Source organism: Anopheles gambiae, chromosome 2, assembly GCF_943734735.2.
Source record: "Anopheles gambiae chromosome 2, idAnoGambNW_F1_1, whole genome shotgun sequence".
In the NCBI taxonomy this organism is placed as follows: Eukaryota; Metazoa; Arthropoda; class Insecta; order Diptera; family Culicidae; genus Anopheles; species Anopheles gambiae.
In genome coordinates this window covers 86656627-86794121 of record NC_064601.1, presented here as the reverse complement: position 1 = coordinate 86794121, position 137495 = coordinate 86656627, and the positions used below count along the sequence as shown (strand labels likewise).

General features: G+C 44.9%; 16 protein-coding genes and 3 long non-coding RNA genes across 32 annotated transcripts; 6 read left to right on the top strand and 13 right to left on the bottom strand.

The window, feature by feature from the left end:
* Positions 1-6295: 6295 nt before the first annotated feature.
* LOC133392255 (uncharacterized) lies at positions 6296-26588 on the bottom strand. The gene is made up of 2 exons (XR_009765568.1): positions 26098-26588; positions 6296-7187 (listed from the first exon to the last, which is right to left on the bottom strand). It is a non-coding gene; the product is annotated as an uncharacterized LOC133392255 (long non-coding RNA).
* A 1186-nt stretch (positions 26589-27774) lies between these two features.
* Positions 27775-30203, top strand: LOC1276300 (SH3 domain-containing protein Dlish). Its single transcript, XM_061652240.1, has 3 exons — positions 27775-28244; positions 28452-29569; positions 29639-30203. The coding sequence occupies exons 1-3, from the start codon at positions 28196-28198 to the stop codon at positions 29801-29803; spliced, it is 1332 nt and encodes a 443-aa protein (XP_061508224.1). The 5' UTR covers positions 27775-28195; the 3' UTR covers positions 29804-30203.
* LOC1276299 (small ribosomal subunit protein uS15m) lies at positions 30134-31373 on the bottom strand. The gene is made up of 3 exons (XM_315624.5): positions 30906-31373; positions 30636-30831; positions 30134-30559 (listed from the first exon to the last, which is right to left on the bottom strand). Exons 1-3 carry the CDS (start codon positions 31249-31251, stop codon positions 30265-30267), a joined length of 837 nt encoding a protein of 278 aa, XP_315624.4. The 5' UTR covers positions 31252-31373; the 3' UTR covers positions 30134-30264.
* A 4446-nt stretch (positions 31374-35819) lies between these two features.
* On the top strand, positions 35820-38711 carry LOC3290009 (uncharacterized). Of its 2 annotated transcripts, XM_061647751.1 has the most exons (6): positions 35820-36076; positions 36455-36472; positions 36780-36791; positions 37770-37865; positions 38102-38411; positions 38503-38711. In XM_061647751.1, exons 1-6 carry the CDS (start codon positions 35983-35985, stop codon positions 38510-38512), a joined length of 540 nt encoding a protein of 179 aa, XP_061503735.1. In that variant the 5' UTR covers positions 35820-35982; the 3' UTR covers positions 38513-38711. The 2 variants fall into 2 exon arrangements, with proteins under 2 accessions (XP_061503735.1, XP_556256.3); XM_556256.3 differs by lacking the exons at positions 36455-36472; positions 36780-36791; positions 37770-37865 and having other exon boundaries at positions 35822-36076; positions 38063-38411.
* Positions 38712-39910: 1199 nt separating this feature from the next.
* LOC133391701 (serine/threonine-protein kinase Wnk-like) lies at positions 39911-42051 on the bottom strand. The gene is made up of 4 exons (XM_061647441.1): positions 41761-42051; positions 41599-41682; positions 40224-41390; positions 39911-40161 (listed from the first exon to the last, which is right to left on the bottom strand). The coding sequence occupies exons 1-4, from the start codon at positions 41837-41839 to the stop codon at positions 40115-40117; spliced, it is 1377 nt and encodes a 458-aa protein (XP_061503425.1). The 5' UTR covers positions 41840-42051; the 3' UTR covers positions 39911-40114.
* A 7759-nt stretch (positions 42052-49810) lies between these two features.
* On the bottom strand, positions 49811-50807 carry LOC133391741 (uncharacterized). The gene is made up of 3 exons (XR_009765193.1): positions 50682-50807; positions 50524-50610; positions 49811-50249 (listed from the first exon to the last, which is right to left on the bottom strand). It is a non-coding gene; the product is annotated as an uncharacterized LOC133391741 (long non-coding RNA).
* A 1939-nt stretch (positions 50808-52746) lies between these two features.
* On the bottom strand, positions 52747-54194 carry LOC3290010 (uncharacterized). Of its 2 annotated transcripts, none has more exons than XM_001688642.2 (3): positions 53859-54194; positions 53585-53770; positions 52747-53498 (listed from the first exon to the last, which is right to left on the bottom strand). In XM_001688642.2, exons 1-3 carry the CDS (start codon positions 53941-53943, stop codon positions 52897-52899), a joined length of 873 nt encoding a protein of 290 aa, XP_001688694.2. In that variant the 5' UTR covers positions 53944-54194; the 3' UTR covers positions 52747-52896. The 2 variants fall into 2 exon arrangements, with proteins under 2 accessions (XP_001688694.2, XP_556255.4); XM_556255.4 differs by having other exon boundaries at positions 52747-53480.
* A 3533-nt stretch (positions 54195-57727) lies between these two features.
* Positions 57728-61003, bottom strand: LOC1276298 (pupal cuticle protein 36). Its single transcript, XM_315623.5, has 4 exons — positions 60174-61003; positions 58795-58957; positions 58093-58285; positions 57728-58015 (listed from the first exon to the last, which is right to left on the bottom strand). Exons 1-4 carry the CDS (start codon positions 60244-60246, stop codon positions 57872-57874), a joined length of 573 nt encoding a protein of 190 aa, XP_315623.2. The 5' UTR covers positions 60247-61003; the 3' UTR covers positions 57728-57871.
* LOC133391459 (uncharacterized) lies at positions 60757-61651 on the top strand. Its single transcript, XR_009764950.1, has 2 exons — positions 60757-60845; positions 60921-61651. It is a non-coding gene; the product is annotated as an uncharacterized LOC133391459 (long non-coding RNA).
* LOC4576188 (uncharacterized) lies at positions 61516-63792 on the bottom strand. Its single transcript, XM_001237688.2, has 2 exons — positions 62193-63792; positions 61516-62088 (listed from the first exon to the last, which is right to left on the bottom strand). Exons 1-2 carry the CDS (start codon positions 62423-62425, stop codon positions 61920-61922), a joined length of 402 nt encoding a protein of 133 aa, XP_001237689.2. The 5' UTR covers positions 62426-63792; the 3' UTR covers positions 61516-61919.
* A 599-nt stretch (positions 63793-64391) lies between these two features.
* LOC1276297 (WAG22 antigen) lies at positions 64392-66842 on the bottom strand. Of its 2 annotated transcripts, none has more exons than XM_315622.5 (3): positions 66675-66842; positions 65201-65263; positions 64392-65118 (listed from the first exon to the last, which is right to left on the bottom strand). In XM_315622.5, the coding sequence occupies exons 1-3, from the start codon at positions 66791-66793 to the stop codon at positions 64785-64787; spliced, it is 516 nt and encodes a 171-aa protein (XP_315622.5). In that variant the 5' UTR covers positions 66794-66842; the 3' UTR covers positions 64392-64784. The 2 variants fall into 2 exon arrangements, with proteins under 2 accessions (XP_315622.5, XP_061501991.1); XM_061646007.1 differs by lacking the exon at positions 66675-66842 and adding an exon at positions 65682-66504.
* On the top strand, positions 64456-75421 carry LOC1276295 (nucleobindin-2). Its single transcript, XM_061646001.1, has 5 exons — positions 64456-64583; positions 72083-72846; positions 72926-73030; positions 73129-74013; positions 74079-75421. Exons 2-5 carry the CDS (start codon positions 72703-72705, stop codon positions 74823-74825), a joined length of 1881 nt encoding a protein of 626 aa, XP_061501985.1. The 5' UTR covers positions 64456-64583; positions 72083-72702; the 3' UTR covers positions 74826-75421.
* Positions 67593-72162, bottom strand: LOC1276296 (ADP-ribosylation factor GTPase-activating protein 3). Of its 5 annotated transcripts, none has more exons than XM_061646003.1 (7): positions 71610-72162; positions 71236-71427; positions 71010-71141; positions 70490-70648; positions 69521-70304; positions 69117-69441; positions 67593-69032 (listed from the first exon to the last, which is right to left on the bottom strand). In XM_061646003.1, the coding sequence occupies exons 1-7, from the start codon at positions 71685-71687 to the stop codon at positions 68882-68884; spliced, it is 1821 nt and encodes a 606-aa protein (XP_061501987.1). In that variant the 5' UTR covers positions 71688-72162; the 3' UTR covers positions 67593-68881. The 5 variants fall into 5 exon arrangements, with proteins under 5 accessions (XP_061501987.1, XP_315621.5, XP_061501986.1 ...); XM_315621.5 differs by having other exon boundaries at positions 69121-69441; positions 71610-72118; XM_061646002.1 differs by having other exon boundaries at positions 67593-69029; positions 69121-69441; positions 71610-72118.
* A 110-nt stretch (positions 75422-75531) lies between the features above and the next one.
* Positions 75532-99996, bottom strand: LOC1276293 (serine-rich adhesin for platelets). 7 transcript variants are annotated; one of them, XM_061645993.1, is made up of 9 exons: positions 99829-99993; positions 91052-91496; positions 87220-87434; positions 83528-83635; positions 83049-83167; positions 79955-82981; positions 78934-79191; positions 78233-78370; positions 75532-77753 (listed from the first exon to the last, which is right to left on the bottom strand). In XM_061645993.1, the coding sequence occupies exons 2-9, from the start codon at positions 91096-91098 to the stop codon at positions 77340-77342; spliced, it is 4326 nt and encodes a 1441-aa protein (XP_061501977.1). In that variant the 5' UTR covers positions 91099-91496; positions 99829-99993; the 3' UTR covers positions 75532-77339. The 7 variants fall into 7 exon arrangements, with proteins under 7 accessions (XP_061501977.1, XP_061501979.1, XP_061501980.1 ...); XM_061645995.1 differs by lacking the exon at positions 99829-99993 and adding an exon at positions 99415-99791; XM_061645996.1 differs by lacking the exon at positions 99829-99993 and adding an exon at positions 99494-99572.
* Positions 99997-100475: 479 nt separating this feature from the next.
* On the top strand, positions 100476-101635 carry LOC1276292 (CDAN1-interacting nuclease 1). The gene is made up of 2 exons (XM_315617.4): positions 100476-100842; positions 100922-101635. Exons 1-2 carry the CDS (start codon positions 100631-100633, stop codon positions 101601-101603), a joined length of 894 nt encoding a protein of 297 aa, XP_315617.4. The 5' UTR covers positions 100476-100630; the 3' UTR covers positions 101604-101635.
* On the bottom strand, positions 101606-102447 carry LOC1276291 (mediator of RNA polymerase II transcription subunit 20). The gene has a single exon (XM_315616.5). It carries the CDS (start codon positions 102325-102327, stop codon positions 101671-101673), a length of 657 nt encoding a protein of 218 aa, XP_315616.4. The 5' UTR covers positions 102328-102447; the 3' UTR covers positions 101606-101670.
* Positions 102448-102589: 142 nt separating this feature from the next.
* On the top strand, positions 102590-103715 carry LOC1276290 (zinc finger protein 706). The gene is made up of 2 exons (XM_315615.4): positions 102590-103001; positions 103083-103715. The coding sequence occupies exon 2, from the start codon at positions 103089-103091 to the stop codon at positions 103320-103322; it is 234 nt and encodes a 77-aa protein (XP_315615.2). The 5' UTR covers positions 102590-103001; positions 103083-103088; the 3' UTR covers positions 103323-103715.
* Positions 103716-103769: 54 nt separating this feature from the next.
* On the bottom strand, positions 103770-104790 carry LOC1276289 (zinc finger protein 706). Its single transcript, XM_315614.4, has 2 exons — positions 104686-104790; positions 103770-104376 (listed from the first exon to the last, which is right to left on the bottom strand). Exon 2 carries the CDS (start codon positions 104371-104373, stop codon positions 104137-104139), a length of 237 nt encoding a protein of 78 aa, XP_315614.2. The 5' UTR covers positions 104374-104376; positions 104686-104790; the 3' UTR covers positions 103770-104136.
* A 12294-nt stretch (positions 104791-117084) lies between these two features.
* LOC5667343 (uncharacterized) lies at positions 117085-136589 on the bottom strand. Its single transcript, XM_061646147.1, has 7 exons — positions 135388-136589; positions 121798-122385; positions 119909-120251; positions 119585-119712; positions 119221-119280; positions 118970-119076; positions 117085-118892 (listed from the first exon to the last, which is right to left on the bottom strand). Exons 2-7 carry the CDS (start codon positions 122344-122346, stop codon positions 117443-117445), a joined length of 2637 nt encoding a protein of 878 aa, XP_061502131.1. The 5' UTR covers positions 122347-122385; positions 135388-136589; the 3' UTR covers positions 117085-117442.
* Between the last annotated feature and the right edge of the window lie 906 nt (positions 136590-137495).

Sequence of the window (137495 nt, the reverse complement as noted above, 5' to 3'; positions counted from 1 at the left end):
AAAGCTACAGATTAACATTTTTTGAGATCAAAGCCAAATGAGATCCAAGTCTGACTACAGAAGACAGCAAGCCACTTTTTCAAGCTTGATCGAAACGGAATCGAAACGATTGTCAAAAATAACAAACAAATGATGTTTTCGTTTGAGTTTTTAGAACCTTTTTGCAACAAGGTAAGTGCTCTCGGCTCTTTTTAAAATGCCTGAAATGAAATATTTTAAAGCACTTCGCACATCCCCGTGATTTCTTGGCCGGCTACATACAGATGTGTTAATAAATGCTACTTTCCACAGTCAACAGCCATCTTTCAGCCTTTCGCGTAGATCACGCGCGATAAGACCTGTCAAGCGAATCCCACCAGACACCGCGGCTCTCGCACAATACTTCGCACTCCAACTGGCTCACACAACCTCCTCATCTCCCATTAAATCGCTCCCAAAGACAGAGATTTAAATGCACCAGGCGCACCAGTACCATCCGGAACGAACGGTACAGCACCGATTTAATCTGAACCGAACTGATTCACGGGCCACGGGCAAATGGTAGAGGCGAATGTTAGCACCTAATGTCGTCACAGCTTCCCCTTCTTCTCCCAGCGTTGCCGTTTTCCATTTTGCACAAAGTACTGCAAGGTCGTTGTGTTTGCTGGCCCCGTAGGTATGCGACATCTTCTCTCAATCTTGAGCGCGACACTCACTTGCCGCTACTTTTAATTGCACCGTGTGTGAGTGTTGTTGGAGGTTCCGCAACGGTGTACCGTTTCGCACACCTCGCGTCGCGTTCCTCCACCCAATTTCTCACGCCTCCACAGAAGATGGACGGGCAAAAACTGGAAACCATCTTGCAATCTTGCCGCTTTCTTATCAACCTCCAACAAACAGTGATCAAATTTGTTTACATTCGTGTACGGCTCTTGGCCTTTTCGTTTCGCATGGTCTGGCAAAAATCGATGCTTCTTGATGATTGCTTGTCATCTTGTGGGCCACGGGAGTTCCCGATTGGTCCGGTCGGGCATCGAACATTCACGGTCAAAGATCGGATCATTGATACCGGGTGTGATTTTGTTTCAGAGAATCCGTTTCGACAGACAAATGGCAATATCCTCTAGCACATTCACCGCATGGTAATATTAATTAAACGGAACTGCACCGGTAGGCAAATTGAAAACCCACTAATTGAACTGATAAAAACCGGTATGTGCTCATCACTTATCGGTTGTTGGAGACAGTGGAACGCTATTGCAATTTCTTTTTCCCACGCATCGTAAGCGTGAAGTATGTAAAGTGGCCCCCCCAAGATGGCTTGCATCAGTGAGTGGTAGTATCTTATCGTAATGAATTTAATTTACCGGCAATGCGAACAGACGACGCTCGTGAGTCACACCACGCAATGTAATAAACCTTTGTTGTTTTGTCCAGCCAAACTGTTGTGCGGACGAATTATGAGCAAAATATCTTTACAGCTGGGTATTTGCATTAGAGGGGACGAGTGGTTATAAATAGCCACTGCAAGCATTTTTATTTTGGTATTTTAAAAATAGATCATACACCGCATTTGCAAAAGCTTTGGTTAGTCACCTGTCATAATATTATTTTTTTGTAACGACCTTTGGTTATGCCAAGAATTAAAAAAATTGTTGTTATCTTGCATGTACTTGCAAGTGAAGCAGCGCTTATATAAAACTGCTGCTGTAATACAAATTTTAATAAATTAGTTCAATATTTAATCAATTTAATTGGATCTATTCTAAGCGACTATTCTTACAATGGAAAAACGCCCCAAATAATTCTATCCTTTCAATCGATAACGACAACACAAACACACCATCGCTCATTACCATTAAACAATTTTCCAACGTTTAAATATGTATCATACATAGTCGGTGAGCTCGCCGAGAGGGCAACCCTGCCACACCTTTCCTCATACCGTATGCCCACCGCAAAGTGAAGGCCGCACTCACACAAACGCACGGGGACAGCCAGAGCTGTGGCACCTGACAAAATAAGTGCCATGTTTGGGCATTTTCCCAAAATAATCTATATGCGCGCCCCAATGCACCGCGCCACACACTACTGCTGCTGCTGCATTATTAATCATTACCCGTGTGCGCCAGTTTTCCATCATCGCGAGGGAAAGGAGCAAGCGTGTAAGTAGTAGCGCAAATGAAATGGAGTTGACGACCAGCAGACGAGCAACATTTGCGTCAGAATAAATGACGTCGGAGTGAGAGAAGGAAAAGAAAAAACGAAATAAACCCCAAACGCAAAATTCCACATCTTGATCTTGGCTTCTTGGTGTGAATATGTGTCAAAATGAGGCGATCCTCTTAAGGACCAACATCCAGAGTCACGCGCAATGCGAACGAGAGAAGCAAAACGGCAGCAAAAACACCACGACCGAGTCGACGGAGAGACGCTGACGAAAGATATGTGTGATCGTATTTTTATTGGTCGCTTTTAAGATTCAACACTTTTGGTAAAAATACCATTGCTGACTGGTCATACCTTTACAGGCGAGTGTCTTAAGTACGTCATCTGCGGTCGGTGGCAAACATTACGCACAGATTTCAAAGTGCATCCTGAGACGGGTCGGGCAAGTGGGAAGGAACACCATTGCGGAAAGATTACGCTTTATATGAGGATGCACTTTGGATGAGCGACGGAGGGAATGATAATCCTAACTTATTGCTAGCGATGAGCGATGGTTGAGGGCTTTTTTGAAGGTCAGCTAATGCGAGAAATGTTCCACATTAATCGTTTAGTTATTTGCCTTTTTTGAAGACACGTGGATGAAAACTGCTGCCCAACGTCTCTTGACGATTGTAGGCGGGGTTTTGGCTCGACAAGCAGTGCATGAACAGTCCATACAAACATTCATTCAAATGATGATTAGTATGACAAATCAATTAAATTGTCAGTGAAGCTACCATCATTCAACGACCCATTGCATTACGCATCATATGCAAAGCTATCTTTACCTACGCCTATCGACCAAAACACACAAACACATTGGTCACACATTTGCTTTTACAATATATTTGAAAACCGGTGAGCCATGCATCATCACACAAACGCTTCCACCCTGCTTTGTTGTTTATTTACAATTATTAACCAACAACCACGAAAAAAAGCCCGAAACAAGACGCCACACGTTTATCGGGACGGTGTACCGTCGCAGGAACGGGGAAACACGATAAGCAATGGGACGTAACATCAGGGAACATCGCCAACCAAACAACATGCCCGGCCCTTCGCTCTCTGCCATTGCTCGATGTGAACCGCGGCCGCAAGACCGGCCTGTGCGGCGGAGATTGGCGACGAAATTGGCGCATTTCGAAGCAACAAAACAAACACCTCATCAGCCTGGCCGGTCATAACATGACCAAAAAAAAAGAGGAAAACAAAAAAAAACGCCTGCAAAATGCCACTGTATGGCAGAAGTGCCGACACATGTGTTGGGCCCCTGTGCTTTCTGGGATTGATGATTGCGGGGCCGCGACCGGCTGGCTAAAAATATAAACGCGGTTTAATACCCCGGCTGGCGCGGAAGATGGTGCGATTTTCGAGCGACAACAACACAAATCGGTTGTTGTTTTGTGGGATTTTGTTTTGCTCGTGTTCTTGGTTCTGGGTTGAGAATATTGTTCTGGGTGGGAGTGGTGCGATGTGGTGGCATCCATCTAAATTAAAATGTACAAGATTCAGCACAGAGTTAACGCGGTTGCTTAACTACGGCAAATTGGTGCAGGTTGTTGTTTCGTTGAAGGGTTTTAAATTTTGATAATTTGATGCTTTTTTTACATTTTATTTTGCATTAAATTTGCCCTTAATTCTTTCCTACTTTAAACATAATTCATCACAAAGGAATGACATAATGCAATGCTTCGCGAGACGATATCATATGATGCCCAATTAGCTTCACAGCGATAAGGTAGCTGTATAGTGTAATGTGATAATGATCGGTATATCACATAACAATGCATGGGATCGATTCTACTCTGGACCATAACTTCAAGACCGGAGAACAATTTAAGAGATTTTTCTTAGAGGTACGCTTTTTCTCTCCTAAGTGTGTAATAATAAAACGAAAGAATATAAAAAAAACTAAAACCAGCTCTCCTTTCATAACCAATACCCGGATTAGATTAATTGATTAATTAGGATCGTTTCAAAACAATTCTGCATTCAACAAATTCGTATCGTCGTCACCTATTATTATCCATCACTTCCAATTTTTTTGCGCCGGATGAAATATCATTGCAATTTGTACGTACGATCAACTGTTTTCTACCCTTCCGATGGCAATCTGCCAATCGAAACCTCCGCCCCAAATACACCAAACCTTCTCGAAGGTCAATAACGATCGAGCAGGAGGGCAATAAACCAAACGGACCTTCGCAAAGATCATCGCCACTTGGAGCCAAACAGAAACTACTTCCGAACGTTTTTAGCAATATAAACGGCAGGTAAGAGTAGAGAAAGAGAGCGATACGATATTTATGCCCTAACGATAAAATATGTTTACACTTACCACGCAAGCGGTTACAGTTTCCCAGCAGTTTTTGGCAAATGCTTCAATTTTGGGTGGAATCTTCGCGGCTTAACAACGATCAAAGCGACAGCGGTTGTGAGTCGCTGTTGCTGCTGCTGCTGATGTTGCACTGCTGATGTTGATGGTGGCCCGAGCTTCCGGATGTGTTTGATGGTTCTTCCGGATGCGCGGCGGTACACACTTGGGAATTCGGCACAAATTAGCGCGTGTGTGTTTCGAACTCGTTGTTCTGGCAGTGTATCACTTCCCAACAACAAACAGAAGCAGAGACAGCAATTTGATCTATCTTCCCGTTGTTGATCTCGTTTCCGTTTGCGAACAGTGGGATATAATTATCCCAACAAGCAGGCCGATCACACGATGCGTACACGGTCCGCCGATGTTATTGTCCCCGGGACGTCTGTAGAGATACTCGCGAAGGATGTGAAGTCCTCGGATGACATCAAACTACTACCGAGCTGTTCAGCCGCTTCCGAAAGGATCGCCCGTGTGCTTCGCGCACACACACTCTCTGGTGCAGGCGGCCGGCAAGCTTTGGATCAACACGCACACATACACGCGCAAAGCCAGCAAAGGGTATCGCGACGCGTGTCGTGCGGTAGAAGGTGATCAGTGGTAGTAGTGTAGTAAGTAACCGAAGTAGTAGTATGAAGCTAACTTAGTAGTACTAATGCAGCGGCGCTCTACTCTCACCACACACGCTCTCGCTCACACTCGCTCTCACAGGCACTCACACACACACGCTCGCTCGTTGGCGCTCCCGGCACTCTTGCTGCCTGGCTAATGCACTAACTAGATATTTCCCCCAATCACACACACTCGCACGCACGCAGTGGGTTGGGTCGTGGTCGGCCACTAGGTAACGATGCTACTAACGATGACACAATACAGTGTACTCACACACACGCACTCACACACTATAACAACGCGACAGAGTTCCGTTCATCGAAGTGGCATATCCCGATCTCTGCACATTTTTACGACCTTTGCCCTCGGAAGGGGACGTCCTCTGCCCGCCAATGCGCCGGTGTCTCTACTTCTCGCTCTGTATGGCTGTGCGGTGGTAGGCCGCGAAATCTATGGCTGCTTCAGGAAGTGCGTTGACACGAGGCGGTAGTTCAGCATGGGAACCGCCTGCGCTGCCCCAGATTTAATGCACTTACCCTCCCGGTTACGATCGCGCTCGCTTGGGGTTGGTTGGGGCGTCTAGCTCCGAGATGGAGAAGGACGAGACGGGGTAGGGAGAGTGAAGGAAGAGGGTTTGCTTAATTCGCGACGATTACGTATGAGAGAGAGCGAGAGTTCGGGTTTTGGTGTTGCTGGGTTTTGAACCGCTTTTAGCTTACAGAGGTATTCTTCTTCTTCTGTTCGTTAGTGTACGCGAGAGGCGATCTTCTAGAGATTCGATCACGCTTTAGTTGATTCTCAATCTGCTTAATCCAACAACCAGCTCCGTCTTAGAACACTTCACCTCTTTTGTTTAATGCAAAAATCCGCAGAAGTTCGTCCGGCCTTCCTAGCACACTCGAAAGTATATCACGATCACCCCACTCAGGCTCACTAGCCGCCGACAGATGCAGATTCTATCGGCGACCGGAGATCACGCGAAGAAGCGTTGCGCCTACTTGTTGCTCACAATTTACAGTATCGTCCGCGATCTCACAATTGGCTTTAATAAAAAAGCCTTCACACCCCACACCGTTCCAATGGGCGGCGCTCTGTTGGTGTCGCTTTCTCGTGCTGAAGTTGCTGTTGTTGATTATTATTGGTCGACGTCGCACCGCAACTACGCAGTTGCCCGCTGCGACGATATGGTTCGCTTACAACGTTTCGGAAACCTTCCTTTTCCTATGTCTCTTCGGCGTTCGATTTCAACCTACAGCAGTGGCACTACTGCTGTCTGACGCTGGTCAGAACTTACTGAACCCCGTTGCGCTAAAGAGCGCACACGACCACAGCACGCTTACTTCTCTTTCGCGCTTCGCGAAACTTGCCCCACGAAAAAGGCTTGCTTGCTGCTACCCTCTTATACGAACGGGTAGGGGCAAAAGCCAAAATCGATTCAACGGCGATGATGAGCGACCGAAGACTGTCACGGAACGCAACTTTCGGTACCGCTGCTGCTGCTGCTGCTGCTACTCTGGCATCAATGGCTGCACTTGGCCGATTCGGCGCACTGACTGACTGTCCACACACGACGCCGAAATCGGCTGCTCACCGCGATGGGTGTGAATGTGGGGAATCGCGTCGCCACACACACACAAACACGCCCAAGGGTGGATTAGTGTAGTGGCGTGTTGTTGTTTTTTTTAATGTTTTTCGTTTCGGTGCGTCTTTCTTTGCCGCCCCTAGAGTTTCTTTGTCCGCGCACCTATCCGCTTGTGTTGCATACGCAACACATTCCTTTCGACCGACCGTTGTGGCGCGCACGTATCAATTCTTTTTTGCTTTCGGCAAAACTGCAATTCAGCACTGCAGCACTGTGGCGTATGGCGCGCGCGGGTGGGGCGCGTTCCCTATTTCCGGACCGCGACTTTTCACCGCGACTTAATCACTCTGTTTACGAGGGTTGCGAGCTTCAGTACGCACCAACTGGCGTTCGGAGAGAATAAACATCCGGTTTTGGGAGTGTATGAATCTGCAAGACAAAACAAGAACAAACAGGAATTAGTGAGCTGTTGAGAGGGATGCGTCTTGTACATGACATGGTAAAGGGGCATCTCTTCATAGTTCCAGAAGCATGAAGACAATCAATAAATCGATGCCCCTTCCTAATGACCTCGAGGTAGAACATTGTGTCACAATAGGAATTCCAGTCCCAACAGGAAGGAACCTTCACGCATCGCAGAAGCCATACAACATGAGGAGGAACCGTGTCTTGGCACAGTGCGGCTTGGCAACACCCGCGCGCATAACCTGTTGCCCGGTTGCGTGTGCTTGAGAACAAAAGGGGAAGGTCTTCAAGGTCGTTTACTAATGGAGTTCTTTAATTACGGTGCGACTTTTAATCTCATCGACACCGTGTCTCGCCTTAGGTGGCAGGGTGTTGGATCATCACGACCTATGGCAACAGTGGCGCAGGCGGGCTAGGGTTGGAACTGCATTTTCAACCGGTGCGTACAGGAACATTATACAACTTTTGCATCAGTTTTGCGCTGTAGGGATTCCGCTGTTGGGTTTCGCAGTTTAGATGAAACCGAGAGAGAGAGAGATAGCCATTTATATCGCCTACTACCCACTCCCATTGGAATGCAGCAGAGCTTGCAAACTTCCTGCCAGCAAAACTCAGCGTCAACGTCTCCAGCATTTGCCCATTGCCGTATGCAAACGAGAGCAAAAGTGTAAATTGCTTTAAGAGATGAGAAGCGTGTGGGAGAGTCGTGAGGTGTTCATTAATTTTCATTCACATTCACTGCCACAAGTGGGATTTTTCTAACCGCCACCGGGTCTGACCAGGTCCGTTCGGTGAACCAGAAAATGTTGTCCAGTTACACCCCCACTTCTCTTTCCTCAGCACCTGCATGTGGTCTCTATATCTGGGCTAATACATTTCAATATTGATTTCTAGGCCAAGCAGGTGCAAACGATTGAACATTGACATTGGCAGCTGTTTAGAAAGGGAGAGCAGCGTACACTATTACACTGCCTTCATGCACCTCGAGTTCATTGCTCCAGTTCCAACTGGCAAACGCGCCCAAGAAGGCAATGGCGGTGGGAGTGGAAGGGAAGGGGAAAAAACTAGAATTAATCATAGATGCTCTTATAAACAAAGCAATCATTGCTGAACTGAACGACTTTATTGCAACGTTACTTCTCTAACAGAACTCCATCGAAATGGTGCGTGACCAAGACACAAAAAGGACGCAACACACACATCACTTAGCAACTGAACCTGAAGGATAGTTACCAACAGGGCTCTCAAGGACAGATGTGCATTGTCTCGTACAATAGAACAGAACAAAAGGACAGCTCCCATGCAGAGTGCCTCTACTACCACTCTCACACAACGCAAAGGTACGGTACGGCGGCGAATAACAATCGTTAAAAAGTTTTACAATCAGATTGCAATAAATTTACCCCGCTTCTTCGGACGCTCCCCTCTTCTTTGCATTGCTGGGAAAAGCGGAAAAATTATCATCAAATCGTTAGCTATCGTTACCATGCGCCCCAATCGTTCTGGTCGTGCTGCGTGTGCTGGCTCTTTCCTTTGGGTAAACGGTTCGCGTGTCACCATGCAACACAGTTTTATTGGCAAAACGGTAAGCAAATAAAATCTGTGGCCAAGACACGATCGGTAGATTTGATGCGGATTGATATAAATCATAGAGCAATCGAAAGAAGAAAAAAAGACAAAAACAATCAATCAATACCATTAGAAGCATAAAAACGGAACTGTAAAGAAGGGAATTCAGTGCACTTACAGGGTTTTCCGAGTTAATTTAAATTGCCTACAATATTTTTCATTAGGTACGTTCTCACAAGCCATATCTTTCTTCGCGAATCTTTCTCCTTAAGCCAGAAACAAATGTCAAAAAAAGACTCACCAATATTTTTGCATTCATACACCACGAATCTTCGCATAAAAACAATTTTCGTAATTCAACAAAATAATTCGTAAAACACGAGTTCTTGTTGTAAAAAATGCACACTATACAACCGTTAGAACACATTTTACATGGACATTGGACCAATCGAAAACTACTGTTTAAAAAACGAAAAACACGATATTTATCTCGGCCTGTCAAACGATTGCAAGCAGTTTTTCAACAGCTGTCAAATGTTGTAATTGCATCACAATAATTTTTAGTTCTTCCACATGATTTTCAACACATCTCAAGTTGAATTGAGTTTGACAGCTCTTTGTGATGTGTTGAAAATCATGTGTAAGAACTGAAATTTTTATTATGATGCAAATACACCATTTGACAGCTGTTGAAAAACATCTAGCAGGTGGTGAATGAATAATGTGCACATTCGAAAGTGACTTGGAAAACCCTGTATTGATATGAAAAGTTATGATTTGCAGAAAACAAAATGGATTTTGTGTTGTAAATGTTTGATGAATTTTAGGTACAGAATTATGTAACTAAAGCTCATTTAAAAATATGGAATATAAGGCAAATTTATATTCTTATCATACTTGTTACGCAACTCAATTAATTCCCCTTTTCATTACAGCGGTATTCTGTTGTTCACCTTGTTGCGTTTAAATGTTCAATCTGCACATAATGTAATGCAGCTCTTTTTAAGGGAGCAATTGGACTCCCTTTCCCCCCAAAGCCGAAGCTCTCGAACTTTCCACAACGCGCACTACAAACACGCGCTACAGTGTATTTCTGTGTTGTTCTGTAATAATCCGGTTTTCTCTCTTCGAAACGACAACAACGCCAAAAAAAACCAACCAATGCGACCCAAAGTACGCACAACAACGGAAAGGAGATTGAGAGTGCGTACCGGCCTCACCACCCCTTAAAGCATAGAACACACACCGGTGAGCAGCGGCCCACGCGCGCAACCCCCGCGTACCGGCAAACATCGGAACAAGCAGCCCGGCGAGATGAAGAATCAGTATTTATTTAAATAAATTATCTTCTCCCGAAAACAAACTCCCCACCAAACGAACCGCGACGATACTTGGTTCCGTCGAACCGGTTTGTCCAGTTCATCCTGATCCGATCGACCGGGCCCCCCTGCCGGCTGCAAGGGAAACGCAATAACCGGCCCGGCAAGATGTGCGTGTGCGTGTGTGTGTGATCTGTGCGCTTGTACACACTGTTGGAAGATTTTATTCTCCTCACCATTCGGCCTTCGGAGGAGACCCTCTCACTCCGGTCGGGTTCCCGCGACCCACAAAATAATATGCCGGCCGGTAAAACCGAGGTTGCCACACCCAGTGGCCCCCGGCCGTGTGCAGTGTTGCAGCAGGGATGTGGATATATGCCACACAAACACACACATGCTCATAGAGATGTTTTCACCAAAAGTGGGTTTCTTATGCGTCCTTTTTGGTGTTTCACAGTATTTCCACAAACTTTTTTGTAAATGGGATTTTAAGAGATGAAGAAAATTCAGTTAATTCTTCACAAACATGTCTTTTTGTTAATTTTAATATTAGGTTTTCTTTGGTTGTTTGGTGCCTCTTTCATGACACACTCAAGGCATCAAATTCGGAGTTATCCAGTGATTGGAAAGTTGTTACGCATTAATTCTACCTCACACCGATTATATCGATCCTTTTGCGAAGTGTTTCTCCCGATTCTGGGTCAAGTATGATGTTCGTGACTGAGAGGCTTTTGTCACGTTTAGATAAAGATCTCCTTCCAGTGTCGATTTCACTGTACACAAGGACGTTATTTTTAGCGATACTTCTAGATCTTCAGAGCGAAGGAATTGGCTTGTGAGCTTGTTAAATTAATGCTTATTTTTATGTTTAGCCTTAGCCCTAGCAAGAAGTTTAAAATACATTTGCACAAAACGTTTGCAGTGACGCTCCAATTTGCACCAAACCATCCAGCAGCAACCAGAACCAGAAGGGAGTGTTCTTGCGGTGGGGACCCCCACGCTTTACGTGACTTTCAGTTTCAACTGTCTCCTCTGCCGGTCACGTTGACGTCCATCTGGTCGCAGACGACGAGCTGCACTTCCCATAAAACGTTGTTTATTAATTTTGGCTTCTTCTTTGCATTTTGCAGCACGACGACAGGCGCCTTGTGAACATGACGAGCCGGAGAGCAGGAACACGGCTGATGGTTGGTGGTGACTCGCATCAATTCGCTTCCAATATGTTTCACTTTACCCTCAATTGGTGGCAATATTTTTTCCCTCTGCTGAGTAGCGGGATTCTTTGCTATTTATAGGCGTCGCAAAAATGAAACCTCCATCACAATGCATACATACTGCTGAGCCGCAAACTTGAGGATCGATCCTCATCTTTCAAACACCACTCAAGTAAAGCCGACGGAAGCGTCCGACGTCATCGTTTCGTTTGTTTTTCCTTTTTTTTCGAATACCCTTCCCTTCTTTTGTTCTGCATTCTGGCTGCCGCAAAATCCACTACACAAAAGAGGTGCCAATGAGTAGTGCAGTACTTGGGGGAGGAAGGTTTTAGCAGAGAGGATCACTTCTCAAGTTCGATACAGGTACTCTTCTTCCTTCGACCTTTTTGCGTTGAGAGAATGGATGCATCCGGTGGAAGGAAACGGCGAGTTTGTCTTGTGCACCATCACACCATCATCGGCACGAACTTTTACCAATTTCCCCGTTGGAACGAACTCTGGGCACGCGTAGAGTCCGGAGAAATTGAGTTTATAAACAATCGATCGCGTGCGGCAGCTGTTGATGACTCTGGCGAAGGAAGTATGAGCATAGGCCTTGGGGGCAGTGTAGAAAGCATTTATGAATATTTTGTGCTGTGCATTAGTGCCCTCTCGCGACTCGGAAGCGGGGTGTGCGCGCGTGTTCTGACGCAAAACCACAACACACCACCAGGGGCTGCTAATGAGAGAAACTCGTTAGAATTACGTCAAAGCGGCAGAAAGCGACGCCTGCGACTTCTTGGTGTGTAACAGACGAACACCTTACCCCAGTGGAGAACCATTATCGAACGGCATATTAATCATCGAAAGAGCATGGAAAGAGAGAGAGAGAGAGAGAGAGAGAGAGAGAGAGAGAGCGAGGGAGGGAAAGAAAACAACCTTGGAAAATGAAGTTTATCAGCAGCTTAGGTTGATTTGCTTTCTATTTGGTGGGGTGGTGATGGGAGGTTCTAATCAATACTTTCCCCGATTGGTTCAACTCATATTCGTAAGACTTCCTCGGAAAAGCCTTGTGAACACAACGCGTGTTGCTGGAAGAAAGAATCTCACTAAATGCTTTCCATTGGAGCAGCATTGGAAAACTGCGTCGGAGCAATGGAGGCGAAATCGTACAAACGTTCTGTTGCTCTTAATTAATTCATCCATACCCCCCCCAAACGGTTGATGGATTGATTTGTATCGATTGCCAGCTGCCGCTGTACTGGAATGTGTGCTGGATGTGGCCTCAAGGCACCGAGGCACTGCGATGACTAATTGTTTCATTATTCTTTCACTGCCGGCGGCGGCGTCATTTTTGTATGATGCAACAAGTCGTATGGTGCAATCGGTTCGCTTCCATTCTGCCGGTCCCTGGTGGGCGGTGGGAGGTGGTACTCTCGTTAATCCGACTCTTCATTTCTATCGTCAACCCTCGGCTGTGCTAAAAATAGAGCATGAACCAATCGTCCCCGGGACACCGTACGTCTTCCCCCCTGCCCGTGCTGTTGAAGCGATTTCTGAGCAATTGAAACAAACAGTATTAAATTACTTGTAAATAAAGGCATCATACACAAACCCCACAGTGAAACAATTGAGTGCAGTAGACAGTCGAGCGAAGCGAAAGTCCGTTTGGCACGGTATTAGCAAACAGTTTGATTGCCCGATGGCTGGAAAAGTATGACACACACACACCACCGCCATACGACACACGGATTTCCGTTTGCAAGGTAGACAATAAGGTTTCGATGTTGTTTACACTCTGCAGTACCTTTTACAGCTGTTTTTTTCACGCAGATCACAGATAAGCTTGCCTCTAATCGTTAACTCCACACAAAGTACCAGAACCAATCTGGCAGCAATCTTATCAGAGAGGAGTGTTGTCGCAAAACAGCAACACACGAGGGGGAAAAACTATACCTTTCCCCAACGGTTCTTAACTGATAAAGCAATGGGGAAGGGGGGTGGTTATCTTGCTGCGCGACCGACTCAATTGTAACCGAATGTTGTAATCGATAATTACTGGCTGGCTGCTGTCAACTGGCTAATCAACTGATATACGATACGGACATTCCTTCACAGGGGGCATATCATATGGGTGACCAATCGATCGTCGTTCCCGACGCGTAATGATTGCTGCGGAATTTTTATCAATTTATTTTTATGCTCCTGCTCCGGTTTAAAGGGACTGATTGCATATGGTTTACGGCACCAACAATAATTTCCCCTAAAGAGAAGCCTTAGAGGGTTATAAACAGCATAAAAAAAAACATTGTGTATTCCCACGAATAGTTATTGCCCGCAGACATCGCAGCGTATCTTGTTTACGCTCCAACATCTCCTACTCGAACACAATGCTCGAAACAATGTTTTTCTAAAACGAGAGACTATTCTTCTCCCTGTCCTTGAAACCTTTTTTGCGCTTCAGGATGACAACGACATTAGACCGCCTTCACCTTCCACCGAAACACAAACGGCTCTCAAGAAATGGCGCCGTAACTTGGCCGCGTGTCCTTACAGGGAGCTATAGGACCGTGTCTCGGGGAGCCCAAACCCAGACGACGGCAGGCGCGGACGAGGATATATTGATTGTGTCGACAGCAATTATCCGTTGTGAAAATCCTCCCATCTTTCTGTTTCCCATCCCAGGTGTAATTTCGTCTGATTGTTCCGAGAAAACAAGAGGCAAAAAAAGGGAATGCCGGCAAAGTGTACTTTCCCTCTCGATAACGACGACATTGCTTTGCCCCACACGGACGAAACTTTTACCGAAAACTTTCAAACAAAACTGCGGCAAGACGACCTGACAGAAGAGATAGCCAGGAAGCTTTTCCATGGCTTTGCCCTATGAGTGCCTTTCGTTCGCACACGTTTCTGGCACGTTTCTGGCAGACACACAAACACCGGAACGGCCCCTCTTTCTAGTACAATCCGGTAAACGTATCATCACACCATCGAATCGATGATGGCACAATTTCGCTTCTTGGCCTTTTATTTTTGTTTTTTCTCTCTCCAGAAGGGGGCGTCGTCATTTTGGGTCTTCGTCGAACACAGTCCTGCTGATAGATAGTAGTACTACCAGCCACCCTCTCCCTAATATGGTGAGATAAATATTTGTTGTTGGACATTTGTTTACCAACACACACACACATTGTGGTGGCGCTCTCTTTATCACAAAAAAACGCTCACACGGAAGGGCTTCTCTCTCTCTTTTCGTGCATCGGTCTATAGCTCCATTTGATGCATAAATTCTCGTCACGACGCTCTGCCCGAGACGCCCATAGCGGCATATAATAGCAATGGACATCCGACACAACATGTCACATGGAGACACAACATGAGTGGAGGGACGAAGAAAGGGGGATGGAATGAGCAGAGCATGAGCGGTTTTATTTAGGCCTACGTGACTTAGGTCGGGCATGGCATTAGTTCGGCGACGATTTGGATTTTAACTCGCAAACGTAACAGCACAACAACAATTCGTGCTTTGAGGGGGGTGTGATTTGGGAGCGCGGCTGCAGTGTGGCTGGCACTGCGGATAGGAGAAGCACAGTTTGAAGATTAATTAATTTGTTTACCTCGTGGCGAACAACAATCGCCGGGTTGAGCGAGCAGCAAATTAGTATATTCTGATGCAAAGATCGATGTCATAAAACGGGGGTTCGCTCTGTATGATGTAATCTTTGCGTCTTTGGGACAACAATACGGCTAGGCTTTTATCCAAGAATTAATGTGAATTATGTAAAGAATAGATAATGTTTTAAGTAAATTGAATGATTGCACTCCAAAATTAAAAAAAAATCATCTTAATAAGAAATAAATCTTGTAACTTCAATCAGTCATTATTGTGAAATGAAACTTCTTTCTCAACGCAAAATCATCGACAAACAAAGAGTATACAAGAAGCTGCGTCCTTGAAAGGCTGACGGTTTCAAACCGATACCTTATCTATTATACTAGTCATTTTTTGTAGTTCATTATATTTCCAGATAAAACATAAGAAACATAAATCAATCAGCCTTCTTGGCAATCAATCCAAAAAACAAAGCAAAGATCACAATTCTGCGAAACATTAACCATAAATTTTCCTTCGTTATAAATTTAGAGAGAGTGTATGTGAGTGTGTGTGTGTCTGTATGTGAGAGAGAAAGAAAGAGAGAGAGACAAAGAGTGAGAGTGAAACTCCGTAATCACTTTCCAAGATTACAACATCTCCTAGTTCTAGTGTGGGTGTGAAATACACACACCAACGGACGAAAAAAAAACATCCCGGATTTAATTTATCCTTCTACACCCCACTTTCCACATCCCTCAGTACCAAGAATCCTGTTCAATCACAGAAATAATCCTCCACACAGCAGAACTGTTTATGCCCCCCTCCCCTTCCTTGCGTCGTCGATGTCTCACCCCGACAGGGACGAAAACTGGACAAATTCGTTCACCCCGCCGCCTTTCCGGTTCACTATTTTTAGTGGGTGGAATTAAACAGCAACAAACACGCAAGCACAAACACCAGAGCTTCCATTGCCCACGACAAGGAAAAGCTCCATGCACAGACACACACACAAGCAAGAAACAAAGAGCATGTAACCGATGCGTCGTAGTAGGCTAAGGAAGCAATGGTATGGGGAGGAAAACAAGTAAAGGGGCAACACTTTACAACACATCCTTTTTTTGCCCAGTGCCAGTCTCTGTTCGAGACCACATCCCATCCCCCCCCCCCCCACACACACACACACACACACACGCGTATGCGTAGCAACCTCTTTTGTCTCTTTTACGCTCGAGTAATTCTCTAAGGCCCGCTTCCCTCTTCGCTCGATAAGGATGAGTTTGTCTTGGCTGCTCCATCACGTCCTCACTGCAGCAGCATGCAGCAATAGGGAAAATCAATTTCACCAAAATACCATCTCCCTCCCTTACTCCCCTTCTTGCTCCACCAGATAGCAGAAAGATGAGTTATTGTCTGTTTTACTATCGCGAATACTCACATACACCTTGAGGGTCGTCGTCGCCTGATGCAATAACTTTAATCTCGTCGTTGATGTTTGACACAATTTTTGCACATGTTTATTGTGCACAGTAAAGCGTACACGTACACACAGGAACACACACACACGTACGTTGCCACACTCACTGTAGCATAATAGCAGACTCTGCCTGCAAAACCATTCGTTGGCGAAGGTTTTCGCGTAAATTATTCCACATATTAAATGCTCTTTCAATTTGCATGGGCAAGAGATGGCAACCCTTTCTATCAACACCCTCCCCTCCTCAGCTAGAAGGGATACTACACACACACACACACACACAAACTCTTTCTGGACGCACACGGACCCGGATATATTTCGTGACTGGTACGAACTGACTTCCAGTTAGGAATATTAGAGCTCTCGATCGGTTACTACTTCCTTCCCAAAGGCTTTTCCTTTTCAACCCAACACGGACGAAAACGGGCACGATTGAGAACGATTGTTGTGTCCGGCTGCGAAGAGAGAGAGAGAGCGGGCTTTTGGTTGTTTTCAGCATTCTCGATTGCAAGGCTTGCTTGGGATAAGTATGGGTCCTTTTTTATCTGAACTGAGAACGGAGAACTGAGAGCAAGAATGAGAGAGAAAACGGCGAAAATTTGGCGATGTGAAAAATGCGAGAGAGCATTTGCCCCACATATCCTGGAAGCTTTAGCTGCCCCCAGCTTTTCCGTTTGGAGCTGCTACCACCGACATCAACAATGCGCGGAATATTTTCAGCAAATAGCGAAACACGAAATTCTAGAGGAATGCGTTGAAAATGATGTTTACATTTTGGAAAAGTTTATGTATATTATTTTTAACTTTGGATATAACAACTTATGCCTTATTATATAGATTGAATTCATTTATACTCCCAAAAACTAAAATAGAAGCATTTTTCTATCATTTTTCCTCTATTAGGCAAAATTCTTCATTAGGCTCTAAAGCATGTCCTTCCAATAAAGCTGTGGCATTATTCAACAAAGAAAGATAAAATCTTCCAGCCATCCTTTACGACGGGACCATGATCTCATTCGTTCAGCAAGGACCCAATTCCTCCTTTTTACCGCGCCAAAGCGCATGGCCGCCTGCCTGTCGGGGGATGTGTTTTGTCGATTTTCGCTGCACCTCGTTCGTAAATAGTCGCTCTCTCGGAATGGCGAGAGTTTTTCATTCGTTCGTGCTTCGGAAAATTTAATTTACAACAAAACCCGACCCGATTGGCGTCCAGAAAAGCTTGCCCGAGAGTCAACAGCCCCAACCTAAACGAAGATCATAGATATATCTCTCTCTTTTTCTCTCTCTCTCTCTCTCTCTCTCTCTTTCTCTCGTGTGCTGTTTTGCCCCCGTCTCGGAGCTCGGAGCTTTTCCTGCGTTCCATTCATACAGGTGCGTTACGCGCACAGACGGAGAGCACTCGCTCCGAACCGAGAGTCAGCAGGACCTCCCGGTGGTCCTGCGGCGACGACACCGCCTGAACAATGTCCTGAACACCGTTGCATAATCAATAAACGTGAGTATGCGCCGTAAGCGCACATGCTGGTTGTGTGCTTTCGCCACTGCACACGCTCCGAGATTGCGATCTCGGCGGAAAAGCGGAAAAGTCGTTCGTTCGTGCCTCGCGGAGGTTATTGATGAAGTGATTCCTCGTCGACATGGGGGGAGATGGTGTGGTGAAGTTGGTCCTTCACTGGATCGACACAAGTAGCACACACAAAGACAGATACACGCCAGTCGCGTCTCTTCTGTGTACCAAAACAAAGGGAAAAGGGGAAAAAAGCGTGAGAAAAAGCGCTGGTTCTGGTACAGCACAGGTGCGAAGGAAATTGTCAAGGTTCCTTTTTCCGGCACAGGCATCCGTAGCATATCGCGCCATTGGGTAAATGATGGGGTAGGGGATATGGGAAATCATGGCGTGGAAACAAAACGAAAACTCGGCGACACAGAAAAATGTATGAACAAAAGTGAATTTGTGGGAGGACCACTAACAAAAAAAAAGTCCGCGGGAAGAGGAAAACTCTTTGTAACGTGTCTCTGGTGTCTGGTGCGGTGCGACATCATATCGTCACATAAGCTCGTATTAGCCACCACCTGTCTGTAAAAATTGTCACAAGGACGAAACTAATCGAAATCCGGAGAGAATAGAATAATGGAGCTTTTCTTTTCGGAAGAAAAATAGGTTAGAAAGGAGGACACAAAGGCGCTTGAATCATTGTATTTAATTCAGCATTTCAGCAGTCAACTTTTGTAGCAAGGTTGAGAGCCTGCAGCAAAGGTGATCAGATAAAATATTTATTGATTAAATGAAAAATATGCAGAAATGTTAGAAAATATTCCAAAAATACACGGTTTACCAGGAGTTCTCATAGCTGTGGGACACTTTGTTGCCTCATTCTTACTTGAAATGAACTTAATCAAATGTGAATCTATAGCACCCTTGTTGGACAAATCAAATAAGATTTTTCAAGGAGCCTGTTCGAAAAAGGTGCCATATAGTCCAATTTCCATCATATGAAGTTCACTTCCCATAAGAAAGAGACTAGGAAGTGTCCCACATCTATGAGAACTCATGGAAAACCCTGTAAAAGGATTAGAGTTAACAAATTGTAACTTAATACAAAACGTTCGACCCATTCAACACGACTAAATGATAATCAAAATAATAAATTAAAATGAATAATAATAACAATAAACTATATTCGATAGTTAATACCAATACCAACACCAATTCAATCGATAATAGAAAATGAGAAACAAAAAAAAATGCTAATACATGCGGTTGACGCACAGCCGCCCTTCTCCACGCAGATCAACGCACGATTAATGTGCAAACAGTTAAGTGAAATTTAATCCATCGTGCGCGTCCCTTGCTTGCTTCCCCCACGGCATTGGCGACACATTGCCTCCTAACTCCCCTGTTACCCCCTTTGCGAAATATGCAAATTACCAACTATCACATTACCACCACGATGACCGCAATGATCGTGCACGAGAGAACACACACTCAGTATGACGCAATCGAGAATGCATCCAGAACGGAACGTGCTGAATATATTTATCAACAACACGAGTCGTGTATCTCGGGTGAGAAGCGACAAAGAGAGATGAAGAAAACAGAGCGAACGAGTCATCGGCAGAGCAGCTTCGAGAAAAGGGGTTAAAGCGATTAAAATGCTGTAAAAATGAAGTTGTAAATAAAGGGAAAACGGGAATTTAAATAGCAAAAATTGACACAATCCTTAATATTTTTCTTTTAGATCAGGGGACTCCAAGCTTTTCAGTTCGCGGGCCGCATTGCTTCACAATCAACGTTGTCGAAGGCCATTTCGACGCTACCATTAGAATGAGTGGAAGTTCAAATCTCGTTTTAATAAGAAAATACTAACAAAACATATCAAATTTCTGCAGCTTTATTTTATTGAATCTTGATTTTCGTCTTTCAGCAGTAAAAAAAATAATTTTGATAAAGTAGTCAGAAAAGACAGCCTTTTACCTTTAGTCATCGCGGGCCGCATTAAAGGCTCTTGAGGACCGCAAGCAGCCCGCGGGCCGTAGTTTGAAGATCCCTGTCTTAGATAATTCTCATTTTGCTACAAACGCACAACTACACACAAAGAGGGAAGTAGATCAAGAACTTAAACTCCCAAATATCAATGTGAAACGATGAATGGAACTTTTAGTATTATACACAAATCGTAGTTTTGATAAAAATGGTCACAGACAGTTAGAAATGCATCTCAATTGACATGAATTGCACAACAGAGCACAATGCAATCAATTTTACTTTAAAACCTACAGTTGTTGCCACCAACTCTAAGGCATCATTTTTAACAGTGCACATAAATTTTTGACTCTAACGCACCTACTTTTGTCTGTAAGTAATCAATGTTTGACACTTATGGGATTCATGATAATTTTAAAAAGTATTTGAGGAGATTTTTGACAATTGTAATTTAAAATCACATAAACAATACAATAACTGTATTGTTAAAAAAACAATCAAATTACACAAATTTTAACAAATTCAAACAAATTCTAAAGTCATTGTTTACACCTGAAAATACATGCAAATTTTTTATAACTGCACGAAAACTTCTAAAATAGGTTAAATAGGAACAATTTTATATTTTAAATTCTCTCAATGAATTTATTCACTACTTAACTTGATTTCAATGATTTCGGAACACGCAGTTTCAGAAATTACGTTAAATTTTGTCAATAAACCGATTGACTCACAGTCAAAAAATGATGTCTTAGAGACATAAATTGATGCGCACTGTCTACTATTGATGCCTACGAGGCAAAAGTTATGACACGCTGTCAAAAATGGGTGCCTTCGTGACAAAAATAGGTGAGTTAGAGTCGAAATTCAGCGACAACGACTGTAATTAGAAATTAGCTGATAGCAAACAAGAGTGGGAACCCTTTCTTCACTTGATCGGTCATTATCATTTTTGGCAATGATTGTATGCGCTTTTACTTATTCGGATTTACTGTACTTTTCTTCTATCAAACTTATCAATAGCTTTTGAAATTAATTTGCACAACCTTTCTACAGTACGTGTGGAAGGCAGAGTGTAATCACATTAGACCACAATGTGCAACTTTTATTGGATTATTGAAGCCTATACCGTATCAATATTCGTTTCCATAGCGATGAAAAACGTATCGATTAATGCATAGTAGAATCGTTCGTCCAGTTCGGACGACCAAACTTTCCTCGTGCAGCACATCCGAACGGTGCCACCACGTGTGTGTTTGCATTTTCCTCTCTCTCGTTTTTCCTTCTCCCATTTTTTGGCATGCAAATGTAGGGCTTAAGCTCAGCAAGGCACAATCGAGTGTGTGAGCGCACCTGTGCTTTAGGACAGTCGGAACAGTCACAAACAAGACAAGGAACAAGGAACAAGACACAAACGGCAAACAAAAGGACAACCACCTACGACGGCACCTCGCCTGCAATGTGCTTCGGTCTATTGGGTGTTGCAACATTTTTCCTGTTGTTGTTGTTGTCTTAGGCACGTGTCTTAACGGTGCCGGTCGAAACCTGATACGCTCTTGCTTCCGGTTTAGGTGTGGTGTTGTTTTTGTTTGTATTCGGTGACTTTTTGCGCCGTAGAAATGTACCAATCCCCTCAGTGAAAGGAAATGTAAATGTCAAGGAGCAGAGAAAAGTACAAGAAAGCAAAACAAAAACGGACGACGGTTTCCTCCGCTGTGCAAAAGTGCACTGATGAATATCGACAGAGCAACAGAGAGCTAATCGATATTGCATACTTTGCTTGGTAAGGCAACGAGAGGCAACACCTCGAAATAGACCTACAATAAATGGTTCCATCCCTTGTTATGGAGTGGGCAAATTGAAGAAGGCAAATTAAAAACAGAGGAAGAAAAAACACAACCCCTCCAACCGGAAAGCGGTAAATAGATTTTGCGTCAGCAACGCCGCACCAATCCGTACAACACACGAACGAGCCGGGACACGGAATGGATCGGGACGGAATGGATGGGAATTAAAAATAAACCCAAATACGACATAACCAAACCATGTGTCGCCGTTACACGTTAAATGCACGATTAATTACTGATCGTAATACCAAATTTTTGATGACCGGACCGAGACACCCAGGGTTTGATTTGCCAATGTGCAGGCCGTCAAACGAAACTTGTCTTGTCTCTTTGGTTTTGGCAAAGGAAAGAGCGAATTATTGAATTGCCACTGGGTAGGTAGCAAAAAAGCTGGCAAACTGTCAGGGCACAGATCGGACGGTCGCTCGTCGTGCCCCATATGCTTTCTAAATGGTTGGTGGTCTCGCTAATGGGATTACGGATCAATGAGCCTTTTTCCGTTATTGGTCGAATGATAAATTGATTTGTTTTGCCCAGTCAGCCCCAAAAAGGGCACATGTTGCCGAGTTAAAGATGCGCCAAACACTGTCGTCGATTCAAGTTTAAAAACTGCTAAAACGAAATGAAGAATAAATTGGTTCTGTATTATTAGAATGCCAAGGCATCAAGTGCGAAATGAAATTCTTTCAGTGTGTCTGGTCCAGAAAATTCTTTTGAAAGCAACGTAAAAGAGGCGTAAAACACATTGCCGCAAAAAGGCATAATACACAATTCCAGCCCCGTCTCCAGCGCGCGACCTTCACCGCATTTGCATTCGCACCGAGGTGCAGCTTAAAATAAACGCATCGCGCAAAACGGAACAGATTCGACCGACCGGGGTGGTGGTGCGTGCGATGCATTAAATATTCTGGTGCCGTATGTGTTTGTGCGAGCTGACGGCTGTCCTCCGGAGAATGCACCCGTACTGCTCGCCTCCCTTGCGTGCGACATTGATAAGCTTGGGCAAACTAACCCGCTAAGCCCGCACATGGGAGCGGACAAATGCGATACAGAAACAAACGGGGAGACAGCAGGGCGGATGGTAGCTTAAAAGCAGCTTCTAGAACAAACAGTAAATGGCTCGCTCTGTTGGGGGGTTTCATTTATAGTCGGAGGTTTATTAATGGTGTAATATACTTTTTTTTATATTTAGCCTCATTTTGCGTGAACTGAAATAAATAATTAAAGTTCATAAAAAATGTACTAAATTGTTACTCTTCTTAGCGATTAAACGATACTCAAAATGAATTTATATAAGCGAGCAGATACAACACGGACCATGACCGAGAATGGGGCCGCTCTTTACATTAAAAAGTAAATAAACAACTTTTAAAGCTCCCTGTCGTAAACAACCGCCGTCGCCTAACGATCGAGGGTAAAAAGCCTTGAAAACCGTTCTCGACGTAATTTCCAGCCAAATCAATCAAAGGTGATCTCGCACCTCGTACCAAACGTGCGAACGCGTGGAGCACAACAAAAGCATCTAGTAGGGGAGGTGGAGGTAGTTTCGATACCTTATGGCAATGCTTTTGCCATTATAAACTTATCAGTAAACATCAAAAAAAGCTTTTTTAACTCATTATGTACTATCTTACGAGAAACTACGGTTCGGAGTCAGCATCTGGTTTATAGAATGAATCGTTAAGATTCCTTAAAAAAACCTTGTAACCAATATCTTCCAGCAATCTACTTCTTCTTTTTTTTAAATAAAATCCAAGGTTGTTCAATTTTATTTTTCTCTGTCAACTCGAAAGCCAAAAGTCGAACATCGGCCAATGAGATTCCATACCAGCGCCTATTGTTTTCTTCAGTTAAGCCTAAACCGACATAAAGTAAGCCTCAAATACGGTCGAAGCCATAAACATATAGTAATTTTAATAAGCTTAACCCATACATTAAGTACATGTTTTTTTGAGTCCGAGTTTTCAGACGTTGTATGAGATAATGATAGCTTAATTCCGTAATTATAAGCTCCTTGGTTTGTTGACATCGCGAATTTTAAAGATTCTAAGGTATTTTTAAATTGAGTGTTTGCTCTGTAGAAAATATATGCACTTTTAAATTACGATATAAAAAAAAAACAGTTAACAAACTGCAAATAGGCATTACACTACTACCAAGTGTGGTGTCGATTTTACCCCCATTGGCCACACAAGTTTTGGGAACATTTTATACTAACATTTTTATTAAAAAAAATTACGCACTTTGATACAGAACTAATCAATAGCGTTTATATAACAATAATATTAACACGAAAACTATATATTTTGTTGAATAAACTCCACAATTCCTGAAGTATCAGAAGTAAAAATTTGCATCGGCTGTCAATCAGAACTACCATGTGTTTATTTTGTTGTTTTATGACAATTGATAGATTTCTGATCAGTGAAGTGTGACTCAAATATTCAAAACAGTAAATATAAAAAAGGTGTATCGATTATTTTTCTTTAAAAAGTTCCATAGTTACTAAAACGGCAAGGTGTCAATGCTACCCACAGTGTCGAACCAACCCTGACTTCCCCTACAACTTTTTGATTCACCCGGTACAATTCATCAATAAATCGCATTTAAAATGCATTTTTCTTCTTCGTTTTTTTCTTCCTACAGCTCACAATTGGGGAGCGTAAAATTATAGTTTCGGTACAAAAAATCAAAACTACACGATACGCAGCGTGGGCACACTTCCGATCTGCAGAAAAAAAACCCGAAAAATCGCACAAACAACCCGTCCTGACCTGACCGGCCATGCTTTAATTATCTACCGCGCTCGGACAGCACCGGGTGTCCGGCAGAAACAGCGAGCATGGGATGGTGGGCACCGATGATGAGGAAGGGAAAGTAAAAGTCCTTGAGTTGGACCATTCGGCCACGAAATTGTGCGCGATTGTGCGCTTCGCTTCTTTCTGCGTTAGATGATTGCAGCGCAAAAACAAACGCTCAAAACGCGTGTCGATGAAGAGTCGAGCCTCCGGGCTTGGGTCCTATTTTTTTTGGGGGGCACTTTGGGGTGGGAGTGATAATGATGAGTTTAATAATAGAACCAAACAACCGCTATCATCCCCCGTGCAAGCGTGTCGCTGGTAATAGGCGTGCGACAGTGTGGTGGTTCCGTGAAGTGCCTCGACTGCATGATGAAGCAAGTCCCCTTCAGTGGGGAAGGCGCTTATCAGTGGTGCTGGTGTGTACAATTGAATGTACCTCTAATGCTGTAAGACAGCGACACTGAAACGGATCATAACTGAGAGCGGAGAACATTGATTCTCTCGATTACTTAATAAATACAATACAACTTCTACACATGGTGCGGTGAGACACGCGCGTCATCCGATCGATTACATCGACAATCCGCCGTCGCTTACGTGTTTAATCCCCATATACACACGTGTCGTGTCTAGCCCCGCGACCTTGCTAATCTCATCCGTCAGCCGTGCACTTTTAAACAGTGCAACCGTCGGGACGTGTTCCCTTCGCTTTCGATGAGTCGCAAAAAAAGATTTCCATCAAACTCCAGCTGTAAAATTTCATCTTTATCGTCTTGCCGTTCAATCACGATTCATACAAGTCGCTCTTTTTGCGCACATTTCGTTTCGCCGCATGTTTTGGCTCCAATTCGTTGTGTTTTTCTGGTTGCTTATTTTGGGGAGTTGGCGGTTGGTGGGTTGGCCGGCATGCTATGATTTGTTGCTAAAAATAGAAGTAAAAGTAAAGGCTGTTTGCTGCGTACCAACCGGCACAGATCGCGATCGTGCCACCGGGTGGCGGGTAAGCGATCGTGTATTAGCTTTTGTTGTGCTGCCGCGGGCCTAGATGATGGCCTCGAGCGGCCTCGATTATGATTGGATCGGATCTGCAACCCGTGTAGCGGTGCGCACGGTGACAGCAAGCGGGGGGTGTGTGTGTGTGCAACTGCAACTTTCTTTCCCCTTTCCGGCTCGCACCACACTATCCGAAAACGTTCATTAACCTTTGGCGAGTTTGAAGGTGGTGCTGAGGAGAGCTGAGTGGGGATGAATGTTGATGTCGAAAATAATTGCGCAATAATTTGTCGACACCCCTCCGTTCAGCTCTCCCTCCAACACGCCGACCACCGACTGGTTGTGGCTGGCGCGCATTGTTTACAGTAGGCGTGTTGCTTCGAAAATGTCACACATTTGGAAGTAATCCAAGTAGCCCCGGGTGAATTCATTCAACGAATTTGATATGCATTTAGAAGTAGCGTTTTGAAGGTGTTTTTGGGACACTTTCATCTTCACTGTTTACATTGTGACGCGCTGCAGTCATACACTTGCTGCAACCATGCACTTTCCCCTTGTTGGTGGGGGGACACATATTTCACCCTTTTAGCTACATTACATACCTTGCGTTTAAAGATTCTCGTTCCGCCTTCACTCCACCACACACGATGGAACGATTCACCTTCTGGTCGCCTTCAACACACGTCTCGATGGTTCGTTGCTGGTTCTTTTCTTTTTGTTGTTGTTTCGGATTCAACATTCAACCTTCGAGCTGGAAACACTTTTCGTTTTCATCGAATCTCACACATAAAATGCTTCAAACTGCTTTCCACATTCCCCAACGGGCACACGCACACACAATCTTCACAATCTCTCCCACGCTACCGAAACTGTACGGAGATTTATCGTTATCATGCCGCTAATAAATCGGCCAAAACACGTCGTCGACCAGGCTCAAGCAGATTAGAAGAGGGTTTTGCAAATCTGTTTGCCAAATACGCACGCACACACACGTACGTAATGATTGCTACTTTTTCACTGCAATTGTGTGTAGTGTGCGTACGACAGCAGGGTGGTGGTGTGCTATGCCTTCTATACGTACGATTTGACTGTGTGTGTGCTTGCTGTGCGTTTGCGTGGTTTTGGGGGTGTGTACGTGCGTGACTACACTCACGTCACCCGAAGCGCAAGGCGAGCGTTTTTGACGTTCCAAAATTGTTGCTTCTCGCTCATTTTCACTACCCGTCCTTTGCTCGCTTAAAGTGCTCGTTTCGAGGCGAGATTTTGTGCCCCCCTCTCCCACTTCGTTCCAAACACTTCGTCCACCTTTCTCGCTCGATTTGTCGTGCCGTCTCTTTCGCTCATGCGGAAACGTGAAAAAACGTAAACAAACTCGTGATATGAAATACAAATGCACAATTTTGTTGATTTTTTGCATTGAAATTGACTTAAGTCTAGTGCAAATGTTATTGAAATTGATTGGCGCGTGGCCACGGAGGTAAAAAAAAGTTAACATTTTTTATAACTTTGTCAAACTTGCTTTTCAACTGCAAACTGCAGCTTTTCTCGTGTCCGAATCAAAAATCTACACATGAACGACAAAAAGCTCAAACATCTGAACATCATAGATATTTTATTTAAGAAGTGCTTAATAGGTACATAAATCAATTATAAACATGCATTTTTGCATTATTATCATAGCAATAGGTCACATCTGCGCCAAATAGCTGTTTGTTTACGCTTTTTGGCGAACGTAAAATTTTGTCACTTTTTGTCAACTTTTGTCAACTTTATTTCCTGGCTGCTTCAAGTTACGAAATTTGGACAAAAACTCAAAAAAGTGGCAAAAGCTCACGTTTTGAAAAATTTGTCAGCATTTTGTCACTCCCGTGGCCTTGCGTCCAAGGAGTAAAGACCGTAGGAATGCTGCGCAACGCCGTTTAAAGCGGCCGCAAGCCCGAAACACCGCAAGAATGTGACCAGATATGCACACCAGCGCGAGCTTTATGGCGACCAACTTGATCCCTAAAAAATCCTCACAATTACTTACAAAAAGCATCCCCAGCGAAGGAAAATCGCACCGATTTGGAGTGTTGGCCGATTTTTGGCCTGCGGTTTGCTTGCAAGCTACGACGTGTTTACGATGTGTGGTTCACTGTTCCGATTCTTCCATCGCTATTTGTGTACCTTTTTACGGCATTCCGCTTCGTTTCCGGTTTCGCAAGATAAACACGCACTATGGGTAAGCGTACCGGCACTTGGTGGCCAAAAATGGTGGCCAAAAAAAACACAAGCAAGTTGAATGCCACTTGTTGTGTCAACATGTGCTACGCGATCGTAGCAGTCAAACGGCGAGCAGACAGGAGAGCGAGACAGCCTATGCCACAGGTAAAAAAAACCTGTATACGGTCGCCCGTGACGTTTCGATTGAACGCTCTACCATAAAAATAACATTCCATTGGCCCGTGGGAATCACGGTCGATCGTTGTCGTCGTCGTCTACAGCAGCCTTTTTGTTTTTTTCCCTTCTCGGTGGTGAACGATTTTGCGACAGTGAAAAGTGATCGTCGCGGTACGATGCAGATCCACAATCCGGAATAGGCCAGTTCCCCCGAGCCCCCCGTTTCGTTTGCTTGGACCCGTGGCGCCTCGCACAGGTTCCTACCCATTCGACCGACCCCCCTGAGCATCCGAAAAGCCTGCTAGGCGAGCTGCTCCCATAATGGCATTCCTCTGTCCCGTACGCATAAGACGGGGGAAAAAGAAGAAACGTAAGTATGTTTTGGAGCTCAGCCACTCCGTGCGTGTGTGTGATGATGATGATGTTGGGCGAACGCGATCGCTCACACCCATATGCCCTGTGGTGATTTGGTTGGAATCCATCCGATCGATCATCAATGTGTTTTTCCTTTCCTTTGGTGATCGTATGCACACTGCAACCTAGTTAAATTGGTCGTTTTCTCTTTACTTGATCGCAGCGATCGGAAGCGATATCGACAAGGATCTGTCGAGCAGTCTCGGGCTGAATCATGGCATGGGCCGCATCACTGGATCGGCCAGCATCGAAACGCTCGTGCGGGTCGGCATCGAGAAGGAGCACGGTCTCAGCCCCGACAGCAAGATGGTGGTGCTGCACGACTTTACACCCTGCGTGGACGACGAGCTGGAGGTGAAGCGGGGCCAGATAGTGAACATACTGTACCGCGAGAACGACTGGGTGTACGTGATCGGGCAGGACACGCGGCAGGAAGGCTTCATACCGCACTCGTACTGTGCCCCGTTCAACACGCAGCTGGCCGATCTGGCCATCAAGAAGAAGCTGCCGCGCGATCTCTCCACCATGGGTGCTCCAGGCGGCGGTGGTGGTGGTGGTGTTAACGGTGGTGGAGGTAGTGGAGGAGGCGGTGGTACTGGCCCGGGGACGACCGGGCTGGTGGTCGGTGGAGGGGGCCTCGGCAATGGTGTCGGGCTGACGGCGGCCGACCTGACCGACGGCGGTATGCCCGACATCAGTATAGACGTGCTGGACGACAGCACTGGACCGGGGCTGCTCACGAACGCGCTGAAGCACTCGCAGGCGAGTCTCAGCTCCGAGCCCGATTTCTTGCCATTCGCCAAGGACCCGAGCGGTCGGTACATCGTGCTGTACACGTTTATCGCGCGCGACGAGAACGACGTGTCGGTGGAGCGGGGCGAGTTTGTGACCGTGCTGAACCGGGAGGACCCGGAGTGGTTCTGGATCGTGCGGAGCGACGGGCAGGAGGGCTTCATACCGTCCGGGTTCGTCTACCCGGCGGAGAACATTTTGCAGGGCCATGCGGGGAAGCAGCAGCAGCAGCAGGGCGGTGTAAATAGTATGGGATCGATCGGTAACGACATGAACAGTCTGCAAGCGATGGGTGGAGGTAATATGACGCTCGGCGGAGGTGGCGGTGGTCAACATCAGCAGCAGCAACAGCAGCAACAGCAACAGGCCCAGCATCAACAGCAGACACAGCAGCAGCAGCAGCAGCAGCAACATCAGCAACAACCTGGCATCGGATCGGACGATCTACGGTACCATGGCACGGAGCTGGTAATGCTCTATGACTACAAGGTAAGGACGATCAATTAAAAACGTGATTTATTCTTGCTGACGGTGTTCTACCTCTTCCCTTGTTTTCAGGCACAAGCACCAGACGATTTGAGCGTACGGAGAGGCGACTGGATCTATGCCGACCTCAACAACCAAACCGTCGACGGATGGTTGTGGGCCTACGCACCGAAAACCCGCAAGTACGGTTTCATTCCCAAAGCATACGCCCGCCCACCTGCCATGACGAGTCTGTAGAGGAGTTCCGTGTTTCGTCGCGCTTCAAATCCCCTTTCCTGTATTGGTTAGTTTCTAACTTATTCGTAAACCGCGCGCGCAAGCAACGTAGAATGTAATAAGGCAAACGTTTTCTTCCATGTCGAAGTGTGAGACAGTTGCGAGAATAATCCTGTAGTTTAAGCATTATATGTTTTCTGTCCCCTTTTCCCTGTCCCGTCCACACGGTTCGTCGATTCGTGGCACCGGTACATTCCTCATTCCCCCTTAGAAATGGTCCGTAGTGTAACCGTTTTTTTGAATTGTGAACGTTTGTATTTTATTTTTATATTTTTATACACGCGCTCTAGCTCAAGTCTATTAACTTTATTCGTATTAATGTATTTTTTTATACAAATAAAAGTGAACGGAAAAGAATAAACCCATGGTTGGCGCATTCTCTTCCTTGCTCAAACAACAAAAACACCCGCAAGAGGGAAGTTTTAAGAATCTTCGGGCTCTTTTAAGCTTTCCGCTGCTGCCGCTCGCTTTTGCTTCAGCTCTTCGTATTGCTTGCGGACGGCTTTGATTTCATCGCTCGATACTGTCACCGGTACCTGGCATTCCGTCTGCTCCTTGCGGATGAATTCCAGCGTTTTCAGCTTGTTCTCGAGAAAGTCAATCTGTTGCGATTCCAACTGCCGGCGGTACTCTTCCAGTCGCGTCTCTTTGATCTGGTCGCAGTGGATGTTGGTCAGCTTGCGCAACGAGTCTTTGCGTGTGATCCAGTGGAAATGCCTTGAAATATGATGCCAGCAAAGGAGGTTAGATTAAATTTTCCTCATAAAATAGGGCATTTCAAACGCTCTCTTACGTTGGATAGGGTTTGTACACGAGATCAAGCTTCTCCAGCATGTACTCGAACCGCCGATAGTCCCATCGGCGCAGGTAGCGAAGGAAGCGCTTGCGTTTGTCAATCAACTCCTTCAGCTGAACCTTCACCACGGACTGGCGGGGGAACTTTTCCATGTAGTCTTGCAAGCTGCGAATCCTGGCCGTCATCAGCCCCACTGGAAAAGGGAAGCGAAATAGCGGTATCAGCACCAACAGAACCTAAACAAACCATCTCACCCTCGATGCTCACGCTGTGCCTCGATGGAACCGTAGTCCAGCTCGTGTCGGTACACCCTTCGCACCATGTCCTCCTTAAAGTTTTCCACCATCTCCCGGCGCCGATTGTGCTGTATGGTGAACAGATTGCGCACATGCTCGTTGGCCGTCTCCAGCTCCTTCGAGTCACGGTAATCCTTCATCAGCTCGGTGCCGGCAAACGTTGGCAGGGACTGCAAATCGCCCGACTTCTCCGGCTTGTAGCACGGGATCTTCTCCGGTCGGACCCATTTGATTTTGAGGTCCGATTTTAATGCGTACGTGCGTACGATTTGATTGACGCTGGGGGTGAGCGTTTTCAGCTTGGCGAGCGCGTTCATGGTTGGTAATTATTGAATATTATTATTGTTACGAAAGACCGACACCACGATTTCTTTCCCCGATGGGGACTTTTTTTCTTTTCTTTTTTGTTTACGTTTCTTCCTGTCACTGGATGATGGGAATGGCGAAGGTACGGTCATGTTCACGCAAAATGACAATAATGTGACAGGAGTGAGGGAGGCAAATTAAAAACTACATTCAAAACACTCGATTACTTTTACATAATACATTATTGCCATTTGTATGATAAATTACATAGCAGTTTGCCTAAAATTAGCATAATTTTAAGCGCGTTAAATTAGGAAAGTCGAACAGGGTTTGATCTTGCCATAATACAGTGCTGCCACCTAGACGAGAAATTGCGAAGCTTCGCCACTGTACAGCACTCGTTGCAGGGGTGCTCGCTAAAGTTATTTAGTGTTTCCTGTTCGTGTGTTGTTTTTTTTATTGTATTATTATTGTAAAAATGGTTCTGTATGTTTATTGTAGAGCAAACTTACTACGTTTGGTAAGTCCAGTTCTATATTTGTAATGGTCCTAAATAATGGTCAGTCTAGGCACGCTATAGCCTCTGATGAGATTAACTGTTGTCTGTGATGCTATTGTTTGCTATTGACTATTGTTGATGATTTATTAGTCAGAATATATCCGGATAGCCGGAAAGTAAGTCAGGCCTAGAGCCCATGTGAGTCAACAACTGTACCACGACACTATAGTTTGGCAAAATTAACAAAAACACGGAACTGGATCCGAACTAGTGATGTGCTCTCTGGAGCGCACCCACGACTCCGATCCGACTCCAACTATTGTTAGTTCGATTCCGACTCCGGCAAAATGGAACCACTAGATCCGCCGGAGTTGTCCGGAGCCTTCCGTAGTCGTCCGGAGTCGTCCGGAGTCGTCCGGAGTCGTTCGGAGTCGACCGGCATCGGAGTTGGTCGGAGTCAACAGGAGCCTTTGTGCTTGTGATCAGATTTTTCTTTTCGTTGTGTTTTTGTCTTTCACTTTGCGCGTGCACTTCTTATACAGGCCTGTGTTTCCGGATGACTCCGTCTGTAGCCGATTTCGGATGAATTCAGACGACTCCGAAAGACTCCGGACGACTCCAGACGGCTCCAGACAACTCAACTCTGGTCGATTCCGGGCAATTTCGAACGACTCCGGATGATGTAGGGCGGACCTACCTTCCGGAGTCGGTTCCGAATTTATCGGAGTCGGATTGGAGTCGTGGAGAACTTTACCCATCACTAGTCCGACCGGTTCCATCAAATTTCGGAACTAGTACCGAAGGGTAGGTTAATCAATCCCGCCGGAACCGTGCGGAATCATTCTGAATCATCAGAAATCGTCCGGAATCATCCGGAATCTTTCGGCCTGAATCGTCGGAATCCTCGGAATCGTGCGGAATCGTAGTTGACCGATATTAGTAAATGTCAGAATACACATCTAACATATCTTACACTTTCTCCGTCATTGTGTTGCACGCATCTTTGGCAAGTATGCCCTCTCTAAAATGTTTGGAGCGTTGATGAAACCTCTTAGTATACTTCTGGCAACAAAAGGATTTGCCCGTTTTGCGATGTTAAAGTGTTTCGAGCCGATCGGTTGGGTGCACTCCGATCACTCCATAGTAGTTTCTGAAATTAAATCGGATCATTTTTCTTTATATTTTTTCGTTGTTTTGTTGCTCTAAATATGGACAAGAAAAAAACAGACCCATGTTCTAAAATTGCACGAGCTAAGGCGCAGTTAGCTTCACACTGCGATCGATTAATATAACTGTGTCTTATTGTAGTATCCATAGTAGGTTAGTGGCTGCGGTTCATTCAGGTATCAAACCTTAAACGGTCATTTAATTAAAGTCCGTTAAAGTACGCACAGACACTAATATCGGTCGACTACGATTCAGGACGATTCCGCCAATTCCGGTAAAGCTATCGATTCCATTTCTCTGGAGTCGGAATCGGTGTCAACCTTGCCAGAACCAGAGCGGAACCATGGATGCATTCCGGATAACCCATCTCGGACCAACTAATTCTTTTCGATAATATTGCCACTTAATGTTTTTTCTTGGCCGGGTAAACTCGACCTAACTTCAGCTACAGTTAGAACTCAATGGTAGAACGCTTTTCAATTGGTTGTCCAATAGTTGGCTGACAGTGTCAGGCCGTAAAGTACGCTCCAAATCTAGGTTCTGTTGTAGTTTATTGTATGAGTTATCAATAGATCTCTTTTTTTCGATCTATTCATAGGTAAGCACATCGTATTCCAGCATCTCCGTAAGATTTGTTTTGCATCTGTTCTAACCACTGAACTCGCTGCGCTACTCTGCAGCTTACAGCTCTGAATGCCGCATTCATTCCCTCACATACACTAAACATCGCGGCGTCCATCTCTCTAACACACCCTAAGCGCACTCCGCCAAACGAACGCCTGCTCTGATCGACTGCACCTTGACCGGAGCTGCGTGACTCTCCGCTTAAGATGTTCGATCCATTGTTTACTTTCGGTTGCGGATGTGCTTGAAATGATAGCCCCGTGTGGGGATTCCCACAAAACAGATATCAATACCACCCATACCACCGCGCCTCTCCACAATTAGAATTTGCAGTGATAAAAGTCTCAGACATGCGTAAGCACTGTGATTCAGAATAATTTAATTCTTTTTTCTTCTTCTATGGAGAACGCGACAAAACTAAACACAACAGGACAAGAATGTAAAAAATCTAATCCCCAGCCGGATGTGATCAATGGGAGAGCATCGTTTGTTTGTGCGTAAAATAGGAGTAGAACAGGTTTATGGTATGTTTTTTTTTTACAAAAACGTAGATCAAAACAGCTTAAATACAAGACGATCATAAAACTGATAGCGCTAAGAAGCGCGAACAGAGAGTCAAGAAGATGATGAAGCATAATCATCAATTAGTTACGCACTCATCATAGCTCATTAGCCACCCTTTTGTTGAATGCTGTTGAGATGATGTGCAAAGTAAACATTTTTTGTGTGATGAAGTTCCAGAAATCTTCAGAATAGATTAACTCAAACCCCAACCAGGAAGTGATCTCCTGGTTCAGAACCGATCACACCAAAAGGGCTAAAAACGAATCACAAGGCAACAGAAAAGAAATGGAAAGTGAATAAAAACAAAAGTGAAAACTCTACGCCACAAACAAACTGACCTTGAGGTTTCGAATGTCCTGTTTCTGTCCCACCAGTAGGGTAGTGTATGTACCAATTATGCTTCGATATAGGTGAGCCCCTTCACTGGATTTCCTTCAAAACCACTTCCAGGTCAACGGAGCAGCATGTCACCAACGATCACCGAATGAGTGGATAACATAACAACAAAATCAGAGCAAAAATAATGGAAAGACACTCGAAGCTTTCGGTTACTCACCGGCCGGCTTCTGCTACTATTGCCGCCGCCGCCGTCTCCGTGAAACCTTTCACGTAAGCACAATGTCACGGCTTTTTGGTGGCTTTTTAGAAGCCCCCGACGACCCGTTTTACCGCGCACACTTGATTGATCGGCACACACCACCCAAAGCAGTAGGCCTTGTACTTTGTGCTGGAATCGATCCAGCTGCAGGGTACACTTTTGGAAGATCTTTTTTTATGTATATTCCATCCCTTTCCGTACTACTAGAGTGCGATTAGTGTTGAAGGATTTTGTTACATTCTGTTGTGTATCGGGCGTACGGACGAGAAGACATGTCGCGTGATGGAGAGCGAAGGTCACGATCATTATTTTCTCTTTGCAGACAATCGTGGCCGGGCAATGCTGGGGTCGTTACTGATCGGTAGGGACCTATGTGAACAATGCAATAAAAAAGGAGTAACACTGGGGAAATACCCAGCCAACTATCTCTTTCATTGTAGTCATTTCCGTGTCACCTCTTGGACGGGCCCATCCAGCCACAGACAACTGTAAAACGATCATAGCAGCGTCAGCGTCTGTGCTCTTAATGGGACAGCTTGAACGCTAGGCACTAGGAACAGTTAACCATTTCTAGAAACCTGCCCGAAGAACATCCTCCAATCTCGTCTGTATACCGCTGACCCATGCCATCTTCAACCGACACTCATCGTCTGTTCCACCCATCCCACCCATGCACCCAAACGGTCAACGACATTTGAATAAGAAACGGCGCTTCTCAAGGATATGTTATGCTCGCTTCCTGACCTGACCCGTTCGGAAAACTTCGGAACATCGCGCACACAAACACAACCCACAACCCGATCGGCAAGTTGTGCGTAAAACTTGAACTTGAACGTGTGATCTTCAACGGCGTCCACCGGCCAGCGCGACAGCCCGAAAATAAAATCAACGTGACTCAATCAAGTCACCTTGCTCGACCAACGCTTCCCGCCGCGCGCGTGATCTTGTAATATCGTCCAAGCCGGCCGAACTGCAAAACATTACAACTTCTCCCCCCTAATGTTCCATGGGCGTTCGCGAGGAGTTGTTGTTTTGTTGGAGCAGGGAAAACCCGTGGAAGGGATGCTGCGACAACAGTGAGCTCGCAGCGCTAGGGACGACCGTGCCCAGCGCAGCATAAAAACCATTATTTGTCTATCGATTGAAAGCAGTTGCGCGAGCGTCGTCGGACGGAAAGCACGGAATCGCGTGATCGTGAAGTTACCGTACCACACTGTAACCCGCTGTTCGATTGGTGTTGTTTGATTGTGAAATCTGTGAAAAGTCACCACCGTACCCCCCCGTTTCAGCATGAAACTGTTTGTTGTGTTGATGGCCCTAGTGGCCGCTGCGGTTGCTGCACCGGCGCCCCAGTTTGGCTTCGGATATCCCGGCTTTGGAGGAGGTATTACATCGTGAGATGGTTTGCTTTTGCCGCAAGAGGGCGCGCAGTGTGTAGCGAAACGCAGTGTGTAGTGAAGCCGCTGATCTGGTAGTTTGGTATCGCAGTAGGCGGTAGGATCGTTGTTGGTGTAGCTTTTCCAATCCCGAGCGCCATTGGGAGTCAGTTGTGTGGAAAACAACCTTTTAGCTTTACTACACTAACTGCTAGTTTAAGTAGTTTAATATAAGTAGTGAGTTAGTGAAAATTAACACATATTTTCCTTGTTTATTTTTCTGCCCGATGTTGCCGCTTTTGTAAAAATGGTGAATTTGGTGTGTCGATCAAATCGTCGGTAATATTTGTGTGATTGCAAAATTGTTTGCTTGTTCTACACCGAAGGAAAATTCTATCGAAAAGGTATTCTCAAAAAAAAATCTGAGAAATGTCAAGAAAATAATACACTGTAAAATTGTCTCTATCCCCAACGATTATGATGCTGATTATGACGCGTGTTGCGGCTTGTGCTAATGTTTGCTTCAAACCAACCGTCTTTACTCAATCGTCTACGATCTGCTTCTCGAACACGATACACGAAATCGATACATCTCGCGCATCTTTTGTGACCTTCCTGGCTTTCGTCGTGTTGCTTCGACATGCGAACACATGCAAACACAAACACACATGTCTATAAATGGATTCACACATTTAAACGCACACCAAACAGCACTGCGTAGAGGTATGATAGTGTTCTTTGGTTACTGTAATTTTCCTTCAAATCCATTCCTACTAACAAACGGACGCAGTACGAATCTTCGACATTTTTAATAATTAAGTTCTCAAACAACTTTGTTTTCCTCGCAAAACCAAATGGTTCTTTAGTATTTATTTTCAAACCGCCATTTTAGCAATTTATTTTGCAACCACGTTTGGGTTTGAATTAAAAAAAAAATCTCCTCTTTCGGCTCTCTCATCAATCATTTAAAAATAACAAACTACTTGACCAAGAATCACTTGGCAGAATCTCTTTCGCTGTTTCTCTTTGTTGATCTTTACGCTTCCGCAAACAACCTGTGCTTGTTCGTGTTGTCATACAACCGATCGTCGCCGGGGCGAAAACGATAAAATCCCACGCGTTGAATAAATTTCGTAAAAAAATCCCCCAAAATTCTTCAATATTTCACACCCCACCTGGCATCATCTTAGATACGACAGTGATGCTTGCTACCTGTGGATGGTTATGGCGTGTGATGGAGCAATGAACGATGTACATGCCGCTCCTTCAGGGTGCTATATGATTGAGTTACCAATCGTCTTGACATCTTTAGCATGTCGTTTTGCCATCGTTTGTACGCATTTTTACGAGAGAATATGTTTACCATTCCATCGAAAGAATACGTTACGAGCAGACAGTGACCTTCGCACACAAGAAGGTCGGTTTGAGATAACGGGCATCTTTCGATCCCTTTTTGGATAAACCGTTTTATGCAAAGTGTTTGCTTTGTTGTTCAGTGTGCAAATTTATTTATTCTTTTACAAACTTGTAGTAGTCAAGATCAATTAGCGACTATATTCCTGAAACTGTATTGGTGAAGATCGTACTGCCTCGCAACCTCCCTTCCCCAGCTCACAATCCCTTCCAAAATTCCTCTTCCCTAATTCTAGCTAAAAGTAGTTTGCTACTAATCACTCCGGTGTAACGGTTCGGTTCTTTTAGGCTTTATTCCGGTAGCGGTTCCGGTTCCAGTAGCGGTAGCACCGATCGGTGTAGCGCCGGTCGGTGTACTAGCCCCAGTCGGATACGTAGATCCAGGTAATGGGTTTGGGTTCGTCGTCCCGATACTGTTGAAGTCTTTTTGCTCTTTGCGCTGATAGCAAATACCTGACGGAGGGGGAGTGATCACCCATTTAAATGAAACTCAGTATTAATCATTTCGTTTGCTTTGGTTTATTTCTTCCTTTTCAAATCAAAAACAAAACCCTTCCGTGGGATCGTTCCGTGCCGAAAAGGATACCGACACCATCCACGCTACTATCGCCCGTATCCAGGCCCCCACTATGGTGGACACTACGGTGGTCCGGTCGGTGGTCTGCTCGGTGGTGGTGGTGGTGGATTCTCCGGCAGCCAGGCTAACGCACAGTCCGCCTCCTTCAACATCGGTCTAGGCGGCATTTCGGGCTCGTTCAGTAACTCGAACGCTAACTCGTTCGGCGGTGGCCCTGGCGGTGGTTTCGGTGGATCCGGTGCACAGGCGTCGGCACAGTCCGCCTCGTTCGGCGGCGGTCTGGGAGGTTTCGGTGGTTCGGCCTCCAATGCCCAAGCGTCGGCTAACTCGTTCGGTGGAGGCGGCGGTGGTTTGTAAGTATCGTGTGCGAGTATTCAAACACTTTCCTTTCCAATGTTCGCTAATATTAACTAATTTCTTTGTGTTCGTGGTGCATTGTTGCAGGTTCTTCTAAGTGAAGCGACCCGTTTTGGAGTCTGTAAATAAGCAACGTCGCTAGCGGGTAGCGATAGATGACACAACCCCTCATTTACATCGTCAAGATATTGGCCGTGAACGGAATCGGTCGTTCTCGGCTGCGCTGAAGCCATTTTCGTGTTGTAAGCTATTTCTATATGTTTATTTATGAATAAAATATCGTGGAAAAATTGAAACCGCCCTTTTGCTGCAAGTTTGTTACACGTCAGCTTTTTTGGTGTCGTGAGAGAGAGAGAGAAAGAGTGGGAGAGAGAAAACATACACGAAAAATACAACGAAACAGGTTAACAGCGTTACGCCCTTCGAATGTAGGCCATAGGTTTGTCCGGATCAAAAGACTTCAATGCGCTGGTGAATGTCACAAGAGACGAACCTTTTGTGTGCATATTTTTTTTTTTTTGAGAAATGATTTTTGTGTCCTTGGTAGTTGTTAAATGTAAGCTGTCATCAGCTGATCAACAATTTAGATTTTGCTATTCATGGATATCGTATATGATAAGGTACATTTTTTGTAGATACTTTGAACCAATTCACCTCATTTGTCTTTTTCAATCGGTTGATTAATGCTAAGCTTAAAATCTAGCGTTCTTCTTTGCAAGCCATTTGTGGATAAGGTACATTCAACTAAAGATTTTTTTTGCCACTCAACAAGATTGCCACTAAAACATGCAGAGCTTCACATAAGCTTATGACTTTTTCTTAAGGTATTACACTACTTTTAGATGTTACTACTGTTTTTTTTTGTCTCACCGAATGTTCACCGAACCAGTCAATATATCGTGGAGCAAAATCTAAAGAATATAGGGCAGTAGGATTCAATCAAAACTGTTAACGAGACAATTAAAAGCCTTGAGGTCACCCTGTAATCGTTTTATCATGTAGTTTTAAAATAGCCCAACGCTCAGTGCTAGACTTGTCAATTATTGAAAAGAAGGCAGGAGGTGATTAGAAGGGATATATTTTGGACTCTAGTGTTCGAACTATGGTTAACCTCGACCACCACAAATCGTTCAATTGATTTATTTACTACCGTTTACGCTAAAAGCTTCCTCCTTAGGTGACATTAAAAAATATAAACCCCTAAAACAGGTTATCGATCCGCATTACTGACGTGTATCACCTTCACCTTCCCCTACATAGGTTAGAGTTTACACGAAAGACTGAAACACCTTCAACGTGTAGAACAAGCGACGAACCCTAAAAATGAGCTTGATTCCCAAATCATTTATCATGTGATTTGAAATATTTATTATTCCATTTAAATTTTATCGTTTTTATTCCAAACTATACATAGAGAGACATGAGCAAATTCCTAAAAGCTTGCTTTGAAAATCCCCCAACAGCGCAACAAATAAATAATGCATCATGTTGGGTGTAACATTCTGAGAGCATATTTTTATATTTCCTATTATTGAATTTAACATGTGATGAATTAATTTGAATTCAAATGAAATGTCACGAACTATAAATCATACTTAGCATCTGTTGAACCACACGCTTGAACCATAAGCACACTATTGTTCGATTGATCTGCTTCGCTGGTGATGGTACCGGTGCTAGGTGGCCCCATTCCTTTCATTTAACCAAACAATCCACCGGTAAGCGCTCGTAAGCCATTCGTGAAAGCTGAAAATAATAAGGATAAATTACTCATTGGACTCATTACACACTAACAAATTCATACGTACTGGATAGCAAACCTGAAGACCTGCCGCCGGAAGTGTTGGATCGGCCGGTACTCGGCTGATAGTATGGCTGCTGCTGGGCCGGCTGCACATAGTACGGCTGCTGTTGGACTGGCTGTGCGTATGTTTGGACGTATTGTGGTTGGGGTTGGTAAACTACAGGCGCTGCTGTTTGGGCCTGATAAACTTGCGGCGCTGCTGTTTGGGTCTGGTAGACTTGAGGTGCTGCTCCTCCTGTTTGTGCTCGGTATTCAGCCAGAACCTGGCGATACTGGGCCAGCTCACGCTCGTACTGTGACTGAGCAGGGACGCTTTGCACCGTTTGAGCCTGTGTGTATTGTGCTGTTGCGATGGGTTGTGGCTGGCTTACTACCCGTGGTTGCTGTTGCTGCCTTACCACTTGTACTGGCTGCACTCTAGTCACAGTGGGCTGCTGCTGCTCGGTCTGCTGTCGCCTGATGGTTTGTGTCTGGGGAGCGTTTGTCCTGGTAGATTGAACTTGCTGCACTACTTGCTTACGTCTTACTACTTGAACTGGCTGCACTCTTGTCACGGTGGGCTGAACCTGCTGCACTACTTGCTGTCGCCTGATGGTTTGTGTTTGGGGAGCGTTTGTCCCGGTCGGTAGTACCTGTTGCACTATTTCCGTTCGCCTTGTTACTTGAACTGGCTGCACTCTTGTCACAGTGGGCTGTAGCTGCTGCCCTATCTGCTGTCGTCTGATGGTTTGTGTCTGGGGAGCATTTGTCCCTGTGGGTTGAAACTGCTGCACTATCTGCTGCCGTCTGATGAGCTGAGCCTGGGCAGCATTTGTCCCTGTGGGTTGAAACTGCTGTACTATCTGCTGCCGTCTGATGAGCTGATTCTGGGGAACATTTGTCCTGGAGGGTTGAATCTCCTTCACTATCTGCGGTTCCGTGATGACCTGTTTCTGGGGAGCGTTTATCCTGGCTGGTTGAAACTGCTGAACTCTGCCAGCGGTGGGCCTAATCTGTTGGAACGTAGTCTGCTGAGCACGTGCCAAGTTTGGCTGAGCATTCTGATTTGGTAGCGGGTTCCTTATTCCTTGAGGTCGCTGAATTTGTTGGTCTGGAGCTTGAAAAACGGTTTGCACTCTGAACTGATTACGCAATGACGTAATCGAACTGATGGCATTCGCCGTGCTGGGATCTGTAATCGGTTGAAACTTGCCGTTAATATTTGGATCTAACTTACTTTCACATTTTAATTTAGATCATTTAAAAGTAAGCTTTTCGTATTTCAAGGATCAATGATGTATATAAAACACACATAAAATAACATAAGAGTTCAAACTGACTACAGATCATAAGTGTTCAATGAAAATTAAGTTAAAATCTACTTATTATTTTCCACTTACTGTTATTATTTATTTCCACTTTGGCCACACGTGCTACCGATTGCTCCCTCACCACGTACTTCGAACTGCTTGCCTGCGCGAAAGCTAAATACAAGAAAAGAACAAAGAGTATAAGTTACTCGTGCTCACGTGCACTTGCTATCGGTACCGTATCTGTGATACCTCCAAACTGTGGTGCACAGTTCGTCCTTTCGAGCAGCAAACACAGTCCTACAATGGCAAAGGCATACCAATGCTTCATCGTACGAATGAAGTTGGATGTGCCGCACGGAGATGTCGTTCGCAAACTAAACCACGATCGAGAGGCGACTTCAACACCGGAGGTCAGAATATTAGAAGAATAAACCGGTTTGTCTTGAAAAATTATGTCTAAAATATGGCGGGGTGCGATTTTTGGCGACTATCATCCACCCGAACTCACACGCAGTTGATGTCGTTTAGCTATGGAATTTACATTTTCCGAACCGGGTAGATAAAATAAAGTCACGGGCATTTTGCTGCTGGGAGGGAAATCGAAATTGGCCAGTGTGTGTATGTGTTTTAACTCGTTCCCCGACTCAGGGTACGATATCGGATGAAGTGCTGGCATGATAAGATGCTCACAGAGAGCCGATTGACGGTGATACTACCCCACACTGATAGTATGTATGTGTGTGTGATATAAATATGATAATAATGTTATGAACGTAAAAAACCAGTTTCTTATTCTAGAATATTTCTTTACAAGCGTAGAGCTTAGCTTAATCTTTTCTCAAGATTAGCATATCGTGGGCGATCTGTAGCATACGCCAATTTTGAATGGATGGATAGGCTCTAATTTCAAAAGCTTTCTAACTTCTCAGAAGAATCCCTTGTACCTACGATCTTACCATTTTTTTGGAATTTGGAACGGAATTTCTTTCATCTCGAGTTTATATTGGACCACAATTTTGTATTCAGAGGACATTTTTTGTGTTTTTTTAAACCAATAATAGCAATGTAGGCTATTCCAGCAAACTGGTTCGGAGTTGCGACCAAGGTCACTGGACTGTGTTTGTCCTTGATGTTGCCAATAAACTGATCACGTCATAATTTTGTTTTTAGACACAGTACAATCACAGTCGTCAACTCGTACGACTTAACAACATGCCCGTCATGGGTTCAATCCCCAAATAGACCGCGCTGCCATACGTAGGACTGACTATCCTGCTATGGGGGGGAATCAATTTGTCACTGAAAAGCCAAGCCCACAAGTGGGCACAGACAGGCCTTGACCGACATCGGTTGTTGAGCCAAAGAAGAAGACAATCACAGTAGAATAATAAGTAGTCTATTAATAAGTAACACAGTGCGCACGTAGCAAAACAAAAAAGTTCTAATTGCTGGTTGTTAACAAACACGGGATTATTGGCTCGTTAATTTGAATTATGCTACGATTGTGGCATACATTTAGGCGTAAATAATCACATGATAAAGTGAACTAAGTAACGAATCATTGCAGGTTCACGATGACATGATGACTACATTCCAAAAGAGGCTTGTCATTTGTTAGATGTTATGGATTGGATAAGTCAGCTCTCAATGGATGACAACTCACCTAAACCCGAGACGCCTCCCAGGACGATCACTATCGTTCATAACACTATATGGGATATTTTGGAACATTTAACATTAAACACTTACCAATCCATGTTTCGATCCATGAGAATCCATGGGGCGGGCGCATGGTACAGTCGTCAACTCGAACGACTCAATAACATGCCCGTCATGGGTTCATGCCTAGAATGGACCGTCCCCCCGTAGCAAGGATTGACTATCCTGCTGCGTGGTAATCAACTAACTCTCGAAAGCCTGTATAGGCCGGCATGTCCGCGTAGGACGTTACGCCAAATAGAAGTAATTCATGTTTAGCTACGCACATTCGTTCAGTTTATGGCTTGACGATAGTCAAATTCAGAACAGCTACGAAACCATTAAACCAACCGCACCATCCGACTGGTTCGACAGATCGTGTATACTTACAGGGTTTACCAAGTCATTTTTCTTTATGAATAGGATTATTCACCATTTGCAATAATTTTTATTACGCAGACTTTGAACCTACTGGCTTAAATGACTCGCAAAATGATACAGCCGTGAAATAGTATGTTTATTTTTGCAATTATTTTCCAGTTTTTTCAACACGAACAGGCCATTATTTGGAATGCATTTGATAGTGTTTTTACACGACAAAGCGATACTCGTGTTAGAGAAAATCGTATGGGGTGTTCTATTTACAAAAATGGCCTATATGTAATTCCTAATAAAGAATTATAAGGAAATATTACGACTCCGTGTAGAACAAATTGCGCGTAAGAAATACTTATTTCCATGTAGAATCATTAACAACAACTAAAAGCTGCTATTCTACTGTCAAACACATTCTGTGAATATCTTCTATATCTCCTATATAATTATTTATTTATTTATTTATAGATTTGGATTATTTTGGCCTTATTATGTTGTATTATGCTGGCCTGTTGTAAGTAGATTTGAGTGCGTTGAGCGTTTGTACCGGTTCGCAGAACCTGCTGCACACGTTGTGGATGTTGTATGGTGATTTGAGTCATGATAAGAAGAAGGTGTTTTTTTTCAGCAACGCGTCCTTATTTTATTTCCATCACAATGATTAAGTAGTTCCTCAACATGTCACAAAGCGCTGTCAAACTGAATTCAGGTTGTGGCGTATTAAAAACTAAGTAGAAAAACTTAAACAATATTGTCATGCAATTTGTCACAGTCATTATGATACAGCCACTTCCCTCAAAGTCGATCGATAGGAGGAACGATAGTTGTAGTTAGTTGGGTACAACGGTTGCTTTAATTTATTTTACGATCATCTTGCTCAGTAATCTCTACAATATGGCAAAATCTTCCAAGAAAACCACCTATTTATGTCATTTTTGATAACCACTTCGATCGTCCCCGTATCGATCAAGCTTGGGAAAGTGGCTGATATTGTCACTTTGCAAACTGATACGAAAAACCCTGTAACATTTCGTTCGCAACTGGCCCAGCGGTCTGACACCAATCGAACAAGACATCGAACATGAAAAATGTATGAAATTTTACAGGTTCGGGACGCTGTTTGTCTTGTTTGTTCGAAATTCCTTAGCCAGACGAATGCAGATCAATAGCCTTAGACAGTCGCCTTGTGCTGACGCTGAACTGCCATAAGCGGTGGTGTGGCTGGTGGCCGATCCATGCTTTCCCGAGCATTGCCTGTAAGCAATAGCGATCGCATCGTCATTGGTGCTACCAAACGTGTTCGGGAACATAGGATCAACGAATTCTTCGGCCTATTCTACTAATCGTCGTTGACCGATGCCTAGGTTAGTATTGATCCTGCGATTCACCCCTGACGGTACTGGACCAGCACGCGCTTGTTCTGCGACTGAGCAGGCGCATATTGCGCTGTTACGATGCGCTGTTGTGGCTGGCGTATTACCTGTGGTTGTTGCCTGATTACTAGTGCTTGTTGAACTTTTGCCGTTGAAGTGGGCTGCACCTGTTGCGACAGCCTTATTACTTGTGTTTGTGGAGCACTTGTAAGGTAACCGATACGCTGAACCTGCTGCACACGTTGAGGCTGTTGTATGTAGACCCGAGTCTGCTGAGCGTTAGTCCCAACCCGCTGAACCTGCTGCACACGCTGAGGCTGTTGTATGATGATTTGAGTACGCGGAGTGTTTGTCCCGACTCGCTGAATCTGTTGCACTCGTTGGGGCTGTTGTAAGTAGATTTGAGTGCGTTTAGCGTTTGTCCCGGTTCGCAGAACCTGCTGCACAGGTTGTGTTGAGCGTAGTTATAACACAGTGGAATAGAAGAGGAGCAGAAACTAAACAATGAACTTGTATGTAATGTATTTTAAACTAGACTGACTATATTAAACATTTTCTAAAGACTACTATGATGTGTTCATTGCACACATGTTGCTTTCTCAACACTCCTCCTCAACGTGTGCCATGAAGCCCTAACATCTCCGTAAATTTTCTTTGTTTTGTTGCTCCTAGTGGTTTCGTTAGAATGTCCGCAACCATCTCTTCCGTGGGACAATATTCAAGCATCATTTTTCTAGATTCACACTGTTGTTTGACAAAGTGTTCTTTTGTTTCAATGTGTTTCGATCGACGATTGGTTCTATCAGAGTTGACGAAACAAATGCAACTCTGGTTATCCTCAAAGATTTTAACGGGGTTTTCAATATGTTCTCCTAAGTCTTTCATCAATCGAGTAAGCCACATTTGTTCTTGAGTAGCTTCACTTAAGGAAATATATTCTGATTCCATCGATGATAATGCAATGCTGGTTTGTTTGCGACTGGCCCATGACACAGCTCCACTAGCATAGAAAAACACATATCCGGAAGTCGATTTTCTTGTTATAGTATCACCTGCCCAGTCAGCATCAGAATAACCAATCAAATCGCTACCAGCTTTGTTGAAAGTGAGCTTAAAATGTTTAGTTGCTTTTAAATATCTTACAACACGCTTAGCCGCAACCCAGCATGATTCAGTAGGATTACTAACATTACGACCAAGTATTCCCGTACTTACAGCAATATCTGGTCGCGTACACACCGATATGTATAGAAGAGCACCAACTAGACTTCTATATTGAGTAGAGTCTTTCAAAATAGAGCTTGAGTCTTGCTGCTTCAAAAATCCTTCATCCATCGGTGTTTTCGCAGTTTTTGCTTCGCTCAATCCGAACTTACGAATCAATTTTTCAATGTAACCTTCGAGGCTAACGCTGTAGTTACCTTTTCCATATTTAACCTCCATTCCCAGAAAGTAACTAACTGGTCCCAGGTCCGTCATTTCGAAATGTTCGGTTAAAGCGTGATACACAGAATCAATGAGAGTCTCGTCCACACAACCGACTATCATATCATCCACGTACACTAAAATGTAGACTCTTTTTCCATCTTCAGTTTTAATGTACAGACACTGATCAGCAGCACTTTGTTGGAAGCCAATCTCTAGCAGAACACCGTGCAGTTTCTGGTTCCAACATCGAGCTGATTGTTTCAGACCATAAATACTCTTTTTCAATCGACAAACCAAATGCTCTTTGCCTTTTATCTCGTATCCAGGTGGTTGTCGCATAAAAAGCTCCTGATCTAGATCACCATATAAATAGGCCGTTTTAATATCTAAATGCCGTAATTTCATCTGTGTTTTAGAAGCTATAGCGAGCATCAAACGAAATGTTGTATGGCTTGTGACCGGAGCAAATACTTGATCATAGTCTTCGCCAAATTGCTGGGAATAGCCTTGCGCCACTAGACGAGCTTTGTGTTTGATTACTTGTCCAGCTGCATTTCTCTTCAACTTAAAAATCCAGCGGCAACCAACAACCTTTCTGCCAGCAGGTAGCTCTACCAATGCATCCCATGTTCCGTTTTCTTCGTGTGATTTCAGTTCATTTTCCATTGCCGATATCCATTTTTCGCGCGCTGCACAGACAAAAACTTCTTTCAAATTTCTGGGTTCTTCGTTTTGTTCAGAAGATCCCGCCATATAACTTTCCTCCCTGAATCGAACAGGTGCGATGCCTTTTGTTGTTCGCGTGGACCTACGTACACTTTGATGCATTTCAATAGCCCCTGGTTCATCTGATAGTTCGCCATCAGATGCACTGTTGTATGGTGTAACATCAAGTTCATCTACAGTATCGTTCATGTTCGATTCCCTAATGCAGGAGGATTCAGCAGAAGCCTCCATTTGAACGATGTTTTCTCTCGTGGTAGTTTCTTCTGCGCGACATAATGAAGGAGTTGATCCAAGTGGCAGTACCACTACTCCTCCTGATGTCGTTGGTTTCGGTTTTGTTCCAATTTTCTCAATCTCGCATTGTTCTAAAAATTTTGCGTCACGACTAATGGTAATTGTTTTCGTCTCCAGGTTTACGAATCGATAGGCCTTCTGATTGTCCGCGTATCCGACGAATACCAACTTTTCAGCCTTTTTATCCAACTTACGCCGTTTTTCTTTAGGAATGTGTACGAAAGCTTCTGAACCAAATACTCGAAGATGTTCATACGAAGGATTCTTTCCGTGCCACATTTCGTAAGGTGTCGATTCCAGTAAGGAGGATGGCAAGCGATTTTGTAAATAATTGGCAGTGGTGATCGCTTCACCCCAGAACACCTTGTCCATGTTCGATTCTGCCAACATGCATCTCATCATTTCAACGAGGTACCGGTTCTTACGTTCAGCCACGCCGTTTTGTTGTGGAGAATATGGGGCAGTTTGTTGATGCACGATCCCGTGATCTACAAAAAATTCCTTTAAAGAATTGCTCCTGTATTCACCACCACCATCCGATCTGATGACTTTCGGATAGTGTCCAAACTGTGTTTTCATCATGGTGCAATATTCTCTGATCCGGTTTTCTATCTCACACTTGTTTTGCACCAGGTAGATAATTGTATACCGACTAAAATCATCAACCATAGTCATAAAATATCGGCTTCCTCGGGCTGTTGATACTTCAAACGGTCCTCCCAAGTCCGTATGTATCAGTTCGCCAACACCAGATGTCCTTGAAGATGAAGAATTTGGGAAAGGATCACGGCTCATCTTCCCTTCACAGCATGATCCACAAATGGATTTCACATGACATCGGTTGATGTTCAAGCCGCTTCCCAAATTGTTCCGCGCAATCTTCATTATGGCTTCTATGTCACGATGGCCAAATCGACGATGCCATAGGTGTATACAGGAAGCTTCATGGTTTTTATCTACCAACATGGCTTGTTCAGTCTGTTTTAGATAATACAGACCACCTTTACGTTCACCAATCAGCAATACTTGTTTTCCTTTCAGGACACGACATCCATACCTATCGAAAAGCATTTCGAATCCATTATCGGTAATTTTACTTACAGATAATAGGTTTGTCGTCAAAGATGGTACATGACACACATTGTCCAAGGAAACTTTCTTGCGTTTTCCGTTTCCATCCATGGAAAACAATTTGCAGCTTCCGACACCAGCTGACTTGATGGAATCTCCGTTCGCTAATGAAATCGAGGATTGCTTCGATTTATCTATTAATTTCAAAATAGACGTATCGTTCGTCATATGAGAAGTTGCACCAGAATCGAAACACCATGGTCCAGTTTCGTTTCTTTCTCCAATGAACAAACATACTTCCTCTCGATTGTCTTCATTAGCAACGTTGACGCTTTCACCATCTAGTTTACTTCTTTTGTCTGCAGCCCATTTTCTACAGTCTTTTCTTATGTGCCCATTCTTCTTGCAATAATGGCACTGTTTTTCCTTGTTGGTTGTTAGTTTCCTGTCCTTCCAAAATTTCGTGATATTCTTTCCTCCAGATAGTAACGCTTTATCTTCATCTGCACCATCTGCTCGACGTCTTCCTTCATCCAACAATTTGCCTTTTACATAATCCACCGTAAGATCTTCATCAGGCCTACTTTCCAAAGCCACGATCAAACCATCAAAGGATTTTGGCAAACTGGACAACATTAACGCGACAAAGGATGGATCTTTCATTTCTTCTCCCAGCGCAATTAAACGAAGTCGCAGAGAACATAGTTCTTTGAGATGGTTAGAAATGTCTCCACCTTCAGTCATTTTTGTGGCAAACATTTTTCGCATGACGTGTATTTTGCTGGACAAAGATGAACGCTCATGATAGCCTTTTAGGGCATCCCACATATCTTTCGATGAACTCGTTTGCATGACATGGATGAGTTGGCTGTCGTCCAACGACAGACCGATCAGTGCCCTAGCACGTTCATCATTCGCAATCCATGCAGCGTCGGGACTTGCTGGTTTCGAATCTTTCACGACAGTCAGCACCTTTTCCCTTGCTAACAAAAGTTCCATCTTGAATTTCCATATTGCGTAATTTTGATCGTTTAATTTTTCAATGGTGACGTGTGATTCAGACATGTTTCTAGATTTAAGTTTTCAGTGTTTCTTCAAGATTAAAATTTTCGATAAGTTATTACTTCAATATAACACAAACTTAACACTTGTTCGACAGTACTTCTGGGCCCATAACCTGTTGAGCGTAGTTATAACACAGTGGAATAGAAGAGGAGCAGAAACTAAACAATGAACTTGTATGTAATGTATTTTAAACTAGACTGACTATATTAAACATTTTCTAAAGACTACTATGATGTGTTCATTGCACACATGTTGCTTTCTCAACAGGTTGGGCCTGTTGTAAGTAGATTTGAGTGCGTTGAGCGTTTGTACCGGTTCGCAGAACCTGCTGCACACGTTGTGGCTGCTGTATAATTATTTGGGTGCTCTTGGCGTTTGTCCCGGTTCGCTGAACCTGCTGTACACGTTGTGGCTGTTGTATGATGATTTGAGTCCGCGGAGCACTTGTCCTACTGGGCTGGACCTGTTGCACTATTTTCTGCAGCTTAATAATTTGAGTCTTTGGAGCTGATGCTACGGTTTGCTGAACCACACGCTGTGGCTGTTGTATGACTAGCACTTGCTGAACTCGTTTACTCGACTGTGCTGCGGTGGGTTTAATCTGCTGCACTAGTGACTGGAGATTCTGTATTGGTTGTCCGTTAATTAATATTTTAGGTTGCTGCACTGTCGGTCTTCTGGCAGTCGCCGTGGTGGCTTTTTTAGGATCTGTAATCGAGAAAAAGGTTTTATTGTTTGTGGGTACAATGTTTAAAAATGTAATTGTAGTATTGTTCATTGTTGGTCGAATAAAGTTATTGAAATAATTTTATATTTTAAGATCTTTCTTATGGTTGGATTGCGAAACCCTGTACTTTCTTTAAAAGAGAGGAAGTTGTTATAAAAAGCTTTAATATTTCTAGGAACGTCCGGCAGATCCTATTCGACCACTTTAACACTTCAACTTCACTGAAGATCATTTTGTTGCATCATTGAAACTCACCATAATTAGTATTTATTTCCACCTGGCTTACACGTGCTACAGAATTCTCCTTCACCAAATAATTCGCCGTTTTTTTCGGCTCGATAGCTGAACATAAAATCAATAAAGTATAAATCAATGGTGCTGCGGTTGGCTGTTGTCAGTGTTGTTCACTTTACCTCCTTTCTGCAACGCACAGCTCGTCCTTTCGAGCAGCAAACAAAGTCCTACAATGGCAAAGCCATACCAATGCTTCATCATGCGGATGAAGTTGGATGTGTGCCACACAAGGCCGTCGTTCGGAAACTAATGCGCGATCGAGAGTGTTGTACGAATCTAGCGACTACGGAGCTCAGAATGTAGGAAGGATAAACCAGTTTGTGGTGAGGAGTACTGATAAGTTCGAAGTGTTTTTAAGCTGGATCTGGTTACACTCTTATTTTGAAGTGTCAGCTTTGGGATTTCTTCCCTACTATAAGTAATTTCGCTACAGTGGCTTTTTCGTGCAAGTTTATAGAACCGAAAGATCCTGATCGTCACAAAACATTTATGATGGGCAACTAGAGATAATGCTAGTTCGTCTAGTGTAAAAATGCATGAAAAATACACTTGAAGGATCTCGGCAACTCATTCTCCATCGAATAAAAACAAAAGGATTGATCCAAAAAGTGGTGAATTCCATCACATATGGGTACTGGCAAACAGACGACGAACGTCGATAGTTCACTTGTAAGCAATTACTTCTACCACATTTGTACATAAGTACCAAGAAACTCAATTATCTTAGGTATCTGGAGGGGGGGGGGGGTGTTTAAAGGTTTATCAGAACAACTTAACGATAACCCAATTTTTTCACAAAATTCGTCAATCTTTGATTGAAAATGCTACAAACTTATTGGTACCCCTATTGGCGGTGTGCAATTTTGGGCGAATCTCTTCCGAATCCGAACTCACAGGTGGTTGATGCGTTTAAGCTATAAATTTTCCGGGTACCCATCCAAAACGGGTTGATAATATTAGACACACACACTTTGCCGTTGACAGAGAGGTTGGAATTTGCCTGTAGAGTTGTGAACGTGTGTGTTTTACTTCGTTCTCGGACTATGTATACGATCATGGATGAAGTCTTGGATGGCAAAGGTGACGAACATATAAAACGAGTTCTTTTGAAAGAAATTTTCTTTGTAGTAGTATGGCCTAGCTTAACATCCATACACATGTAGAATGTCGGGGGGCGCTCGTGTGGCACTTTTGAATGAATGTATCAACAAGTCATACACATGTGAAAGCAGCTTATATTAAAATGTTGCATTCCAACTTTTGCCTGTGATGTTGTTGTTGTTTTTCAGTGTCAGTGGTCGTAAAGTCAGTGAAAGTATTAGAAAGTGCAGTAGCTGTCATTATGGCAGCCTGATAAGTTTGCTAATACAGACATATTTCAATCGGTTTTGGAATTTTTGTCACACATATACGATCACATTTAAGATCAGGTGTCTTTGGTGATTGGGTGATGCTGGACAGTCTAAATTGTGGACTGCTTCGAAGCTTTGAGCATAGTCACTTAACTGTGTTTGTCCTTCTTCTTCTTCTTTGGCTCAACAACCGATGTCAGTCAAGGCCTGCCTGTACCCACTACTTGTGGGCATGGTTTTCAGTGACTAATTGATTCCCCTCCATAGCAGGATAGTCAGTCCTACGTATGGCGGCGCGGTCTATTTGGGGATTTAACCCATGACGGGCATGTTGTTAAGTCGTACGAGTTGACGACTGTACTACGAGACCGGTGTTTGTCCTTAATGTTGCAAATAATGACATTGAGAAATTTGATTCACCCAAAACAGAGGCGTTGGATGAATTTATTATTAGGTATTAATTCATCAAAAACAGTGAGTTTTTGCATGGCGATATTATTTAACCGTGCATCAGAGTTTTTTCGATTTCTGTTTGTCTAGGTCTTATGCTTAAAGAAAGACTGCATTTGACATAATACATCACGTATATTAACTAAAACTCTGAATAACCTTACAGATCCATCAGTAGCCTCCGTTCTGTTTTACAAGCTGCAGTCATAGTTTATGCTAGTTGTCATCAATCACGCGTATATTGGATCATTTGGATTTCGAATTTAAATTACGCATCCGTTGCCTACATTTAGGCGTAAATATAGTATGCGATGGACTAAGTAACGAACCTTTTTACACCCTAGCTTACGAAGAAATAAACACTCAAAACATGGGCTCGTCATTCGTTAGATAAAGTAAACATTTATTAGGCCAGTCACATGCACATGCGTTCGGTTTATCGCTTGACGATCGACAAACGTTGAACAGCTAGGAATAAATTAAACCAACACACCGACAGCACCATCTTGCTGGTTCGACAGTATGCGCACTCTTAGTGCTTCGTTCGCAGCTTAGCCGGACGAATGCTGCGCTGCTGTTGCTGCTGCTGCTGGTGCTGCTTCTGTTGCTGCAGCACAACAGCCCGCCGACGTTCCTCCGGTACCGAGGCGGGACTGCCGTAAGCGGTGGCATGGCTGGTAGCCGATCCACCCTTTCCCGTGCTGTAGCTGTTAGCAATAGCGATCGCACCGCCATTGGTGCTGCCAAACGTAACAGGGAACATGGGTCCAGCAGACCCTCCGGCGGGACGACCGGCCGAACCGCCACGACGCGTACCGAAGCTCACCTGCTCTTCATCCTCCTGATCGTCTTCAGCCGAGGCCGAATCGAGCTGCACGGTAACCTTCTTCTTGCGCTTGTCGGTTGTTGTCGGCACTAGCGGCGCAGCAGCAACAGCCGGCACATCCTCCAGCGGCTCCTCGTTGTCTAGCGCAAAGTCTAGCTCGCCCCCAGCATTTCCATCCTGCTCCAACTGTCCACCATCGTCGCTGAGCGGGATCTCATTCTCGGGCAGCGCGTCCGCTGGGTACGCATCGGCAAACGACTGCACCGAAGGGTAACCCTCCACAGCAGGATCTGCGGGTCGGCAGTCAGCTGTTAAATGGTAGCGAACGAAGACGAATGCCGCAAAAACGCGTTTGCGAAAAGTTTCTTATCTTGCGTCACCAACAAAAACTTACCCTTGAGAATCGTACCGGTGGCGATGTTGTCTCCGGCGGCAAATGCGGCCACCCCGCTCGTTGCCGATCGACGTTGATAGTTCTGCCGTAGCCGCTGGTTCTGGTACATTGCGTGCTGATACATGGCGGTTTGCTGCAGCTGAGGGTACGCCATCACCGGAAGTGCATTGCGGTAGTACATGAACGCTGCAAGCCCAAGGAGGAAAAGAGAAAAGACAGTTGAATGGTCACTGGTTCGGAGCTAATGCACGGTACACCAACGCCGCAAACGCACCATTCTGCGGATAGGGATACGGATAGGCCAAGCAAAGCCCAACGCCACACAGCAACGCCAACACGGCAACGCTTGAGAACGACATGACGCCTAAATGTATGCCACACGCACTACACACGCCTTAATTCACACCGGGAACCACTCACTGCCGTTTGAAACACGTTTGAATGCGAAGCTACGCGAGCACGTTTGGAGAAAACTTTATTCTAAATCGTTGATTGGCTTCTGTTTTTCTTTAGCCTGAAAGTCCCGGGCAACAGTAACACACGTGGCTCGAATCTCGTGTCCACCGAGACTGATCTCCCAGCACCGACTGATAACCATCATGCCCGGGATCAACGCCTTTTATACCGATGGTTTGTGCCAACCGTCCGGCCCATCGGTGCTTTGGCCAGCCTCGTTGGTATGCAGCCCATGGGTAAGAGTATTATTGCCCATGTGTGTCTTCCTCCCATCCGTTCCGTCACACCGTCACTCACGGCGTACCGTGCAGATGTCGCCGGTGTCTGCCGGTCGCTTCATTTCGTATGTACGGCTATTGATTTTATTAGATTTAGGAATAAATTTAAAACAAACGAAGCTGTCCCAAAGTTGTGTTGCAGTGTTGTAATGACCGTGTAGGCGATGAGGGAGTTGGGCGGGTGTGCGGGTACTGGGAAAAACGAGAGCTTTAAACAAACAACAACTGGAGATGATCTTTGAACGATCTTCGGAACATAGAAAATACGCTTTGAGGTTACTTAAAAGAACAAATTGTTGCATCATCTAATAATATCCTTAATTCTTGGTCCCTCATAAACTCCCGTTTCCCCGTCCATTCCGTCGATCACTTGATCGCGAAATTCGACAGAACTAATTGTGCATGAATGTCTCGTCGCTAATATCGATATGATTGAAGATATTTCGTTGAATTCGCGACCGGACTAGGCCGCGCACGGCGCAGTGGCCGACAACCAAAAACGATGTCAATCATTTCGTGACATCTGTCGCCGGGACGGCCAGCTGCCACCGGTCGATCAGAATCATGCTCGCTTGCTAGTATCGCCGACCGGCCGTGCTAGTAGCTCGCATAGGATTCCGGATGCGCATTCCACCAGCGAACTGAGGGGAGCATTGTATGATAATTTTGGCAAAATTAGCCACCGATTGATTCTAGCAGACGAAAGCGGACCCATGAGTGGGGTGAGTGGAGAGGCCCCCGGTACCTGAGAAGAATCACGTGCGCCTGCTGGGTGCGCGCACACACACCGAAGCTGTCAGCATTAAGTTAATTGCTTCATTGAAATAAGATTCATGATGTGATGGTAATAAAACATAAATAAAAAGCGTAAATTATACGACCTAAACGCTCTCGGAGCTTGAGCTTGAACGGTTTTTTAAATCGAGAGTAGGATGACCCACTACAAAGATGACTTTAAGACGGGACAAGAACAGCAAAAAGAACAAACAAAAGAGCTGTTGGGTGCTATCGGCAAACCGTGCTCTGGGTAAATGGGGTTTGATTCCCGCGCAAGAACGATCGTAAAACTTTTTACAACAATTTATGTGTTTTTATGACACTTTGCTGCAAAATGTACGGGTTGTTGGAGAGTTCAGTTACCGGAGTACAGGGGACTGCAGGTCCGGCATCAAACGATGCCGCACGTTTTGGGCAAGGTGTAGAATACAGAACAGCTGCGTGGCTGTCGCTGTTGCCAATTTGCCAGATTTCTTGAAGTGACACTCGAAAAAAAGAAAACGATCGAACGCATGAGGAACGATCTTCGACCTCGCGCGATCGTCGCGTACGCCGGAGGTCCACCTAAATCATGGGAAACAAAGCTTACCTTTGCACATAAATCTGTAACATTATGGTGGGATCGGTGGCTCTTTGCATGCTGAACAGGAAACAGAGCATGCGAACGTGATGTTGCAGATGAGGTACAGTTAGCAAGATGGGGGAAGCAGCAATGGAAACCAGCATGTGAGCTACTAGGCAATGATTGTTTTAGTGTCATTTTTTAATGGGAAAAACCATTATGATCCTGATGTTGAGATAAATCGCACGGCAAGTAGAACGAATCATTTAATAACCAGAAGCAGAGCAGAATCATTTAATAACCAAAAAAATAAATAAAAATAAAGAATAATTATTAACGAAACATTAAACTTCGGGGAAACCAAGCAAGTTTTAGTGAATTCGCACTGAGCGCCTGAATGTATGCAATTCTGTTTTTATGTTTGTGTACACAAATTTACTATCAACTCTAATATTTGAAAATAATCTTATTATTTTGATAAAATAACACTAAACCGATGTAATATAAAATGCTACATAAGGAATCAAAATTCTTAAATATGATTTACAGAAAATTTAAGTCAATATTAAACATATTTTTTAATTAGTTAGTTACAAACAATAGTTTTGCTTCCTGTGTACGAAATTTTATTTATCATCATGAGAACAGCCTTTTAGAAGTTTGATAGTTTGTGATAACAAAGTCATACGGTAGTCGCATTAATTTCATAAAATAATATCGATCAAGTCAATAACTCTATCCCGATCACGTGATCAGGCTTCACAAACCTTCTATTGTAAACAAAACAAACAAAAAATCATTCCGTTGTCATTGCCCTTTTTTTATTTCTTGTTATAGTTCGCAACTCCTCACTACGTAAAAGCAGCATGGGTCGATCTGAAATTTAAAAAAAACAACTATCCAAGAACTACTTACCATCCCAATCTGGGACGTGCGAACAAGCTCGAATTCGGCACATGCAACGTCAATCGCGTCAATTTATATGGATCGCGGCAACCGATCACGGGCTCAAGACCCAGTTGTTTGAGCTCGTCATCAGAGTTTTGGGTTTTTTTGGATCCTAGCATATGCCTTCACAATCCTCCCTGAGACCTCTTCTGCACCGAGGGGAGAATAAAACGTCATAAAAACGATCATACCTAGTATGTACGAGCTCACGGATGTGTTACAGATTCGGGGCAAAATTCAAAACCGATAAAAAAGAACTATAAATATCCCCCAGTCTCCGTGGGTTTGTGTACGATTTTTCATGCAGAAAAAACGCCCTCAGTCTCGCGTTCATCCGGGATCTTCTGCCGAGGGTGTATGAGCATTTCAATCACAGCTTGTTCCGCGTCGGGACAACCGATCCACCGATCTCGGCACAAAAAAAAGCGTGAGCAATAAAATGTGTCCGCTGATTGATGAATGCCAGGCGAATAAATTATGCTACAGAGAAGAGCACACACACGCACACACCCTTACACTCACGCGATCACTTGTGCTCGCGATGAATCACAGCGCCATGAATCACGCGGCCCGAAAGGGAGTTGCCCGTCGACGCAAAACCCTATCCTTTTGGGGCCCTTCTCGTGCGCGCCTACCGCTAGAACGATTCGAGGAACGAAAGGCGCAGTACGGGCCGAAGCTGAAGCACTCAATGGTCAATTCGATTATGCAAATGCGGACCAGCCCTATCTGCCAGCTGCTGGTCCCGATTGTCCGCGTGCAAACGTCAATCGGCCGAGGCAGGCGTAAGTCCGGCTTGCGTGTGACGCGTGGTGAATATCAATCAGCGCGCGCATAAAGCTCATTCTTGGCGAAGAGGTTACGATCGGGCGTGTAGACTGCTTCGCCTTGCCCAAAATTCGAATGTCCCGTAAACCATTACCATGAATGGCGCCGTCAAGGGAGAGCAGAGGGTGGTCTTAATGAGCAAAAAATGCATCTCAGTGAGATAGGAAAGAGGCGAAGAAAGAAAAAAACGCCACCCCAAAATAGGCCACTTGAAGACAAAGGTGAAAAGCTTGCCCCAAAAATGAGGATCTTCCCCCTGGGAAGTGTACCTTTAAGGAAACTTTAAGTCACGGGTTGTTACGCAGAGACACCTTTATTTCCATTGCCGAGACATTAAGGTTCCTCTCGCGTGCACTTAGTTCTATCCCGAGTCATTGTCCGCTCGTCTCGTGTTGCCGTATTTGTTGTCGTCGTTCAGCACTGTTGTGTGCTGCTAGTCTACTTCTTCGAGAAGCTGATCGAGCTGCCCTGCGATACGCTGGGCTGGCCGTTGGCGACGGAAAATCCACCACTGTACGACAGGTTCACGTCCTTGTTGCCGGGAAGCTTGTAGCTCTGGCTACCGGACTGTCCAGCGGAGCCCTAAAAACGCCAACGAGAAAAATACATTGAGGTGAGTGCTGTGTGTGTGTGTGAAATGATCGTTTGTTGGAGCTTACCGAGAAACCGCCCGGACCGGCCGAGAAGCCTTGAGAGGCGGAGTTGGCTGCCGATGCACCGAAACCACCACCCGGTCCCTGGTTGTAGAAGGACTGTGCGCCCGCGTTGGCCGCGCTCGCTCCAAATCCGTTCGGGCCGTAATACTGGTTGAAGGCGTTAGCATTAGCATTCGAGCTGGACGCACCGAACCCACTGTAAAGAGTCGGGGAAGGAAGTAGCCAAAGGCGAAGAGGTGTTGTCAACATCAGTGCGATTTCGATGGGTGCGATCGTTAATCTGTGGATGTGTATCTTGTCATACAAAAAGAAGAACCCATCGTACGTGGATCGAATTTGGGACCGTTTTGTTTGTCTCCTTGGAAGTGTAGTACAGTGTCTGGGCGTTAGATTCTGTACGATCATCTTCCGGGTTGCGTGTGTGTTTTTGGCTAACTCTTTTACCAAAAACACTTGCTTCTTTCTCAATCAATATCTGCACATCTTTTTCGCGATCGCCACTGCACTCCCCTACTAGCAGCTCCGATCGAACCCGGCCGCATCTAAACGATCGTTAAGATGGCGCACAAGATTAGCATGCACAATGAACAAATGGACACCAACGCTCATTCAGATGGAGCACCCTCTCTCAAGGTCAGCCGTAAAAATGGGGAGTTCTTTTGGGGAGAAAGAAACGTACACATTGGAGTGGGTTTGGGAGCTTACTTGAATTGGCGCTTTTGGCGCACGAGCACCGCTTCCGGTGGCACCAGCAGATCTAGCACGCTGCGCACGTTGCGTCGTACGGCCGGGTTTGCCTTTCGCACGTGCAGGGAAGACTCGACCAGGACCTCGTACCCATTGCCGGCGCGATCTCTCACCTCAGCATCTGAAAATGGGATGATGTTAAGAAGATGTTAAGCTTTAATTAAGTCGAATTTAAGAAGGAAAGACGCAAAAACCAACAAAAAAAATGGAAGGCTATTTCACTGTTATGGTAATGATCTTCGCTGACCCGTTGGCTCAGAGGGTAGGGTGTGGATTGCTTACGACATCCTTCAAACATGCAAACAAGTTGGTTGGGTTTTGTTTTATTTACACACACTTCGGAAAAGGCCAAATCAAGGCAAAAATCAAATAAAATTCAATCGACTTGGGTAACTCTAATTTACATATAGAGAGCAACGGGAAGCAATTAAAAGGTTTGTTGTCCTCTCCTGTTCACTTTGGATAGCATCGCTTTCCCACCTGTGTTGCAGTGCTCTACAGCTGAAGAGCTTCCCCAGTTTCTTTTTTCAGCAAATTTGCGTACCACAGCTCTCAAAAACCAGTTCTTGCGTAGCGAACCAGACTCCGAAGCTTCGGGTACGGATGTTGTTAATTCGTTTGTCCCGGCGAATGAGTGTGAAACCGGACGGAATGCCATCCCAATTTGTACAGTCTGGGCTAGGCTGTGTTTAGTTTGCCAGCCATTCGAAGCGCACAAACGCACAAATAAAAGCGAAACCAGTATTTCCGGTTTGCGAGGGTATCGGTTCAAAAACGGATTCTGAGGTTGTATGTCCAAAACATCTCCGAAAATAAAAGAAGAAAAAAAAAAAAAGAAAAAAACATGATGCTCTACCAAAGTGCACAAGTGGCCTCGCAGAAGGTCAAGACTGACTAGCTGACCTTAGCTAATGGGTCCGTCTTTGGGGAGGTGTTTTGCTGTAATCTACCGATCATGGGGAGACACACTGTCTCAAGGAGATTTGGAAGGAAGACAATAAACAGTCACCAAGGTTGATAATGGCAATTGACAAGAAACAAACAACTGGGACAGATAGTTCGATGCTTTAGGTTGACTGTTATCCTACACACAAGGTCTAGACAGAGTTTCTAGGATCCAGACAAGAACTAGCTATGATGATATTAGACATCTTACCTTTTGGGCATGACTGTTAGCTAATGTAATGCAAGGTCCTAAGCTACGAACAAGATCATCGCTTCGAACTATTTCCAAACCTTTACTTTTCTAGGTCACAATTCCCATTATGTAAAAACAAAACACCATTATCAAGCCTAAAGCATTAAAAAATATAGCCTCCAATCCCTTAATCACTTACCGCGGCCATCGTTCTGACCTAAGGCACCGATCACCAGTGCCGAAAGTATGATCACTCCAACGAATCTGTTCATTGTTCACTCACACACACAGGGTGGATTATTTGTTAACACTACCGGTCACACGCGTTGCTCAAAACACTCTGAACAGGCTCCCCGATCAGGGTCTGGGTTTGGTCTACTCGCAGCAGAACACTCGAAACCCCCCCGGACAAGTTCAAACCAGCACGAATCCACGAAGATGCTGCGTCCTGTCCTTCGGATCTTGTTTTGCCATTGTCGCGATCTTCGGCTGGGCGGGGAGGTCGAAATCTATACTTCCCACCACCACCATCATCATCATCGTCATCAGCATCATGATCGACAGTGCGATCTCAAACTCTGGTTCGGTTTTGTTTTGTTTACTTTGCCTGCGATCAGCACTGGAGGGGATCAACTGATAATGAGGAATGGCAAAACGGGAAACAGCGTTTGCCATAGAGGGTGGGGATTTATGATTGGGATTTCCCCCGAGCACGATGAAGGGATCAAGAGATCTTTTATATGTGATTGTCGCACCTTTGGACGGTGATTCCTCCCCTCACCCTGAGCTGACAGATGATGGAAACGCATGACGATCGTATTACTTGGACGACATCTAATAAGATTATTCGGAAGGGACAGCAGGACTGCTGGTTCGTTCTTGACCATACAGGAACTGGATCTACAATGTGCTAATTGCTAAAATTCGTTAACCTGTTTGATTTCAGATCTGCTCGCTCTACCGATCACGGTACGATCGTCATTGCAAACCGACCGATCCAAAGGTTATCGCCCAGCGGTGTTGCGGTGTGAACTAGGAAATTGCCCGCAATCGTGAGTGGGATTGTTTGATTACTATTGAAATCGTATTCGAGCAGTCGGACAGGCAGTCGAGCAGTGATACAGTCCTCTACACAAAAAAGCAGCTACACACAAAGATCGATGGACATGCCTCCCAAGTTGTTGGTAGAGGGGAAATCCCATGCAGACGCATCGGCAACAGCACCAGAACTGGTTTTCTGGTTTGCATACAAAACAACAGTTGGACTGACGTGTGTTTGTTGCTCGACGCACAGAAGTATGGACCGGTGTGGACGTAGTCGAAACACTAGCTCTTCGATCCAATTATGTATTTTTATCTGGAGAGTTTTATGACTTTGCTTTTAAGCGATCCTTTCTCGATCGGTTAATACAAATGAAGCAAGATTGTGTAATGAGCTGGCGTGCTGGTTGGTTTAACCAGAAGTAGTTCTTATTTCCATAACCAGAAGCGCCTAATTTACAATTTAATATGAATAAGTTGGAGAGACAACACCGGCATGCTGATCGTTCAGTACAACTCAAGTTTATTAAACCTTTTTTTGCGAAGTATAATTCTACCCCATGTAGCTACATATACCTTACGCTCTATTACACTACGTTCGTTCTAATTTACATACAGCAACGAACTATCTTTCATCTCTCTCTCTTTCTGTCTCGTGCAAATAAACGGGAAATTCATTGTGTCGGTTCGACATGAAAGAGTTGTTCGTCGCTTGATCCACTGGTAACGGACCTCACAAAAACCTGGGAAACTAGTCAAAGGTTCACTGTTTTGCAATAATCTATGACTTGATTGATTTGCGTACGAGCTTGATCGGAATGATTGATGGCAAAAGAAACAACAATAATAACAAGTAAAACCCAACTTCACAACTTTCTTCTCCCCTCACACGAACAAACACTGCCTACTCCTTGCGGAGGCCCACTTTTGATGACGCCGCTCCGTTGTCGTTCTTCCAGTTGGTCAGTACCTTTTCGTGCTGCTTGCCCAAAAACGGTTCCCTTTTGCCAGTGCCTGCCCCATCGAACCGGTTCGTGTGTGACGTGCCGTGCTGAACCGTTACGTGATTATTCCTGGCGAGTGGAGAAAGGATTCATTGTGTGGTTGATTATGCAATGGATGGGGGCACAGCAGTGCCAGCAAAGGGCTACTACTTGGGCCGCTTCTTTGCACTAACCGTATTTCACGCTTCTGCCGTCGCAGCGTAGTAGGATCCTTCTTGCGCACGTACAGTGCGGCTGCAACGACGACCTCCTCATGCACACTGCCAGCGTCCGGCACTCCGCCGAGCGGTTTGTCCACCCGGGTGTCCTCTTGCGCGGGCATGGACAGGACGCATCCGACAACCAGCAGCAAAAGACAGATCACTGCCCACCAGCAGGACGCGCTGGCTCGAACTGAAGCGGACATTGTGTTTTGGCAACAGCAACTAAAAGCTCCAAACAACACAAAAAACCAACTTAAAATTACAACTCAAACAAACGAAACACTCCTCCAAACGTGCACTTAGTTCGATCGATTGCAGCCCGCAAAGTGTGGCACTTGCGTTGCGACTGAAAACAGAACGGCGGCGCAACCGTTTGCGTGGAACTGCATGGCGATCGGGGAGTGGCCGGAGTGTGACCCCCGGAGTGGCAGGGATTTGCGCCGCGCATTTAGGTTTTTTTTTTCACCCTTAAAGGGGGAGCTTTTGGGTGGGAGAAAGCAGCAACGGTAGGGAAGGGGGCTAGTACGCATAGCTCTAACGGGCAGCATAAGATGTTGCCAGATGCATGGTACACACACACTCACAAGAACGGATCGTGTGAGAGTTTTGGTTGCGAATGCAACTGTGCTCGTTATCTCCAATTGCTCAAAGGTTTTTTCATGTCGGGGCAGTGTTTGTGTTTACTGGCTGAAGGTTAGGTTGTTTGAAGTATTTCTAATGTAGCCTATAGCAATAGAATGTGTGTGTGTGTGTGTGTATTTGTTATGAATAATTTATAAAATATTTATGCCCTAGAGATGTGCGCTACGCGTGAGGGCGAGTGAGTTGAATGCTACGAATGAATTAGAGATGGCCGTTTAAAAAATACAAAAAGTACCGAATGGTACCTTTCGATGAGTAGCTAATAAGAGCAATTAGATTCTACTAACTGGTCTTCGGAAAAAAAGGAATGATTGAAAGTAAGCAGTAATAATAAAAAAATACATGTTACTGGAAAGAGTAGCTAGTAAGAGGAACTAGATACAAGAACCGTATTTTAGCATGTATAACGGCCTGAAAATAACAGTGTGGAATGAGCGCAAAGGGTAAAAGTAACTATTAACAGTAACTGCTTGTCTGTAGCAGGCAAGATTTATTAACACTAAGTAAGTAACAATAACAAGTAACTGGTTGTCGGAATGAAGTGATTTAGTGAGTTTAAAAGAACGACAACAAAAAACTAGTCGTTCTATTTTTTGTAACTGAGTACTAATTCATAACAGAGTAACTGGTTATAGATACCAGTGACAGCAAAACATTCTCATCTTTAAATATAATTAATTTTTTATTATGTTTTTTTACTACTTTTTATCCATCAAACTGTTGGGCTTATACTCAGACGGATTTAGAGTAAGAAGAATAACAATTTATAAAATTAGGCACTATTAGACTCAGAGAGTTTGTGAGTTGAATCTGAAAAAAGAGTCGACTAATGATTCGACTCAGAGCGTGAGTGAGTTGAATCGCAAAAGAGCAGTAATAAATTGTGCATTTGATTGTTGTGTAATTTTAAACAGTGAATAAAAGATTCAAATCCGTTTTAACACGTATCTGCTCTGATTAAATTCACTGTAAAGAGATACGGCTATTGTCACCTCTAATATGGTACAATTATAAAAGGTTTTTCGTATGTTTTTACTTTCTCTTGGCTATTGGACTTTTTTTTTATTTCGTTGAACGTTTAATAAATATTTTAGAATTTGTCCCATAAATTAGTATAAAAAGATGAATTTTTTCGCAACATTTGCTTTTGAAAATTTGGCACAGTGTCAATAGCACATTAAAAAATATTGAGAAACTATGAATACATTTTACGACGATTTCAATGTTTTTAAATTTATGTCCAAAAAAGTGAGATGGAAACATAAATATTTACAAAAATCGTTGGGAAACACTGACGTTCTGGGGAACACGATACGTTAAAATAGTTAATGATTAATTACTATTAATAAAGTTTAATAATGCTAGGAAACAATCCAACCACTTAAATAGGAAATGAATACAACATAAGTATGTATTAGCAACGGTACATGCTATAGTAGTTGTGATTAGCTTCAACACTCAACCCATCATTTGTGTTGGTGATCGTGAAGCGAATGGAGTAGAATGAACGACAACAACTCAAGCAGCTGAGCGATAAGACAAAGGGGTTTTTTTTTCAAACTTTATTTGTTGCTAAATAAAGGCAAAATGGTACGATCACCTCTATGACTAAGTCACTGTGTACGTTGAGCTTCCCGGGAAGCACACACATGTTTTGTACATACATGTTTCACTATTGTTGCATTGCAGTGTGTGTTTTTGTGAACTTTTAGTAGTATGGTACGTTGTAAGTAGTGCTTTAAGGGTACAATAAATAGTTAACATTATGCTGCACCTATCCACTCAACTATGTATAACTTTCTCTAGCCATTTACGTATATTTTTCGTCCGTAGGATGGGATTCTTTTTGCTATGAGGGAGTATTAGTTTTTTTCTGACTCTTTTTTGCTTTAAATACTCCTCCAGACAGGAACAATACTCTCAGCTCTGCGTAATACTGAACCCATTCGAGCCCGTAGGCCGCCCCCCGTTGGCGAGGGAAAATCCGTTCGAATAGGCGATCGAGATCTTGCGGCTGCCGGGCAGATTGTACGTCTGGCTGCCGGAGAAACCGGCCGAACCGGCCAGCCCACCCGGCCCGGCACTGAAGCCCTGGCTGGCGGCATTGGCGGCCGACGCACCGAACGAACCGAACGGTCCGTCGCTCTGGAACGATTGGGCCTGTGCGTTGGCGGCGGACGAACCGAACCCGCCGAGTCCGAACTGCTGGTTGAAGGCGTTTGCGTTCGCGTTCGAGCTGGAAAAGCCAAATCCACTGCAGGGGAGGGGAAGAGAAGGGAAACAATCAGCACTGAATGTAAGCGAGGGGAAAATTTGTATTTACAAACAACACTTACCCCACGTTTTGACTGAGCGCGTTCGAGGCAGCATTCGCGCCGGAAGCTCCACCAAAACCGCCACTGAAAGCATGGTCAAGAACAAAATAGAATTAGTTTTTCTTACGCAGCGATTGGAATAACTATTCGAAAAAATCTAACTAGAAAAGCCGTTGGAATTCCAATAGTAAATAGTAGAAGTATTTTCACTACATTTGCTAATCTCATTGAAATCATTTCACAACTTTTCCACCCTACTAAAATGAAAATGGCGTCTTTGCAAAATCATAATCATTTGTAACTCAATTTGTCTGTAAAAAACTTGATTTTCCGTTGATTAATTTTTAACAATCATTTTAGCATGCGAATTTCGCGAACACGAATTTCACGCCGTCGTGTAGAAACACTCAATACAAATCAAATACAGAAGCACGGTACGATCCACTTCAACTAAAATTAACGAAAATTCGCCACCGCATACGCCACCACGAAGTACCCATACCCAAGAACACGCAGCAGCTCCCGTTTGCTGCGCACCGCCACCTCGGCTGACGCTTCCAGCTTCGCCTGCTGCTGGTCTTTGCTGAGCTGCAACACTCCCGCTATCACAATGCCGGCAAAGAACGACGCCGCCAGCAGGAAGTAGATCGTGTAAAGCGTCCTCATCTTGCGCCACTTAAACTGCAACTGCACCGCAATTGACAAAAAGATGTAACTGCCGCTACTACTACTGCACCACCTGCTTCCTCAGCGATGGGAAGTGGAAACAGAATCTAGTTTGCCACAAATAGGAAGCGCGTACTTCCCTAGCCGTAGCCTTCTGCAACTGCTGCTGCTGCTGCTGCTGCTGGGCCTTCACCACAACAGTGCGGTAATTGTTGTTTGTGTTGGCGCGCAAATGGCTTGCGGCAAATGACACGCGTGCTGAAAAACACGAAGATTTGCCCGTGCCGCTGGCCATTGTATAAAGGTTGTTATTGTGTGTATGTTTTTGTTTTTATTGTGCACGGTACACGATGAATCAATGCATTTAATAAAAAACGAGATGACTTTTTGTTCTTGCGCACCGTTCTACACAGCCGCGCATCGTGCTAGCGCGATACATATTCGGTTGCCGACGATGCGGAAAGAAACACGTGGCGGCTGCACGCTACGTCTATGATTTACGTTGCCAGGCAACGCATCGGCACTTTGTCACGAGTGTCGAACGACGCTTCGGGGCACGATTCACTAGCAGAGGTTTTGGTGCCGTGGTTCGTTTGCGTATGTTACGCCAGATTGACGCTTCCCCGTTGATTGTTTGATCAATCGTGACGGAGTGAAACGATCTTTATCATTTACAAAACGAAGCCTTTTTGTGGAACGATGATAAGTTTTATTCCTGATTTATAAGTTTTTGCACCAATTAAGCAACTTTGCGTACACATTAATCTACTGATAGCGGTCTAAACGTGTCTAAAAATCTTTTTAAAAAAACCCTCTTTTACACACTTACAATTGTCGCGGTTGGTTCCATTGGAAGGGGAACTGAAAAAGTGGCGAAACGCCTGCCACCACACCGGTAACCCCCAACACGAAAACGATCAAAGTCTTCCTGCTCGAAACACGCGCCATTCTGGAACGAACGCTAAACACCAACTAACCGTCCCCGGACCGGAAGATTGGGCATATCTACCACCTTTAATTCGCAAACCTCCCGCCCATCCCTGGCCCAAGCCTCCCCCCCCCCCGCCAACGAATTATCACCCATTTGGAGGAATCCAGCCCCACAAACGCATTAAGAGCTTTCAAACTCTTCCGCATACCGGTTTCCTTCCTTCAAGCCCATCTTGCCAATGATCCGGCGATGGGCGAATTGAATCCAGCGATGGATATAATGTAGCACACGTGACACACGCGGGAGGCATCATTCGTACGCGTTACCACGCACGTACCACCCAAGTCCCCAAGCCCATGGTCAACGGTGGTTGTGATTTATGCACCTTTGTGTACACGTTGTGTGCGCACAACACCTTAATGCCGGCAATTTGTCGTTAGGTATCCTTGCACCACAATCCGCTATTGACGGGGGGACGGGGGGCAGTTTTACTTCCATCGACAAAAAGAAGAAGAAGAAGAAGTTGGTGAAGACATGTAAATTCCATCCATTCCTCCTCGGAACCCAACACTCTTTTACTAATGAGATGATAATCAATTCGCATTTTTCCGACAGTGGTTTTAAGAAATTATTAAAAATACACCTTATCTGTGACGTGGTTTCTTTCAGCTGCGACCGTTTCTCCACCGGTGAGAAATCGCATTTTTAGAGCGCTCAGCCAGTCGGTTCTGATAATTTCGACTATCGACTATCGCCAAACTGGGCGATGTTTAACGCACGAAATGGAATACGAATTTCCTTACATTCCATAACCTGTTTACAGTGTACAGTAGAGGCTTTATTGTGTGTATTTCAACAAATCGTACGCATCACATCTCCCGTTTTTCCCCCCACGTATCGCTTTTTAAGTGGTTGGGTTTTCCAGCTTATAACCGTTTTTTTCTGTTTCTATCTCGTACGCGGAGTTTTAAGGATAGATGCTACGGTTTTACAAAAAAATGTACAAACAACGCAACGACATTTCTTTACTCTCTCGTTTTTAAGCATCCCTAAAATGGTAAACCGGCTTGATGAAACGTGATCGCAGAACATTCTTCGCTTGGTTTACAGATACTGGAGAAGGTGGGAAGGAGGGAAGGAAGAATATGGAATAAAGAGTGGCGCCTAATTCAAAGTGTTCTCTTCTGTCTCAAGGTATCAAGGTGAGAGAGGATCGGTTTTCCCCAAGTGCTACGCTTTCACTATCTATTGAGGAGGGAGAGTCTAATGTAGAAAAATCGTTTCTGAGATTGAAGCAGTACAGGATCAATTAACGCTTTTTTGTTTCGATCTTTTCTTTACCTAGCTGGAGCCTAGTGGTACATTTCTAATTGTTTGCTAAATGTTGCAACGTTTGCTAATGGGTCTAATAATATAATTACTGCGCTGCTTGCTATAAGGCGCCATCGTGGGATGGTTTGACGATCCTTCCCTTAACGCGAACGTGGAATATATGGGAAAACAATTGAAAGTAATAAAAAACAAAGCCAAGGCACACAAAAAACCCTAATTCTTTAGAGCAACGGAAGCAGTAGAAGACACAAAAATATACAAGCAACATAAAAATATCTAAAAATCGTAAAACATACTCTTTTCTACCCTAAACGGATCGAATGCATGGACACAATAAGAAACAACCAGAAGTAAATGATATCGGCAAACGGGCTGCTTGCTTCCAAAACCTGCACTGCACTACCCTGCACTATGGAAATGGCAGCGGACCGTCGAACAGAATGAGCGAGAGAGATGCACAGGCCTTGTATTTCAATAAACGACACTTTATAATACACATCATAGATAAACTAAACATACGCTAAACAACCAACGGAAACCAACGGAAGCCCACCCCGTCTGGTGCTTCCCATGAACCGTCTCTAAATCAAAGTATATAACCGCGAATGGTCCTGTTTTTCTCTTAGTTTGCTGCTGCTGTTAGCCTTCTTCTTTTTTTAACAATAGTGTGTTGTGATTGTGATCCATGCTGGAGGAGGAGACACGTCCGTGTACGACTTCCACAGCATTCGGGATGCTGTTGTACACACGCACGCGCGCTTCAGTAGCCATATTTATCCTGAATCGAGTTCATCACATCGCTGGCGAGCGAACTGAGACGTCCGGCCACCTTCGTAACGCCCTGCCGGACGCTTTCCCTCACGTCCTCCAAATCGGGCCCATTGTACTGCAGTGCCGGACCGCGCGGTCCGCCTCCTCCTCCTCCTGGGGAAAGAAAAATAATGGAATGGAATTATTGTAAACGAAAAGCTCCAAAGGTGGGGCGAGTGCACCCGTGACGCCGATCACCTACCGGATCTAGAACCGCCTGATCCCATAGATGACGAGCCGTGGCCAAAGTAGTCGGCGGAAGAGATGCTGGTAGAGCCCTGGAATTTGGAAAGATTGGCCGACCGTTCGTAGCTCGACTGTTCGTCGCCGAAGAACTGGTCGGACGAGATGCCCTTGGCAGAGCCGAACTTTTTCTGCGCAACGTCACTGCTATCGACTGGTTGCGGTTGACCGTTCCTTCGACTGCTACTGTTGTTGCTGCTGCTGCTGCTACTGTTGTTATTGTTGTTGTTGTAGTTGCTTCCGCTGCTACTGCCACCTCCGCGGCTGTATGTGGGTTGATCTAAAAAGTGAAGAACAAAAATAGTCAAAAACATGAATAAAAACGTTCGCAGGCTAAAGGAAAGCTAACGGACACTTACCGCTAATACTGCTCGATCCACCCTTCAAGCTACCGCCTGCCGGCGAGAACATCGTCTTCACCGTGGGACGCTTGCTGTCGATCGGCTCGAGCGTATCGAACCCCATCTGTGTCGCTTCGCTCATATCCGCCCCCTTGCCACTGCCCGAAAACCCGTAGATTATGGAATAGTCATCGAAAAAATCGTTCCCACCACTGCCGCCGCCGCCACTTCCACTTCCTCCACCACCACCACCACTGCCACCACCACCGCCGCCACTGGACGAATCGTCGCGATCGTACAGCGCCTTGCTAAGGGACGCCGCACTGCTCCGGGTCGCTTCCTCGGGCGTGAGCGTCTTCATGTCGGTCAGGGCGGAGTGGGAAACACCGGCCGCCCGCCCGAACCCCATTCCTAGCCGCTCGATTTGTTTCGCCTTGTTCGGATCGATCGCTTTCAGCTTTTCCTCCTCCCTGTGCTGCTTGATCGATAGGTCCTGGTAGGCTAGCCGGACGCTGGCGAGCGTTTCTGCCTTTTCCTCCTCGGTGATGGGTTTCTCCGGGGCTGGCGCCAGCTTCAGCTTGTCCGCCATGTTGGCGCGCTCTTCGATTTCGGCAAAGTTGGTCTTGACACGGGTTGCACCGAGGCCGCCCTTCTTCGCACCGAGCCCACCCTTTTTGGGTTGTATTTTGCGCACCCCGATCGTTGACTTGACCGGCTCGACCGGCACCTCGGAGGTGAGGAAATCGACCCGCGGACCGGCGGTGGGGTCAACCGTGGCGCTCAGCGAAGCCAGCTTTGGAATCTGCGGAAAGAACGACAGGAGAAAGTGTTTGAAAAGGGAAGCTTTTCGGAGGAAGATCGGGCGAATAAGATCAGCACAGAATTCACACAGCAAACTAAACAACAAAACAGGCAAATGAAATGCAACATAAAAACGATACCATGCTGCTTGCTGCCCGTTTCGAAGGTGTCGTGAATGTTACTTACGTTTTCCAGCTCCGCATCGACCTTCGGCCCACTGCTGGGATTGTTGTTCCGTTCGACCGTCGCCGTGTCGTTGTCGAAGTTGTCGCAATCCGCAAAAAAGTCCATCTCCTTCTTCTCGCTGGCGGTCGTGTTCAGGTCGTGTGCATTGTCAATGTGCAGCTGTTGTTGGAGCCACGTGGTGGGCACGCACGCGGAAGGAAAAGCGAAAATGAAAAATGCCAAATTTAGCCAGCTAGTATGTTGCAAGACAAGTCTCGGTGGCGTCCTTATTCTTGGGTGTGATTTCAATCAGTGACAGTGATTGTTTTAAATGTGTGAAACTAAAGGCATGAGTGAGGGGTGTAACACAAGGTTGCATTAACATAGAAAGTTAAAAATTAATTAAAAAATAACAATTCACACAGGTGTCGAATTAAGAACCACTAAAAGGGAATGCCAAAACAAAGCGGTACTCTATCGCTGCAAACACACGCAGGGAAAGGGTTAACGGTCATTCCGCTCCTTCCACCTCGACACTCACCGTCGTTCCGTATAGCTGCAGCGACTGTTGGGCTTTGTTTAGCAGCTTATCCTTGTACAGCTGGGCAGCACGTGAGTTGTACTTCTGTTGCGCATCGGTGGTGTTGCAGTTATGCTGGCGGAAGAATTGTGCCTACAACAAAAAAAGGAAACCCCCAGGGGACATAATTTAATTATGACTTTAGTGCAAATGTGTCTCTTTCATGACACAGACACGAAATACATACCGCATTTGCATTGCCGCCGACCTGCATTTGACGAATTTGCAGCCAGGTCCAGTTCGTGTCCAGGTTGGTGGACCGGACGAACGTCAGATGCACGCCCAAATTCCGATGCACGGCCGAGCAATCGATGCAGATGAACACGCCGTACGTCACCGTGGACCAGGTGGGATTTTTCGCTCCACAGTCGAAACAGGTCTGCCAGGGGATATTGCATCAAATAGAAAGAGGAAAGCAAATTCTCGTTACACACTCCCGCGTGAAGGACGCGCGCGCGACCACGTCATGGTGCACGGGAACGGTGAAGGTGAACGGTGACATTGACCAGAACCATTAACCCCACCCTCTCCCGCTGTACCACTGTGTATATCGCACTTTACCTTGTTCGTTGCCTGCGATCGTAACCGATGGAAAATGGCATCGATGTCCTCCTTCGAGGGCGAACTTCCACCTGCCATGTTCGGGGGTGTGTGTGTGTGTGTGTCGTTACGGGTTGAGGCCAACTAATCTTTCCTCCCCCGGGGGTCGATCAATGGCAGCAAACACGTATCACCTTTTGGAAGGAGGGATGGGTTGGGTGTGGGAAGGACAGTCCGCGCTACCGATGGGGAAATTCCAGCGTAATCACAACGCGACCAATACGTGGAAAAACAAGGACTGGAAAGATGCGTCCGTTGTGGCGTTACTGTGGGGCAAACATACGGCACTGGTTTTCCACTATTGCACTGTTCCGTCCGCTTTTGAATGGGGAGAAAAGGCCCAACTATTCCAGCCCAAAAGGGGAGCTTTTGATGAAGCAATACAATCAGCACTTTAGTTTTCTCTTGCTTTTTTTCTCGTTTTTCACACACAGTTTGACGTGACACGCTCTGACGTTGCAACGTGTTTGACAGCTTCGGGACGGCACAGGGTGACACAAGGTGAGTAGAGCGTAACGTCACGACGTCGCACCAGCTACCTTGGTGGGCAAGGTGCCACGAAGAAGGCACGGTGACAGACCCCCGTCTCCCCAGAAAACATGACATCAAACAACAATCACAATTGACTTGCTGTTCGGGTGAGCAGCAGCTGGGTAGGTACGTGTTCTTTCGTGCGGTTTCTGTCGCAACATTTCGTCAGCCCATTACCATTCGCCTGCGTGAATGTATTTAATGTGTCTGGCGTTAAACAAACAGTGAAAGATCTTTTCTGGCAGGCGTAGCAGTAGCACCCCTTTTAACACGAACTGGAAGTTCTTCCAGCTCCAGTGGCCTTGACGTGTGGGAGATTACTTTGCGCTACTCTTCTAGTTCGATTTTATTGTTATTTTGATTGGCAGTAAACTTTGACACAGGCTCGGTTATCGGTTCCTTATCTTACGTGTAGTTTACAATCTCAAAATCGATTTGCAGTGGCAACGACGTTGAAATCTCAGTCAAGGCAATTCCTGCTTTTACGATCCAACGCGGAAGTGAAACCAGCTCTTCGTTCACGATGAAGGGCAATGGCAGCATACTGGTGCTGCTGTTGGTAGCCGGGATGCTGCCAACGATGCTGGGACTTCCGGTTGTGACACAGCCACCAAAGCCCGCCGAAAAGGAGGAAAAGCACGAGGACAGCAACGTGGAACGCATGGAGGTATACGTTTGGGCGGAGGAGGAGGAGAGTCAGGCGAAGTCTGGGACTTCATGTTGGAATGTTTGTTTACCTTTTTCAGAACATTATTGAGTACAATAAGTATCTCCAGGAGGTTGTGAACGTGCTGGAAAGCGATCCTGTGTTTGCTGAAAAACTGCAGAAGGCGGCAGAGTCCGACATTCGGGTATGTTTTGTTTCTGGGTGAATAAGCACACGGAATGTACCACATGAAAGAAGCTTTCTTTACACTGTTAACTTCTTTTTTTTTGGTGTCTGCAACAGTCCGGTGTGATCGCGCAAGAGCTCGAGTACGTTGGGCACCACGTGCGGTCGCGGCTGGACGAGCTGAAGCGCATGGAGCTGCAGCGGCTGAAGGAGCTAGCGACGAAGCAGTTCGAGCTGACGAACGAGATCGATCGGGACCATCTGAAGATTAGCGAGCACGTGGACCACTCGAACCCGCACACGTTCGAGATAGACGATCTGAAGAAGCTGATCCTGAAGACGTCGCAGGACCTGCAGGAGAACGATCGCCGCCGGCGGGAAGAGTTCAAGCAGTACGAGCTGCAGAAGGAGTTCGAGAAGCAGGAGAAGCTGCGCGCACTGGACGAGCAGCACCGGAAGGAGTACGAGGAGGAGCTGAAGCGCCAGCAGGCCAAGCACGACAACCACGAGAAGATACACCATCCCGGCAACAAAGCCCAGCTGGAGGAGGTGTGGGAAAAGCAGGACCACATGGATGGGCAGGATTTCGATCCGAAAACGTTCTTCATGCTGCACGATCTGGACGGCAACAACATGTGGGACGAGAACGAGGTGAAGGTGCTGTTCATTAACGAGCTGAACAAGATGTACCAGGCCGGGGCGCCCGAGGACGACATGAAGGAGCGGGCGGAGGAGATGGAGCGTATGCGGGAGCACGTGTTCAAAGAGGCGGACACGAACAAGGACGGGCTGATCAGCTACGAGGAGTTCATCGAGCAGACGAAGCGCGACGAGTTCCAGAAGGATCCGGGCTGGGACACGGTCGACCATGAGCCCCAGTTTACGCACGAAGAGTATCTGGAGTTTGAGCGCCGACGGCAGGAGGAAATTCAGCGGCTCGTTGCGGAGGGCAAGCTGCCGCCGCATCCCAATATGCCGCAGGGTTACCATCCGGACGCGAATGTAAGTGGTGTGGTCGAATGATTTTAAGACTTTTAAGTAATTTTGTGTTTTTGTATGATTTTTAGGGAGCCTATCAGGTGCATCCGAACGCTATTCCGCAGCACCAGGTCCCGCACTACCAGCAACAACAGCAGCATCAACAACAGCAATACCACCAGCAGCAGCAGCAGCATTATCAGCAACAACAGCAGCACCATCAGCAGGGACCTCCTCCACCAGGATACAATAATCATGGCCAGCAGATAAACGTTCATCCCAACCAGATCTACGACAATGTGCAACCGCATCAGGTCCATCCTAATCCAACCTACACCGGTCAGCAGTCTACGGTATACACAGGACAACAGGCGGCACCACAGCACCAACAGGCTCAACCTGTCCCAGCGCAACAACATCCTGGACAACAGCAGCAGTACCAGCAACAACCTCAACAACAACAACATCCTGGACAGCAGGCACATCAACAGCAACAACAGGCCCAATATCCTCAGCAGCCGCAACAGCAACAGCAGCCACACCAACAACAACAACAGCCGCAACAGCAGCCACAACTGCAACAACAACAACAGTATCAGTCGAATCAGATCCCACAAAATCCACAATATCAGCAACAGCACGCTAACAACAATGTACAGCCAAACCAGAAGCCTCCTTCCCATCAGCAACAGGCAGTCCCAGCCCCAGCACAACAGCAGCAGCCACCACAGCAGCAACATACCGGAAACGTTGCATCTTCCCCACAACAGCAGCCACAGCAGCAGCAACCACCTGCAGCACCGGCACAGCCATCCGTTGTACAGGTGAAACACTAGAACGACTCCTCCTTGAAGCGACAAGCGTTGGATGGATAAACTGCAGCCAAACGAAAGCATGAAACAACCGAATCAAACTGAATCAACAACACACACAATGACGCGCCAATGATGAAACAACATTCTCGTTTTAGTGTTCCGAAGCTTCCACACATAACCAAACAGCGAGAACACTCCGTTTGCGAAGCAAACGATTACACACGACTCAAAATGTAGATAGGTAACGGGGGCTGAACGAAATGTCTAAGGTATTACAACCAACCGTGCTGATTCCGTAAAAACACATGCCCCACGTTCCCCATTTGACCTGACCCCTTCGTCCTTGGAACTTTGGACAGAGAAGAGACTTGGTCGGTCTGTCGGTGGGCGAAAGGGGGGCCATGTTCGTATTGTCGTAAAACTAACATTACCATTTATCAGCAGATTAACGCAATTATCTTGAATACTACTTTGTGATGAAATGACTGTAGCGTGTAGCGAATTACCCGTGTAATGTTCGTTTTTTTTATTACTCTTTTTTGTCAAATATATATATGAAGTAGTCTAGCAAGAGAAAAACAATTTGCCAATAAAACTATATTTGACACGTGATAAAATTTAAAGTGTTCTACACATGCTGTATCTTATGCCCTCCTTTGCTTTTGTTGTAAGGTGATATTATCATACACTTGATGAAAGAAAGGAAAACATTCAACCAGCTCACTAATATTGTGTTCCAGGATGGAAGGTTCTGTTTTAATGTATAAATATGTTGTATATCGTTTTGCTTTACACAGTTCAAACGGAGCTACTATAGAGTTAACGTTTTACAGTTTCAGGCTTTCAGAAACATAACAATTCCTGTCCATTTCCGCGTGATTTGTTCATCTCGTCTTAAGGTCTATATTCCTTTCTTTTTTTTCGCAATAGCTCAATTCAAAGCGATACTTCTTCTTCTTATGCTTAGATCTTTAAACTAAAACGTTTGTCAGGTTCACGATCATTTTAACTCAAGTACGAAGGAGTTTACGAGGAGCAGCGTGAATAATGAGTGAATTGAGTGGTTCGAACCGGATGTTGATTTAAAAGTCAATTTCCTGTCTGCTGGACGATGTAACGAATAAGAAGAAAAGAAAAGCGGATTGATTCTCCCATAATACGTAAATCATAATTGCTGTTACGAGGACATTTTACTTGTAAAAACCTGACAAACTATACTGTGTCTAACCCAAAAGTCTTCTTTCGATTTGTTCGAGCGCTAACGTTACGTCTACTGCACCGTAAGACTGTCTTCCTTTTTAGTCTTAACCCTCACCCAATTCGCTAGCTGCCTTTAACTTAAACGGATTTTACCAGATGGGATAACATTACAGCAACTATGTAGCGTACCCACTGACCGTATAACAACAAGGTCGCGCTCCTAGGGTACTCCAAGTGTGTGAGTTTAATATTGTTACGTTTCTGTTTTTTGTTTGCTTATACACTTACACATTAGCAAGCTTATAGGTAAATGAGTTAAAGTAACATACATTTTCCTGTGCCTAGAACAGCTACACATTTGTTGAAGGCTCTTTCCTTGTATTTTGATGCTGCTGCACGACCCTAGAGCACACTTCGACACTCGCACATGACAAAGTCTGACAAAACGTTCCTCCAAAATCAAAGATTACTAACAGTCAGCAATGGGGGCAGGGGTGTCTCGGGGATCGTCGTATAACAAATGTACGTATATTAGAATTAGCAACAGAGACGGGGAAGCAGAAGAACAGTATTTTTAAAGAAACAATTAGGATATCACAAATTCTTCAATTAATCGCCTGTGAGGATCAGAAAGCAGCATTAGAGTTTTCATAGTTCAATAGGTTGTATAAAAAAGATGGGGTTTAACAAACTAATCTGCATTTAACGCAGCGATTAACGCGCAATGTTCTAAGAGCTCGCTCGATTTCAATTCATAAAGCGTTTGCTGAATGGAAGAACAAACAACCCCCGATGGTTTCGTTCGTCTTCCTGTTATGTTAATTAAATAGAACATTAAATAGCAAATGATTTACTTCAATGCTCACAATGAGAGAAGTATTACATAGACTGTCCAACAAAACACGGTAAACGGACAAACGGTATTGTACAAACAAATAAAAGAAAAGAGTAAGATTCCTAAAACAAACGTTAACAAGTAAAGTGATTATCGGAAGGTTCGAGGGACGAAGCTGTTCGCGTAGTAAATACACACAGCAGTAAAACAAAGCGTGACCGGATGGGAATACTTTCGGCAGAACACAGTTGTTACACACTATCGATAGATAAATACAATGTGGGGAAAAAGGGTTGCCAAAAGCCGACACGTGACACATTGCAGACGACGGCTTAATATTACAACGATCTGGTTGTCTGCGCTGCGCTCTGCCCGTATTACACGGGCACACACACACACACACGACAGGGGTTTTCTATGGCTCGTTTACCTGCCCGTGTGTTGTGTTGGGAGCTGGGCCCTTATTAGCTAATCATCCTACACGAAAAATCACGCACAATCTATCGTCTTATGTAGCTCGTGGGACGCGGAAGACCACTGCGCACCGTCGGTGGTCGTATGGCGGACGGTGGCCTCAGCCCGGAAGGTTTCGCTCCACCGGTCGCTGCCGTCGGTTGCTTCAGCCCGGTCGTTGTAGGCGCCGCCGGCATGGAGGAGGACACTGGAGGGTTGTTCTTCGGTAGCGGCGGCTCGATGGACGCGTACGCGCTCAGCACTCCCGGGCCCATTCCTGCACCGGTGCCATTAAGTTTCGTTAGCAAACCGTTACCACTACTACTGGTGCCACTAACGTCCTCGACGCTATTGGTTCGCGTAGCGCTCGCGAACTGTGGCGGTTGCGCACCGTTCGCTATGCTTTGACTATCTACACGATAAAGGCTGCCCCGTGAGCTAGCGGATGAGGATGATAGGCTCTACGGTATGATGATCATCACAGGGCGCACACACAGGGGATCGGATGAAACAACAAAAAAAAAACGTACACACACAAAAAACATTATAAAAAACGTCAAAAGGGAAGAAAACAGGGAGAGAAAAATTGGGAAATAAGTACAAAATTTCAAAAACTTTATCCTGTGAAAGGTTTTAACGATCTGTGAAGTATGGGAGAAAGTATGACCCTTCCAACTCAGATAATCGCTGTCGGGTAAAACACACTACTAAACCTGTTTCTACTAATATACTCTATAATTTTCAAAAACGTGGGGCTTTCTATGGATCAGCTAAAGAAAATTAATTTCAAAAATGTATATATATCACTCACCAGAGTAAGTGTTGAATAAGATAAAAGGAATAATGTTGAACTGGTAAATATATCTAGCCTATTCTATTTTCTATTCTATACATACAACTCAGTGCTTTGGTCCTTCTATTGACCATTGGTTTTACTTACATTGACGGACTCGTTATCAGAGTCCGGGTGCTTGCGGTGCGTGCTGTAGCTAAAGTATCCGGACGAGGGGCGAATCAGCCCAAGGCGGGACGTTTTCGCCAACCCGCTGGCTGTGCGCATCTGTACACCACCGGAGAGCTAGCGGAGAAAGGAGGCAAGGACAAATAAACAGGGGACATGACATTAAAATGCAACAATATCTGTACAAGCGATCAGAGGGCAATACATTTTATATACATTCTTTTGCTTAAAGGGATCATGTGGAGCTAATTTTTTTTTTGTTAAATATATGTGTGATAGCCAAAGATAACAGAGCGTGTGTTGGGTAAACAAACACCGTAAGTTTTACCAAGCAGCTTACACACGAATTTTGCACCAAATAGGATCTGAAGGTGAAAGAGGCAGCTATAAAGCTATAGGAATGTTTTTGAAAAGAGCCTGTGGTTAATATGTACACACTAAACCGTGTTTGAGTACTGTTCCTCTTAGCCAACAGAACGTTTAACAGATAAAACAAGCAACCACACTAAACAATGAACATATTTGTTTTAGTAAACGAAACAATAATTAATAATAGCCTCAAATTAATATCCTATTTTTGTGTTATCCTCTACCATCTCTTTCTCCCCTTGACCAGACCCTGTAGCTCAAAACTTAACAACAAAAGGTAAAACATTATAATTACAAAAACAAACACGTACAGTGGTAGTATTCAGAGCGTTTTTGTTAGCCATTGCAGCAGCGGTGGAGCTGTTGTTCAGGCCGGTACGAGCTGCATTTGGCTGAGCGGCGGCAGGTGATCGCCCCAGCGGCAAGCTGGCACGGCCCACCACTGCTCCTCTTCCTCCTTCTCCTCCTCCTTCGGCACCCTGATGCTGGTTGGCGCTACTGGACGCTAGCCGCAAGTTGGTAGCTGCCTGCTGCTGCAGCGAGAACCGCTTGGATGTGTTACTTTTCAGCTACAAAACACAGGTCGGACGGACCGGGGATCATCGAATTAGCGTTAGTGCACACGGAAGAAACACACACACACATACATAGAGATACAAACAAATAGAAAGAAACACACATACACACACGCACGCATCTATGAGACGGTTGCATAAAATCTAGATTACGTTTACACCGGGTGGATGTGACTGAGCGCATCCTCCTGTCGCACGATGGTGGTGGTGGAGCAAGTGTTATGCAAGGATTGGGTGTGTCGGACAGAAAGAAACTCTCACCCGAGGAAAAAAAGAAGAATCTCACACCAATATAGTGCATGTGCGATAAATGAGCAATGGGATTGATGGGGATGTGTGTAACCGTAGGTATGCGCATGATACGAAGAAGATGGGCTTAGAGTGCGGATTGCCAAATGGTAGTGTTGTCCTTTTACATGTGGGACATGGGAAAGAACATGATCGATACATGACACTGTAACTTCCATCCGTACCGTTTTGTCTTCTCTACTCATGATTGGATCTATTAAACATAAGCTAAATAACACACAGCTACAATACTGTTTCCAACCAATAGTATCTATGGTTTAAGGTTGTAACTATTTCATGACCTCACAAACAATAAATGGGTAATGCAAACAAACAAATACAACGGAAATGGCAAAATAACTGTCACGAATCGATCAGTGTAAAAAATATGACACGAAACATGATTCTATGGTGAGAAATGCATGGAAATGGATGACAAAAGAAATCGAAAAGTCGACGAAAAAAATACCTCTGTGTTGCTGGAATTGTGCTTCAGTTTCAGCTGCAGCGCGGACGATCCGTGTAGCTTGGAGAGATTGCCACTGGAGCCACCGTACCCGCTGCTATTGTTTGCCTGCGCAAACGTAAGACTATGGTAGGACTTGGATTTCGTGCCCATCGGGGACTTGAGCGCCGGAGCACCCATCGGCTGGCCGGCAACGGTTTGGTTCTGCTGCAGCTGCAGCTGCTTGTTCGCTAGGCCAAACTGTGAGTACCTTCCGGTGCCGAGCAGACCGCCACTACCGCCACCCAGCTTGGACATGGTCGCTAGCCGCGAGGTGGGCTGCTGCTGCTGGAGCGATTTATCCCCGGACAGCCGCGGTTGCTGCAGCAGATACTGATCGTCCTCTTCCCGCTGTTCCAAGCAATCGGCCGAGCTGGACTTGTTGCCGAGCGGAAGCGTGAGGTCTTTGCGCTGTATTCCTCCAATGGTGCCCTGCAGCGGGCCGGCGGCGCCATAGTAGCGCGGCTTGGAGAGGGTACTGCGCAACCGGCTTTCACCGGGACGTGCCAGCCCGGACGGTTGCTGCATCATCGTGCTGGGCTGGATTGCTTGCGGTTTCTTAAACACGGCCTCATCGTCATCCCCGGAGGGTTCAGTCTTCATCGTGGGCAGATTGCTGCCGTTACCCGCCGCCATCCTGCTACCACCGTTCGCGAGCGATGGCGGACCGCCAGCCATCTTTGCCGCGTTATGATCTACCCTGCTAAAGGCACTGCTGCTGCTGCTGAGGCCGCTATCTTCCCCGGATCCGTTCAACAGTGGCTGCGGTCCGGCCAGCTCCTGGTCCACGTCCGGCAGGACGGCACCGAGCGAATCGTCCCGCCGCCTGCCCAGCCGTATCGTTTTGAAGCGGTCCCGGTTCTTGCGATCGTACGTCTCTACCTCGCTGTTGGTAGGGACGGGATCAGCCGATTCAGCGGGCCCTTCTTCGCTTCCCCCGTTCGCCATGATGACCGTCGCGTTCATCGATGGCGACTGTTGCTGCTGCTGCTGCTGCTGCTGCGGCGATAGGTTCAGGTGTACGTCCTCATTATATCTACTTCTACGATTTAACAGTCTTTCGCTTCCACTCGACGAGCACATGCTGCTGCTGCCGCCACCACTTTTCGAGAGCAGCGAGTCCGCCAGCTTATTGTCACACTGTGCCTCCGCCGGTTGCTGCTGCTGCTGGTGCAGCTTCCGCTTCATCTCGTCCTGCTGCTGCTTCTCCAGGTTGATGCGCGAGTGGCGCTTCTTGATGTTGTCCAGCGACTGGCGCAGCTTGTCGCTCGCCTCGTCCGACCGGCGCACGTCCGCCGTCAGCGAGTTGAGCATTTCGTCGAAATCGATCCCGCTGTGTTCGCTTTCCAGTATCGATTTCTCAAACTCCTCAAAGTGCTGCAGCGAGATGCGCTTCTCCGCGTCGAGGAAATTCGATATGTCCGTGCCGGTGCCCGTGCCCGTGGTGGCCGTCGCCGACGGTAGCCGCCGTATCTGGACGTCGAAATCGTCCGTCTCCAGCTCGAGCAGCATGTCAGCGGCCGGTTCGGCGGTGCCAACCACCTCGTGGGTAATGTTCCGCAGGTCCTGCTCCAGGTTGCGGCTGCGTCGCACCATCGTACGCCCCAGCCCGCTGGTAGGGGTGGTTTTCTGCGTCTCGGGACCGATCGGTGACAGGTCCTCTAGCTCCGGCGCCACCTTCGCCCGAGCCGACGGTCCGTGGAAGGGCGTCGACTGTACCAGCATCGAGTTGGCCGGGAGCTGCTGCGGCTGATTGTACGTTCCGTTTGGTGTGCGCTGCCCGTGCGGTTCCGCTTCATCTTCCAGCTGTGGTTCAGCTGCCGGTCCTGCCCCGCCACCGCCTACCACCGTCGGCCGCAGCGGGCTATCGAATGGCAGATGGCGTACCTCGTCCTCGCCGCCGATAAACGTGCCGTTGCGCGGACGCCGCTTGAAGGTGCGATCGAACGGAACGGCAGGCGGCGGCGTGATCGAGGGTTCGACCGTGTCGAGCGTCAGATTGATTAACCGCACGTCGTCCCTTTCCTCGTTGTTGAGCGTACGGTTTCTGACGAACGTTCCGTGCCCATTGGCCGCGCCACCGATCTGCTCGTCGCCCACGATGCCGAAGGTGCTGTTCATGACCGCATGCTTGTCGAGGACCGGTTTCGGTGCGACGAACGTTTGCCCCGCCGCCGGCAGCACGACCGTCGTGTCCGCATCGACGTGCGGCACTTCCTCGAACGTTTGGTTCAACGACGAGCGCGGCTTGCGGTACGTGTTGAAGTTGCGCGGCCGACGCGCATCGTACGTACCGCCACCGTTCAGCAGCAGCTTGCCGGCGAGCAGCCGCTCCGCTTCCGCTTCCGGCAGCTCGAACGTGTCGTTGGGCGCGGTCACGCCGGTAGTGATGGTCGTGTTGATCAGTTCCTTTCCAGCGTCCTGTTCCTCTTCCGCTGGGGCACCCGTCGACGGTGGTGGCGGCGGCGAGCTTTCCTCCTCGAACGAAGACTTGCCCCCGACGAGCGCCCCCGTTCGGCCACTGCTTTCGTACGAGTTTTGCATCGTACTCACGCCCGACACGCTCTCGATCGCGTTCAGGTCCGTGCGCGAGATGTTGCAATCCTTCGTCAGCGTGCTTTCCTCGTCCAGGCAAAGGTTCTCCAGCCGCTGCCGGTCCTCGATCACGCTGTACAGATTGTAGCCGTTGTAGCTGGCGTTGCCCACGCTCGGCATGCTCCCGTTCGCGTTGTCATCGCCGGCGTTCAGCAGACAGCCGACGCTGCTAAAGTCGCCGCTCGTGATCAGGCTGCTGGTAATCTTCTCGTTCGCCGAGTACTCCATCGAGTTCATGATCGAGCAGGGCGGTGACACATCCTGCAGCCAGCTGCGCTGCATCAGCAGCCGGTTGCCGGTGGTCGAGCTGACGAGAGCGGACGGGGTAGCTAGGGAGGAAGGCGTTACCGGGCCACCGATTTGTACGTTCAGCAGCGGTGATCCTCCGCTTGGGAACTGGAAAGAGGGTGAGAAGGCGAATTGATTTATAATCGGAGGAAAAGATGAGCTGCGTCAGACTTACCTCAGTGTGTGAAGAGGACAAGGTGTTGTTATTATCTACAGCGAGTGGACTGTTCGGTATGCCAGTCTCTATTCTCTTCTTCGGCCTTGTGAACGTTCCCGTGTCGACGAATCTTTGACCTACAATAGATGGGTAAAAGGCAATCATTAATTAGTGTTTATTGTACACCTTAAATGCTATGAGCATCACAAACGCATGAGAATGTTAAAGTGTTATGGCAGTATGGGAGGAAAAAAAACACAAACACCATTAATGGATTATGCTGTTGCTGCTGTTTGATACATTCAAATGGTTGATCGCACATGATGGTCGGCGAGATGATTCGAATTTTCGTTCAATTTATTGCAATCAATTCCGTCGAGGGCCAATCAATTGCGAATCCTATTGGAACTTGTTAGCTGTTATAAGGCCAATTTGGGGTGGATTTAAAAAAAAAACCAATGGGTGACACGCGAAAGGAACGCACGGCGAATACTTACTGCCACTGTTTGGATTCAGCAGCCGCTTGTCACACTCTATACTATCGATATCATCGAGCAGAAGAAGCTCGTTCTTGATGCGGTCCGTCACACATTCGGATAGTGTTTCTAGACGTTTAACGAGTAACGGTAAAAAAGCAGGAAAACGATTCAAATATCTTCTTTAATATTATAATAAATTAGTTTCAAATTCCCTTTGTCCGGCTGTTGTTAGTTGTTTTCCCTTTTTATAAGACGAAATTGCGATCGTTTTACTCCAACGGCTCTCTCTTTCGCTTCATGCCATAAACTAAGATGTCAAGATTGATGCAACAGAACCTTGCCCGTTCTCGCGGTTCATTCTCGTTCTCAGGAAGTTTGTCTACTGGTACCGGCAGAAACCACATTCCATTCCATTTCCGAAACTGTCTAGAAGGTATTTTTAAAACGGATACTTCCGTCAACCAGCTGTGCTGTAGCTCTATACCAGGACACACAAAGGCCTGACCGCACAACAACTGTGGCATTTGTCGCCTAAAACGCACTTCGCCAAATCGATTGACAGCAAAACGTAGCGGAGGACGGATTGATTGCATCGCTCGCTCCTCGGTACATGCACATGCTGGCCGCACATCGGAGATAGTTGTGGCACCGTTACACACCCTCCTCCAGCCAAGCTGCTCGTCGCACGTGGGGGGGTTTAGTTTCCATTTTCAGTTACGTACACACAACGTCCAGGGACAAAGAATTAACCCAGCACACACCATAAAAGCGTGAATGAGTACGCAAAACGATAAAAAAAAACCGCGCAATAATAAAGAAACGGGCGCTTAGGCCAGCGCGCGTCAAAACGAGTGGAGGAAGTGACCTCACCATATACGGGGCCTCTGCACCTCCACCACCACGTCACGTCACTGTTGGACGGTGTCGCGCAGCTGGGCGATTTAAACAAAAGCTCTACACACCTTTTTTACACTCTCGCCACATCTATACTTTCATGTTGATTTGCCACATCTATACTTTCATGTTGATTTCATAGCATTTTCCAGTTTGACAAATTTCATTTCATTGATCATACTTTTGTCTTAAATTTGCTTTACACCAAAAATCAAACTGTCCTCTCCCCCCATTCGATTTGGATTGAAATTGAAACGGAAAGCATGAAATCGACACCGGTTCGTGGATGGAGCGACAATCAAGTGGTTGTCCTTCGACGGAGACAGTGGGCAGAGCATGAATAACGCCAAGAAGACAAGACTTCACCGTTCGCCAGAATGAAGGTGTATACGAGGCGTACAACCGCATAGGTGTTGGGATTTGGCTGTCGTGTACTGAATGGGCGTTTTAATTTGGACGAGCCCACCGCCATCAGAAAGGGTTGTTATCTTGGAAGGTTGGTATATGTTGCAAACCTGTCAACTGGTTGCAATTGGTACCCCTTCTTGAAATATTGTAATTGTGAGTGCTAAGTGGGTAGATAAAATCAAACCCTTGATACATTCCTCCAAATCAATTATTTTATATTTAAAAAAAAAACATAACTGAAACTGAATGTTTGCAAACCTGTGCTCAAAATTAGAGTGTACTCTTAAAAGACTCACTTTCTGCAAGACTTTAGGAGTTCATTTTCAATTTACATTTTTTTAGGAGTTAGATCATATGTGACGACAGTGGCGTTTGTATGCAATGTTCCGTGGTACAGTCGTTAGCTCGCATGACTTAACAACATGCCAATCGTGAGCTCAAGCCTAGAATGGACCGTCCGCCGTAGCAAAGACTTCACTACCCATCTGCGTGGTATTGAATAAGTCTTTAAAGCCTGTATATGCCGGCATGTTCACGTAGGACGTTGCGTCAAGGAGCAGCAGATGTGACGACACAATAAAAGGTCTTTAGAACATTGTCTAAACAATAGGTCGTACATAAATACTTTATTGAAAGAATACTGATTAAATCAATTAAACCAAAGACTGGATAATAAAACTCATCTTAAAAAGCTCGCGACTCAGCTGACTCTTTTGAATGATTGAACTCACGAATGTCAACTGATTCGTTCATTAGTGAATCTCTACTGTGTGTTAAAGAAAAACGTAATTTAACTGTGAAAATTCATATCGACTAATTCGAAACAATTTACATTCGGACTCATTTTAGGAGTCAAAATAAAAACTATTATAAACAATATTTCGTATAGATCCCTAACAAATCTTCTTCGCTAGGGATTTCTTAAATTTCTACGTTGAATGTCTACGCCGAATAAATAAAACTAAAAAAAAATACTGCTGCCGGCAATGGCTCATTAACAAATATAATCTTCTTGTTCTATTTGGTGTCCTTCGCGGACATGTCGGCCTATACAGGCTTTCGAGACTTAATTCATTACCACGCAGCCGGATAGTCAATCCTTGCTACGGGGGGACGGTACATTCTAGGCCTGAACCCATGACGGGCGTGTTATTGAGTCGTTCGAGTTGATAACTGTACCACGGGACCGCCCCTCAAATATAATAGCCGCATCAATATCCGTGATAGTGTGATAGTGAGCTACTGAAACGGTTCCTGACCCGTGACAAGATCATGATCCGTTTCTTGATTGAAAGAGATTCAGGTACAGTTTTTGGACCGCATCAAAACTGATCCCTTCTTTTTGATAGGATCATTTCCAGAATCGATAAGAATTCAGGGCCGATTAAAGGACCGTTATAGGTTAAGGATTAACAGTTCATGAACTGCTATGGGTCTAGAACAGGCGCCGGCAAACTTTTGGACCAAAAGAGCCAAATTTTACAACATTTTCGTAGAGTTCTACGCGATGAGCCAAATAGACAACTCAACAGTATTATTTTTAAGTTATATGAAACATACGAACGTCAAAGAGCCGCCATCTAGACAGCAAAAAGCCGCACTTTGCCGATCGCTGGTCTAGAATAAGTACTAAAACAAGCCTTGGTTCAGTATCAGGTCCAGTAACGATATGGATTCTATTTAAGTTCCAGCATCGGTATGGCCTTAGGATCAGTTCAAGGATGTTTTCAATATAAGTTCTAAGACTGGATCCGTTTCAGGAGCATGGTCCAGAATATGGATTAGTGGTCTACTAGAGGACCAGTGTGGGTTCAGAATCAATTTCAAAACCACAGGTGTAGGTGTAGGTTCTGGAACAATTCCCTCATTCGGTAGCAGTTCCATGACTAGTAATGGTTAGGAAACAGTTTCTCTTGACGTGCAGTTAGAAGATACAGCCGTGGAATTAGGCTAAATCTTAAAAAAAAAAACATTGCACGTACCCTGGAGTTCTTACATGCCCCCGAAATTAAGTAACAGTACCAGTACCATTAACTCCTTCTTCTTCTTCTTCTATTTGGCGTAACGTCCCACGCGGACATACCGGCCTATACAGGCTTTTGTGATTTATGCAGTAACCCGCAGTCGGCTGTCTTTGCCAAATTAACTAATCGTAGCCATAGATTGGTTTAGAAATAATTTCTGGCCTAATGTAGTATCAGTACCAAAGACCTTATCCAACCACTTTTAAAACAAATTTAAATTACCCAAAACCACGCCTTAGAAACCCCATCATCATGCCTGGCACACTTCGCATAACCCTTGCGTGTGCTAAAACTAAACTGTTCCCTTCAACACACATCACATTCGGTGATCATTTATTCATCTTATTAGCTCCTCTCCCAGCAAAAGGGAACGATGAAACTTACCTAGTTTTCCGGGGATGCTGCTGCCGACGCTAATGTTGTTCTCATTGCCAAAGCTCTGATTCAGCAGGATGTGACCGCTGCCAGCAGTGTTGCCGTAACCGGTGGCGGCTGCTGCTGCTTTGCTGTTGCCGCGCACACCGCCGCCACCGCGTGTTTCCCATTGTTTTAGAATTGCAAACACTTCATCTTCATCAATCCATTCCGACTCGAGGCAGCTAGAGTGTGTTTGTGTGTATTTTTTTTTTTAGTAATTGGACAAAGAAGAGAAGAAAAAGAAGAAAAAAATAGAGAAGGATGAGTAAAAGACACATGCAGGCAAGAGGTACGTCTCTATGTTGCAAAAACAAAGCCCACCCCTGTTGTCCCACGCCCCTCACCGGACGTACGCGAATTAAACGAAGTGTGAAGCTTTCTTGGGCTTCGGGTTGGGGTTGGGTGATGTTTGTTATGTTGCAAACCGGCGCGGGGGAACGCTTTAACCCCAATTCATAGCAATGAGCGAGCGTCTAGCGCTGTGGCGCACTATTGCAAGATGTAATGCATCTTGTGGCAGGAGGATGGACGAAATCATAGCGTCCGTGGTGCTTCACATTTACACGCACAACGTTGTTCTATTTTAAAGCGATCGCGTTTTCCACAGCGAGTCTGTTGGCCAACGCGAAGAGCTCCAAAGAAGAGCGAGCGCCAGCGAGAGAAAATACACTTTTAACAATCCGAAAAGGTGCTAATCAGCTCGCTTCCATATACGATAGCGTAATTAGATCAAAATAAAATGATGAATCAAAACAAGATATGGTCGTTTATCCCTTTTCTCGCCCCATACACATGGGCTCCGTTGATGCCAAACTCCATCATCAATAATTTCTTTCGACAACACGCTACTTTCGATTGGTGGTGGGTGGGTGGTAACGATGATAACAAACCGAAACAGGTGAAGCATAATTGGAAATGATAATTTCACCCATTTCACCCCCTTCATTGCTGTAAGTTGTTTTTAAGATTTCGATTACTTCAATGGGTAATGGTTTGTTGCACCATTGGGAAAAGTTCAACTGGCAATTAAAACACCTTTTTAACAAGTTAATAACGAGTTCATTGGCGAGAGGAAGTGGAGCGCAATGTAATTAAAGTTATTGGACACGAAAAGGTGTGACAACAAATAGAGTTAATTTTGCGATAATTTAAAGTACAAGTGCATAGGGCGTGGAAACTATATAATTTAATTATTTTTCTACCAATTTTATTAAAATGTTGTTATACACAAAACTCGAAAAATTACAATCTCAAGACTTCTGTATGTAATTCCGTAATTGTATTCCGTAATGGATTTAATACTGATATTTTCATTTTTTCATTTTATTACCTATTAAATTGGGAAATTAATAATACTTGAATAAAGATTTAATATTTTAAAAAAATATTCCAATTATTTTTCATTTTCACGCTCATCTCTCTCTCACGCTACTGCTCAGTCCAAGTCGATTTGGCCATCGTCAAACTGTTATCGATCGATGTTTTGTCGCATCGTAAACGGGAAGAACATATTACGCTGCGGATTATCCCCCATACACACCCATTGTTGTTGTTCCCGTTTCCACATATCTCTTCATTATGGGAGCAAATCTTTACCACCCGCCGGAATGCACCCTTCCCTTACTGCATTTCTGGCGCAACGAAGAAGCATTGTCAATTTCAAGCATCACTGACGGCCAATCAATCGAAAGATCTGAAACAATGTTGGGAAGGTGAGTTGGACACGCAAGTGACACACAAAAAAAAAAACACACACACACACATCCGGAAAGTGTGTTCGAAGGAAGAGACGAAAACACATTCACAATTTTCCCCACTCCCTCGGTCTGTGTATGGGATGTTGGATGAGATGAAAGATATCCGGCGGGTAAATGGGTATGGGAACGGGACCAAAAGACACAGAGCTCTCAAAGTGCAGTAAGACAACAGAAAAGAGGAAATTAGGTTTAGTTTCTGGCGAATGGTTTTCCAGCTTTATCTTCGTGTGAAAAACACGTATTATACTAAGCAATGAATATTTTAAAGTAAATCTTTAAGCCGTTTAAAGCAGTGAAAATTACAAAAAAAAATATAAATGTCTTAAAATCAGAAAAATTGCATTCTTTTTGTAGGAAGAACGTGCATTCACTTCACATGTTAAATTCTTCAAGCTGAACTTACCAATCGTCTAAGAGCCATTTTATTATATTGCTGTGTGAAGTTGTAGTCTTTCCAATTCAATATTTTCCTAAGTGTATTCAAACCTGGTGCATTAAGGAACCCCTTTTTATTCAATTGCAGACCCGTTAGGGTATTTTCCAAATAGCATTTTGTTTAAACAATATTTTGAATAAACTTTTGCATAACCCGCATCTATCGAGCAACGTCTTTTTGAGGATTTTTAGGATATGAGAATTCAAATTTCCAAGAGTATTACACTAATTACATTAAAAACAGAATTTCGAAATTTGTTGAGCCACTGTTTGATATTGTGGGCATTTTGATCTCAATAAGGTTCACAAAATTCGTATTTTTTAGTTTATGTTTCTATTAAGTGTTAACTTGTTCTGAGGACCAAACACCCAATCATTAAAGATGGGTTTCTCGTGGATCGGGCGGGCCACTACTGACAGCAGGGTTTGAATACTATGTTTCCTCTTGGATTCAATGTAGTGCTGGATATATTGACCCATATACGTGTCGATAATTCTCGCTGCACTGCCATCGAGGCATTCATCCCATTAGCAAATACATTATCTTTATCAAATAAAATAACATTTTGTCCAGAACTTCAATAAGGCAAAAAATGTGTTGAATTTCGGAATGAATTAAATTAGAATTTTTGTGTAGCTAATAGCAGGGTATGAAATAACACATTAGATGATTGCACATTGACAATTACCTTAACAATGGACTTCAATGTAAAGAAAATGGGTTTGGCTCAGATTAATGAAAATTAACGATGAAATTACACTGGAATCAGTTCAGAATCAAAGCTGGGTGATCTGATAGATATGTAATATTTTTTTAGGAAATTCAGGACCTATAACATTACAATTACTTTTTTGGCTTGATTGTACTATATTATAGCAATGATTTAAAATTAATAAGCGATATAGTTTAATTTTGGATATGATATAAAAACAACTACAAAATGAAATATTTGTATCAAAACGGCGGGAAAGCGGAATCCAAACGCATTTACAGGGTTTCGAATCATATATACACATGATAAACTAAATAAATCCTGCTACGGAGCCATAATTAAACATGATAAGTTAGTAAAATTTACGAAAATATGTTGAGATATTTACAGCGGTACTCACAGTCTGATGACAGCTCCACAGTACGATTGCAAAATTCCCCTAGTCAGTGGCAACACTCCCCTATATGATTGAAAACTTCCACAGCTTGCATGCAACATTCCCTTACCGATTTGCAACATTCCTCAAAGTGATTGAACTATTCCGTTATATGATTCGAAACCCTGTAAAGCTCATCAACGTTTAACTCACGTCAGTCTATACGCGAGTTGCGAGATACCCCCAAATAATTCAAATAGGAAAATAGAATCAATCATACTCGCCACGAACAAACGTTTTAAAGGTAGAACAAAAATGCCTGTTAGATGACTCGGTAAGCTCAGCCATCAAATATCTCCTCAAATGAAATATTCCAAACAAAAAAGCTGATTTAAGTATACATGCAATGATCTTTTTGAATTGCTTTGCGTTTTCCCAATTGCTCGCACAACCTCTCTCTATACAATTCTTTCTAGATTTTCTACGTACGCTTGTTCGTACGCTTACGGAAAACTTACCTTTCTGGTATGAGCTCATCTCCGCTGTAGCTCTCGGACACGTCCATGTTTTCCCGACCGTTGGCTGCCGCTGGGGAGGGAAAAAATGGGATCGCCGCCTGGTTCGCGCAGATCACCCTGATCTTCCGCCGGCAGCACTTCCGGTAGAGCGGCGGGGTGGTTTCACTTTTACTTCTCGATGCATACACACAGACCGGTGGTACGAAACAGCAAAATCAGTACCCACACACACACACACACAGTTCTCTCTCACTCTCTATTGCTTTTGTTCACAATCACAAAACTTCAAAATTGAGCCGTGTTATGCAAATTTTTGCCAACTGGTTGATGATTTTTCCTTCACACTGCACAACACTGGTTCGGTGTTTGGTGGAGAAAGAAGCACGTTGAGCATTCGTTCCGTGTGTGATTGCACTGGGTTTAGACTACACTAAAAATGGTTTACCTAAAAAAGCAAACGCCGCCAAATGGATTAATGAAAAGCGTTGCAAAAGGCGAACTGAATTCAGTTGTTATCTTTTTTTTCGTCTAACGAAATTGATTTTATGTTCATTGATATGGTATTGAGATGAAATTAGTGTTGTGTGATAGGCTACTTTCAATTTGACGCCGAATACGACCAGTACCAGCCACACTGTGCACACTACTCCCTTTGCCTGCCTGGAAGGAAGGGCGTGATGGAAACCTGTCGATTGATTTATTACTCGTCGAACTAATGTGTAAAAGCCGGGTGGAAGTGTTTTCGCTTTTTGTGTGTGTGTGTGTGTTGTTGTTTTTGGTATGACCATTTTCTCCCACCACCCCCATCCCCCATTCAGTTTTCTATTGCTTCCGCGCCAGCGTAAATGTCGATCGGTTGACCGTGATATTTTAGGGAAGTGAAAAGTAAAAGCACTTTAGCAACACATTCAGCGGCAGGAAGGTGGTGAAATGGTTTTTAATTCACTCTCTGGTTTGCGCTCTCTCTCCCTTTGCCGCTGGGTATGTGTTTCACTCTCGCTCCACTACCAAATGTGTGCGAAATTAAGCATAAACGAGCAATCGAGCACCTTTTTGGATGTGGATGGATTCCACAATAATGGTATGCATTTTGTGATGAGCGTGTAAAAAGGGGCATCAAAAGAAAGTGCCAACCACGAGTTACGACATGCAAAGCACGTGTCAATGGGGCGTACATTTTACCGGTGGGCCAGCCCTTTGGGCGGCTGCGAAGAGTGGATGTACAGAAGCATAAAGCATTAATGTGTGGCGTTAAATGAAGGAGGTATTATTCATTTTCAAAAAAGGTATACTGAAATAGACAACAACATTTCTGTACGTTGATATTTAAACGTATGAAATTAATATAATCATTACGCACTGGGTTGTCTGTGTTCTCTCCTATTTGCGCGCTCCACTTTTCTTATCGAACTGCACACCCCAGTTGGCCCAGTTGCAGCTGTGGGGGGCGCATTTACACCCATGCGGTACATGTTAACATGCTCCACAAACTGACCCACACATTGTAAGCCGTGCATACTAGTGTTGGGAGCTCAGAATCGGAGCTACCCGTTTCCGATTCCGTGTTTGGAATCAATTCTGGAGCCGGCAGAGTTGACTGTGACGCCGATTCCGGAGTCGGAATCGGTCATGAAATAGCTAATTGCTCTGGTAACGGAATTAGAATTGACTCCAGTATTGGAATTGTATCTGGAATGAGAATCAGTTCTGGAATTGAAATAATATTATTTATTTATTAATCTTCAACGGGCCGTATGGCCTAATTAAGATGTAACAGTTCATTAAAAAAAAAACATAACAAAAACATAATTCGCATCGCAATTCACTGCGGCCACGGCAAAAGCTGGAGACGTTCCTTGAAGCACTGAGTCGAGATGTTAATAAATAAATAATAATATGTTTCATTCCGAGAATCTCCATGAGAATGGATCACTTACAAGTAAATTTTGATTTTTTGCGATTATCAATACGTAGTAGCATCATTGGACCCAAACGTATAGACTTATGGAGATGCCGAAACTGACTCCGATTTCGAAGCCGATTCTGGAGTCGATTTCGATTCCGGAACCGACTACGATTCCGAAAAAGATTCTAATTCCGGAGCCAATTTCGGAGCCAATTCTGAAATCGATTCCAATTCCGGGACCGATTCCAATGCTGAAACCGATTCCAATGCTGAAACCGATTCCGATTCTGAAACCGATTCCGATTCCGAGACCGGTTCCAATTGCGGAACCGATTCCGATGATGGAACCGATTCCGATTCTGGAACCGATTCTGATTGCGGAACTGATTCCGATTCTGAAGGCGATACAGATTTCGGAATCGATTCCGTAAACTGATTCCAGAAAACTTCGGAGCTAGGCGGAATCGATTCCGACGGAAATTTCAGTTGCCCCATCACTAGTCCACACACAGCACGCCAGGAGCGGCAACAAAACAGGGAAAATGTATACGAAAGATTTGTACCGCGTAATGGTTATTTTTGCGGATACATTATTGCCACAGCTAAGGAAGCGCGCTACACCGATCCAACACGAACCAGAATGCAGCTGAGTGTGAGAAAAACACGTCTTATTCGGTTGGTTGGTTGGGTTGGGAAGCATACGGGAGTGGCCGGTACTGTGTTTGTGTGCGTTTGTGCTGTTTGAACGCATCTGAACGCCATTGGTTGCTAATGCGCTTGCCTGTTTGCTTTGCCGATTGGTGACTAACGGCAATGGAAATGGATAAAGCTTTGGCTGAATCATCATTTCACTACGGTGCATTATCGATCGCCGTGTGACAAACGGTCAGTGTTGTGCAAGAAAAGATTACAGAAAAAAACCGTTTCTTTTCTCAATTCTTGATATATTGTGTCCGTCGTACGGAAAAGCTCCAACAACCAGCGGCACCAGCAGGCAGCAAAAGCAAGCAGTGAAACATTAATTGAAAGCGATAAAACAAGTTGGACATGTTGTCAAAGTCTCAAAGCAACGCCCACATCGATGCCAAACCATAGCAATTAGGCAACCCGCACAAACGTTCCACGGAAAACGATCGCCTAATCCAACGAGAATGGCATGGCACGGGGCATTCTCGCTTTACGCTTCTCCAAGTTTAATTAACTCTTATCGTGTGTGTAAACGGCACAAAGTCCAACGGGCTTAGGATGGAAGAGATGGTCTTAATTAATTAAAATTAACGCATTACCCGTCAGCTAGGCGGGATCAAACCGGGCGAAAGCATGGCGCAGTTTTAAGTTACAATTGTGTTGCTGAAGTTCATCATTACATGTTAAAAACGTTGCTGAATTCAAATTAACAATTTCTAGAACAAATTGTAAATACTTCTACATCAATTCTTCAAATTAATGCATAAATGTGTAATAATATTTTACTTTTGTAAACGACGTAACACAACATTTCAGCTTATTGATATTTTGGGGGCAATGGCTTTGTGTAAACGGGATGTTAAGCCAGATGAAATCCATCCAAATGTCCAACAAAAGACGGTGGTCTAGACGAGATTCAAACCATTTTTTTCTCTCTCCGGGCAGATTTGCTATTTAAGCCCTTACTCTCAGGTGTGATAATCTCTCGATCGATGTGAAAGAAACATCTTCATTTTAAAGGAAAAAGTAATAACAACATCCAACTATAGAAAAAAAGGAAAACAGAAACAGAAAAAAGCACATTAAAATGCTTTCGGTTTTGACTGTTCTTTCCATTTCGCTTCATTCATTTGCGGATACACCTATCGCGGAGCGCTGCCACGGAAGTCCGGTGGAAAGCCTTCGGCAGTGGGGAAAATGTTGGCGGTAAGAGGCTCAAACTAAAAGTAGCCCCTATAAAAGCCATTCCAAATGAGCAGAAATACTGGAATGAGGGGTAGTATGCGCCACCGCAAACACCCGGACATTGTTGATCGGTTCCTTACCCCAACCCTGCCCGCTCTGGAATTGAGCCCTGATGACAGGTGCAATTCGAAACAACAAATCGCCGGTGACTAACCTTACTTCCGGGCGGGTCTCTCTCTCTCTCTTTGCTTTGTAGTGTGCAGTGTATGTATGTTCTTTTTCTATGCGGATCGGTAAAAAACACATATAAAAAATAACAAAAAAACAAACCACAACCAGTGATTTTTGGGCATGGTTGGTTCGGTCGCCGATATTTCTGCTCGAAAGGTTTGGCATCCAATTTTTCAAACTTTTACCCTCCAAACAGGCCGAATTTGTTTGTAAGGTGTGGTCTGCCATCTGCTGCCACGCGTACCGAGACCAATACGATCAGCTGCTCTGCCTTTGCGAAAGCCATCCCGTGTGGTATAAATGGGAGTTTCAACAACAGGCTAGCAACAAGCAAACGTTACACAGCGACGAGCAAAACCGATTAAAACCGCTTTTATGCACCTTCATCTCGTTGCGGTGTCAGTCTGTCATGGGAAACGCATCCGTCAACCAATTCACACCGTCGATAGTTTTGCAACATAGCCGTGGTCACCCGACAAAGCAAAGGCAGAAAGCTCACAGTCGAAAAGGGAAACAAATTCGAGGAGAGAAGCTTGCGTGACACTGCATCGGCAGCTCACCGACAATACGGCCTCATCAAGGCTGGGAACATCGTCAGAGGGACACCATCGCGACAGAGGTCGCACGATCTCTGGAAAAGCCGTGCAAAAGTGCGCGACACAGTGAAAAAGGAAAAACATAAATGCCAAACACACATTCAATTGCCGTGTGTCTCGCAGCGGTGCCGGAAAATGGCGCCCAAGGGGGAGGCAATTTCGCCGTCCGTTCGACTGAACGATTACACAGCATAGCCCCGGACGGAGAGATGGCCGGGTCCTAACCATGCGCACGGTCATCCCGCGGTTGGCGACGGGGAAAAGCAGTCGACACCACATATTTCTTTCCTTGGCTTTTAATCGATATCGGCGGCATCAACGGTGGATTACGATGAGTCGCTTAACCGCCCATTCGTAAGCGCGCTTGCACACCTGGAGCGGCTCAAACCGACGTGTACGAAGAAGCGTGTCGGGCAAAAAAAAAGAAAAGGAAAAAACATAACGAAGCCTTTTCATGAAGGAAAATAAAAACACACCAAACCCAGCCGAAAGGCCGAAGGACGGCACAGTACATGACGGAACAACAAACATGGCTCGGTTGCTGGCCGCCGGTGCCTCGGCTTGTTATTCCAAACGTAGCCGCAGTAGAGATGGAATAAAATGTTATGTTTTGCCAGGTAGCGTAATAAACCTCGCGTCGCGTGTGTGTGTTTGTGCCCCCTTAGGGCGGGATGGGATCCGACGACGCATTCATGCTGAGTTGGAGACGAGTCTTCTCTCAAAACAGTCGACCAAACTGTACTGCAGGACTTGGAGCCGCGGTCGTTCGCGGTGGTGGAGTGCTTCGTAAGAGCGTTCTAGATCGAACCAGCAGCAACCGGCTATTTTTAAAACACACTGCTGCTGGTCCGAACGAAACATTTTCCCCGGTACGCTTGCGATGTGGAGTATGTTTTTTGGAGTTTTTTCCGGGGCCCTTCTAATGCTTTATGTTCATGTCTGTCGAAGAAAGTTCACAACTTTTGTGCCTGATTTCGGGTCGGGAAGTTTCGGGATTGTTTTGCTACAAGAAAGGAAAGCAAACGTAAATAAATGACGATAATGGTTTGGCGGATGTTTAGAAGACAAGCAAGAATGGTCGAGCGGGTTACCTTTTGGAAAACGATCATCGAGTTAAGTATAATGTGCTTTCGGGATTTTTAACCCGTTTTCAACTGCCATTTTCATTTCAACATAATATGCAATATGCCATCGAATAGAATTAATGTTGCAAAGCACGTTTATATGCACCACCTCCCATGGAGAATTCCATTTTAACATGTTGGACCACATCCAACAACCGTCTCCTGGTCTTCCCCTGCTCCTTTTTACAAAAAAAAAAACAAAAAGCACCAAATTCGATGCGTTCTTGTTGTTCAAAATAAGCAAAAAGTGACGCATATTAAAACCGGTCTGTTTAAAAAAAAGAGGCGAAACGAAACATCGGCAAAGTGCCATTTTTCGCAGGTTCCGGTTCAATAGCAAAACCGGCGGAAAATATGTACGCCAGCGCACACACACACATACACACAAAAGTGCAATGCCCCATTTGGACGTTGGCCAGCGGTTTAGATAACGTCATGTGAAGCTATGTTTAAAATTCAATGAAAAGCATGAGTTGCATATACATAAAAATGCTCCAAAGGAGCAACTTAAAAATAGATGGCAAACTGTCTCATTTTACAATAAATGCCAAGCTGATATAGAGCGGTAAGCGCTAAACGAGATGACGATGGCAAACAGTTTTTTTGCAAGGGAAGGAAACCATTTTTCATTCCAGCGAAAACAATTTACGTTATCTCTCTCCGTTCTATGGGCAGGCACTGTGAGTGACGAAACACGGAGCATTAAATCCTAATCCACCGAAATGCGCCAGTTGCACTGGCCTGTGACGTCTGGTGCCTTCGTAGCCAGCGGTTCGGGACGCGCGAGGGGACGACTATTTTCGTACCGATGACATTACATCCGGATGACTCTCACTCTCTGTCCTGCGCCTCGCCTCACACCCATACACGCCAAGTAATTTTATCTATTTCTATCCATTAGCAGATAAAATTGCCCAAATGTAGACGCCATATGGGTCACGACTGTGGGGCCAGGGAGAGGCAATGATTTACTGGAATGAGAGAATGGTGGGAACATATATCGATAAATAACCTATCGTCGCTTGATGGAAAGTTATTTTGAGGTAATTTTAAGGTGCAATAAATGTACTCCATGATGAAGTCAGGCTTCATTGCGAGTTGTTTTAGCGCACAGAAGGGCCCTAGGGAAGCTTCATTATCGATTAGCAGCAAACCGGCAGCCACTGCAGCCATTTCTGCGCGTCTTCGTGCCATGCACAGGTTGCACCCTGAACTTGGTTGGCCATAACCACACCGGCCGCCATTCGTTGAACCAACCACCAACCAACCAACCAGTCACCGTGTCTCGTGCACGGTGATGACCTCATCTTCCTCTTGCCGCTGGTGGTGGTGTTGGAAGGCGAATGGTTTTCTCGGCTCGGTTCAGCTCTATGCCGTCGTCTTGTGACGCGATGCAACAACACACCAAGCGATAGATAGACCCCCCCCCCCCTGTCCTACCAACAGCATCTTCGCTTCACCATCGTACACATTTCGTTGGCTTTCTCTCGGCCGTGCGCGTTCAAGGCGAAACGTTTGCGACGACGGTAACAAACGCGTGTTCCGGGGTCCTATGTCGCTGTTTTTAGCTCCCAGTCCCAATAATGACGGCAAGAGGCTTACAGAGAGAGACTAATGCAGCTGTGGCAAGACGCGTTGTAAAATCATTTGTCTTTGAAGGCAACCTCCCGGAAAAGGGATGTGTCGCCTTCTTTGCACGCCTGCCCCTCCGTTGGAATGGCTGCCGTTGCCGTGTGATGTAGAATCGCGCCTACTATGGGCCGATCGTTAGAAGGTAGAGTTGGGAGGCCTGGCCTTGGGCCCGGTTGCTGAAGTTGCGACGATCCATCTAAGAACGTTCTGACATTTTCTCAAGCATTGGCGAGGCTTCTTCGTTTCGGTACGACGGTTTTGATCCTTTTTTTTTGGGGTAAATTTTAAGAATGCTGCAAAAAGAAGAACTTCCTCGTTCTCAGTGCATTTTTGAACTTGCTTGCGACATTCCCGCGTGCCTTTCGCGAACAAATGAACCTTGAAGCTTGATGACGGTATTGCCATTGCCAAATGGTGGTTGTGTTTTTGTTTCTCGTTCTCGTCTATGATCTAGCTAGCAGAAGGAAACACGGTTGTTACTGCGCCTTTGGCTAATTTGTCGTATAGCTCCACCAGTTGTGCAGTTGCAGTAACATCAGAGACATTCCTAACACACACTCACGTGCACTGGAGCTTCGATTTGCAAACAAAAGCGAAAGGGAAACGGTGAGTCATCTTCAATGGGACCGTTTTGACATATGCTAATTAAGTTCTCCTATTGTTTTGGAAGCTATGTTGATTACTGCAAACATCGTAATATTGGGGGAAAACAGCTTTAAATTGTGCAACAATTGTGCTAGTTTCTTTTAGAAGTTGCTGCCGAATTGCATTCTTAACTCTTAACTCCTCTTTCTTGTGGCACAGACACACACGCAGCCACAAACGACCACTCCACGGCCATTACTGCATTCGGCCATTTATGCCCCCACTCCTTCAGACCATTCGTCTCCGCGACACAAACAAACACACACACACATAGCGAGCGAACAATCACTACTTGGAGCATAGATCTTAACCGCAACTTAATGCTTTTCAGGGTGCGGTTAAGCTGAAGAGGTTTACTAATTTTGTTTTCTCCCCAAGAATGTTATCACTGCACCAAGCCACGCAATTGTAAATGGGCACGCACGCACACACACACCGTTATTGGAGCAAACGGAGGTTGACGAACACACGGCGTGCAGTAGCAGATTCACGAGCAGGATTTTTTCTGATTTTCTAATAGAAAATGGCTTTCCACACAGACACACACACACACACACACACATGCCACTTCGATCGGTAACTTTTCACTGTGCCCGAGACGGCCGAGGCAAAACGGAAACTATTTCAGGAGGAAGCTGGTCGCGCTGCCTTCCGCGATGGTGACGGAATTCGGGAAGGCCGACTCAAAATGTCGACGCACCACCCATTTTCGTCTGCACTATTGCGGATTATGGGGCACAGCACCCGCTTGGAGACAGAACATTTACAAACCTCTGTGATTCACACACACACACACGTGCATGCAATTGTGCAAAATACAAAAAAAGAAGTAAAGTACGGCTCGAGCGTACGCACTGCACTGCACGAGCTCGACAACAATGAAAAACTGTGGTGCGGTGAACAGAACCAATAGCACAGGAACGGAAAGTTGACGCAGCAGCAGGCATAGCGAGCGGTTGGGCCAATGCATGTCAACTGACAGCTGTCAAGCGAACTGAAAAGTGACAATCATCAAGCGATAATAAATGGTTAGGGGAGAAATAGAACAATATTTTTTATCAAAAATGGACTTTTATCATTAAAAACTAGAGTATATTCCTACATTTTATAGAAAATGTATTGAAGTTCTTAGACGACTTGGGCTAACAAATGGAACTTTGGTTACTGCTGTCACGCAATAAGCATGTTTGATCTAACCTGTTTTTATTTGAATCAAAATACAACGGACAAATCAAGCTGGTACGCAAAAAGGGGAATCAAATTTAAGCTTTTTGCTTAAAATTAAGATGAAATGTGATGTAAAAATAGAACTGCTGCAGGTAAATTATGTTTTTCATCTAAAATCACTTCATTTTATTCACTCTTCCCTCAGCCACAAATAGATGACGCACCTCTGCGAGCATCTTGGCATTTGTTGTCTTTTTCTTTACCTGCTGTCAACTGCATCGGGGTACACAGATTGTTTGTTTACCTTTTTGTGAGGAAAAAACGCACAAGCAGCTCAAAAGCAAGCGAAATTTTCCATCCCATCCAGCTACGGTATCTGTATGCAGCGACCCATCGAAGGATCAGGATGGTGGTTATAAGCGTGAAACGGTTTACCGAAATACAGAACTTTATCCGCAACTACCATGGCCTGTTCGTGAACTGCAACATGGAGCTGGAGGCCAAGTTCCCGGAGTATTCTTCCGACACACTCGGCAGCATTACGGCGAAGGAGGTAGTGCAGCGCGTCAAATCGAATCATTCCAAAATCAGTGCCAAAGCTGCTTCCCTAGTGAAAGAGTAAGTACCGATAGGGAAAATAATTCATGTAAAATTGTCGAAAACACGCAGTAATGACCCGCTGTTTACGCTGCTCTAGATATCAAGCAACCGCTCGGCAAACGTTGGCCCACGATGTGTTGCAGAAAATGGCCATCGAACTACAAATCCCATCGATAGTGTTGTGCCGCATCCTGCTGGCCAAAATCTACAGCGACATGGCGAAATCGGAGTTAAACGAAATGCTTCGCATGCCGGATCTCATCCCCGACTCGTTGCTGGCCGTAAATGTAAGCTACTGTCTGTACAGCGAAACGATGGACGGACCCATCACCGATCTGGTGCGTCGGTTCATCGGCGAAGAGTATGAGGTACGGCTGAAGAAGATGGCCCGTGATGCGGGTATGGTTTTCTACGACGAAGGCGATCTACGGCGCACGGGGTACGACAAAACGCCCGACCTGAAGATGGCCGTCCCGTTCATGTACCGCGGCCAGGTGATCAACTGGATCGAGAGTAAGGCGTCGTTCGGGGACATGGAATCGCACAAGCGGTACGTGAAGGATCAGCTGTCCAGCTACGGCAATCGGTTCGGTCCCGGGATCGTGATTTACTGGTTCGGCTACCTGGAGACCATTGCCGATTGTCCGGAAAATGGGAACTATGTGATAGTGACGGATGGATTCCCGGCAAAAGACGAGATGGAATTTCTTACCTTTAATTTGCCTGCCATCGTGGAGGACGACGACACGGGCAGCGAAGACAATAGGATAATCAAATAATGTTAGATATTTAATAGATATTTTATTGTAAACCTTAACGTGTACGTGCGTTTTCTCGAAGCTAAGGTTAAGGCCGTACCCCAACGGGTGCCATTGTTTGCTTCCGGTAGTTGGTAAAATGCTCCAAGTACTGGTTAATCGTATCGATTGGCTGATAGATTTCGTTCGCCTTCGAGTGGTTTGGGTTGATGCTGGAGCGTTGCGTAAAGTAGGCGGGCATCGAGTTGGACACGTTCGAGCCGAGAAATCCTTGCAGAAACTCTCGCATCAACTCCCAGCAACTGCCCGGCACGAGACATGGCCGATATTCCACCTCCACCAGCACGCCCTTAAAGTTTTGGCTCATCGTCACGCTGCCCAGCTTGATCACAAAGTCGCCGAACTCGAAGCGCTGCCCTTTGGATTCGATTTTCGTCTGCTTCTTGGAGGTGTAGGCCGGTGCGATTCGGGTCATCAGCAGATCGAACAGCCCATCGGTCACGAGCGGTATCTGCTTGGTACCGGTGTCCAGGATGGAAAAGACGGACGCTGGCTGCTCGGAGTTGTGCAGTATGTGTACGGTTTTCGGTGGCCCCAGCTGCGGGTTCGAGCTGTACGTTTCACAATCCACCAGAAACTGGCCGGCGGGTACGGCGCCCAGCGCTACCACACGCTTCAGCAGAAAATCGATCGTTTGGGCGCCGGATTTCTCCAGCGGGTACGGTTGCAGCACAGTTACGCCCATTTCCAGGGAGTGCTAACAGAAAAGACAGCGCTTTCTTTAATATTTGATGAGAAAAAGCAACGGGAGCCCGGTTTAGTGTTGTTGTCGCCGCAAAGTTGTTTATTATTTACCGAAGCCGAAAGATGACATCGTCAAACTAGTCAAGGTAAATAGATACAACATGCTTGAATGCTGTCAGTTTTGGTTAATACACCACCCTGTACCGAATGTAAACGAATAAAGTTTATTTAATAAAAAAGTGATCAATAATTCGATTTACAAAATCACTATTCATGTTATCGAACAGTTTTAAAATTTTATGAAAATGTTGTGGTTCAAGTGAAAAAGTAGAAAATAGTAAATGTATCACACTTTTCAACTGCATATCTGACAGCATAGCAAAGTGCATTTTGGACGATGTTTTATCAAATGTACCCAAAACTATCGATCTGAAACGTCTATTGTTCAATGTTTAATTATTTGATTTGTATAAAAAGTGGGATTTTGTAAGTAATTGCAATTTTTAGTTACCAATCCCATCACAGCTTTGAGTGGATCAACCACCCTCTGTGCGACGACAAGGGATGATGCGATTGACAGCCATTTCGGAAGCGTTCAGATTGCATCTGGTGAGGCTAATCGTGGTGCGTGGTACGTTTCAACCGAGTTAAGGTGTAAAATCTGTTTATAAATCGGTAAGATAGCTCTGCAAATGCCTTGCAAATAATGAAGGGAGGGACTAACTTACATCCGTATTTGGATTGGCTTTATTCCAGCATACAATGGCTCGCGGTCACCAGAAGATCCAGTCGCAGCAGAAGGCGCAGGAAAAGGCTGCCAAGCTAAAGAAGCAGCAGGGGCACGGGCTGAGCGACCAGATGAAGGCGGCCCAGAAAGCGCTCGTGTTCTCCTGCGCGGTGTGCAAATCACAGATGCCCGACCCGAAAACGTACAAGCAGCACTTTGAAAACAAACATCCCAAAAACGAACTCCCGGCCGAGCTGAAGGACGTTTAACAATCGGACGGGCGCACGCACGCTGGCGTGATACAGATTGGGGATGCCCGCTTATCCGAGAGGTTCGATTCCGTGAATTGCTTCAACGATGGTTAGTGTATGCCGCCGGTTAAAGTCGCTTACGTTTACATTGAGATTATTTCCTTCTGCTTCCGCCGTATGCTTGCAAATCCACAGTTAGAGCGCGTTTTAGTTAATTCAGTGCAAGAGAGCACCCAGGGTTTGCATGTTTCCTACCCACACGTTCAATGTAAATAGATAGAAAAAGAAAACGGTTTTAAAGCGATCGTGCATTTGTTTGTGAGATACAACTTTCCCTAAGCGCTTTCCACACTACCTGACCACCTCACAACACGACAAGTATTAAATAAAGATAAATTGTGTATATCTTGAGATGGGATTTGAGTTTGCCTCAATCACTACGAATAACCCCCGAACGCATGTAAATTATTCAAAAAATGTCAACGGCTTTATTTAGTTTACTTTATCGTTACACATTATCAAAGAGTTTGCTGCTCAGAATAATAAAGGGATTGGTAGCCTGCCTGTAGTCCTAGGAAAACCGAACAGAAGCAATGCTCATCATGGCCTAACGTTGCGTGCGCTAAATTCTCTACTTAATTTCGCGATACGAAATTAAATTAATCGAAGACCACAATCGTCTCTGTGTGTGTGTGTGTCCGGTTGCTGGTTGTTTAAAGAACTGGAGGGAAAAAAGTACACCCAAACCAAAGCGGTCTGCTGCATCACCCCCTTTGGCGGGTTAGTGTGTGTGGTTGGTCGGCGTGGTGCACCCTTGCGCATCCGCTCGCCTTTAGACGACGTCCTTCAGCTCTGCCGGGAGATCATTTTTGGGATGTTTGTTTTCAAAGTGCTGCTTGTACGTTTTCGGGTCGGGCATCTGTGATTTGCACACCGCGCAGGAGAACACGAGCGCTTTCTGGGCCGCCTTCATCTGGTCGCTCAGCCCGTGCCCCTGCTGCTTCTTCATCTTGGCAGCCTTTTCCTGCGCCTTCTGCTGCGACTGGATCTTCTGGTGTCCACGGGCCATCGTCTGCAAGCGAGAAGAAAACGGGTGGAAGGGGATGGTGAATGTAAGCGCATATGCCGTTAGCGAGTGAATGCACGCGTTTCGCATTGCTGAACAGTTGGTACGGGCGCGCACGCATGGTGGTGGGAGTCGTTGTTTCGAGAACATATCTCGCAGGCACTGTGCATGGAGCGATGTGTGTGTCATGGTTTTCCCAAGCGCTCCATGGAGTGGGAAGTGGTTGTGACTTTCTCCTGGCCGCTTGCGGAACGCCTTTCCTACCATTGCGTCGTAACACCGCCAGTTTGTAGTTGCTGGGCACGAAATACTTACAATTTGTACGGGAAGTGCGTTTTAGTTAAAGGTTTTGGGGGAAATCAACGGAATATGTACAAAGTCGTGTGCTTGGCATGCAAAATTTTCTCTCTGGATTTCTTCTTCTTCTTCTTCTGTTTAGGTTGATGGGTTACATCCTCCTATAAATCTTTTTGGGAGGTATAATCAGAGGCGTACCATCTGAGTTTGGGAGTGGACTGTCATCCATGTCTCCTTTTTTTCCAGGTTGGTTTATATTGTGTCGTTAGTTACTTAGTCTTTTTTCCGTTATTTCCTCCGTTCATTATTATTATTATTATTTTTATTTTTTTTGTATTATATTGTATTTTTGACTACGTTATACCGGGCTAGATTCGGTTTATTATTTCTAAGCGATTTTCCATTATGGTTCCCCTTTCATGGTCTTTCCTTAAATTAAATTTAAATCTTTTTTTTTCTTTTTTTTTTTTTCGTTTGTGTTTGTGGGTTGTGCTGGTTTTTTTGTTTTTTTTTTTTTGTGAATGAGTTGATATTATTATTATTTTTGTGAGGTAAGAGAATAGTTGTTCTGTTTGTTTCTTTTTTATGCGGTTGTTTGGTTATTGCTTATTTTTCTGCTTATTATTTTTATTTTTTCACGTCCCTCTGTTTCTGAATTGGGATTTGCCACCTTAAGGGCAAATTCCAGCAGAAAGGGTGTTCTGGTTGTGACTAGTGGCATATGGCTTTCTATTCATCTTGTTGCAATTCTCGTGGAATTGAAGGATGCATGTGGCCTGCCCTTTCTCCTCAAAAATACGATGGAGGTCCCGAGTTGTAGGTAAGGTTTTCCTTTTATTTTTTTTGTTTTTAATAGAAATGTATAAAATATTAAGTAGATAAATAACTGAGTAAAAAAAAAAATTTTTTTTTTTCAATAAATATGTGAATAAATATGTCAATAAATGTGAAGGAACGAGGTGGAAAATGTTATGGATATATAGACTGCGGTACGTAATGAAAGTATGTATGAAATGTGACCGTTTGTATATATGATGTGTATTTAGTTGTCCCTGAACCTAAAATTTCTATAAAGATATATTGTTTTTTTGTATAAACTCTATTATTTGTTTGCAGGTTTTACCTGATTTGTCTAGCCAGTTCTTTGTGAGGTTTTCTTTAGTGATCTCTGTGTTTCTTTGGTATATTTTACAATCAAAAATTTTATGTCTCCCTGTTTTTGGTGTCAGGCATGTTTCGCATGTTCCATTTTGCATTATTTTCATAATGCTTAGCCAGTATTCTGAGTAATCGTGTCCTGCTATTATTTTATTAATAGTTTTTATTTCATTGCCTTTTAGTTGTATGTGTTTGTGCCATATTTCTGTTTTAAATTCATTTTGAAAGCATAGGAATTTTTTCCCTTTTGATTGTGCCGTGTTTTTAAACCATGTTTGTGTTTTTTCTATCATTTCGTTTTTAAAAATATTGATGGCGTCTATGTATCTGATTTTATTGTTTATTTTTGTGCTTGATATGGTTCCTTTTTTTGCTAAGTCGTCTGCGATTTCGTTCCCTTTTATTCCTATGTGTGATGGGATCCATATAATTTGAGCGTCTATTTGACTTGCTATGTTTAAAATGTTATAAAATAATTCCTCAATTTTTGTTTCCTTGGAGGTTTTCCTTAGGATAGTGCAAGAAGTTAGACTATCTGTGTATATTATTGGTTTTTCAATTTTTAATTCTGCCGCTGTTTGAAGTGCTTTTTTAATAGCAATTAGTTCTATTGTCGTTATGGACGAATGATTTTTTATGTTGTAGTTGTAGTAATGTTGGTGTGATTTATTTTTTATGTATATTCCTATACCCGCTTTATCTGACGTTATACTTCCATCCGTGAAAATGGTTGGTTTGTCCTTATTATTTTTGTATATGTATTCTAGTGTTTTTTGTTTTAGAGTATCTTTGTTGTTATTGTTTTTTGTACCTATTAGTTCTTTGAGTTCAGTGTTGATTGGTGGATATTTCTTTAAGTCGTTAGTTTTTGCTATATATATATTTTTTATAATATTTATATCTTTCTCGTATAGTTCTTCCTGGAAAGTTTTTTTTCTTTTTTTGTTTCGCGTGTTATGTTGTGTGTCTAATTGTTTTCTTGTTGTCTCTGAGTATACTATGTCTTTCACCAGCTCCTTTCTGGCTGTGAAGTTGCTTCTAAAATTGAAAGGGACTTCCGCGGAGATAGCATGCAATGTGTTAATTGGTGTAGTTTTTGTGCATCCTGTAGCTTTTCTTAAGGCCTGATTTATAATGGTGTGCATTGTTCTTATTTTATTTTTGTTGCAATTTAGTGTGTATGATGCTCCCGATTCTAAGGTGTTTCTGATGGTGGCTCTGTATATATTAAGACTTTTTTCCGGATTTAAATTGTTGTGTCTGGCGCATACTATTTTTAGAAGATTTAAGCGGTTAGTGGCTTTGTTTCTCAAGTGTTCTACATGTTTTTGGAAGTTTAGTTGATTATCTATTATGGTACCAAGATATTTGTATATCTTTGTATTTTCTATATTTGTGTTCCTAATTGTTAAGCGTATATTGTTGTCTTTTTTTCCAAAGATAATGTATTTAGTTTTTGCTATATTTATGGTTAGTTTTAGCGATTCCACATTTTTGGTAAAAGCGTTTAGTGCCTTTTGTAGATTTGTTTGTAACTCCCGTTCATTTTTTCCCTTGCTGAGGATGACAAAGTCGTCTGCATATTGTATGATTGTGTTACTTGGGTGTGTTTCGTGTATGGTTTTGTGTATTTCTTTGGTGTATATATTAAATAGTGTAGGTGACATGACATCTCCTTGTGGTAGGCCATCCGTTATTAGCATATTTTGTGATTTGTTATTACTGGTTATTTGTAGATTTCTGTTTCTTAGGAAGGCGTAAGTCCATATAATGATTTGTGGGGGGATGTTGGATATGCTCATTATGTCTATAAGTGTTTGTGTATGTACATGGTTATAGGCCTGTTCTAAATCTATGAATACTGCTCCACATATTTGGTTTTTTCTTTGGTTGTGTTTAATGTGGTTGTTGAGATAATTGATACATTGATTGATTGTTCTTTTTTTCCTAAAACCAAAAGATTGTTCTGGTAGTGTGTCGTTTTCTTCTATGTGTTTGTTTAGTTTTAGGAGTACCGCCGTATTTAAGATTTTTGTTATTGTTGGTATTAGTGCTATTGGTCTATAATTGTTTGGATCATTTGTATCTTTGTTTGGTTTAGGAATGGCTATAATTTTTATTGTTTTTAGTTCTTTGGTTATTTTTCCTTCTTGCCACATTTTATTTCCATCGGCAATGATTGTGTTTCTAGTATAGTCATTTATGTTTTTTAGCATTTCATATGTTATCTTATCGATGCCTGGAGTAGTGTTTTTTTTCTTGTTTAGGATTTGATTCCATATTTCAATGTTCAATAATTCATCTTCAGTGGTAAAGTTTGGGTCTATTTCAATTCTGAATTTGGAGTTTTTGTTTTTAATGAAATTTATATTCATGAATTTTTTAGCGCTATTCTCTTCATTGTGAATTATGTTAGATTCTTTTGGATTTGTGTTATTATAAGTTATTTTTCCAAAAAGTTTCCAAAGCTCAGTATTATTTGTGTTTGTGTTAATCTTATCCATGGATATTTCTGTTTGTTTTTCTCTTGCCATTTTACTGTTTAATCTAAAGATCGCTGTGGCTTTTCTAAATTCTATCGCATTTTCTATACTTCTGGTTTCATTAAATATTTTTCTTGCTTTGTTTTTTTTTTCATACGCCTCTTTGATCTCCTTGCTCCACCATGATTTAAGGGTAAAATGGATTTTGTGTTTGCTGTTGTTGATTATTTTTGTAGCCCTTTTTGTGAATTGTTTAATGTTTTTTATCTCGTCTTGTTTGATTTCCTTTAAAAGTTTGTTAACTTTCTTTTTATTTATGATCGTTATGTCCTTAGGCAATGCATTATGGTTATTTATTGTAATTTCAATTATTTTGTGGTTGCTAGCTCCTATGTGGTTATCTTTTATTATTTTATGTGTATGAGTGTATATGTCTTTCGATATTATTGTTAAATCGATTGATGTCTGTCGTTTGTTGTTGTCGGTGGGAATGCAAGTATATTTATTATTTTTTAGAATAATTAGGTTTGATCCATTTATTTGTTCAATTATTATTTCTCCTTTTCTGTCTGATTGTGAATCACCCCAAAAGGTGTGATGGGAGTTAAAATCACCTGCTATTATGATTTTTTTGTGGTTGCGAGTGTTGTGGAGTATTTTTGTTATAGTGTTTTTTAGTGTTATTGTGGGGGTTTGGGGGGCGATATATATTGATACCAGAATAGTATTTGTGGAAAGTAGTAATATTGCTGTTGTTTGAATGTTTTCTTCTGTTTCGTCTGTTAGTGTTAATTTTTTGAAATTTATTTGTTTTTTTAATATAATGCACGTACCTCCGTAACCATCACTTCGGTCGGTGCGTATCATGTTGTATCCTTTTATCGTCATTTTTTTTTCGTTTTTTAGCCATGTTTCTTGTAGACAAGCAATGTCGTAATTGTTCTCTTTTAGAATATGAATTAATTCTTCCCTATTTTTTTTGATGCTTTGGATGTTTGCTTGAATTATATTTAGTTTGTACATTTAATTTGTTTTTTTGTTTGATTTATGTGTATACTTTGTTAATTTATATTATTAAGGGGATATTTCCCTACCTGTTTCTTCTGTTCTTTGAATATCTGTGTCGCTAAGGTATATTAGAGTATCGTTGTGTTCTGTGTTTATTTCGTTTACTTTTTGTGTATTTTGATTTAAATTTTTATTAAGTTCATCGGTGATTTCTTCTGTTTCATCTGTGTGAGTTGTTTTGTTTTGAATATTAAGGCGGTTGTTTTCGTTTATTTTTTTTGCATTGTTATCTTCTTCAATAGTTACATCTAATCTCCTTTTTTCCGTAGTTATGGGTTTTGAAGTATTGTCGGATAATATTTTTGAATAATTGATTGTGGTGTAGTTTCGAGGTACTATTGGCGCTACTTCTCTTCTTATTCTGCGGGCTTCTCTGATCGTGATTCTTTTTTCCGTTTGTATTTTTTTTATTTCAACTTCATCTTTCCAAATTGGGCACTCTTTATCAAGTGATGAATGGTTTTCACCACATGCTGTGCATTTTAATGGGTTGTTGCAGACTTCATGATATAAATCTCCGCATTTTGCACATGTTTTTTCCCTACTACAATATTTTTTAGTATGGCCAAAACGCATACATTTCATACATCTCATTGGGTTAGGGATGAAAAGTTCTACTCGTTCTGAAAAATATCCTATATCCACTTTTCTGGGAAGCACTGTAGTTTTAAATGTCAGAATGGCCGTTCTCGTGTTGTACATTTCACCATTTTGTCCTCTCCTCTTCATAATGTAAACCTCTGTAACATTTTGTGGTTGTAAACCTTCCAATAACTCCTGTTCAGTCAAAAACTTACAGGCATCACAACGGATTACTCCCTTACTCGTGTTTAAAGTTTTGTGCTCGTACACCTTCACTTTTATACAGTTATCACCGTGGTTTAGATTTATGTTGTATAATTTCTTGGCTTCTTTGTGATTTCTCATTCTCATGAGCATTTTGCCGTCTCTCAGTATGGTGGTTTGTAATGGCTTTCCTCCAATCGCCATCTCCGTCGCCTTTGCGAACAGAAAGGGATTGTAGTTTGCTAAACTTTTTCCCTTAGTGTCACTCTCCACAACCATGAACACCTCCTCTGTTTTTTCCGATTCGTTAAAGTTTATATTTATTCTCTCACCTCTCATTTTCCTTCTTTTTTTTGTGTTTTTTATTGTTGTGTCTCCCAAAATGCCGAAGTAAGACCCGAAGGTCCTACCTCCTCCCGGGTCGTCGACCTCCATCTCCTACGCGGAAAACACTTCACTTATAATTTCTTTTCCCACTTAATGTAATTATCTTTTATTGATTTAGATGAAAAAAAAGAAAAGGAAAGGGTCCCAAGAAGGGAATTGAAACGCTGTAGATATTTTCGTTTGTATAGATATTTATTTCTCCGATCTTTTATATAAAATATATACGGAATGGAAAAAAAAACGGTTTTGACTATAAAGTAACTCGACCACTTTGACCAACGGTTAGACCTGGAGTGGAGCCACTCTGGATTTCGTTTGACAGCGGCCGAGGCTTATTTTGACAGCTTTTGTTGTCCCGTACAGCATGGCGAGTGTTTTTGACGTTCGAATATCGCTGCATCTCGCTCGTTTTCTCTACCCTCCCTTTACTTGCCTCCAGTGCTCGTTTCAAGGTGAGCTTTTGTGCCCCCTTCTCCCACTTCGAACGCTTCGTCCTCGTTTGTCCATATCCCAAGTGCCACAAATCCACTAAACGACCACTAAACGGGTTCGAAACGACTCAAGCTCTCAACCTTAACTGAATATAAAAAGACTTCGTTTAGCAGACGGCAAACGACTCATGTATTCTAAAAATAGAAAAAAGCTGGTGGCGCCATCTATTGGTGGGATAGCGACACAGTGGAGCTTCCTCGCTTGCAGGAGAGCTTTCTCATTCCCTCTGTACTGTTGTATGGTTTCGCATTGAAGTTATGTATCGCTAGAACTAGAACGGCGATATGATTGTTGAAATACTAAACTCCAATGGACATCACCAGCACTGAAGTAAATGAGATTTGAGTACAGTCTGTTCCCGAGTTACGCGGTTCTCGACTTACGCGGATTCGGAGTTACGCGGTTTTCTAAATTTGACAGACCATATGTCAAATCAGTACAATTTGCATCAAGTTCGGTAAAAATTTCATTTTTGCTTACAAATTGAAACCGCTTAAAAACCAGAAATATTAGAATTTTTCACATAATTTTTTTTTTTTTTTTTTTTTTATCCGGCGCTACAACCGCTTTGCGGTCTTGGCCTGCCTCAGGAGTGTCCGAAACCGCTCACGGTCTCGCGCCTTCGTCTGCCAGTCCGTTATCCCGGCCTTAATGGCGGACGCCTCCACGCCATCTTGCCACCTCAATTTGGGCCTACCACGCCTCCTCTGTCCTTGTGGACGGCCTAAAAAGACTTTACGGGCTGGGTCGTCCGTTTCCATGCGTACAACATGGCCAGCCCACCGGAGCCTGGCGAGCTTAATACGCTGTACGACAGTGAGGTCGCCGTACATCTCGTATAGCTCGTCATTATAGCGGCTCCTCCATTGTCCTTCCACACATACGGGGCCAAGTATCCTTCTGAGCATCTTCCTCTCGAACGCGGCTAAGAGGGCTTCGTCAGATTTGGACAGTGTCCATGTCTCAGAGGCGTATGTGAGTACTGGTACTATATAGGTACTATATAGTCCCAGCTTCGTCCGTCGCGACAGGTTCTTTGAGGTGAACTGCTTTTTCAGGCTGTAGAATGACCGGTTGGCAACCAGCATCCTTGCGCGCAACTCAACTTCCATACTGTTGTCGTTGCTGACCTTTGACCCAAGATAGGTGAATTCTGGGACGACTTCAAAAGTGCGTTCACCTATCTGTACATCACGCCTACGTAGATTTGGATTATTTATTGGTAGGTCCGCTGATGTTGCCACCATCAGTTTGGTCTTTGCCTCGTTTATCTGCAATCCGAGGTTCTCTGCCGCCTGCTCAATCCCTTGGTAGGCTTCTGCTACATAGGAGAGCCGCAGACCAATGATGTCTATATCATCAGCGTATGCCAGGATCTGGGTTGACTTATAGAAGATGGTTCCCGTAGTCTCCACCCTCGAGTCGCGGATGGCCCTCTCTAGCGCCAAGTTGAATAGGAGACAGGCAAGCCCGTCCCCCTGGCGCAGACCCTTGGTGGTAGCAAAAGGTCCTGAGAGTTTTCCATCCACCCTCACCTGGCATGTGACGTTGGTCATAGTCATTCTAACTAGCCTTATCAGTTTGGCCGGGATTCCAAATGAGCTCATAGCGTCGTACAGTTTTACCCTGGCTATGCTATCGTATGCGGCTTTGAAGTCTATGAAGAGATGGTATGTGTCGTTTTTGTATTCAGCCATCTTCTCCAAGATCTGCCGCATGGTGAAGATCTGATCAGTGGTTGATTTTCCGTTTCGGAATCCTCTTTGATAGTTTCCTACTATCTCTTCGACGTGCGGGACAAGGCGATCCTGAAGGATCAGGGAGAATATTTTATAGGCGGTATTCAACACCGTAATACCCCTGTAGTTGTTGCAGTCCAACCTATCTCCCTTCTTGTATATGGGGTAGATGATGCCGAGATTCCAATCACAAGGCATCGATTCGCTATCCCACACCTCAGTAACAATTTGATGAATCTCGTTTTCTAGTCGTGCACCTCCATTCTTGACCAGTTCGGCTGCAATTCCGTCGGTTCCGGGTGCCTTGTTATTTTTCAGCCGACGGATAGCCTTTCGTGTTTCATCTATGCTAGGTGGCAGTAGCATGACATTATCTGCTAGTGGCGCTTCTAGCTGTTCGCTAAACTGGTCATTGAGTAATTCATCAAAGTACTGAGCCCACCGCGAGAGGACCTCTGGCTGGTTACTGACCAGATCTCCATCCTTGTTGCGACAGCAGGTTACCTTAGGTACAACGTTGTTTCGGTGACCTGCTATCGCTTGGTAAAACTTTCGTGTCGGTCCGTACGCCTCTCTGGTTTGCTCGAGTTCCCGCATGTTTTGCTCTTCCAAAGCATGCTTCTTGGAGCGGTGAACTCGTTTCTCTTCGCGTCTAAGCCGTGAATATTCCTCTGCGCATGCCCGCGTTCTATGCCGTTGCTGCATTGCTCGGTATGCAGTATTCTTACGTTCGGTCACTTGTCTGCATTCATCGTCGAACCAGCCAGATTTGGTGTTGCCACGACGTGGTGGGAGTATATTTCTTGCACAGTTTATTATTTTTGATTTTAGAGCGTTCCACCTCTCGCTCGTAGTTTCGTATCTGTCTTCTGGTAGTAGAGACTCTTCTAAAGCGGTTTTGAATTCCTGTTGGACAGCAATGTCCCTTAGAGAGTCCGTGTTGAGCCGAGCCTGCGTGTTTTCTCCGCCCCCATTGGCGCGGGGGCGGGCGATTCTACAACGTATCACTAAGCCAACCAAGTAGTGATCGGAATCGATATTGGCTCCTCGATATGTTCTGACATTTAACAGACTCGACTGTCGTCGGCGGCTTATTAACACGTGGTCGATCTGGTTGAAGGATACTCCACCCGGGTGCGCCCACGTAATCTTGTGGATTTTTTTGCGCGCAAATTTGGTACTTCCTACAACCAGATTGTTCGCTGCGGCGAACTGGACCAATCTACTACCATTATCATTACTGTGCTCATGCAGACTGTGACAGCCAGTGTATTGGCGGTACATTGGCTCCCTACCGACTTTTGCGTTGAAGTCCCCCAGGATGATTATGAGGTCATGCCTGGGGCAAGCATCTACAATGCTTACCACGCCTGTTGTGCACACCGTTCCCTAGCCACCGAATCTCTTGTAAAGCTACGAGGTCCATGCTCAGTGTGGCTAGGGCATCATCAAGTTTTTTCAAGGCTCCGGCTTCGCTTAGAGTGCGTACGTTCCATGAGCCCATTTTCAGAGTAGTCCTGGGGCATTGCGTTGGGTCGGTATCGTTGGTTCCGTTTCGATGATTCCTGGTGCTTTCCGTAGTCGTTGATTCATGGGACTGGGTGACTGGCCCCGCGCCCACGTGACCGTTTTGTTTAGCGTCGGGTTGCCCCCCCGACGTTCAGGCACCCAGTTTCCCGGGATACCCACCCCCCTCCTGGTTCGCCATGTGCCACCATCCGCCCAAGGGGTTGGGTCAAGCCCGTGTACCCAAGCTTGGATATGTGGTGACACATGTTACCACTCTGCACGACGAGGACGTGTCGGAATAGGAGTTGGATGGGAGAGCCTGTATTATCCCTCAATGGGGCTTCGGATCCCATCCCATTACAGAGCAAATTCACATAAATCATATCAAATAAATGATAAAGTGTATAAAAGTACTAAACTAAATAAAAAACTCTGAGTATTGAATAGTATTTTTATTCAAAAAATGAGAAATTCGACATACGCGGATATTCGAGTTACGCGGATTCGCTGGAAACGCAGAAACCGCGTAACTCGGGAACAGACTGTAATGGACGATGGTGTTGATACCCATGTATCTTGACCACACGACCATTCATATAGATTTTTGCTCGGAAAGTTAGAAGACTATATAGGTCATGATAAGATTAAACTTGTCAAAGCACATTGCAAGAAAAAACAAAAGCTCCACAGCTTCATTGGTTTGATCAATAGATGGCGTATTACAACTCATCATTATATTGCTATCCTTTTCTCGCAATGTGTTTCGACAAGTTTCATCTTATCGTGACCTATATAGCCTTCTAACTTTCTGAGCAAAAATCTATATGAATGGTCGTGTGGTCAGATACGTGGGTATCAACACCAACGACCATTACTCAAATCTCACTTGCTTCAGTACTGGTGGTTTCGGTTGGAGTTTAGTATTTAAACAATTGTATCGCCGTTCTAGTTCTAGCGATGCATAACTTCGATGCGAAACCATACAACAGTACAGAGGAAATGAGAAAGCTCTCCTCCAAGCGATGAAGCTCAACTGGTTGGGGTATCCCACCAACAGAGAGCGCCACCAGCTTTTTTGCTATTTTTAGAATGCATGAGTCGTTTGCCGTCTGCTAAACGAAGTCTTTCTATATTCCGTTTAGGTAGAGAACTTGAGTCGTTTAGAAGCCGTTTAGTGGTCGTTTAGTGGATTTGTGGCACTTGGGTTGGGTCATGGTTCTTCACACTCCGCCAAAGATGGTCCGTAGGATGCGTCGCTCAAACATGCCCAGTGCCGGCACAAAATAAATACATTAATAAAAGCACCGTTAAAAGCACCAATATTGGCTTTACCCGAAAGCCTCCAGCCGGATCAGTTGATGCGATAGTGGAACATGTATGAGTAAGTGAGACGGCAGAGCGCAGATGCTAATATGGCATACACATGAAATTTAGGACCCCGTGGGGTCAGTGAGGGAGAGGTGAAGTGTATTTATTAATTTGGACATTTAATTTTGTCTACCAACACAATCGCATACCAGCGCAAGCTTTTTGGCGTCCATCTTGAGCCTTCAAAAACCTTAACAACGCCTTTCAAAAACGCTCGCCAGGGAGAGGTAAAATTGCACCGATTTGGAGCGTTGACGAGCTCTGTACCAAGGGCGTCAAACTCCGCGACAAGGCTGCAGTCGAAGAAACGAAACAAGTTTCATTTGGAGTTTCTGGACCGTTTAAATAGAAAAGGATGTTTTGAGCTACATCACGCACGATATTATTATTATTTTTTTTAAATTTCATATAAGATATTATTTGTGTCGGCAGAACAAAATGTATACAGGGGTAATTTAGTAATGCTAGGATATGAGCAAATTTATGCTAATTTAAAATAACCATATTCTCATGTGCTCATGTGATGCACGAGTTCCATCACTGTACGTCACGTCAATCCCATACCTGTCTTGAAGTTTATACTGAAGTTATACCGGTCCTGGAACTGATACTGAATCGATACCAAATTCGAAAGAAGTCCTGAACCTGTATCGGTTCCGCAACGGATCCGGAATCCGAACTGGCCCTGAAAAATGAACCTATAACCTATAATGAACCTTAACCTGGTTCTGAACCCCTAACGGTCCTCCTAGAGCTATTTCCGAACGTGAACCAGTTCTGTAACTGATCCTGAACCCATAGCTCTTGTAACTGAACCGAACCCCTACCGATCCTAGCACTCATACTGAAACTAAACTAGTCCTTGAATTGACACTGAACTCATACCGATCATGGAACTGAAAACGAACCCATACCAGTACTGGAAGTGTATTTGAATCCATATCGAATTTTGATTTCATACCGGACCTGGAATTCAAAAAAAAAAAATACACATCCTACTAAATCTATTAACAGCCCTTATTTCTTTCCGTAATAAGGTTCCTGAATGTTTTTTCATGTTATCCTGCTATTCTTCTTGTTCAATTCAGAGAGCTCGCAACACTGCCAAGTCATCTTAAGAGTAACCAGCGAGGTGATAACTAAGCTGCTTTAATACCCAGCCAAGGGTTGCTGTGTTTTGTCATTATCCTGTGGCAATTGGGATCCAACAGAACGGATTCTAAACCCTAACCGACCCAGAGTAGGCTTGAACCCATCACGGACATGTTATTGAGTCGTTCGAGTTGACGACGGTACCACGGGACCACCCCAAATATCTTCAATAGATGAATTGTATTATTCGGATGAGATCAAAAATAAATATTCATATTAAAAATAAATCAAACAGTTGCATGCTTACATATCCCAGCACCTAGTTCTGGTTACTTGCATGGGGGTAAATATATATATATATATATTTTTATTTAATATAACGCACGCTTTCACAGTGGGACGGAGGCATTGGTACGGGCATCCTATAACAGATAAAAATATATGTATGTATATTCGTAACGTTTCGTTGTTTAAATAAGGTCTCGCGTGTTTTTCGTTCGTTTCTCCCTCCCCGTAAGCGTTTCTCTTTAGTGCAATCGTATTGTTTGCGGGTGTGTCCTCTCGAACAGAGCCTTCTGCTCACGTCTTTAGCCCTTTATCCAGTAGCAGTCGAAGAAGCTTACTACGCGCACTATCGTCGATCGTGTACTAAACCTAGTAACAAGTTGGCCCAGTTCGTTTGCCGTTCGCTTCTCACACGACAAAGCTCTGATTATTATCACAAAACTCGTAAATATTGTCCACAAACTCGACCGACTCGTTGGCGGACGGAGGGTTCGATGATTTGCGCCTCGGTGCCAAACTGTGGCGCGATCCGGCCGACGGTGCATGGGTAAAGCAGGTGTCCGCACTGAGCGCTTCGCCCTCCTCGACCGATCCAGTTCGGAAGTGTTTCGTCATGCCGTATCGCTGCTGTTGCTGCTGCTGCTGCTCCTGCCCTGCGCCGCTCTGTTTGCCGGCCGGCCGCCGATAGCACTGGCCCGCTTCCTGTGCCTCCAGCAGGGCGCGCAGATTATCGATCAGCGGTGACTTCTCCTCGATCTCCATCTTCGTTTCGAGCAGCTGCTGCTCGATTTCGATAATCTCCTTGGCACACCGGTCGATCGACTGCTGCAGCCGCTCGACGTGGAAGTCCAGCCCGATGTGCGAGCGGTAGATTTGATTCTCGGCATGGAATTTGGCACTCTTCAGCTTCAGCCGGCGGAGCAGCTCCTCCTCCTGTTCGAGCAGATGTTGCATCTCCGCCATCTTGGTCGCGATCTCCTGCCGGATCAGATCGAACCGGAACGAGGTCCGATTGAACGTGCCCTTGCGCAGCTCGCACTGGTCGTCCGACTCGAAGTCATCGACCGGCGGCGTAAAGTCCTCCTCTTCCACCTCATCGACCTCCTCGTCCTGCTCGCCTACCAGCTCCACCAGCTCCTGGTCCCGATCGGCCGATCGTCGGCCACCACTGGTCGACGCCACTCCGTCGTCCTCCGACAGTGTGTACTCCAGCTCGGCCGATGATGGCTTTCTGTGCTGATGGTGACAGCGCAGCGAGTCGTACCGACGCTTCGACCGGTGGTACTTCTGCTGTCGTTTCGCACTGTCGCCCGAACCCTCCAGCAGCTCGTGCTCCTCCTTTCCACCCAGCTCGGTAGCAAGCTCGTCCGAGTCCTTTGCGTACCGATCGATCTCCACCATCGAGCCAAAGTTGGGCCGCTTGGGCAGCGTGTCCCGGCGACTCAGCGCGTGGTTGTTGGTGAATATGCCACTGTCGCTGTCGGAAGTATGATCAATCACCAGCAGCAGCTCGTCTTCGTTCGCTTTCCCACCATCGGCCAGCTGGTCGGATGACTCAAACAGCACGTTCTTCAGCACTCGAGCCCCCGGTCTATCCTTACCACCACCGGCAGCAGCTCCAGCTGACGATGATTTACGGGCGGAAAACAGCAACTTCCCCGGGAACGTACTGCGCCGCACTTTGGCATCTTTCGCTTCCCGCTCGCTCACAACCAGCGGCTCCCCGTCCACCGACAGGTCGGACAGATTGTTGGTGGCCGCATCGTGCAGGAAGTTCTCCATAATCAGATGCTTGCCACAGTTTTTGCGCACATACTTGCGGAACTTTTCCTGCTGTCGTTTCTCCGTCGACTTTTGGCTAGGCGGGAAGAAGAAGGATGTTGCGGGATGTTAGAAAATGGGAGCAACGGGACGACACCACCGACCAACGCTTACCTGATCTGGGACAGATGGTTCTGGATGGCTTCGCCCTGCTTCAGCACCTTGCGCATCATGCGATTAATCAGTCCGATCTTTTCCTTCTGCTTTTTCGATTTGTTCTCCTGCAGGTGGAGGGAAAAGAATGGAATAATTCGCGTGAATCAAATGCCTTACTGAATGCTACAAGCTGGTTCAAGCCCACACCACACCGCAAAACATGCTTTATATCTTGCCCAAGCAAGCTAGCAAGCCGCTTGCTGCCTTACCTTGCCACCGGCAGCGCCCTTTTCCAGGTTAGTTTTGTTTATCTTCAAACGGAACTGCACCTGTGAAGGCAAAAGGAACAGGAAAAAAGCAAAAGCAAGCTATAAAAAAACATTGTACTACAGCAACCATCGCGCTATCGGGCAGGATTTGGTGGTGCTTTTGTGTGATTCAAATAAAGTGAGACACGAATTTTATGAATACCGAATGAGCTAAAGCAGCCTGCACGCCTGCACTGCATAGGTCACGCCAACTTTCGCCTGCTGCTAATTTGCCTGCTGGAGCTGAGCGGGCGTGAATGGCGCCAACCACGGCTCGGTGGAGAGTCATTAAACGAGGGGGAAATGCGGAACGACCATTGCTTACCTCGTTTTTGGCGTCGCCCCACGCGTTCCAGATCGAAAGGATGCGTGTGTCGCCGGTCAGGACCTGCTCGACCTCACGCCATCGTTCTATTATCACGTAATCGCTCACGTCACGCGACACTGCGACATCTGCGCGCGTTCGAGCGGCGTGGTGCGCACCAGAGCAACATTCACGGAAAGCCCATCCGGGAAAAAGAGAGAGAGAGAGAGAGAGAGAAAAAAAAAAGCAGAAAGAAAAGTAAGGTAATTAAAATTCTAATGAATCATGTTTGTATGTGCCGGGTGATGGTGGAGGAAGTGAATAAAGCTACAACCCTCGGCCTACCTTCCGGTCCGTAGTTTCCGTTCTGGATTTCGTCGTCGATCAGTGCCCGGATAATGTTGCTGCACGTGGTCGTAGCGTTGATGCCGGACACGAACCGTGCCTCGCCCCGGATCCAGATCGGTATTTCGATGTCGGTGGACGGGGTGGTGGCGGTGGTGGTAGGTTCGGATTCCGGCTCGGTCGATGGTGCAGGAGTAGTGCTGGTGGCCGGCCTCGGTGGTTCCGGTGTGATGGCGTCGTACTCATCGTCCGTATCGTCCGTTCCGTTGCCGTCCGAGTCGGGGCTTTCGGTGTGGATTGGATTGGGGACGTGTGTATGGCTGTGGTAGGGTATGGAGTTGAGCTGGAGAAAAGTAAAGAGAATGGAGAAGTTGAGATGGTGAGATAAGATATTGTTGGGGCTTGATTTTCAACGAGTGACAAATTAGAAGGTAGAAGGATTTTCATGTTGCTAGGACTAAAGGAATAATTGGGATATTGGGAGGACTACAACAATGAGCGCAACAATCCTGCTAACTTAATATTAAGTATAAAATTAAGGTTTATCTTACGACATTGAAGTCTCTTTAAGCTTCAGATATTTTTGTCTATAATGGGAAGATTTAGACAGTCTCTTTATTTCAAATACATTTTATCTTGTAACAATCGTTGAAGGTCGATTCTTCTACTTCATGGTCTGCAACGACCATCTAGGAATGTCATAAGCAACTGATGGACTACCAGGTTATTTGTGACTTATTCGGTTTACCCATAGCAAGCTAGTCAGTCTCCTCATGGAGACTACAGGACTTGTTCATCCAAGATTTGAACCCAGGATGGGCATGTTCAATCGTACGACTTCATGACTCTATCACACGATTTACTCTGAGCTAGTCAGTTCAAAGACATATGTTTAAGCAACATTATAATGATTGTGATAAGTTCCACCTCTTACCTCAATACAGGTTTGAAAAGGATGGAAGTATCTTTACGATATTCTTAAGGTTGGTGTAAAGGCTCAGAAGATCTCACGAGTCCTACACACCTCTAAGACCACCAACATAAATAATAAGACTTCTTAAGATGAATATCTCTATGAGCTGTTGGGCCGTGCGAGGTTCTAGTCTCCAAAATGGCAAAACTGTCTGAGCTTCAACAGCGAAAACGTAAAGCTCCTGTCAAAATTGTATGGAGTTCAAGTTCGACCAATATAATGGATTGGTATTGCTTCTTTGACTGCGGGTTTAGAGCAGCTCAGATTCGAAAAATAGAGTTCGAGCTATTGTACACTCTGAACCTGAACCTTCACTGAATTCACTGTATATAGGGATACCAGAGTGTAGTGTCTTTGGAACTGTCCATCTCAGGAATTATTCTTGGAAAAATCTTGCAGATATTCTTAATATAGTCTTGTTGTTTAAGGTCAACATTAAAATAATTACTATCATGGCATGAAATTGAGAGTAGTTTTGGTAAGGGAAAGACCACCAAAGACTATCAAAGACTCCTCTTTGTGTCTGTTTGTCAATACCATCTCCAAGGGATACCGCGAAGTGGTAGTCGGGGACTTTGTTGGACTGCTACACTAGACTAGTGTTTATGTGTTTGTATGAGAGTGAGAGAGAGACAGAGATTGGTGATTCGTGTTGTGTTACGCTAGCAAGTTTGCCCTTTTTATTGGATTGTATTGATCAAACAAGGTAATGTTATTTCCTCCCTGAGAACAGTTTCATCGCGTCACCCCTTTTCAGCTTTCAACTTTCACTGCGCACTTGCGCAAGGACCTCCCCTGTTCGGGCAAAAAGCACAGCAGGTATGGGCAGACGGTACTAGATACCATAGCCCACTGTTTCAAGCTAATAATGTAACGCGAGGAATATAAGGAGTCACGCAACCTTAGCACTACTCACCAGTTCGCGCTTCACCGTACCACGGCCGGTGCCGCAGGCGCGGGGTTCCGGTAGCGTCGTGCCGCATCCTGCCCATCCAACCGGCAGCGATTGCAGCTCCCGGTCCGCCGTCACAACGTCCGCTCGGAAGCTACCACCCCGCGAGGTGGATGCAACGTTTCCCGACGAGGACGATGGCTTGGCGATTGTGTTGGTGTTTGTGCATTTGGCCCCAGCTGCGTCGTCGCTAGTGTTGGTGGTTGATTTCGTGCCACGTGCCGGCTGTGTCTCTCCTCCCGTACCATCGTCACCGTCCAGAGTGCTGCTGGCAAACGGGAGACCGGCTTCACTATCCTCCAGCTGGGTGGATGGTTCATTTTGGCGCTGGCTGCTCGAACGATGATGGTGGTGATGGTGGTGATGATGATGGTGGTGCCGGTGATGGTGATGATGGTTGCGGGGCGGTAGGATAGGGCTAAAGTTGCTCAGCTCTTCCGCCGAGGTGGCCACCGCCGAGGCCGATCCCGCCGTCGAGTCGTTGTGAATCAGGGTCGAGTTTTGGGGTGCCATGGTTCCGTTTCGTGTTGCACTGATCGCACTCCGTCCTTGCTGTTTTTGGTTGAAGGTTCGGTGAGTGCGAGCGTGAACGAGAGCGAGAATGAAAGAAAATGGAAGGGGAAAAGAGGATGAATATTTGATCGATAAGTAGTGAACGGTGGGTTGGAATATGTTTTGGAGGGTAAACATGGGAATGTAATTGGTTATACGTAATCGTACGAGTACATGCGTCAGTAGTTGATTGCTTGTGGATAGAGGTGGGTTGGGATTTGCAGCATTAAGTCTAGACATTGTTTTCTGAAGAGCTACATAACTTTGATAAGGGTGTGTCTAAGTGTATTCTCATTGCAGGACATTAACTTTTTGCATTAAAAATGATATTTCATATCAATTCATACCATTAAGTGTCTAATATGGGGTTTTCCAGAGCACTAAGTATTAGCAAGATTTTCCAGCAGATGGCGCTGCTTTGATTGTGGCTGACAGTGACCTCGTGTTTCACTAAAAGAGTTTTACGGGTTGATTTTGAAGATGTTCCTTAATACAATCAGAAGAAAGCGGTAAATATGAACCTAATTCAACCAATGATGAGAACTTAGATTACTTTCTCCTCAACGATCATGACTAGGTTTTTTAAGATCAATCTAAATGGTGAGAAGATGTACCAACAACTACCGTCAGCCGTAATACCTGATTTGCATCCCATCGTCCTCCCTTCAATCCCTTCGAGTCGGGTCAGCCAAACGATGATTTATCACTAAGTTTTCCCCTTGCGAAAGTTTCCCCAAGATTTTGTTTTCCGATTTCGCAGATTCGATAGGAGGAGAAAACCATCTTTTGCGTTGCGAGTTTTCGTTAAGAGGGCGATTAGCGGGAACCGTTGCCGCCGTACACACATTAGGCGGTGCGCGATTGAATCGGTGCGCTTTATCGTCCATCATCGGCGCTTTGTTTGGCATCGGCAATCGTGCGGCAGAGGAGGAAACGGACGAGAGTAGGCAGTTTTGTTTAGCTAATTTGTTTGATTAATGGTTTGGCTGCAAATCTGGGCACCCATGCAACACATCCACCAGCCCCTTTTCACACCGTCCTTTTTCTCTCGCGAAAGCGCTTTGCGTTGTTTTAATTGACCTAACCCAACCGACGAAGCGGGCGGCTTTCGGTTGATAAGTTTTCCGATCTCGCATTTATTTTCTTCATCTCCCGGCGTCTGGTATAGGAAGGAAATGGCATAAATTGGGGTTTTTTTTTAGCTTCGTAATGTAATTCCGCCAATATTTTGCACTTCCGTAATAAATGAGAGCTTTTATCGCAAGCTGGCCGGTTCGGAATTGATTTTTGAGAAAATTAAATAAAAAAGTTGATTTGCACAATTATGATTTACATAACCTTCTGACCCGGAACGATCATCGCCGTGGTGAAGGGGGAGTTCGCACCACTTAAGCGTTATCGAGGTGCAGACTAGCATGACAGCAAAGGCGTAAAATCAGTTTCATTTTATGGCAAAAGCCACACAAACACGTAAATACATACAGGGAAAGCAAAAACCGGGCAAATGTGAAGAATGGCATGAAGTGAGGGAGCGCGATTCTAACAATTTATGTACGCAGTCAGTGTAGCATAGTGCCGGCGTACAGCTTTACGAGGCGGGAAAGGGGTGCATTTGTATTGTTGCAGTGATTTGCTTTTCGTGGTTTTGTTTCGTTCTGTGTAATGCAAATGTTGTTTGCAAAAAAAAAAAAAACTAACAAACACAGAATGAAGCTTTGTTCGTGTTGCTGTATTCCTTTGTGCTTATGTTGCGATTGTTAGCTGGCAGGCAGCCGGCACGAGCTGAAATTCTTGTTCGTATTTTGTGTGTATGAATCACTGTTAGAAAATATCGCCATTCAATTCCAATTAGAAAAAATTGAAACTGAGTATAACCTGTATTTTTAACTACAATAAGCTTTGCAAATGGCATTCAATCCAAAGAGCATTTTATAATTGAAATACTTTGTAATGTGATTCGCACAAATAAAACCATTACAATGCTCAATAAAATCAACAACATTAGAAACAGACGAGCCTTAAGCTCGTTACAGTGAACATCTGTAAACAGTTACACCAATCAGACGGAGGAAATAGAATCCTCAACTGGCCCTGGGTACTAAAGTCTTGGGCATTAGATTTTCCACCTTCGGCTTACCGAAAGCTTCCCATGCGTTGTGTTCGTACGCTCGTAACTCCATTTAGTGCGATTAATCGTCTCGAATCCCGCTCGCTTCCGCTGACACAGAAACCCATTAGTCAAACAATTGCGAACCGAACCAATGAGAAGGGGCCAAGACCCGGGGTGTGCAAATGCTTGTGAGTGTATGTGTCTGTGTGAGCGCATTTCCCTTGTGTGGTCTTCGGCTTCCGTGCTCCCGGGAGCGCGTTTTCGTTAATTTTGATTGCTTTCCAGAGCAGTGTTGTTGTTGTTTGTTGTGGTTGTAGTTAATCTCCCCCAAATGGTACGTTAAAGATGGGTTCTGCGAGGAACACAAAAAAAAACTACACAACGCTTAAAAGCTTTTAACTAGAAGGTACATTTCAGAGAGGAAAATCCCACCCACAAAACTAGGCTAATAAAGTGCAGTTACGTGCAATGCAATGGATTTTTGGAGGAGAAAAGAAAACAAAACTGGTTTGAATTTGTTGGCATAGTTTAATTTAAATGTGTTTCGAAGGAGAACGAAAAGCATTTTTTACTAATTTCAGATGGCTCCGATTATTTTGCAACCATTTTTCCTGTTTTTAATTTTACTTCAATCAAAAGGATCTTACTCGATCTGGCGCACAGTCGACCGATCAGTTTGCATTGCAAATCGAATGGAAAGTTTAGGCCTGCGTACGTGCTTGATTACACTGACGCAGTGAGGTAGCCAGTGGCAGTGGCTGGCCGTGAAAAGCTTCCCCCAAACAAAGCGCAATCGACTAACGACGCAGACGCGAGGGGATTAGGGGATCGGTGAGGCCGCCCCGGAAAAGAAATGGCCACAATGGTGCGTGAGCGGCTCTATAAAACATATGGTTCCGCTCTGGTTGAAGCGTTGAATCATTCGTATTGGACGCTGATGCCGTCCGTACACAGAGATAAAACAACAGAACGGCACCGGCGGCCGGGTAAAGTGATAGTTTCCTTCCATTTTCCAGCCATTATCCGCTGCACCGTGAGCCGGGGAAACGCAGTGGAGGGACAAGAGCGTGTGTGTGTGTATAAACTATCAATCAAGCCAATAAAAGAAAGAAGCTTTAAGTAACGAGTGCCGACCTTTTGCCTGACGCTGATGCAGCTGTTTTTCGGCGTTTGATTCGATTTGATGGTGTGATCAAGATGAAGCACTGCGGCACGTTAGGTGACGATGCACATTTCTTACTAAATAAATCATCATGTGTGTGGGTTTTTTCTTCTTTTTTTAGGGAAGGATGGTAGCGAAAAACGAAAACACTAAATTAAAGCTGCTGGGCGGTGAAGACACGGGAACTGGGTGGAGGGATTGCTGTGTGTAAGATTTAATTTGACACAGTGATCGAACGGGCAGACTGAGTGATGGTGTTAGCTCATATACACATACACACACACAAACATCATACAATTGTCTGTTGGTCAGCAAGAGTTTTCTCGTGGAAAACCGGCTCCAATGGTAAGCGGGAGGCTGAGTCGAATTCAATTTCATTCACATGATCATGCTTAGCGCTCTACGCCACACGCTCACTGTCTTTCTCACATTAAAAGGAGGCAAGAGTTGTGCAAGTATTGGCCAGCCAGTATTTGGGAGGCGTGCGGAAATCGATTCGTCAAACGAGCGAACGCATTGCAAGGGCTCGGCTCATCTGATCGGTGGGCGGCGATGAGATGAGGAGTATGGTGCTGATGAGCTGTTTTGTTGTTTGATGGTATTATTTGGCAGCCATTTATAGTCCTCGCCGGCTTAACACGGTGTTAAATAGAATGTAATTTAATACATTGGAATCGCTTACATGATGATGAGCTCGGTGGAGGTTAGCGAGATTATATTAATCTGTGCTTGCACTGTGGCAGAAGGTTGGTTCGATTTTAATGACTGAGTTTCAACGTTTGGCACAAAAAGTGGTTATTGTGAGCGAAAATTAGACACTCAACATTGTATTAGCACGTTTAAAATTGAAAACGAGTTGAAAATCCATGCATTTATTCGTTTTTTGCCAACAAAATACAAAAGACTTCAACCGCCACGTCACGTCAAAAGTAAGCGACGAACCTCGGAAATCATTTTAACGCATAAAATAATGGCAACAAAACGGTGTACATCTTCTTCGCACACGATTACATAGTGTACAAAGAGTTGAAACATTTCTCTCAATTACTATCCGGTCCTTCCGCCACACCCTCTCCCTGTGCTGGACACAGGGCTTATGCAATTGAAGCCACCGCTGGCCGTGGCTGGGCGTTGCGTTGGGCACGGGCAGGTGATAAAAATTTATAAACATATAAATCCACCATTAAATCCACACCCGCCCTGTAATCAACGGAGGAGTTAAAAAATGACTCCTTCTGGCTACGCTTAGATTACCGTGTGCGTGTTTACGTCGTTTCGCAACTATTTACCCAAGACAAAAGGGTAGGAAAATATTGTTTTATGTTATAAGTTGTTTTTATCTAGGATAAACGTGTGTTCGAGATATTTGTGAAGAAGGGCGTTTAGAAAAAAAAAACACATTCCTTCAACGGGTAATTGCCATCGTGTAGCGTGATTTCGTAGCCCAACCGAGCGAATGCTAATGGAATAAAAATTATATCGCCCCTGCACGTAAGCGCGCCGTTGAGCAAGAGCTAATATTTGATTGCAGCTGACCCTTCGAAAGGGCTGCCTCTTCACCATAAATCATGTCTAATTAGAAGAGGAGCCTTTGCGTCACATCCATCCCTCTCCCGTCATGGGTCAGTTCGACCTGGGTTGCGTCGATCGGTGTGCCGATGATGTCGTGCAATGCGGCAGTAGGCGACAAACGCTCCAAAAAATGCGCACGGTGGCAGCAGACCACTGCCAAATTACCAAGGGCCAAAGGCTGGCCAGCTTTTAATGATCATTACGATCGAGTTCGGGGCGATGGTTCGTAAAATGCAATGGAACCATCTGCCCTTAGACACGGTGGCACACGGCTTCATTTTTTGGCTGCCTGATTTTTTTGGAGATCGAGGAAAATTGTTCGGCCACCCAAGCCGCGTTGGGAGGTTGGGAGTAAAATTCACTGGCGATCCACTTTCATCTTCGATTCACCTTAATTACACGGCGGCCCTTTTTTATTCGTGAAACGCACCCCGTTAAGCCATTCCCCTTTTTAAATGTCGGAGAATCGGCGTTTCTCAGCGTTTCGGTTTCACTTGCTGTAATGCCTTTTTTGTTGCTTCTTCTAATAGGGGAGCATACATAAAAACCAGAACAACAAACAAAAAATTAAGAAAAAAACGCCCCGTTGTGTCTCACAACAAATCGTTCCACCTGCTTCGCATTATGCACGTAACGAGCCCGAACGTTCGAAAGCTAATAAATTAAATGGACAGAGAGAAAAAAGGGCACATCTTTCAAACTCGTTGCACAAAGCGTTCAAACGTTGCACAAAGCTAAGGGGTCAATAGTGTGGATGAAGGACCCGGGCAACGGGTGGATTATATCATGCGTGTTTATCGCCATTTGCCAAAGAGTGTTCTCCGCGCGAAAAATTGAAAGGGAAAGGTGCGCCATTGCACAAGCAAGCAGAATTGGCAGATACAAAGAAGCAAACAGCACTCCGGTCTACTCGATCGTCTTCTGATAATCGGTGCACACGATCGTGAATACGTGGCGTGGAGGGTTCGTGTGGATGTTTGCGTGCACTTTACACCTTGTGCTTACTTTGTGCAGCGAGAAAATTGGCCACCATCAACACCACCGCAAGAAGTTGGAGCGTTTTCCCCTCTCCCCCCCACCCCAGAGAGGGGGCAGAGGTGTAAAGATAAATGTGAAATTCTACCAATCATCATTTCGGTTTCACCATCGTTTTTCTTAACTGTGGCCCTTTGCTTTTCACCTCTGCACTTCATGTTCCACAACTGCAAGCCTAAAGCCACGTGGCCCACGTAATCAGGCCACCATTGTTTTCGTGTCCAGGAGAGGCACACCGGGCGGAGGGAGGTAACTGTTTGTGCGCATTGCTCATCGTAATCAGATCACAAATTGGTTTGATCTTTTTTTTTTTTGTTCATGTTTTACTCTCCACTATGGCTCACGGTGTGGCTCTCGTGTTGAAAAGGAACGGTGGAGGCCTTTCTCTGCCTCTAGGCGTGGCATCCTCCCGTCCCTTCCCATCATTAGGCCCCGCAAAACGGTAGCGCGTTGCGCGAGTCTGACAGACGCACTTGTTGTCCATTGTTTTCCGCGGTATCGCGGTGGCCTTGCGGACAGCTAAAAAGACCACCTGCCTGCGGGAGGAAAGGATTGCAAATGTAAACCACCAGTCCAAACCGGCGCAGGAATTTGTATTGTTTTGTCACTCGGGTGTGCGTATCAGCGCACACGGTGTAGCTGTTGTGTCTCCGGGGAATTTGTTGCAGCCGTCGGCCATCCCTCCCAACAGCATCTTTTCATCATTGTTTTCACCGTGCGCAAAGGCGGAGGCTCACCGTGTCTGTTTTTCTTGATGTGTGATTTCTTACATTTGATATTGGAGTTGGGTCGCCGCTTGATCGTGATTCGCTCCGCGGCCACATTATCATTTGTCCCGTGCGCAAATGCGGGAAAATGCGCTCGCTTCATCTTTTCGCTTTTGGTCCCTCACTTTGGCTGAGCAGTGAGCCTTCATTTTCTGCATTTTCACCCGTTCCCCCGTGGATGGAACGGGTGGTTTTGCAGCTTTCCCGTGCGCGAGCGTGCAACAATCTGGCGCGCGATAATTATGGGGGCGGGTGATATCGAAACGTAGCCTCATCTGGGTCTCGGGGCCCCTATCAACACACACACACGGTGGGCTGCTAATCGGCAAGAGTGGTAGATATATGGGGCACAAATTTTTGTGCAGCAATGATGAAGAAAAACAGATGGCTTGCGGAGAACATTAGCATTGTAAATTGTTTGCGAAAAGAGAGAAAGAGGAACAGAGAGAGCGATTATTTCTTTATTTATTGCGCTTGTTTTAAGTGTTGGGAACGAGACGATCGTAAATTGATCTCAATCACAAAGCAAAGGTGTTTGGATCTCGTATGTGTAATTAATCAATTGCTGCAATGAAATGGAAAATGTTTCTTCGGATTGATACCTTTTGATTATAATTAATGATAAAACTGTTCTGCAACAAATTCGAAATGGCTCCACATACACAAATATATTAATACATGGTCCCATCACTTTGATTTTAATTTAACGACCAACACATTTAAAGAGAACTTTTTATTAATTTTCAATTTTGGCGACACCAGATCAAGGGAGATGTTAGAGGAATAAGTTAGGGTTTAGGGATAGCTGTAGGATAGGTTTTAAGTACTTAATTTGTCTCAGCCTCAAGAGTGCAAGACACATATATTGGTAAAAAAATAATAATAAGTACTTTAAATATATATGATTCTAGTTCTTCTGAACGTCCATTGACGCCTAGTTTACATTCACTTTTACACATTCACATGTTTTTGATGGCGACTTCCCCGTCGGATTCTACGCGTTGATGACAGCGAAAGAATGGAGTTATAGCCTCAGCTCCACCATTTCGATACGCACTGTTGAGCAGTACAGCTCGCTGTAGAGGCCAGTAAATGTAGTCAGTAGGCTCAAACACTCTATACTAAAAAAACCCAGCTCACTCCTAATCCTTGCTGCTTTCCTGTTCTACCTCCTGTTCTGGATGACGATACGGTTGCGATGGTTGACGATGGTGGCACCAAATCTGAACGATGGCACGAAAAGATCCACAGAAACGATATGGTACGATCCACTGTGAATTCTCCCAGTGCCAAGGTCCATAATTGGTCACGGTAGTGTACACCCGTTCACGGTTCAACCGGCTGCTGATGCGTCCCGTGGATGGGTGTAGTTAGTTGGGTTTCGCAGGTTTATTTCCTCCCACTATCGGGTACGTACGAGTTTATTATTATTACATTTGCCTGCCCGGTCCGAGCTCGTTCACAATTCTTTGCTCAATTTAATGTACGTTCGTTTATTGTACGAACGAGGAGATGATGGTTTGCGACGGGTTTGCAAAGCATTATGATAATACAACCCTGCGGTACGTGTAATCAGGCCAATTATTGGAACGATAATGCTACTCTCACAGTGCTATGTTTTTATAGCCGTTTTTTTATTATTTTAAGCTAAATTAGTTAAATAAACAGAGACAGCCAAATGAGTCACACTTTGATTATTAAACCATAATATTATAAAAGGTGGCTCAGCACAACCTATACACCCAACAATGCGTGTTTCAGGCTTTCAGGTCGGCTAGAATCAGCCTCGTCATTATTAACACCACCAACACTATCATCATCAACGTTGAGTTGGGAAGTAGGCAGTAGAAGCAGCACGCACACACAACAAAAAAGGGGAAAAACCCTCCAGGAGTGTTGATGGGATGGTTGATTTAGAGAGAAAATGACGAGCAGCAAAAGGTGAAATGTGTCATAAAAATAAATGAAGGTCCAAAGGGTGATGGGGTGTGGCCGCGCACTACTATCGCGCGGGAAAAACAGGGAAGAGGGAGCCAACAGGACTACTCGCGTGTGGAGGACTACACGGAAAAAAGAGGAGGAGAAGTTGAAGAACAACTAGGGCGCGGTATTTTTTTACCACGTCCAGGACGCTTCCCTGTGTGGTGGCGTGTTTGTGTCCTTTACGGTTCGATTAGACGAATGGTTGGCGTGCTGGCGCACACTATACAGACGGTGTAGAGGGTGCGAGAAGAGAGAGAAAGCGAGAAAGTGACGTTCTTTAGCTTTGTTTTTATGTATGTCTTTCAGCTCTAATGTCGCACACGGTCACCTTCCAGCAGAAGTTGGCCACACCGAACGGGTGAATGGCCGCTGGGTGAGAGATATTGATTGCGTTAATGGCACACGGCGGTGGCGATGGTTCCCCCCCCCCGTATTTCCAGGACTTGTTTGCGAGGAGCGGCACACATACACACCGACGCAGTGTAGTGGCACTAAAGGTGGAAAGTAGTCCTGCAGGACGCAGGACTATCGGTAGTAGTGGCGTCCCTTCCCTTTGTACGACATTCAAATGTCATGAATGGAAGGTGAGCGAGAGACAACGGAAGGATAGCGGTAGGATAGGATGATGAGACCATATGTTAGGTGCAGTGGGAGAGAGGCGAAGGAATGGGAAACTCGACACCACACAACCTCGCACCTGTCTATCGATCGAAAGGATCCTTGTATTTTGTTCCGTGCGCCCCAAAGCACGCTAGCCTTGAAATGTCCTCGCCGCGAACGGTGTTTCTATCAGGGCAGGTGTTTTTATTTCGGAATATCGATTCGATTGGATTGAAATTGGTTGAAGTATCGCTGGCTGCGGCACTGCCGTCCATGACGTCAAGTGCGTTCGTTCGCTAATGGGGTTCTGAGCAAAAGGGTTGATTGGGCAAAGGGCCACTGCATTCTAGGGCTTTATTACAGATTGACAGCTGATTGATAATTTAATGAGGAAAATTAGTACGATTCGAGCTGGTGCATGGTGCAATCTTTTTGATGTAGACAATAACAATTGGCTGAAGGATATATAAACAAAATAAAAACGAAAATGTAAAAGTGTTTAAAATAATTACCTAAAAGGTCAATTTGGAAAGACTGTAAACGATAGTATGCTCTAAATTATTATCCTTAATTATTCTTGTAATAGCTATTGTATTAATATTTGTTTCCGAAAGAAATGTTTCGGAAGAAGAATAAGATTACAACTCATGAGATAGCACTAAGAGACCGATAATTATAAAAAAGGATGTAAGGAGTTATAAACAAAATAAATTAAAAATAATTGGAGAAAGTATATCAAATATCAATGGAAAGTAGGAATAAGGGATGAATGAATTACAAAAAGCAAATATTGTATCATACAAATTGAAATATTCTTTTTAATTTGTATTTTACTGACGAAAGGTGTGACCACAGGTCGCTTTAAAACAAAAATGGTTGTTTTTGATTGTATTTCTCTAAAATTATACTGAAATATTATATTTTTACCTACAAATAAGTGGAATTACCTTAATTGTAGGTATAATAATGTAAGATAATTAAAAATAGTTTAATACGACTGAAATCTGGTTTATTTATTGGGAAGAATTTGTTTATATTCAGCTCGTTTTGTAACAAAAATAACTCAAAAATAAAAAAAAATGTTTTCACTTTCACGCTACGTGCTCCTAATCACTATTTAACATTTTTGGACGAGACCATACAATAGTTGTGACATGGGAACATGTTCAATATTCACTTTTCATGTTTCTTTTGTCTCATAACGCCGCCCGCGAGATAAAGTCACACAATAGCGTCCAGAAAGGCTCAACTGGCTACTTAATGTACTTTCTTACATTTCCAGCTTTTAGAAACAATCGGTCAAATGGCATCACCTACAACTGCTATGCCATACCGTACCGCCCCATTGTGCATCGAGCCCCCGGTCAACCCGCCTACGCTGGACAGATCAAGCATTTCCGTCTTCCGGCTGGTTCGATTATGAGATAAACATGTTTCCATTTGTTTCCTACCCGGCGTTATCTGCATCGCAAGCCTCTGCAACAAACTTGCGGGGCCAGTCAGAAAATACTCCGGTTGTCGGTCCGAGGCGTTGCTGGTGAGCACGGGCACTCTCTGATCGAGCATCTTGATTCGAAGCAGGTTTGATTGACAATTACGCCACCCAGTAAAGGAGTGTGCAATGAAATGGATAGAGCAAAGAAAAAAAGCTAAAAAGCAGCCAAAAAGAGGGGAAAGCTGGGTTGTGGGAGTTGGCTGGCAGGGTCCGGTGGCCGTCTGGCCGATGAAGCAACAAGACATTATTTGCATCGCTCTGTCTATTTGTTCGCTCTCTTCGCGCCTTTGAATCGTCTCGAACGCCCTCTTTAAGCCGGCACAGGTTTTTGTGGGTGGTTGCGCGTTGAACCACAATATGCATCATCCCCCGATCCCCCTTATGTTTTTGGCTAGAAAAGATTTTCTGTTGCCAACTGCAGTACAAAAGAGAATTAAAAAACAATCAAAACCCCGTGTGCACGATCGATTTGGAAGTTGGGAAATGCCACAGTCTGCACACAGATGGTAAATTGATTGAACCCATCAGCAACAGCACCTTTGCAGATGTGAACACACACACATACACACACGGACACCTCGATCTATTTGGAGAAGAATCTGGCAAAGAAGAAGGAAAAAGCACAATCGAGAGTGAATGGAAATGGGCGAAACAAAAGCGGCAAAAGCGAGTGCGGCACGCGAACAGCACACACACACCGGCCCGGCTCTACGGTGCTAATGAAGATCGGTGAACAACGGCCAAAGACGCCGCCGCCGCCGCCACCGACTGCAGCAACAACGAGATGAACCTCTCGTGCGCCCCCCGGGGCGGGGGTTGCGCGTCAAAACACTGGTAAGACAGAAAGCGAAGCGATTTGGCTGCGTTTGCGCTGGAGTAATTTGGGTTGAGCAACGTTCCCTCAGCCCGAATCGATCGGTTGCAAATGGCAATGTGGGTGATTATCCACAGGCTCGAAATGCAAAGTTGCGCAGCCGAACCTGAGCCGCATGGCGAAAGCAGCAGTAGATGTGCTTTGAAAATGTGATCAACCACGTGGTCTGTGGAAATGTTCTTCGAAATTGATCGTACGTTTGGAGGAGTACAGTGGACGGGTCTATACGGGAAGTTCCGGTTAGCAGAGGTCAGCAAGACGACCTCCAAGACATCCTAAATAGAAAAGATTAGGCACCTGCAGTCGATAAATATGCTTCGAGTCTCAACCTTGTTACCTCCCCTTGTGTGCTTCAAGTTCATGATGGGCATATCTTATCGAGCTGTCCACCCGTCCACCGGAACGGAATTGACAGCACGCCGATGAGGAATTGACAGGTTGATGTACGGTTTTAATTTTTAAATATCAATTTCGATATCCGATGTGGTTCTGTGTTTGAGGAGTCTCTAGTTTTGTGTCTAGATGCGTCACGTCATGCGTCGGCTAGCAAACGCAAAACAACCAGGGGAGGCGCCTGACGATGAGGATGATGATGATGATGAGCTACCTGGACCTGGAGCAGGGGCGGGAGGGAGAGTGGACTTTTAAATTGACTCGTTAGCTTAATGGAGTGAATCGGTGACGGCATCGGACAAGGGTTTGCGCGTGAATCACGGAAAACAAACCGTGGCACAGCCGTCCACCGTGCACCGCACGTTCGCTGAACTGGACCGGATGAAGATGGTGGAGAGGGGTTTATATGGCCGGATTTTGGTGTGCGAACATACACTGCCCCACTGGGTTTGGCGAACCGTGACCAACGCGGCGTCGGTGTGTGCTGGTCATGTGGGCTTTCCAAAAAACCTTCCACTTGGACATAAAAATGTACCCACCTCCTCCGGGCTGCGCGCCATGCCCAAACGCGACGGCAGTCGGTGGTAGAGGTCGAGGCTTTGGGGTTTGCGTGGTTTCGGATAATACTTTCCAAGTCAACCAATTGTAACCGGTAGCCCAGATCGGCTTTAATCGGTCCGGTGGCTCCCATCGGTGCCTCCTTGAACCTGAACCTCACGCGTCACGAGGAAGATTTGGTGGGCAAAGCCCAAGGTTCCTCCGGTGCCACTCGGACACTCGGGAAGGTTCAATAAAGAATGAGTCTCAGAAAAACAGGCAACTTGCAATTTGTTGCGATGGGATTGCCCTTCACTTGGAGTTTGGCAGCGGGCAGGGGGGCCATCCGAGCTAACAAGCGGCAATATATGGCAATAAAGTTTCGTGGCAATCTTTTCCTGCCAAATTCTAGAAGGTTCTATGGTTTCTTTTTTTTCGTTTTCGGGTCGTTTGACGCTGGGGGTATAAACTTACCAGTAATCACATCACCGTGACATGGACCTAACGGTAGACACCACGGTCGCTGGTCTTCTGCTTCTGGGCACTGCGCTAGAACTGTTTCTGCGTTCACAACTGTTTCTCTTTGAACCGCAACACACCTGGCTTAGCACCAAAACTGGCTTAACTTCCGTTACCCGTCGTTGAGCTACGACACGGGCTCGCAAACACGCACTCTCTGTCTTGCTGGCGATCTTGCTGACGGAGAAAAAACTGGAAGATCTTGTTCGTAGCTAGCAAGCCACAGGTAAAGTCACATACACATACACACTGGACAATAAACGGGTATGGTGAAGATGTTCTTCAGATCGCACACCGGACGACACAACAACTCATTGCACAACCTGTACTGTCCGTGAACTGTTGGGTTCTAGCGCTCTGCTGGTTGATGTGTGTAAGTGTTCCCGTACGGCTGGAAGGGCTGGAACTGTACACGCACTGGCCCGTGTAGGCACTGGTAGACCTTCGGTCACCGACTGATTGCTTGACTGCGGATCAAACCCGTCGCAGGGTTCTGGGTCCAGCTCTTAGGACCAACACCAACACCAGCACCACAGGTCCCTTCCACCGGCACCTACCCCGCTTGGTGGTGGGTTACAGCAATCCAGCGCCTACTCTAAATCCCTAACACTTTGCCGCACGGCCGAATGGCTCCTCCACTCCGTTCGGGCGTGTATCGGTGTTTAATACTTTCGGCCACAGGTTCGCCCGAGGGGAAACCAAAGGGTCCTTCCGAAATGAACGGCACTAGACCCCGGCAATTTGCGGGGGAGGGGGCGAAACAGGGACAACACTATCGCAACCTTTAGCCTGTCTCCTGTCTCCTGTACCTTCAGGGACTATTAGGTTGGAGCACACACCACCACTGTTTTTGTACCACACGAAGGATCACACACACACACACGCACAAACACACGGAACTGTAATAAAAGTGCACGATATACTTCCCTCTCCCCAGGTGAGGAAGTTTTGAATACGATTTTCCGTCCCAAAAAAACAGGGGAAAAAACAGAACACAACCCACACTGCTGCTGCTGCTGCTAGTGCTGGCGCAAATCCTCGAGTCTGTTTGCAGTTTTCCGTTACCGGAGCAACCGGGGTCCGCAACGATGACGACGACGATTGTTTCGACTAAGCCCGACCGGTATCCTTGACAACAGGCGAACAACTAAACATTGGCTTTTCTTACCACAGGCCGGCGTGCGGCCGCGTTTGTCCATGCTGGGCGCTCCCCAATTCAGGTGCGCTCTTCACACCGTTGCTGATGCGCTGTTTCCCTTGCACGAGTGGGGCCTTGCGGTGGTGTGAGAACGAGACCGAGAAAGCGAAAGAGGAAAAGAAAAATACAGGTGACTTTAATTCGCGCTCTCTTTCTCTCTCTCTTTTGTCGGATGTTTCACTCTCGCAGTACTCGTTTTCCATTCCATTTTCCGTGGTGACGTCGGACAAGAGTGAGAGCTTGCGGGAGTCGAGAGCGATGCAAAACTCTCACAAAACTCAATTTTGAATTTTCAAAACTACGGCGTTGAAGTCTATATTGAGAGACTAATGAGAGAGAACGACGGTGATCTGCAAAGGTGATCTTTGAGCAAGAGCAGAGATGAGCAGCGAAAAGCGATCATCTTCGGGGCAGAGGTTTGGGTATCTTCTCCACATGTGGCACTGATCACAGCAGGTGCAGCGTTTCTTCGGCTTTGTTTTTAAGGCAATGAAAGGGAAGGTTTGAAATGTGTGATTAAAAAAAAGTAGGAACGAGATCAAATAGCCGAAAACAGAAACAGAGAACAGCAAACAACCGTTTAATCCTTTTCTCTCTATTGCTCTGCTTAAAGCGGCCTAAATAGTACAAATACTGGAGCAGGCTGTTCGAACCACTTACACTCCAATTAAAAGCGATGATTTTTGAAGCAAATTGTTTGGTTTTGTAGTTAAATCATAAACGGGGGGTTGTGAAACGAATTAAGGTGTACGAAAATGCCCTATTTTATTAATTTATTGTTAAACAATTATAAAATACGCTTATTTTTGTTGGATGTATGAAACGAAAATTGTAAACATAATTATCTTACAAATGACATGTGAAA

Bases quoted from the DNA above. Each gene is read 5' to 3' on its own strand.
- LOC1276290 (XM_315615.4), top strand. From the start codon at position 103,089: ATGGCTCGCGGTCACCAGAAGATCCAGTCGCAGCAGAAGGCGCAGGAA.
- LOC1276292 (XM_315617.4), top strand. From the start codon at position 100,631: ATGGTGGTTATAAGCGTGAAACGGTTTACCGAAATACAGAACTTTATC. The intron at 100,843-100,921 runs GTAAGTACCGAT...ACGCTGCTCTAG, and splicing joins GCTGCTTCCCTAGTGAAAGA to ATATCAAGCAACCGCTCGGC.
- LOC1276289 (XM_315614.4), bottom strand. From the start codon at position 104,373: ATGGCCCGTGGACACCAGAAGATCCAGTCGCAGCAGAAGGCGCAGGAA.
- LOC1276296 (XM_315621.5), bottom strand. From the start codon at position 71,687: ATGGCAGGTGGAAGTTCGCCCTCGAAGGAGGACATCGATGCCATTTTC. The intron at 71,428-71,609 runs GTAAAGTGCGAT...ATCCCCTGGCAG, and splicing joins GATCGCAGGCAACGAACAAG to ACCTGTTTCGACTGTGGAGC. The intron at 69,442-69,520 runs GTAAGTGTCCGT...TTCACTTTTTAG, and splicing joins TGGATCGAGCAGTATTAGCG to ATCAACCCACATACAGCCGC.
- LOC1276298 (XM_315623.5), bottom strand. From the start codon at position 60,246: ATGAACAGATTCGTTGGAGTGATCATACTTTCGGCACTGGTGATCGGT. The intron at 58,958-60,173 runs GTAAGTGATTAA...TCCCATTTTCAG, and splicing joins AGGTCAGAACGATGGCCGCG to ATGCTGAGGTGAGAGATCGC. The intron at 58,286-58,794 runs GTAAGCTCCCAA...GACTCTTTACAG, and splicing joins CGCCAAAAGCGCCAATTCAA to TGGGTTCGGTGCGTCCAGCT.
- LOC1276295 (XM_061646001.1), top strand. From the start codon at position 72,703: ATGAAGGGCAATGGCAGCATACTGGTGCTGCTGTTGGTAGCCGGGATG. The intron at 72,847-72,925 runs GTATACGTTTGG...TACCTTTTTCAG, and splicing joins GCAACGTGGAACGCATGGAG to AACATTATTGAGTACAATAA. The intron at 73,031-73,128 runs GTATGTTTTGTT...TGTCTGCAACAG, and splicing joins CGGCAGAGTCCGACATTCGG to TCCGGTGTGATCGCGCAAGA.
- LOC1276300 (XM_061652240.1), top strand. From the start codon at position 28,196: ATGGCATTCCTCTGTCCCGTACGCATAAGACGGGGGAAAAAGAAGAAA. The intron at 28,245-28,451 runs GTAAGTATGTTT...ACTTGATCGCAG, and splicing joins ACGGGGGAAAAAGAAGAAAC to CGATCGGAAGCGATATCGAC. The intron at 29,570-29,638 runs GTAAGGACGATC...CCTTGTTTTCAG, and splicing joins TAATGCTCTATGACTACAAG to GCACAAGCACCAGACGATTT.
- LOC4576188 (XM_001237688.2), bottom strand. From the start codon at position 62,425: ATGTCCGCTTCAGTTCGAGCCAGCGCGTCCTGCTGGTGGGCAGTGATC. The intron at 62,089-62,192 runs GTTAGTGCAAAG...TCCACTCGCCAG, and splicing joins CGGCAGAAGCGTGAAATACG to GAATAATCACGTAACGGTTC.
- LOC1276291 (XM_315616.5), bottom strand. From the start codon at position 102,327: ATGGGCGTAACTGTGCTGCAACCGTACCCGCTGGAGAAATCCGGCGCC.
- LOC1276299 (XM_315624.5), bottom strand. From the start codon at position 31,251: ATGAACGCGCTCGCCAAGCTGAAAACGCTCACCCCCAGCGTCAATCAA. The intron at 30,832-30,905 runs GTGAGCATCGAG...TCCCTTTTCCAG, and splicing joins CGGTTCCATCGAGGCACAGC to TGGGGCTGATGACGGCCAGG. The intron at 30,560-30,635 runs GTAAGAGAGCGT...TCATATTTCAAG, and splicing joins GTGTACAAACCCTATCCAAC to GCATTTCCACTGGATCACAC.
- LOC3290009 (XM_061647751.1), top strand. From the start codon at position 35,983: ATGAAACTGTTTGTTGTGTTGATGGCCCTAGTGGCCGCTGCGGTTGCT. The intron at 37,866-38,101 runs GTAATGGGTTTG...GCCCGTATCCAG, and splicing joins AGTCGGATACGTAGATCCAG to GCCCCCACTATGGTGGACAC.
- LOC3290010 (XM_001688642.2), bottom strand. From the start codon at position 53,943: ATGTCGTTCTCAAGCGTTGCCGTGTTGGCGTTGCTGTGTGGCGTTGGG. The intron at 53,771-53,858 runs GTGCGTTTGCGG...TTGGGCTTGCAG, and splicing joins GTATCCCTATCCGCAGAATG to CGTTCATGTACTACCGCAAT. The intron at 53,499-53,584 runs GTAAGTTTTTGT...ACCATTTAACAG, and splicing joins CACCGGTACGATTCTCAAGG to CTGACTGCCGACCCGCAGAT.
- LOC133391701 (XM_061647441.1), bottom strand. From the start codon at position 41,839: ATGAAGCATTGGTATGCCTTTGCCATTGTAGGACTGTGTTTGCTGCTC. The intron at 41,683-41,760 runs GTATCACAGATA...TCTTGTATTTAG, and splicing joins CTGTGCACCACAGTTTGGAG to CTTTCGCGCAGGCAAGCAGT. The intron at 40,162-40,223 runs GTACGTATGAAT...TATTATTTTCAG, and splicing joins GTCTTCAGGTTTGCTATCCA to CTTTCACGAATGGCTTACGA.
- LOC1276293 (XM_061645993.1), bottom strand. From the start codon at position 91,098: ATGGACGTGTCCGAGAGCTACAGCGGAGATGAGCTCATACCAGAAAG. The intron at 83,636-87,219 runs GTAAGTTTCATC...TTAAACGTCTAG, and splicing joins CAGCATCCCCGGAAAACTAG to AAACACTATCCGAATGTGTG. The intron at 79,192-79,954 runs GTATTTTTTTCG...TGTGTTTTGTAG, and splicing joins ACAATTCCAGCAACACAGAG to CTGAAAAGTAACACATCCAA.
- LOC1276297 (XM_061646007.1), bottom strand. From the start codon at position 65,845: ATGAGGACGCTTTACACGATCTACTTCCTGCTGGCGGCGTCGTTCTTT. The intron at 65,264-65,681 runs GTATGGGTACTT...CCATGCTTTCAG, and splicing joins GAGCTGCTGCGTGTTCTTGG to TGGCGGTTTTGGTGGAGCTT. The intron at 65,119-65,200 runs GTAAGTGTTGTT...CCTCCCCTGCAG, and splicing joins GCGCTCAGTCAAAACGTGGG to TGGATTTGGCTTTTCCAGCT.
- LOC5667343 (XM_061646147.1), bottom strand. From the start codon at position 122,346: ATGGCACCCCAAAACTCGACCCTGATTCACAACGACTCGACGGCGGGA. The intron at 120,252-121,797 runs GTGAGTAGTGCT...ACTTTTCTCCAG, and splicing joins GTACGGTGAAGCGCGAACTG to CTCAACTCCATACCCTACCA. The intron at 119,077-119,220 runs GTAAGGCAGCAA...CTCCACCTGCAG, and splicing joins AGGGCGCTGCCGGTGGCAAG to GAGAACAAATCGAAAAAGCA.